General features: G+C 30.8%; 16 protein-coding genes across 18 annotated transcripts; 1 reads left to right on the forward strand and 15 right to left on the reverse strand.

The window, feature by feature from the left end:
• The first annotated feature begins 1,245 nt into the window (after nucleotides 1–1,245).
• LOC138944925 (1-phosphatidylinositol 4,5-bisphosphate phosphodiesterase) lies at nucleotides 1,246–21,743 on the forward strand. 2 transcript variants are annotated; one of them, XM_070315997.1, is made up of 20 exons: nucleotides 1,246–1,507; nucleotides 9,033–9,087; nucleotides 11,140–11,368; nucleotides 11,497–11,556; nucleotides 12,061–12,198; nucleotides 12,872–12,951; nucleotides 13,378–13,513; nucleotides 13,598–13,698; nucleotides 14,143–14,309; nucleotides 14,605–14,815; nucleotides 15,305–15,563; nucleotides 15,817–16,017; nucleotides 16,136–16,334; nucleotides 16,735–16,892; nucleotides 16,984–17,190; nucleotides 17,492–17,864; nucleotides 18,041–18,202; nucleotides 18,269–18,446; nucleotides 18,788–19,238; nucleotides 20,358–21,743. In XM_070315997.1, exons 3-20 carry the CDS (start codon nucleotides 11,198–11,200, stop codon nucleotides 20,427–20,429), a joined length of 3,324 nt encoding a protein of 1,107 aa, XP_070172098.1. In that variant the 5' UTR covers nucleotides 1,246–1,507; nucleotides 9,033–9,087; nucleotides 11,140–11,197; the 3' UTR covers nucleotides 20,430–21,743. The 2 variants fall into 2 exon arrangements, with proteins under 2 accessions (XP_070172098.1, XP_070172099.1); XM_070315998.1 differs by having other exon boundaries at nucleotides 15,817–16,011.
• Nucleotides 21,563–22,547, reverse strand: LOC138944878 (uncharacterized). The gene is made up of 3 exons (XM_070315943.1): nucleotides 22,515–22,547; nucleotides 21,981–22,248; nucleotides 21,563–21,675 (listed from the first exon to the last, which is right to left on the reverse strand). Exons 1-3 carry the CDS (start codon nucleotides 22,545–22,547, stop codon nucleotides 21,563–21,565), a joined length of 414 nt encoding a protein of 137 aa, XP_070172044.1.
• A 1,261-nt stretch (nucleotides 22,548–23,808) lies between these two features.
• LOC138932098 (uncharacterized) lies at nucleotides 23,809–25,209 on the reverse strand. The gene is made up of 2 exons (XM_070293668.1): nucleotides 25,195–25,209; nucleotides 23,809–24,507 (listed from the first exon to the last, which is right to left on the reverse strand). The coding sequence occupies exons 1-2, from the start codon at nucleotides 25,207–25,209 to the stop codon at nucleotides 23,809–23,811; spliced, it is 714 nt and encodes a 237-aa protein (XP_070149769.1).
• Nucleotides 25,210–26,259: 1,050 nt separating this feature from the next.
• LOC138945228 (mantle protein-like) lies at nucleotides 26,260–28,214 on the reverse strand. Its single transcript, XM_070316598.1, has 3 exons — nucleotides 27,811–28,214; nucleotides 26,823–27,104; nucleotides 26,260–26,481 (listed from the first exon to the last, which is right to left on the reverse strand). Exons 1-3 carry the CDS (start codon nucleotides 27,820–27,822, stop codon nucleotides 26,338–26,340), a joined length of 438 nt encoding a protein of 145 aa, XP_070172699.1. The 5' UTR covers nucleotides 27,823–28,214; the 3' UTR covers nucleotides 26,260–26,337.
• Nucleotides 28,215–30,373: 2,159 nt separating this feature from the next.
• Nucleotides 30,374–31,803, reverse strand: LOC138932099 (mantle protein-like). Its single transcript, XM_070293669.1, has 4 exons — nucleotides 31,775–31,803; nucleotides 31,331–31,479; nucleotides 30,974–31,143; nucleotides 30,374–30,514 (listed from the first exon to the last, which is right to left on the reverse strand). Exons 1-4 carry the CDS (start codon nucleotides 31,801–31,803, stop codon nucleotides 30,374–30,376), a joined length of 489 nt encoding a protein of 162 aa, XP_070149770.1.
• Nucleotides 31,804–36,250: 4,447 nt separating this feature from the next.
• Nucleotides 36,251–41,299, reverse strand: LOC138944879 (uncharacterized). Its single transcript, XM_070315944.1, has 9 exons — nucleotides 41,243–41,299; nucleotides 40,471–40,918; nucleotides 39,797–40,088; nucleotides 38,519–38,559; nucleotides 37,669–37,682; nucleotides 37,315–37,450; nucleotides 36,998–37,117; nucleotides 36,531–36,640; nucleotides 36,251–36,433 (listed from the first exon to the last, which is right to left on the reverse strand). The coding sequence occupies exons 1-9, from the start codon at nucleotides 41,252–41,254 to the stop codon at nucleotides 36,251–36,253; spliced, it is 1,356 nt and encodes a 451-aa protein (XP_070172045.1). The 5' UTR covers nucleotides 41,255–41,299.
• Nucleotides 41,300–43,915: 2,616 nt separating this feature from the next.
• Nucleotides 43,916–46,518, reverse strand: LOC138944880 (zinc finger protein 512B). Its single transcript, XM_070315945.1, has 4 exons — nucleotides 46,501–46,518; nucleotides 45,643–45,713; nucleotides 45,304–45,536; nucleotides 43,916–44,247 (listed from the first exon to the last, which is right to left on the reverse strand). Exons 1-4 carry the CDS (start codon nucleotides 46,516–46,518, stop codon nucleotides 43,916–43,918), a joined length of 654 nt encoding a protein of 217 aa, XP_070172046.1.
• A 3,485-nt stretch (nucleotides 46,519–50,003) lies between these two features.
• On the reverse strand, nucleotides 50,004–51,566 carry LOC138932100 (tol-Pal system protein TolA). The gene is made up of 5 exons (XM_070293670.1): nucleotides 51,549–51,566; nucleotides 51,017–51,253; nucleotides 50,683–50,879; nucleotides 50,309–50,546; nucleotides 50,004–50,096 (listed from the first exon to the last, which is right to left on the reverse strand). The coding sequence occupies exons 1-5, from the start codon at nucleotides 51,564–51,566 to the stop codon at nucleotides 50,004–50,006; spliced, it is 783 nt and encodes a 260-aa protein (XP_070149771.1).
• A 1,979-nt stretch (nucleotides 51,567–53,545) lies between these two features.
• Nucleotides 53,546–54,912, reverse strand: LOC138944881 (tol-Pal system protein TolA-like). Its single transcript, XM_070315947.1, has 5 exons — nucleotides 54,895–54,912; nucleotides 54,402–54,638; nucleotides 54,101–54,297; nucleotides 53,773–54,010; nucleotides 53,546–53,638 (listed from the first exon to the last, which is right to left on the reverse strand). Exons 1-5 carry the CDS (start codon nucleotides 54,910–54,912, stop codon nucleotides 53,546–53,548), a joined length of 783 nt encoding a protein of 260 aa, XP_070172048.1.
• Nucleotides 54,913–55,806: 894 nt separating this feature from the next.
• On the reverse strand, nucleotides 55,807–59,207 carry LOC138944882 (uncharacterized). Its single transcript, XM_070315948.1, is given in 5 exon segments — nucleotides 55,807–55,878; nucleotides 55,881–56,410; nucleotides 56,738–57,199; nucleotides 57,400–58,693; nucleotides 59,184–59,207. Coding segments are annotated over 5 exon segments (2,382 nt in total).
• Nucleotides 59,208–61,292: 2,085 nt separating this feature from the next.
• LOC138944883 (uncharacterized) lies at nucleotides 61,293–75,892 on the reverse strand. Its single transcript, XM_070315949.1, has 6 exons — nucleotides 75,752–75,892; nucleotides 71,794–73,435; nucleotides 71,664–71,674; nucleotides 63,413–65,381; nucleotides 62,970–63,361; nucleotides 61,293–62,888 (listed from the first exon to the last, which is right to left on the reverse strand). Exons 1-6 carry the CDS (start codon nucleotides 75,890–75,892, stop codon nucleotides 61,293–61,295), a joined length of 5,751 nt encoding a protein of 1,916 aa, XP_070172050.1.
• Nucleotides 75,893–77,618: 1,726 nt separating this feature from the next.
• On the reverse strand, nucleotides 77,619–82,371 carry LOC138931738 (uncharacterized). Of its 2 annotated transcripts, none has more exons than XM_070292797.1 (7): nucleotides 82,330–82,371; nucleotides 80,759–81,010; nucleotides 80,171–80,444; nucleotides 79,591–79,829; nucleotides 78,954–79,349; nucleotides 78,135–78,358; nucleotides 77,619–78,054 (listed from the first exon to the last, which is right to left on the reverse strand). In XM_070292797.1, exons 1-7 carry the CDS (start codon nucleotides 82,330–82,332, stop codon nucleotides 77,970–77,972), a joined length of 1,473 nt encoding a protein of 490 aa, XP_070148898.1. In that variant the 5' UTR covers nucleotides 82,333–82,371; the 3' UTR covers nucleotides 77,619–77,969. The 2 variants fall into 2 exon arrangements, with proteins under 2 accessions (XP_070148898.1, XP_070148899.1); XM_070292798.1 differs by lacking the exon at nucleotides 82,330–82,371 and adding an exon at nucleotides 81,537–81,707.
• Nucleotides 82,372–88,848: 6,477 nt separating this feature from the next.
• On the reverse strand, nucleotides 88,849–91,593 carry LOC138944884 (probable serine/threonine-protein kinase cdc7). Its single transcript, XM_070315950.1, is given in 3 exon segments — nucleotides 88,849–88,998; nucleotides 89,000–90,316; nucleotides 91,381–91,593. Coding segments are annotated over 3 exon segments (1,680 nt in total).
• Nucleotides 91,594–94,731: 3,138 nt separating this feature from the next.
• LOC138944885 (uncharacterized protein DDB_G0271670) lies at nucleotides 94,732–97,086 on the reverse strand. Its single transcript, XM_070315951.1, is given in 3 exon segments — nucleotides 94,732–96,114; nucleotides 96,956–97,024; nucleotides 97,027–97,086. Coding segments are annotated over 3 exon segments (1,512 nt in total).
• A 5,560-nt stretch (nucleotides 97,087–102,646) lies between these two features.
• On the reverse strand, nucleotides 102,647–104,972 carry LOC138944862 (uncharacterized). Its single transcript, XM_070315925.1, has 2 exons — nucleotides 104,958–104,972; nucleotides 102,647–104,548 (listed from the first exon to the last, which is right to left on the reverse strand). The coding sequence occupies exons 1-2, from the start codon at nucleotides 104,970–104,972 to the stop codon at nucleotides 102,647–102,649; spliced, it is 1,917 nt and encodes a 638-aa protein (XP_070172026.1).
• A 2,932-nt stretch (nucleotides 104,973–107,904) lies between these two features.
• LOC138932056 (uncharacterized) lies at nucleotides 107,905–109,367 on the reverse strand. The gene is made up of 2 exons (XM_070293538.1): nucleotides 109,313–109,367; nucleotides 107,905–108,342 (listed from the first exon to the last, which is right to left on the reverse strand). The coding sequence occupies exons 1-2, from the start codon at nucleotides 109,325–109,327 to the stop codon at nucleotides 108,085–108,087; spliced, it is 273 nt and encodes a 90-aa protein (XP_070149639.1). The 5' UTR covers nucleotides 109,328–109,367; the 3' UTR covers nucleotides 107,905–108,084.
• Between the last annotated feature and the right edge of the window lie 5,203 nt (nucleotides 109,368–114,570).

A 114,570-nucleotide genomic window follows, 5' to 3' on the forward strand; every position in this document is an offset into this window, starting at 1 on the left:
TTTATTTATTAATGTATGATATTGATGCACGAGATATTAATTATTACAAAATATATTTTTATTGTGACGAATTAATGTTACGTAATTAAAATAAAAATAATAAATTATAGAATAAAAGAAAAAGTTTTATATTTTTTTAAATATAACAAGCAACAATAATTTCTTTTTATATGATAAATCTATATACACGTCCACACACATATACAACATATATATATATATATATATATATATATATATATAATATTAATGTGTATGTGTGTGTATGTATATATTCATATTCACGTTTAATTTAAATACAATTTCAAAAAATTTAAAGATTTTAAAATTTAAACCAAAAGTTCAAGTTGTTTGAATTGTTCGATTGCCGGAATATTTCGAGAACTATTTATGACGGTACACTCGACGTCAATAATGCCTTCTCGCCTGTAGATGGTCTCTTTCGGATCGAATAATAGCTAGACACATCGCGCCTAATTATTTGTGCAATATGACTATTGGTTCAAAAAGGAACCGGCAACGTTCTTTCGGAGTTGTGGGTGTCGATCAGTTTGACAGCTCTAGTATTAGCGGGAGGGAAGTGACGCCTGGAAATATAAGAAAAAAAATGAAATACATAGTAATTATATGGTATAGTAAATAATTATTATGAGGTAAACCATCAGACAAACGTCACTTTGTGCCTTAGAAGAATTTTCCAAGCTCTGGAAACGTATCATTTCACCTACTGTCTGAGTTTTGACCCCGTTTGATCTCGTGTGATACCAAACAGTTGGATTATGTCGGAGTAGCCGTGATTAGAGAGAAAAGTATTAACGGAGGGAAGGAGGGAGAGAACAGAGAGATGATCCTTTCTCTATTAGATTTTATCTATTGGTTAATTTAATGATGAATAATCTTCTGTATTGGCTTTAATGTTTGGAATGTTGTTTAGGTCGACGCTACACAATACAAGATCTATTAAAAAATCATCCTAAAGCTTTTCAGAGGATTTTTCTTAAACTAACAGTCAGAATACATTATACTAAGAAATAACTAAACGCGATGTGTCTAGCTATTATTGGATCGGAAAAAAAATTCTTCAAACGAGAAAGCATTATTGATGCAGAGTGTACGATACATTCCACGCTCGTGATGCAATGGCTTTAGCAGATCTCGTTCTTGCCGATGAGAAGCAGTGGAAACTGAATGACGGTCACAGACGGCACATGCGCGTAAGGGAAAGAGACGGTATCGAGCCAGGCGGCTGGTGAGCCCGTCAACAGAGACGGCAACGTCAGTTTCTTCCGTTGCTCCTGGAAGACGTCCGACACCGGACCGTGACATTACGCGCATAGACGTCCGTGTCCGGGTGTTGTTTGCGTTGTCTCGCGTAATGTTCGACGAGTGTGTGCCCGTTTAATGTATACGCGAAGCTTCGCCGGAGGATGAAATCGTTGATCGAGGAGTCGCTGCGATTTTCATCATACGACGGATAATTACGCAAAGGCAGGGAACCGCTTGAACGGTAAGGCCAATTCCGTGTTATAAGAATTCAGACAAGGCAAGGTGCACTTGATTGTGCACGCGCGCGAGAGCGTGCTCGCGGATGTGCGCGCGTGCACAATCAACGTCACCGATGTCCGCTCCTGAGCACCGTCACGAGACGTGTCACGCGTACCGTGTTCGGCGCACGCACTGCACCGATTAGTCTTCATCTCGAATTTGTACGATTTTTGCAAGTGACATTCGTATTTTGTTATTATCATTTATATATATTTGTTTATTCTTTTATGCGCATTTATTTTCGTAAAGTCTATCCATAATTGCTGTTACTTAAATTCGAAAATTTCATTTAACAGTTACAATACAAGATACATATTTAGATTTTTTTTCGATCTCTTCAGGGACTCTTTTTGAAATTGTATTTAATACTAAACACGCGCGATTGTTTCTTTCTTTTTTAAATTTTTGTTGTTTAATACCATAAAGCAATATAAAACATTGATTTTCGGCGTTATATGCTCATTGAAAGGAACCAATATTTTTATCTATCAAGATAATGAATTAAATGGTGTCTCGTTTTAATGCTCTGTGTTTAACTAATTTGTTACATATAGGACATACTAGAATAATGAGCTGCGGTGCCATGTACCAAATGTGTTATCGTTTCCTATTTAATTAGTATTAACCACGCGCGCTAATTACTTAGACTATTACGAAGATCGATGGAAGATGACCACTCTTGTAATTCACTTTCTCAAAATAGATTAAAGCGTTCCGCTGTGTAATCTATGATATCAGCAATTATTAAAGCGATACCCACGAGGAATAGGAAAACATTGTATGAAGAGAAGCATGCTCCAATCGTTTAGCGACCATATACCAAACGCACTATACACGCACATACTCGCAAGGTACGCACAGTATCACGCGGTTCTCGTCCGCTCGATCTCTTTCTCTCTCTCTCTCTCTCTCTCTCTCTCTCTCTCTCTCTCTCTCTCTCTCTCTCTCTCTCTCTCTTCCCTTCTCTTTATCTCTTTCTCTTTCCCGCTCTATATTTTTTCACCTTCTCTCACTTCTCTGACGGTCACCGCTCGCATGTATGTGTGTCGTTCACGTATGCTTTGCGCTAGGTGCGACGTACACACAATATGCGCCATCCAACTACGCATACATATTCGCGACAGAGCAAGTAGAGCTACAGGCAACGACGATGACTTGCTAATTAGCAGCGTTATGCTATCGCTACAAGAGATAAGCCGCAAATAAGGCGTAAGATCGGTGCGAGGTGATGGTAATGGAACAACGAGACACGATCCTGACTGCAAGACTTCCCGAGGGATTTTCGAGGTCAAGGGAAACCGAAGGCGCCTCTTGCGGTGATGAGATATGGAGAGAGAAAGAGAGAGAGAGAGAGGGGGAGAGCGGGAGAAAAGGTGTCGCTTATATACGACACTTGCTCGTACGGTCAGGTCAAACCTCGATCATCAAGCTGACACTTGGTCTCACCTGACTTCTCAAACTTAAGCGGAGAACACACACTTTTGCATAAACGGATAATTATAAGTATAAGGAAATTGATTAGTCCATTTCCTTATGCATAAGGAAATTGATCAATCAAATTCCTTATGCTTATGATTATGCGCTTATGCAAAAGCGTGTGCTCCCCGCTTTATCATCGTTTCTCGACGCAGTCGTCGAGAAGAAACAGTCGCAAATATCTCTCATATTCTTCTTGTAATACAGCGTTCCTCATAAAGTTAAAGTCCAATAGTTCGAGAATTATTGTAATATATAATAGACATAATAACAGGTGCGTTTTTTTTTGTAAGCAAAAACGAGCAATAGTTTCAATAAAACGTTGTAATAAAACGTTGAATTACTCAATGATGAAAACATCTCTATTTTTATTAATAATTCGCAGTATACCATAAGCGTTGATTAGTTAATCTTTATGTATATATACATGCAAATTGCGTTGTGAAAATGCAATACATGAAGAGTCAGCGTTTCCCTGTCGAGTTTAATGATTGAATTATAAATCAGAAATATCTTTTTATTATCATCACTTTCGAAAATTATCCTTCTTTTCTAATGTTCATATGATATAATAAAAACACGAAGGATTTTTCATAATTATTATGTCATAAACATAATAATAGCTTGAAGGAAATTTTAGCGCAATTATTCAATTAAACAATAAACTTGCGAAATGTTACATCGCGAAACAAGTTTTATTCTTGTCAGATAAAATGCGAAGTTATATTAGTTTATATAATGGCGCAAGATACTCGCACTGTCTTTGCAAAATACATATTTATTGATATATGAATCTGTGTTTTTAAATATTTGTATTAGTATTTTAACGAACTGCATCCAAATGCACGCGTACATAAATTTCGACGATAATGTAAATTGCGCGAATCATCAGTTTTCTCTTGCCACGTGGAATGCAATATGATGCGAGCGTATCGTTAGGTGCATTAAGATCGTAAACACATTGCATAATGCATTTTTTATCAGAGGATATCTGTTGTATATTCGAAACCGATATCAATGAAAGACGTAACAATTTTCAGCTAACAATAACAAAGCCATGTGGTATTGTTCGTTTGAAAAGCAAATTAACAAATTGACTAGAATATCTTAATTTATTTCGTCAAGTATTTTGATACTATTAAAATAAAAGAGAGAATGAGATTGTCTTCCAATGTAAAAATAAATACTTTTCAGAAAAAAGTAATATAACTTGTGAAAAATGTATAATAAAACATTTGAGATATATATAATTGCGAAGAGAATATTATAGATAACATTATTTAATTTTTTTATTACCCTATTATTATATATATATTTTTTTAAATTTCAGTTAAAACTAAAAAAATTTAAATATTCTCAAAATTTTAAATATAATATAAATATAAATCAGAAATATAATATAAATATAATATATATAAAGATAATATAAATATGCCTATTAAAAGCAAACATTGTCAGATCATAAGCATCATTTGCTTTCATTCTGCCTAAAGTGGCCATTAAATGTATTGAGTGATTGAGCGGTCAATGTCATGACAATGTAATTCAACCTCCAAAGTTCCGAAATTATTTATAAATTATATAATTATTGATCTGCGCTAGGTAATTTGATCATGGCTGCTTAGTAGCTAATATTCTATAATTGATGTATTGTAGTTTAATATTCTTAAGTTTTTTTGCTGATTATGCAAGTCTTGACTAGGACAGATCTCAATATCACATCGATGCTTTTATTTTACGCTTCATTAATAAGTTCGAGCAGATGCATCTGGTTATTAATAAAGTATTTTTCAAACTCTTTGAATTATTATTAAAATTGAATTTTATCATTATCTTAATTGAGGATACAAAATTATCATTACAAAATAATTTTTGTCAATAGTGGAGAGAAATATAAACTGCGTAAATACTATTTCACTATAAAGAATAAATAAATTAGAGATAAGAAATAATTATCGCAATACATGATGAATAATATGATTATATTATATATTATACGCGTAAAAAATAAAAAAAATTAAAATGTAATAATAATTTTAGTAATATTTTATTTGCTAGACCGATTAAAATTTTTACAGATTTGCAATCATAAATGCATTCCTGACAGTCAGATCTTTCATGTTAATATCAGATAATTATATATAATGATGCATTACGTTTTAAGGAAAATTTCCAGGAGCTACGGGTATAAAGTTCACAAACATACGCAGGATATACAAAGTCAGGTAATATATAATAAAATGCTCACGATATTATATTTAACACGAAAGAGAATAGTTATGATATAAATTAAATTTGCACGAAAAATTAAGTATAAAGATAGAAAAGAAAATTAAATATAAAAAATAAAGTACTTTTATTTTGACATAAATTAATATCGTGTTGATAAATCATTTTCTTGTTTAAAAATTAAAAAATCATGCTTTTAAACATCCAATATATATCTGGAAATAGTATACAGAATTGGCAATAAGTAAAAATTTATAACTTAAACAAAAATAATATTCTATTATAAAACTTTCTAAATCTCTCTCTCTTTCTCTCTCTCTCTCTCTCTCTTTCTCTCAAATATTATTTTTTTGATATTACTTTCTCAAATTAGAAGTATTATTTTAAATAGTCATATTATATTAAAGTATTATATTAAATAATAATTTATCATTATTCAAAAATAATTAATATTATCGATCAGCATCTATCTCGGACAACTAATAATATGGACAATAAAGAACTGATTCTTTATCTTCACTTTTACTGTGTTACCCGTTATCTTAATGCTATCAATACTGCGTTTAATAAGTCGTAGTATGATACGATAAGGCTTGTGGTAGTCGTAAGTTACACACATATCGTGTTAATGCGGTCGGTTCGTGAGAATACACGAATTATTAAATATCAGGAATGTTGTCATTATAACGAAGAGAAGATATTTATAAAGCTAGCTTTACATTTATAAAATATGAAAAAAATTATTAAAATTTTGAAATGTATTTTCGTCGATTGTTTGCTCTCGAAAAGTTCTACAGTTCTCAATTTTTGGAAGAGCTCTCATTCAAAGCAACGAAAACATAATTTAGAAATCTGACTATGAAAAGGCTAATTTTGCGCGATGCCTTATATAGAATTTTAACTTTTTAAAGAGTTCTAATGAAATTTTATATAGTTTTATAACCCCTAATAGATTTTTACACACACAGAAAAAATTGCAATTTTTAAACTTCAAATACAAACGCGAAGTTAACCCCCGTTTTTTAAAATCATTTCTTTATTGATGTAAATAATGGAACTTTTTCTAAAAAATCGATTTACAATTTTAAAACTCTTTGAGGAATATTTGAAACTCTAATTTATTTTATATCTTAAAAATATAGATCTAACTTTATAGGTGTGAAAAGAAGCGGCACATCAATAAGAAAATCGCATATATTTTCGTAACGTTCGTCTGTTTATGTTTATACGACCTGTATACATACGGCATTTATATAGGCATGTGCTGTATGCCCACGCATATCTGTGAGGTACATGTCGATTATGTGCATTTTACAAACGCCTACATTAAGGATTGGTATTCGTTTGCACTCGAGCATCGAGTATCGCTATCGATATTTTTCGGTCAATATCAATGTACTATCACCATTACTAGTACATCTGTTTATATATTTTACATTTTGCGAAACTTATTATTATAAAATTTGTTCGCGGTTGTCACATTGCACGTGGATAGTAACGGCAAAAATGTAACTAATCGCTTGCCAACTCTTTGACAGCAATTGAATTGTTCCTCTGTAGAAGCGCGATGGCAATAAATATATCGCCACAAGCAAAAAAACATTCGGGAAGATGTGGTTAATTCTCGGAAGTTGCGGTTAATATCGCAATTGGTGATTTGGCAAGATTATGCATTTACTTTTAAAATCTCTGTGTGTTTACTCTTTCTAATATAAATTGTTTTAATTATATGTGAAATTTTGGCATTAATCGAATACTTTGATAACATGGTAACATATATAGCAAGCTTGTCTATTAATATATAAATCATTTCGTAACGTAATGTTTATTTGCTTTTATGATTTTATGATTTACTGTCATATCTCGGATGCAAAAATTGTCAGAAATAATTTTATAATTGAATTATCTTTAGACTTACAAAAATCATATATATCGATATCTATTAATAATTCAAAAATCGAGCATATTATATTTTTAGATTCCAGAAATATAATGAAATTTTATTACAATAAAAATATATGTGTGTAATTGCCAAATTTTTTAAAACAGATATATTTTTATTTTGTATGTGTATGTATAATGTGATCTGAAATACATTGTTTGATTTAGACTGAAAACCAATAATAATTATAGCCGCTACTTTATTTGTTAATAACTAATAATTAGTAACAACAAATAATTATTGCAAAATCTACGAACTTATATATATAATGCTGTGAAATCTAAATATATATATTGAATTGAACGGAAAGTTTGTGTCGTTTTTTCGGTCTTCATCTGTTAGCAAAAAACGACACGAATTTTCCGTTTAATTCAACATCAAAGAATGAATAGTTATATAATAAAATTTTTTTAAACAATTATTTATTTTCTACATGTACAGATGCAAATTATTAGTCGCAAATATTTTTATCTCCGTGATAAAAAATGTATATTTAATCGTGAATGTCTTCCGTGCGGCACACAATATGTAGGTGTGTATCCGGCAGCTTTCATTTCCTAATGTACCAATTAAGATAAGTTTTGATAAAGTTTAGGATATCCGTATGACGATATACATATCAATACTAACAGCGTATATAATAAAAATTTCAAAATTAAATAGCGTTATATTATCGCATTAAATATTAAATTACAACAGAATAAAATATGAAAAATATTAAATTAAATATCAATAGAGAGTTTATCTCTCTTAAGTCTATATTTATAATTATCATGTATTAATAATTATTATGTATTAATAATTTTAAATAAATCTTGTAAATAATCATTTTAATCAATTTAGTAGTGTTTAATATAAATTGTTTAAAAAATTATTGTGATCGCATCAGATATTAATGAAAACAATAAAAAATTGTTAAGTATTTAAAAAAATAAATAATATTTTTTATATATTAGTAAATATTTTAATATTTTAAAAAATTTTTTTACAATTTATTGATTTACTTTTAATATATTTAAAAGTATAACATACTGTGCATATCTTTCGTAGATGAGATTGAAGCTATTAAAAGGTATATTAAAATGGTCTTTATATACATATAATGTTAACGCCATATCATCTATTAATAAAAATCTTAGAAGCAATACGTCACCCGTTGTTTTTTACCCTTCGCAATAACTTTAATGTATTTTTAATCTAGATAATGGAAAAACAGTTTAATATTGTCGAAATAATCTTATCAATTAATCTTATCAATTAATCTATATATTTTTGTATTTATTAAATATTTATTTTTTATTATAAGCAAGAAAAAATTAAACACAGAAAAAAGTGCAAATAATTTACAATAAAATGCTATTGTTACAATATTTTTTATTAATGTCATTGATGTTATCTTTCATTAAATTATAGCGATAACAAAAGTGTTTCATGATTTTAAAATCAAGATACATCATTGAGTGAATAGATTTAATTACAACGTGATTATTATCTAGATTTTTCATTTCACTAAAATGTTACCTAAGCTGTTACGTAAATCTATCTAATTATATAAAGATATCGATTAGGTCATTTAATCGAAGAATGAAATTTATTTCAGAAAAACTTGTATCTGCCCTTAGATATAATTAACATATTGTTTGATGGAATAGAATGGCGTAAGAGAAATAATTATGCGGAAAATGAGTGTCATTTGATATATTAAATTCAAAACAATTGAATATCTTTTTAACTCTGGCATTTTTCTCAGAGAAACGTAAATATGAAATAGATAAATACAAAGAGTAACTTGTGATTATTAAGAATAGCATTTAAGTTATAAATTTTTTTTTTGTTGCAGGTGCACCCACTAGTTAAAATGAGCAGGTCAACTCGGAAGAGACGCTCTTAACATTGTAAGTTTTTTTACGGTCATACTATTATTGTTAATAAATATTTCTAATTGTTGCGTGATATGATACTATGATGCAGATATTTAACAAAATTTTCTTATATATAACTATTTTTCCTTGACAACATTCATATGTATCTCATCCCACGTAATGCAAGTTTGTTGTAAAGGTTAATCGGTGCAACGACGCTAGAACGCTCTCTGTACCGTGATGAACTATTGATTATTCAAAATCCAAAAGCCGATGATTCAAGGAAAAGATAAACTGTATCGCGAATACTACACTTTTAAATAAATACTGCAAATAATACATGCATCCAATAAAAATAAGTTTTATTATATTGTTATAATATTCATGTGAAATATCATTCTTTCTTATATATTTTTTTTGTAACTATAATTGTGAACGCAATATATAAAAAAATATACAAAAGATATTTATTTATATCATCAAAAAGCGTTTTACAATGCTACGTTGTATGTAAAAAGACATAACTATTTTAGTCAGACTATATTTTCAGTCCACAAAGTGTGCAATGACGTTTTTCTTTCTCTATACTAACTTTTTTTCAGTTTTCTATGCCAGTGCTAAAGTTATTCACATTGTAGATTCTATTTTTTCAGCTTCCATAGACATAATTAGCTCATAAGGATTAAAAATAATTATAATAGATATCTCTGAAAGAAGAAAAAAAAGTGCAAAAAATGCCATTTTTAAATTTTTTATGTAAAATAGAAAAAAAACATATAAAGTAAAAATAATTGTGTAAAAATTTCTCTCTCTCATATATGATCAGAGAAAAAGATAATAAAAAATGTATGAACGAGACCTCCGGTGGTTATATGTAGTAGTGGTTTCATAATTGAATGATGGAATAATTTTAAATAATTATGCAACGCCCCGTTATATAAACGTATAAGTGCACGTTTATTTTTATTTTCCAAGAAAGGAAAAAGAGAGATGTCGGCAAAATGCATTGTATGTGTGCTCAGTTTTAAATATTAAAATATCTTTTGTAAAGATACGTTTGCATTTTTTTATTCTTAAAAGAATATGAAATGATTTAAAAAATAACATGAATTGCATTAATGGTAATAAGTATATAATTGAGAACTAGAAATAACTGAATACCGTGCATTTCTTGCGTTTGAATAACAAAATGCGCATGCGAATTTTTAAATCCTAATTGAAGTTTGTAGAAAAGCAAACACAGGAATTAAAATAATTTTAGAAATTTTTATTGCAACAGGATTTAAATATTAAATATGTTAAACAAATAAATATTAGAATTTTGATAATTTTCCATATAATTTTTTTATTTTTCTTTATTGTTTCTAATTTTTAAAATTGAAGTTAAATTGCACGCGTCACAGATTAATAGATTAAAGGTCATAGAAAGTTAGCAATTCATTTTCCAGAGGGGTTAACGCCCGATTAAGGTTTAGATTACTCTATTGAAGTATTACGTATATGTGTTACTTATCGGGGCCACAGGTCGGCTAATAACTATCTAACTAAATACGGTCAAACGAGTTCTAAATAAGAGAGAATTACGTGTCAGTGCGAAGATTGTCTGATTATGAGAAAAACAAAATGTTACTTATTTGCAATCAGATATTTTTCTACAACTAATAATAATTTCTTGACTCTTAATTATGTATACATCCGGCGTTATGTATGCCTTTATTCCGAGCAATTATATTTAGAAAAATTTGTCTGGTATGTTTACAGTAAAACAATGCAAATTGTGCACTGAATAAACATCGATGCTTAACTTTAGAAATTTATAACACTGTGTAATACAAACGCATAGTATCTCGCTCAAATACAATCGAGTTAAAATATTCATCAGCAAACAATTTACGCGCCAGGAATACTAGGGATATATACATATGTAAAGTGTAAATGTCTATCTTCAAAACCTTGACATAAAACAGAAACTATGCCTGCGATTTATGCCGAAAGGAAAGAAACATTTGAGCGAACAATATAGGAAAGATAGATCCGATGAGAAACTCTGATGCTTTTAATGGCGACATTGATCCTTGTTGACAGAACCGGAAAACGTCGTATCTAGGCTGACTTTGCCGGAAATCGGTGGAACGCCGCAGAGATGACGAAGAAGTTCGAGTTCAACTGGCAGATCGATGTACCGGAAGCACTCCGTATCGGCTGTGTCTTCGATCGTTGGACGGAAGAGAAAGATAACACTGAAATCGAGCTGAATTGCATGTTCAAGGTCGACGAATATGGTTTCTTTATTTATTGGCAGAGCGAGGGAAAGGTGAGCTTTTCTCTCGTCATTTATTTTGGATAAAGAAGAACAAAGTGTTTCTGAGATCTTTGGCAACCTACTATATATATTCCTGAATAGACACTTTCATTCTTATCTTATCTCTCTCCCCTCCGCAGGACGGTGATGTTATAGAGTTGTGTCAAGTGAGCGACACTAGAGCCGGAGGTGTTCCAAAGGTATAAGAATTGTTTCAAAATAATAGTAGGGTTTAATCTATTTAAATACATTGTGACCATTTATTCAAAAACTAATATAATATTTTATATATTATTAAGTTTTGTATACCTAATTGTATAAAAATACGAACTTCGTGTATATGTGTAACTTTTGATGTTCTTTACGAATAGTATTTCTTTCAAAACTATGTTAAAATAATGTTCTATGAGAGAAAATATTTGTATTATATTATATCAATGTTTTTATTACTATTTTTTAAATTACATTGTCAAATTATTTCGTACATCTTGATTTCTCGTAATAATATAAATTTAAAAAACGCATCCTATATACTTCCCTTAATTAACTAAGACTGACATAACTTTTTATCCTACTATTAAAAGAAAGATTAATTATACAAGCGATATGAAATTTGCCGAATAAATCAATAAAGAAGTAAAGAGAGAAGAAGAGAAAGAAAAGACATGTTAATAAACTCTAATAAACTCATGCGTTTCAAATAGGACCCAAAGCTATATGACAAGTTATTCAGCAAGCATGGTGAACAGTTGGACGAAAAAAGCTTAACCATATGTTCTGGCGCCGATTACACCAATATCAATTACCAACACGTTGTATGTCCGGATCTTGCCACAGCCAAGGTAAATGCCGCACACTAATCATGATAACAAGAGAAACAGGGCATCCACATTAAGCTTGTCAGTGAAATAAATTATTATTGACTGGCTGATACGATACTGAGATGTAATATTTATGATTAATACTATCTTTAATAAAACTACAATTTTTTGATAGTAATATTTATCAAGTAATAATAAATAACATAATTAGATTAGTTTAATGATTGTAATTGCAACACATAACTTTTATTGTTCATGATAGTTTTTGCAATAGATGAAATGGTATAATATTATATAATATATAATAATTGTAAATGTAACGTAAACGTATAAACGCGATCACAATTTGCTAAAAATTATTAATATATTGCTCGCTTATTTTGTTATGTGCTTATATTTCATTTTCAAGAATACAGCAAAAGATTTTGCTGTATTAAATAATAATTTATCACGACAAAGAGAGCGAGAGCAGAATTTGTGATGTTTTTGCGACAGCAGGATTTTATTTTTATAAATAGTATTTATATGTATTTATTTGCGACATATAACATGTTGACGATCCAATGACTAATAGGCTTCATGACTTGCGTGACTTAAATTAATAGTTCGTATCAATCTATTAGATTTAGTGCATATTTTTTCGTTTCATAAAAAGAACAAATCTATATTCTGTCATTTATATATGTCGTCACAGGTATGGTTGGAAGGCGTTCGATCGATTACGCACAACGTCAAAGCGAATAACGTTTGTCCGCTTACTTGTTTGAAGAAACAGTGAGTTTGCCAATGCATTTATATACGTTTGCACTAACATCCGTAAACAATAGTGCTGTTTATCTTTATGAAATAATTAGCCGTAAATTTTACGACACATATAACGTAACTTTGCATTTCTCTATTTTATTTCTGACGTAAAAGAATATATGACTTACAATAGATTATTGAACAAATTCGATTTAATTTTCAATATTATTGATCTTTTTGGATTTCCTTTCTAAGTTTCATTGAATCTTCTCTTAATGGTATTATGTAAATTTTGTGATATCAGAAACTTAAATAAAGTACATACTGGAAATTAAAGTTGACAGAAATCTATGCTTTAATAAGATTTTACTGTTTGCATGATTTTTTTTTTTTTTTTTTTTTTTAATATAGAATAGAGTAAGGATGGATAAGACAATGATCTTTACGTTATTTTAGTTGGATGCGATTGAGAATGTTGGTGGATCCTAATGGAAAAGTTCCAGTAAAGGTGGTCGCGAGAACTTTCGCGTCTGGCAAGACAGAAAAACTCGTTTATCAGTGTCTTTCTGAATTAGGCCTACCCAGTGGAAAAGTATCTTGATAATTATTAAGATAAATTATTAATATTATTTCTATCTCTCGCAAAAATATTCTAAAAACTCTCTTTTATCCTTAGAATGACGTAATAGAACCTAATGACTTCACCTTCGACGCATTTTATGCACTTTATCACAAAATATGTCCGAGAAACGACATAGAAGAATTATTTCAATCAATGTGAGTATTCATTTTGGAGAAATATAAAATATTTAAAACATTTTATAAATCTGAACACACACACACATATATTTTTCCGCATATAAAGAATATTACTTTTCATAACAAGGATTGCTATTGTAAATTTGAATGATCTCAATATCGGATATACAAGACAGTAAGATTTTAATAAAATTTAATATGAAACAAGTTTTACTAAGTTTATAAGATTAAGAAATTTACAAATGTGAAACGTATTAAAAAGCGCTTTTACTAAATAAATATATATAGAAAAGATTCTTATATATATTCATGTATACTTATTTTTAATATTTTGTAAATATTTTATTCTTTATAGTGTAATACGTACCTTATAGCTTATATCTATTTTAAGATAAGGCAGGCATACACATAGAAAGAATGTTTTATGCGAATTAATGCGATTATTTATTCTAAAAATTCCAGAACACAGGGTAAGGCTGATACGATTAATCTGGAGCAACTGATTATCTTTCTCAACGAAAAGCAAAGAGATCCGACCCTGAACGAAATTCTCTATCCACTTTATGACGAGAAACGGGCACTGGAAATCATCAATGATTACGAACAGAACGAAGTTGTTCGCAATGAAAGTAAGAACTTGATAAATAAATCATATAGCTTTGGCAAAATGTTTCTCTCGACTTTTTTACGACCAACCAAGCCTAATCGGTTTCCTTGTAAGAAATATTGATTTTTTTCATAGATATTTAATTTGCCTTTATACATATCAAATATATTAAGTTATTGTGACATTATAATGATATCAAAAAGTAAATAAGAAAAAATTTAACATGGTCATATCTCAGCTATGACTGAAAAATTGAAGGTATCGATCTATGTATTTTACAAAACGACTTACTTTGAAAAATAACTGCGTACTTTCAGAAACGATGACGAAGGACGGCTTCATAAGGTACCTGATATCCGACGAAAACGCGCCGGTTTTCCTCGATAGACTTGACGTTTATATGGATATGGATCAGCCCTTGGCGCATTATTATATCAATTCGAGTCACAATACATATTTAAGCGGACGACAATTTGGCGGAAAGAGCAGTGTCGAAATGTATAGACAAGTTTTACTTGCCGGATGCAGGTAAAGTCTACTATTGTGCGAAATATAGAAACGATGATTATATCTGATTTACAACGTATACATATATTCTGGCAATTCTCAATAACTAGTATATATTTATAGCTGCATCGATTGCGCTTGCGTTTATTTAAATATGCGATATGATATCTTGACATAAAATCGATATCCTTGACGTTAAACTAACAAATATTGATCCACTTTTATTTCATAATAATAACATATAGATAAAAACATTTATTTATTTTAATCTTATAATAGATTATAGTAGATTATATGTATAGCTTCAAAAAAATAGTAATAAATAGTTATAAATATAAATATACAATTAATTTTTGTTGACATTTAGATTAATTTTAATTCACTAATTTGTGAATTAATATCGTTATTATGCTCATAGATAAATGGACAATTATTTTGTCATATATAAGAAATAATTGAGAATTATAAAGATTGTGGGAGTTCTAGCTTTTTTTTATTTCGAATTTAAAGATGCGTCGAATTGGATTGTTGGGACGGCAAAGGGGAAGACGAAGAGCCAATAATCACCCACGGTAAAGCCATGTGCACCGACATTCTATTCAAGGACGTTATATACGCGGTCAGAGATACGGCCTTCGTTACATCCGACTATCCAGTGATTCTCAGTTTTGAAAATCATTGTAGCAAGAAGCAGCAATACAAGTTGGCCAAGTATTGCGATGAAATTCTGGGTGATTTATTATTAAAAGAACCGTTAAAAGAATATCCTGTAAGTTGATTAATATCGGAAATATATTATAAAATATCTTATATAATTAGTTAGTAAAAAAAAAAAAAAAATTTCTTACATTTACTTCAAATTAATTATTAGAGTACAAAATATTACGATGAATTATAATATAAGCATATAAGAGATTTTTAGAAAGAATTTTTTGTATTGACTTGCATTTACAATAAGTCGATCGTGTAAAATCTTGTGGCTCTTTCGAACATATCTACTATTTTAAATGTACTAAAAACAGCTTGAGCCAGGAGTACCGCTGCCGCCGCCCAGTATGCTGAAACGTAAGATTCTCATTAAGAACAAGCGCTTAAAGCTCGAGGTTGAAAAGCAGGAATTGGAGCTCTTCAAGCAAGGCCAATTTGTGATCGAGGACGAGGTCAAGGAAGACGCCAGTGCGCCGCCGACTGTCGCCGCCGTCGTGGAACAGCAACCGGTAAAGGTAACCTTCATTATAATCCTTAGGTTGAAGAGATATAGCGCCCCTTCACTTTAATCGAATTAAGACCCGTGGCCACGGATTCCTATGATAAAACGGTATTATATCTTTTTGTTCTTAGGAGGAAATTCCTGAAGCTGTAACATCGCCGAGCATTCAACAGCAGCAATCTGGCAGCGGTCCAACCGGTCTGGGCGATAGTATAGAGCTAGTGGCGGCTCAACCTTACACCGGAAGTACTACCAATGTACATCCGTGGCTATCCTCCATGGTTAACTATGCACAACCCATAAAGTTCCCTGGCTTCGATATTGCCGAACGTAAGCAAAATATTTTTGCATGATTGAAAAATTAATTATATGTATCTGTTCGAATTTTTTACGATTTTTTTTTTGTAAACATTATTTTGTACAAATATTAATAAAGGAAATATGTAACAATATATCGAATTATTATCTTAACTATAATAATACATTAATATCGATTTTACACACATTACACATTGCATTAATAGATCTATCTTTCTATCATCATATCTTTCAATATTTTAATATGTGATTACAGTGCTTTCTATGCAAGATATAAGATAAAGTTTGAATATAATTTTTGTTTAATGTTATACATATAAATATACTTTACACTCTTTTTAAGTGTGATCAAATTTGCAATTGATAATGTTAATTGATTGAAATTATGATTAAAAGTGAATTATTATTTTAGAAAAAAATATTCATCACAATATGTCTTCCTTTGCGGAAACTGCTGGTTTGAATTATTTGAAAACATCAGCTATTGAGTTCGTAAATTATAACAAACGGCAGATGAGTCGAATTTATCCGAAAGGCACACGAGCCGACTCTTCCAATTATATGCCACAGGTAAATACGTTCGTAATATGTTCGTAGAGTGCAATTTGCGCTACAAAGAACACGAAGGAAAGTCTCTCAATGATCGATCGTTGCGAAACAGGTCTTCTGGAACGCTGGCTGTCAAATGGTGTCGCTGAACTTTCAAACCGCGGATCTGCCCATGCAATTGAACCAAGGCAAGTTCGAGTACAACGGTTCTTCGGGCTATTTATTGAAGCCGGATTTCATGAGACGGGCCGATAGAAGTTTTGATCCTTTTGCTGAGAGTCCAGTGGATGGAGTGATCGCCACACAGTGTAGTGTTCAAGTATGTTTTTTTTTTTTTTTTTTTTTTTTTAATGACATCTTATTCGATTTCTAGTATTCTAAAATTCTTCTTTTCCCTATATTCGAGATAACTCGCAAGACGATTAATACGATTATGTAATACAAATGCAATTATTAATAATTTGCTATGTATGTCAAAATACTGATAATTGAAAAATAAGATATATTTAAAAAAAAGATACATATATATATATATATATATATATATATATGTATATAAAGAAAAAATATTGTCCTCGAGTTTAAAATAATGCCTATTTACTATTTTAATATTGTAACAGGTAATAGCGGGCCAATTCTTATCCGACAAAAAAGTCGGAACGTACGTGGAGGTCGAAATGTACGGCCTACCAACCGACACGATACGTAAGGAATTTCGTACCAGAGTGGTACCCGCTAATGGTCTGAACCCCGTTTATAATGAAGAGCCCTTCCTCTTCAGAAAAGTTGTCCTACCAGATTTGGCTGCTTTGAGATTCGCGGTATACGATGAATCGAACAACAAGCTGTTAGGGCAAAGAATCGTTCCTTTAGACGGTTTACAAGCCGGTTATCGGCACATTGCATTGCGAACCGAAGCCAATTTTCCTATGTCTTTGCCTATGCTGTTTTGTAATATTGACATTAAAATCTATGTGCCAGATGGTTTTGAAGGTACGATCAATATCACATTGGCTATGTTTCAATTACATGATTATGTAAATAAATGTTTTATATTATTTATTATATATATATATTTTTTTTTTTTAATTGTATAATTTTAATCAGAAATACAATATATATTAATTTTATAATTTGATTGTTTCAATATTGTTTATAATTCTTTTTAGAATTTATGGACGCCTTAACGGCGCCACGAGCATTTAGAAAGACGGAAAGTATGTCGCAAAATAAAATACGAGGCTTGGGAATTGAAGAGAGTGATAGCAAAAACAATGTGGACGGCAAAAACAACGTGTCATCTCACCATTTCGAAGCCGCTAAACCAAGAGGTAAATCATAAGATGCAAGAATTGTGTTAGTTGAATACTTATATCCATTCCATTTTGTTTTTACAGAGGAAATGAAGTTTGATCCAATTACTCTGGAGATTTTAAGACAAGAAAAGGGTTATCAGAAAGTATTAAGGAAACAGCAAAAAGAATTAGAGTCTTTGAAAAAGAGGCATCACAAGGAGAAGTTGACTGTTCAGAAGCAACATTGCGTTGCTATAGAGAAGATTTTTAAAGGAAAAAAGTTAGTCATTTTTGCGCAATTTCAATCCAATTCTGACAAAAATATTTGTCTAATTAATCAATTATATATAAATAACACTTATTTTTAATTAAAACAATAATTTGATGACAATAACACGAGTTTGAAATAAACGACGAAATAAAAACATTTTTTCTTTTTTGTAAAACAGTGAAAATTCTTGAGAAAGTACGTAAAATAAATAATCTACCCATGCAGGATTAAAGATTAATAGAATTTAGAATTAAATTGATCAATTGACGAAACACTTGATAATTAATGATTAAAATAAGAGATAACAGTAAAATAATATGTTGAAATTTAAAAAAATCTGTGTGTTATAGCAAAGCGGAGCTTTCAAGAGATCCTACAGTTCGTCGCGCTGTTTCCGAACAGACGGCCCAATGGTCACGTCTCGCTGACAGGCAGCGCCGAGAGGAACGTGACCTGGTCCGTGGACATTTGGAGGAGCGACGAGCCCAACTATGCAAATTGTGCGTAGCCGCACAGTTGACGCAGCAGAAACAGCTAACTGCACGGCATGATCGCGAGATGAAAGATATGACCGCGCGACAAGCGAGACATTCGGTGGAAAACGCAAGGGAGGTGATGAATGACAAGACTTTGAAAACGCGAGGGATCAAGGAGGGCAGACTCAGGGAGATGCAGCAGAACAACACGAAAAAATTTATGGAGGAACGAAGGGTCGCGCAGATGATACAAAACAGGGAGAAGGAGAAACTCAAAGTGATCCACGAGAAACAACTGGAGGAATTGCAAAAGGATATGAACGCGGTAAGGCAACAAACTCTTGTTAGACTAGGGATTTTTCCAATAGTATAGTTTATTGTATTTATACATAGAAATAGTATATTTAATGTAATTTATATAATTATAAGCAACTTGCATATTTTGACATCATATTTAATATTTATTTTGACACTCTAATTAATTATGTGCTAAAAAATTGTGGAAAATCTAAATATTTTATTTAGATTTATCTATTTTAGTTACGATTATTGATGCTTTTCGGATACTCTCCCCGAATCTATATATTAATTAGCAAATTTGTGATAAAAGATTTTACTTGTTGTTAAAAAGTTGAATCTAATTTATTGTATATTTTTGTTTTATAATTAAGTTTAATTTTATTTACATATATCAGATATATATTAATTTTATTAATTTCTTTCTCTATTACCTATGTTTCTCTTATTTTGTTATATCAGTTTGTTTATGCCTTACTTAATATTATATTAATAAATCACATTGTTTCTTAAAAAATATTTTATATTTTATTTTTCCTTTGATATTTTTTTCATTGTGTTGTATTTCAAAGTAAATTACGAATTATAAGTATACAGTTATATTAATTTGAAGACACGGTATTATAACAAGTTAATTGTCAAAAATTATAAATATTTACAATTGAATATCTGGAATAATAAAAACGAAAGATTTCTTGCTGAAGTTTTGATTAATGTTTCGTTACCTAAGCAGTATATATAAATCGTGACATTGCTTTATCAGATATATAAAAAAGTATTATATAAAGAAAATACTAATATTCCTTTAGTAAGTAAACAATTTTTCTGAGGGATTATTTGTTAATACAAATATATTATATATAGAATTATCTATTAAAACTGAACTATTCGTCATATCAATATATATCATGTATGCATTGTAAGTAGCAAAAAAATCATTGGAAATTGAATTAAACAAATCCTGCACAGAAATAAATAAATTATTTCCTTACTAACAATAAAAACTAAAATTTAGAACAAGGAGTTATAGTGATTCACTAAAAAATTTGAATATAAAAAAATTATTTTGTAACATAATTTTATAATTGATAAATAAATAACAAACTCATATTTCAATTTCATTGTCTTAGTTATACGATTTTTTCAGATCATGGATATGTACAAGAACGAGGACATGGACTACGAGCTAGCTAAGATGTTGGCTGAATTCTACGTGTGATGAGCGCCGGTCGAGTTTCTACACAATTTACCTCTATAACGATGATGCGCTATGAACGAGGACTGTTTTCAAACAATTTACTATTATCGTTAATTATACTTGAAATTGGGATCAAACTTTGTTAGCTATCATTCTCATATTTGCCGACAAATGTCGCGTATTGTGAGAAATCAGATGTAAACGAGTAACTACAGTAACGTTTCTAATTCATTCAACCAAGTATTTTTTTACAAACAAACATCTCGTATCTCCATAGTCTCTGAGTACCTATAGACTAATGAGGGAGTCAATAAAACTAAAGTGATCTAGTCAAGTATTAGGTATATAAAAGAAGTATATCACATAATCAGAATTGATCAAACGGTGTGATCTACCGCGCGATTAGTCGAAGTGAATATTTTTTGATTGTTAACACTATTATCGAAGTCTATCGAAATGGAAAACATGTGTGCGTATATGCGTGAGTGAAATTGTTGTCTGTATTCATGAATCGATGCCTAATGCCGAGAAGGACTCTTGCTGTTACCGTAACGATTTTTAAACCATACATACCTTGAGTTGAGAGACGCTTTCACGGATCTTAGCCGATAGTTCTCGTGACTGCTGATAATGATTAGAGACTAGAGTATTAATACATTAGAATCTCGAGAGATCGTGTAATTTTCAGCGGATGCTCTTATACGAATAGTCACACAGGTTTGTAAATAAATTTCAAATAGGAGCCTAGTATAATTATTATCACACATTGTTGTTTTCATTACATAATATAATGTTATTTACATAAATTATTATATCATTCTACATATATATCTATATATTAGATATAAAGGACAAAATAAAAAAGATATTACAAATTACGTTCGCGATTATTTCTTCTTGGTAGATTATGGGCGATTATTTTCGCAAAAGCATGTGCCTGTATGTCAATAAAAATTACGATACAGCAAAAACTATATCACAAATTTTGTTTTACACAAAATTGTTTTACGCATAATTTATTTTATTTCACTATTATTATATAAGCAATAGAATGAACCAATTATCATACCTGATAGATATTGTTTAAAATTAATTCTAATCAAAATTACTTCGAAAAAATAGTATTTTAATATATTCTTTAAACACATATTTTCTTAATTATTTTCGTAGATAGGCAGATCATAATCATGTTTCTCGTCATCGTGATTAAAATAATGTTCAAATACATCTGACTTGATATCAGCGATAATAAATTCTTCGTATGGAGCTGAAACAAATAATGTAATGAATTCTTTATATTCGCCAACACACACAAAGAGCTATAATATATGTCATCGATTTAAAAAAATAATATTTCTTTAAGCTTATACTATTTTTAAGCTGCATCGAATAATATTAGTTTCTATTTCAAATCGTTAACGTTGTATCTTCTTTTTCTAAATCATTTTTAATACATTATTAATATACTATAATAATTTATATGTATTACATTGACATTTTAATTAATATATAATTTTATAAGCAAGAATCAGACACCATTTATTATAAATTTACATTTTAATTTACCTGTGCGTGAATGGGATATATCGTGGATGTCATCTATGTCGTTCTGAGATTCCACGATTTGAATAATTGGTTGATAATATGCATGATGCTCCAAATCCACAATCTCCGCTTGGTCTCTGTAGTTTGCGGGTACTAGTATATCATCATGATTATCAATCTGTACATTTTGATAACTGGTAGCACCATGGCCGTGATAAACTGCGTGAAGATTCGTGTAATCCACATCTCTCGTTATTATGCTCGCCTCGCAAATAGTGACTATCAATAGAAACAACTAAAACACAATAAATATATGCTTCTTTAAATATTGCGAAGAACCATTTTGTAAGTTGCTTAACTTTTTTTATGTTAATTTTTTAAATGTATATTAATGATAAATGGATATTATGATAATTTTTTATCCATACGACTGTTTTTGGCAAATAAATTGAACTGTAAATGAAGATATTGTATGTAATTGCATTTTTTTTTCACTTTATTTTTTATACTGTTTTTAAATTTTCAAACATTCACTCACATAGTATCTCATAATGAATTTACTTCAGATGCTTCGTTCGTTTGTACTAAAGGCATCTTCCCATGGAAGCCTATTTTATACAACGATCGCCGCGCATTGTTACGTAAATACATGCGAATATTATGCGCTAAGAGCGGATGTTTACAATTCGTGCTTCATGGTGTAGATTCGCGTGGACGCGATATGGCGGGCTTATATACGTATGGGAAAATCGGCTGGTTACGCCCGTAAGCATGCACGTGTATGTGATTGCAAAACCGCGAGATCGTTTCATTGCCGAGTTACGCAAGTTGAATGGTGTTGCGCGTATGTGACGAAACTGTATGTGAGTCTTCAAAATCCTTGGGAATAGGTGGAAAACTCATCGACGAATTATCATTAATTCATCCAGTTTTAGTAGATATCGGTAATCAATTTGCTTTTGGTGCGACAAAAGGAAAAGGAATTCTTATGTCAATTTGCAACAAGAACATAAAATTGTACAACTATTTTATTGTTTGAAAATTTTTATATTAATATCTAAAATATTTATAATCTCGCACAAGTATTCTATTTATAATCGAAACTAGAATTATGTGTAATTATATATTTTTATTTTTATTTTTTTTTTGGAATAATAATATAAATTTTGTAATATTTGATATTTTGTACATGTAATGTTTAATGATGCGATTTTCTGAGAACAATCGGAGAAATTTCATAGTAGTGAGATTTCATGGTTCGAAGAATTGACATCTCAGGAGATGTAATCTAGATAAGCGGAAAATGTCTGCAACTCCGTAACATAATTGTACGCTATACCTATACTTAGAAAATTCATATTCATGTAATTCTCTGGATGAAAATTCGAACAAGTAGCGAAAATTTATGGTTAGCAGCAAACTCCGACGCTAATTTTTAAGTCATATAATTTTTCTATTTGTAATACTATTACGTGATTCCTTTATTTTATGATATGTCATACATCTGCATTTATATCTGATATTTCATATTTTTTGCATTCTGCACTCTAATAAAAAATTAACACTCTGATTGGAAAAGGATAATAATTTTATTATACATTTCAGATTAAATCGTTTTTGACAATCTGCTTTTTTGTAACTCGATAAATTCTGACATTCGACAACAGATGAATATGCGCTGTGTATACAAACGCATTATGTTATTGAGCTAAAACTTTACACATTTTTATTTATTGCAATCTATCGGCGTTACTTTTTATTTAAATGTCAATCGATGAAAGAACTGCTCGCTGAATATTTAAGAGTTTTCACATTCTGTAAAGCTCTACATCTACGTTGCGCGCAATCGAGTCATCTATACACAATGCGGCTTAACTATGACAGAATTATGAACGGGTTGCGGGGCATATAAGGGTGATGGAACATGAACAATGGGTTTTGCGTAGGATAACTGCGGTGCTTGTATCTGCACCACCTTCGGCATCGCGTACTGAACGGGAGTGTGGACCAATGGTTTTCGGTAAGCGATTTGAGCGACAGGCGTTTCATACTTCTTGAGGAAGACTTTCGGCATCACGTCATGATACATAAGTTGCTGATACATAGGTGCGTAAGAGTACAATGGTTTTTGATAGATCGGCGCGTATGACAACGAAGGCTTCTGATAGACGGGCATCGCGGGCTTGATGTATGGCAGGGGTTGATGCACGGGGTGATAATTTATCGCAGGTGTTACCGGCTTTACATATGTGAAGGCTGGTTTCGGTACTACGGCAGCGGGCGGTTGTTGAATATACTGCAAATGAGCTAAGGGTTGTGCAATCCCCAGCTCCTTTTTCAGATAAGCCTGCTGAACCAAGGGCTTAACGTAAACGGGTGCCGGTGAATAAGCGGGAACATGCGAGTATATTGGTCCGCAAGGCTGATGAATGGATTCTCTCTTTGCCTTTAATAATGAAGTATCCAATGCTTTGTCCATCAACGGCTCATCCGGCATGTTTATCTGCATCCCAGCCTCTGAGCGCACCGTTGACAACCATATTAGGCATGGTATCTAGAAATTAGATTAGGTTGACAATTAACCGCCAGATTAACATAAATGATGTAAAGAAACTCTCTAAAAGATAGATTATATAAAATTAAATTTATTTAAATTGTATTTAATGCATCTAAGATTAAAAATGTAAGTATTTAGAGAAATATATTTAGTGTGCTTAAATTATTTAAATGCGTTTAATATATTTAAAAAATGTATATAAAATATCATTATTTTTTAATCATGTAAAATATATAAATCGTATAGAATGTTATCTGAAATATCCATTTATGATTTTTACGAAAGACACAATAAAAAAGTTTCAAGAAATAGTATTAGAGTCAAGAAAGAAAATTACAAAAATTCCGGTGCCACATTTTTTAAGAATAAATGGGTTAAAGTCGATCTAAGATGTTATTCTTTATTATACGTTATTCTATAAGATGATAATGTCAGTAACAAAAGATGGATACGTATGAAAGATTCTAAAATATTTCATCAACAACTATTTCTAACAAACAACAAAAGATATATTTGTCTATAAATATGGCATATGTATATATATATATATAAAATAAATTAATACAACTTTGATAGTTTTTGGTCAAAATATGTTACAATAATAATTTTTGATAAAATCTAAAATAAACGTATCTTTAGCAATCTCAAACTTACTATGAAACAACATTATGTCGGTATACTTACCAATAGTTTGAACATGATTTTCTTTCCGTCGAATTGTGCGAGGATCAATAGATGAGAAAGTTCTGGACCAAACTAGAGGCGCGTCGCTTACAATCCTCGGTTTTATAAACTTTTGCTCCACTTATAGAGAGGGTAAATTTCTTGCCGAGCCCAAGTCGAATGTGATTCCCTTAAGCGGCATAAAAAGCGGTCACCAGGTTTACATGATGCAATTGCACGTACCTCGGTATTTCCTGAATAAATTCTGCGACGGCGTAAGAGAATGCCCCCCTCGGGCACAGCGACACATTGCATCGTTGACATTATTCGTTGTCGTTTACCGCACTACAGACATGTTAGTTTGCTACGATAAACCTGGACTTTATATCGCGACATACAGCCCGAGGTATCGCCTATGGGAGAGAGACATATATAATTTATAATAATTGTGTGAATGCATTCTCTCTCTCGATTTTGACAAAAAACCAAATACGCCTAAAGTTATTTATCGCATGCAAGCCTATGCATAACAGCTAGGGGCGATACAAGCATTAAACGAGCAGAGTATAAATTATTAAGAAAATATTAAAAAAATATTTTTTTATAAATTATATGTATGTATTTATTATCCGTCGCATATATATACACTTAATCACAAAAATAATTTTAATTTTCTTGATATCTTTAATTTTATTATCTATGCATAGTATCCTAATTACCTATGATATTACTATTAGTATTTCTTTTTATTTATTAGAAAATTGTTTAATAAAAGTTTTCTTTAATATAATTTAATTATTTTTATCATAGAATCTTTATAATTAAAAATTGATAATTAAGTAAGTTAAATATTTTTGAAATTAATTTTCCACGATCTATCATTTAAGAATCTTAAATTTTAATTATTCGTAACATGCTGTTAACCTGAATTACTCTGCTTAAAGAATAATAACTATTAGTGATTTTTATATATAATAGAAAAGAATTTATTTAAACAAATATTACATAACAACAATCTATATATAATATTATATATATAACAACAAACTATATACAACATCACAACATCATAATGCTTACGATCTATTGTTGCATATATAACGCTTTTGTCATTAATTTAAATATAATGATATAATATTACAGAGAATCGTCCGGATTCGTGAATTAATGCTTCCAACCATGTCCCGAGCTCTTATGATGGAAAACATGCTTGTACACCGGCACATGAACTGGATATGGCTTAGGTACTGGCACTGGGAAATGCTTTTCTACGGTCACTGGATATGGTTTTTCGACAACGTATGGTACCTGTAACATAATAAATTTGCTAATACTTAAAACATTAACGAGTAAAAGAATGTGTGACAAACGGATTAATATTATAAATATAATGTATCTATATGTATTTATCAATGTATTTTAATATTTCTATATACTATAGCGATATTCTTAACACTTCAAAAATTCAAAAGATATAATTTAAATTTAAGTACTTGATATTTCCATATGGCTCCTATTTATGTTACTTTTATGTTAAAAGATAATATTCTATAATATAATGATAATAAAAATTTGCTAAAAATTCGACAAATTTTTTGCAAATTCTTAATATTACACAATGTATCCAAAAATTGTCACAATAAAATAACCTTTTTCTCCACGACATAAGGCTCTGGCTTTTCAATCGGTATTTCGACGTGTTTGATAACTTCTACAGGAACCGGATGTGGTATTGGAACTTGAATTTGATAGGGTTGAGGTATTGGAACCTTAATTTGTTGAGGTACCGGGACGGGGACTGGATGAGGAATTGGTATTGCGTATTTCTTGTAGATTGGTATTTCCACTGGTTTAGATGTTTCGTGATAAGTTGTATCGCCGTGTTCCTCCTCATAAGAGGCCCATACAGTGATCACCATAGTGATTAACACCTATAAATGAATTATTAAAATTATTGTTTCGAATGTCGCCAAGATGGCTAATCTTAAGCGCTTTCTAAACACGAGTCTAAGTTTTTCTTTTGACGGTAATTTCACGAGAAAACTCGATTGAACATTTCGCGCAGATCACTCGCTCTTTCCAATCGTTTGAACAAGCCATATTCGGAATGGTGTCACGTAAAGCGCAACAATTTCGTAATAAATAACTAATTGCAGCCCTGTTTCGTTTGCAGATTTAATTGCTTTTCGTGAGAAAAATAAGATCTGTTTTCAATTTTTTTTTTTTTTTTTTTTTTTTTTTTTGACACAAAAAATTAATGCTCAACGTACATATAGATTCAACATAGATTTTAATAGAAAAACTAATGCACATATTAAATTTAAACAAATAACTATTTTCACAGTTTGAAAAAAAATAATTGTATTTTATATTTGTGAGATTAAAGTAGCAATAGCACAGAGTTGATAGATTTCAAAGTGTATTTGTTCAAAATACAACACCAATAAATTAATATAAAAAAATTATATGGTTTTATATTGTTAAAACTAGTGCTCTAATGAAACTAAATAATTTAATTTTATATATAATATATATGATTGTTTCGATAAAAATCTAATTTATGCAACAATTATCAAACGCATATTGTCCGGATAATTCAATATACAATATATATCAAATTTTTTTAGAAATACTCACGAATAGTCTCATGATCTGCAAACTTGCGCGACGAAAACACTGTCGTGACAATATCTGTTCTGCAATATCTGTTCGTGGAACGTACAACAGATTCTATGATGCTTTCAAAGTCACGGCCAACTCTTTATATACTGACACTACTTTCTCCCTTCTCCTCATTACAGTAACTCTAGTTGTTCGCTATGTCAGGTGCACGCTTGCACGTTATAAATGCCGTCTGTCTGCACGATAGAGCCGAGAGTGATGCGATTACCTCGATCTCTTTCTAACATTCGCTAACTTTGAAATGCGTGAAGTAAATTATCAAAACTCTTTATTAGATAGATAAATTATGTTATACTGATTCTGGGATACCGGAAGTGAATAACAATCTGTTTGTCCGCGTATTAATTATTCTCGTCATACTCGTGGCAATCATACACAGACGAATCTGTTATATTATTAATGGCACACATCGCAGATACAAGATTATAGTAAAATAAACATAAAAGCAAAAATAAATAATTAATATAAAAATAATTTTTTTTTTGTATTTTATTATGTAAAATTACTAAACAAAATAAAAAAATTAGCAATTTAATAATTTTAATTATTATCAAAATTTTTTTATACAACGAGATATAAAAATATTAAACTGTATGATAAAATATAATGTCTTGGTAGTAACCAATGTTAAAATTGATAAAAAAATACTATTATTTTCTACAAATTTTTCTATCTACTTCATGACTATTATAACTTTTTTATAAGTCGAAAATGATCATGAACTGAACAGAGTTAATGACCTTAACATTCAAGATGTAGCAGTAATCGTTGTTGCAGATTTCAACAAGTACTAACTGAGAAGATAATATAAAGGCAAAAAGAAAACGCACAGTGCAATAACAATCTGTCATGCTTTGTCACTTTCATTCTCATTTATACAACTTTCAGCAGGATACTTTTCTTATCAGTCATGATGATAAAATCATTCTAGATATGAAAAGGAACAAAGAAATAGAGTCTTTCTCTAATGTATTAAGGTATACAATCATTTCTCAGATATGTCATTTTTTTCATCAGCATAGATACGTTGCATGTATATTGGCGAATGTATAAAGACAAAGATATGTGATCACATAGCGTAAATGTGATATCGTCCTGGCTTGGTTTATTTGTTCAACAATCTGTGAATAAATGTGCAGTTTGCTGAAACATCAATGTTTATGCAATTGATAAAATGTTACATAAATATATATTTTATCTCCAATAAATACCCTATTTCTTTCCGATATGCATTCTACAAAAACTTGTATCATAAATAAGATAATAAAATAAATTTAATAAATTATTAATTATTAGCAATGCAAAATTATTCTTGTGCATTTTATTTGATAAAAAAATGTTAATATTTATTATAGTGTAATTGTTGGATACATTAGCAATACAAACTATTGTCACCAGCATCGTACAAAAAGTATGTCATAAACGTTTGCAATTTGCGGATAGGCAAGATATTTTAACGTGGCTGCATTTAGATTGGCATCTTCGATGGATTTATGAAAGGCAATCGCATCTCTCTAATGGGTGCGGTCGAGCGACAGCAAGAGCGGAATCAATGAGAAGATTTGAATCGTGTGCGATGGTATCGTGCCGAGTAGAACAGTGAAAGTACATCCCAAGAGTAAAAGTGGTTTCACACGTCGTTGTAAGAACGGGCGCCCACCACACGCTTCTCATTATATGGCGAATCGAGACTGCGCACGATCTCCTTCCCCTTAGGGCTGCAGCCAGAATCTTTCTAGTCAATCATATTTAAGTTGTCGACAAGGAAATAAAAGACTAGATTGCATACCTTTCGTACGGTCTTTTATAGAAATAATTTATTCTAAACTGGACAAGAGAACAGATATTATCATCATTCGCAAACACACATACACGACGAGAACAATTGCTCTATATCAGTTGGATTTCTGAAACTTTTACATAGCTAATTAGATAGGAAGAATAATTTGTCTCATATCTGGCGGCTCACTCTTTTGATAATATAATAATGTTTAATACTTTAATTTATTATAATTATTAATATTCTTGTTCTCAGCAATAGATTTTCTATCTTTTTATTATGTACCAAATAATGAGAAGTTTGAGTAGTGTGTAATATGGTCTATACATGGAGAGCTATAGAAGTAATTTATTCATTATTTAGTTTATATTTAGATTAACAAATTACACAACATTTATAATTAAAATTGTTTATTAATAATTACTCAGAAACAAATATGTATTTTACACATCAATAAAAACATAACAATATAAAAACATGTAACAAAACTATCTATTGTATACAGTGACTTGCCAGAGTCAATACAAAATTTGATAAATTATCTAATACATATACATAACATTTTATTCCCATATTTCCAATCAGCAATAAATCTTAAAAAAAGATTTATAATTACTGAATGTAATACGATAAAAAAATTTTTTAATAAGTGATCGCCCCTGCTGAAATTAAGAAGCATTCGTGCTCCACAATGGGACAGAAAGGCGATTTAAAGTTCATATTTAATATTCATAAAATCTAATGCCATCCTTTACCCTTGGATGTATAATGGAACACGTGTTTGTAGATCGGAACATGTACGGGATATGGCTTCGCCACTGGCACAGGAAATTTTTTCTCCACATAAACAGGATATGGTTTCTCCACAACATAAGGAACCTATAAAATATAAACATATATATAGATATATACTTTATGATATTAAGCAAACTAATAATTTTACAAAAATTATAAAAAATATAAAATGTAAAATATTATAGCAGGAGAATCATTAATAACATTTTAATAACGATAGGCAATTAAGTAAACTTTTATATGCATACATATCATATGCATGCACAAAGATCGAGAAGCGTATTAAATTATATTTTGCAATAATAAACAAATTGGTTTAAGAATCTGTTGCATATCTCTAATTTATAATTAAAAATATTTTTTTATTAGAGCGCTACAATTTCGCGAAATAATTTTGATCATCTACTTGTTTACAATTACATATTGGGAAGATTTTAGAATATTTCTTTTGTGAAATAATTATATTTATTAATTTTATAGAAAAAACTCTATATTTATATGTGTATATTTGTTTTTGATATTAAAAATCGATATTATACTTACATGCTTTTCAATAACCACAGGTTCGGGCTTTTCGATGGGTATTTCAACATGCTTGACTACTTCGACTGGATAAGGATGTGGGATTTCGATTGGTACTTTATAAGGCTGAGGAATTGGTATTTTAATTTCTTTTGGCACTTCGACAGGTATTGGATGTGGAATAGGTATGGCTGAAACAAAACGGATAAATTTTTTGAACGATGACAATATTTACCGTAATATATAAGTAAAGAATATAGAATTATATATATTTTTTTTCTATTATAAGAATTATGTAAAAGACAATATTAAAAGTACAGTCTAACAAGCTTAATATATATCCATTTTAAATAATATTTCTACAAAAAATTAGCTTACCATATTTCTTAATAATTGGTATTTCCACATGTTTTGTTTTTTCTTCATACGATGAACTACCTTGGTCCTCGTCAAAATGGCCAGCCAATACCAAGCTGCCAAATGAGGCCAGACTTAACAATAGAATCTGCAATTTAAAATTACTTAGTGTTCTGCTACATTAATATTTTTAGATTTCCAATATGTGTTAACAGAATAAAAAGTTATTGTCGTTTAACAAATTTCAATAAAAATTTTAGAAAAATATTGCGAATTATTTTTTATCATGTATGTAATAGATATTTAATCTCTAAATCTAATTTTTTACATCTTATATATTTACATTAAACATATTGCACTATATGTAAATAAATATAGTTCCCTATGTTTATTTCAATCATCACTTTGTTAATTATATTAGTTAACACTATTTAACACAGAAAACACATATTTATCACGTATCATGAAGGCCTGAACCTTACAGTTTTATTCATATTGCTGCTCTTGTGAGGTTAAATGGTAATGCAAGTACGAGGAATCAAGCTTAAGTGACTATGTACGTCAAAGATCGACCTTATATACTGACGTCGATTCCACCACCTTTCACTAAAATCCTGCTATAGAGTTTCAATTCTTTCCAGGATACATCACGTTGCATTTTGTATCGCGCAACAATATTCGTCATTTTGGAAAGGATTAATACTCTGCCGGCACGACAAATATGAAAGGATTATCATACTTACATGTAATACTACCTTCTTTCTTAGGAACGGTTCATTACACTTTGAAGTTTTTTACGGAAATCTCGGTGATTATGTATATCACATATAAAACGCTCAGAGAAAATGTAAATGATAGCAATTCATGGCTTATTGTTAGTTATGCTATTTTACAAAGAGCTATCTTTTTTCTGAAATAAAAGTCACATACGTAACCAATGTCCACAATTATCCTCATTTGACGTTTTTTATAATACAAGTAAAATTTTATTTCGAAAATGCGATATTAAGATTCAAATTAAATTAGATTATATACTAACATAAAATTTAGTTCTTAAAACAATTGTAATCTATTTTTCTCTTTTCGTGCTTTTCTTGTACTTAAAAATATATTTTTTGCAATAAGATTTATAATTTGTGTAAATATTTTACTATGGAAACATTTTAAATGCTTTATTTAAAATTTCTCATAAAAAAATTTAAAAAGTTCATCAATAAGATTGCGTGTGACTTAAATTGTAAAATTTGCCATCACTTTATCAAATTGTTTTATAAACACACATGATTCGTTATGTATGTATATATATATATATATTACTAGTATACGTGATATTTTAATTTCTTTATCCTATATTATAATTATAAGATTATTATCTTAATTGCAATTATTAGTATATCTAAATGCATATTTCCCGATGTTAAAACAGATTTGATTTTGTCGTGTAAGAATATCATGTATATGGCGATGACTATGCAAATATTAGAATTCTTTGTGTGTGAATGAAAATTACGAATTTACTTTCGAGCAAACGTATAACTATTCCATTTACCGGAAGTGAAGTTCCGTCATATGTATAAGAAATTTATGACTTTCACATATAATCTCTGTGAAATGTTTATATAAATTAAATGATATTTATGTTATAAAATTGAAAGTGAATTACTTAAGTCTTCTTATGTAATTATTAATTTTGTTTTAAGAAAATTTCTACTATAACTCGATAGAAAATTTTGTTGTTGCGTTGATCGGCTTGATGAACACAAGAAAGGAACACCCACCGGATATATAAGAATTTGATTTCCATTTACTTACATAAATTCAAAGCATTCGATATAGTCATGCAGCAAGATAGTTCCCTCTGTATTCAGCTTTTAGATTTAATAGGAAGTGAACGCCAAGTAGACTTTTCCTCGGAGAGAGAAATGTTAAGACACGATACATTTTTCGATATGTTAGAATGAAAGTACGAAATACAACTCCCCGTGAAAAGGTTCCGGCCGGAACTTAATCGAAAGATATTCCTCTGTGAAAGGCAACGTAAAATTATCTCAAAAATAAATTTTTTATACTTGACGATATTTAATAATAAACAAAATAATTAATATTTATAATATTGTAAACCGAGCTACATGCATCGTTTTTCAAATTTTCCGTTTTTCAACTTCTCTCTTTAAGTAATTATTAACACGGATCGTCCACAGAATAAAACGTATGCATTCCTATTGCATGGAGAAATTCCGAAGCGATTCTAAAAACAATTCAGATTGCGATGTCGTTAATTTGCTCTCGTAGAAAATTGGACAATCCTAAGATCGTTATCGTTGCTGAGACTCACGATCTATCGCTCACAAGAGTTTACATCCGTGTTTCAATGCAATCTGAATTGTTTTATATGCTGTTAATTGGTATATGCTAACAGCGTAAACAAGCTTTGACCTGCAACCTCGGCATTGGAGAAAGTATGAATAAAAAAAATAGAATCGTGTTCCTGACATTGACAGAAATTAAACAGAATTGATTTGTCTTCTAAGTTGACGTAGTAATTTTATGTAGTAATTATAAAATATGTGCTTGAGTTTTTAAAAAATCTAATTTATATTATTATATTATATTAGTTATAAAATTTGCTGAGAAAATAGGATCAAATATAATAAAATTATATAAATAATATATATGTAATTTAATATTTTACAAAGTGTTTTAGAGCTATTTCGAGTTTTCTTTAAGTCTGTAAGTATTGCTTTAAAGATATAAATATATTATATATGTATTTAAATAATTTATTTATTTATAAGCATAAAAGTTATAAAAAAAGTGTTACTTATTAAAAAAAAAATTAATATTATAAAATTAATATTGTAAATATAATAAATTGTGAAAAAGAGAAAATTTTGTCCTGTGCGAATATTTTAATAGAGAAAATTGGAATATGATGTATTCAAAAATGTAAACTTGTTTCGAACAGAATAAAGATACTTCCGAATGCTGAAGAAGTAATGCGCCAGAAAATTTCTTATAATAATTGCTTATAATACCGCTACCGAGTTCACAATTCTTTCCCGGGGCGCCGAAATAACAACGAATTTACCGATAATATGGAAAAAGGAAGCCAAAGAAAGAAGTCTGCGCCAAAAAAAAAGCTCGCGGCGAAAGTAAAATTTAAAGTCGTTTTACTCTCGACAATCACCGCGATCATGGCGGTAGTGATTGTGTATTAAACATTAAAAAGAGAGCCTTTCTATGATTCTCAAATCACTTCAGATTATTTACTTTTACATATTATTCATAGACAAATTTACCCAATCAATCGTCTTTCTTATGATTGAGAATCGATTTTCTTCTTTGCGCTAGCAAGCATACAATTATAATATTATAGTGTGTTTATAATGTTAAAATAATGCATGTCACGGACAAAACAATCATAGAAATTAAAACGAAACGAAATGAACTAAAATCATCGTTGTTTATATATTCCGTTTCGGTGTTTGATATTTTACATGTCATCAAATCATGAAGATTATGACAGTTTAAAAGGTGATATTGTGGTCTAATTTGAAATGCGAAAATACGCGGAAATGAAAGATTAATTGTAAGATATATGCGCGACCGCTATCATTTCGAGTGCACGTACACCCATTTCCGGTCGCAATATAATGTTTTTTTTTTTATGTGCGATTGTTGCGTCAAGAAAAAGAGAGGGATCATTCTCTTCCTCCTTTTACGACGGTCAAAACTACTACGACCGGAGAAACAGCAGCAGTCTATTTTCGATTTCTCTTTCGCTGCCATTTTTTTGCCGTTGCCGTGTATTTATGCTCTCTCTCTCTGTCGTCATTTTATGCTCTTTAAACAGAACAGGAAGACATTGTTATTGCATAATTTTTTTTTCATATTGAAAGTCCTTATTTATTCTGTTTTCACGCTCACTGGCTGTTTTGGCTTTATGTCGGAATGTCATAATTAGAATGTATTCTTCACTAGCTTAAGAACTCTTTTTCTCTTTTTTAGCAATGTCAAGGCAAAAGAGAATAGAATTCGCTCTTTACTTTTGCCATATTCATCTATTTTATGCGAAGTCCTCTGTTAACTTTACCTCGCTTTTGCGATAAAACATATTGTTATATGATATATATTATCTATTGTATAGGTATAAATAAATTTATAAGAATAGACAAAGAAAAAGACGTTCTTTCTCAATAATTTTATTTATATTAATAAGGTAAAATGCGGAATAAGATATATTTTCTAATAATTTTATTAAGCACTTGAACACGGCAAACATTTTACTAAGCGCAAAAAAGCATTTGATATGTTAAAATCGATACTATTATACTGTAAGCAAATTACATATAATCACAACACAACGTTTAATAGCAAGCAGTAAATCATTAAAAAAATTAATGACTTTTATAAAATATGGTATTTTTTAAAATCGTATTTGAAAAATTCATGACTTTTCAAGTTATGAATTTTTTTCACTTATCGATTTCGCTTCTTACAAAAAACTAAGAAATGCAAATAGTAGTTTATAACAGTTATTTATTATACAAAAAAATATTGATTTATTGTTAGACAAGCTATAATCTGCTGAACATTTAACTAAATACTTATATACAAATGTTTCCATATTGATTAATAATTATCTAATTTAAATTTGTAAAAACAAATATTTATAATAGAATTAGACATTTTTTATGTAAGAGAAATTGAACTTGGATATAAAAATATTGTATAAGAATTAAATAAAATTTAATAGCCATTTCTTAAATAAAACATAAAGAACGTTTTATTTTGTTAAAACATTTCAATATATATAATTTATTGTTGTAATAAAAGAGAATATTTTCTTCTTATATTGTGTATTTAAATGTGTTTTTGAATAAACTGAATATAAAAACAATAACAACAACAAACAGTCGTGCTTCTGTAAACACAAAGAAATCAATGACTTTTGTGTACAACGGTCTTGTAGATCGGAATCTTGATCGGAATTGGCTTTTCGACCAGTACGGGCATATGTTTCACCACATGAAACGGCACCGGTTTCTCGATCTTAACCGGAATTATTTTCTCGACGGGCGTTGGTACTTTTTTCTCGACTGTCTTAATTATTTGCTTCTCTACCTAGAAAAACAGAATAATTTCAGCGAAAAAAAGATAATAACAAATGATTTTACTCTGTCAGATAAAAGTTAATTATCGTGCCACAGCGTGCAATCACCTCATATGGTACGGGCTTTGGAATCACTACGGTAACAGGATAAGGTTGTGGAACTGTCTGCACCACTGGATGCGGGATACTAATCGGGACCTTTTTGATCGTCGGTATCCCTATGCAAAAAACACAAATAATATTCCAAATATAACGTTTAATAATTAGTTAATAAAATAGCAATAAAATAAAGCAATAAACAATTCAAATATATATGTATATGTTCTACATATTAGTTTTATTGTCTTCTAATCTTTATTATTTTTTAATGTTAATATAATTATTGATTTTTTATTGATATTACATCCTTATAAAAAAATTTTTTTGAGACTTCTAAATTTTTAAATTTTTTCTATTTTTATAAATCAATGAATTTCTAATATTTTTTTATTAAGATGCAAATTTTTTTCAATATAATGTTAATAATATGCAAATGTAGTAGAATATGATAATGGAATTAACGCAATTTATATTACCAATGTGTTTAACAACAGGAATTACTTTAGCTCCATGAAAACTGCTAGTGTCCGAATGCCAGTCATTAATTTTATTTAAAAGGAGCGAATGATCTCCCAAAAAATTTAAGGAATGGCTTCCTAAAAAAATTTAGAATTATGTTTTAGCATTTATAACTAGATATTTAAGCAATCAACAAATTGTTGTCATATACTATAATTACTGAAAATTTGATATCTAGCTATACTATTATCAATTTTACTTAACTTAAACACAAAAAATGCATTTTAAAGATAAATTGTGCAATTAATAAGTAACCAAATATAAATGTTCAAACCTGTTCCTCCCAGATTAAAAGTTCCCATATCATGATGGTCCATAGAGATTTCTCCCAGTGTAAGCTCACCTCCGCCATAATTTCCAAAGCCCCAGTTGGAACTATAGGAACAAGCGACAATTCCCAACAGCACAATCTTAAACATAATAAACGTCACCAATACCGTAAAAAATATAAAGCATCTCTACTATTACCGATATCTCGGAAGGAATCAATTGTTGTAGAGATCGCACAGAAAACGCGTTTTTTATCAATTCACTTAAAATCCTAAATAGTTTTAAAGATATTAATTGTTAAATTCACGAGCTTGTGCAAATCTTATTACTTAATCGAGAGAGACGAGCGTTTACGTACAATTTTTTTCATTGCTTAGCTAAGATATTTATATCTCTATTGTCCACATCAATAAGTAAACCTACTCGGAAGAGATTCATTTCGTCACCTTATATACCGCTTGAGCAGAGAAACCCCACTATTCTTTGATCTCCCATACCTTTACAAAATGCAATGGATAGCTCAATTATGGAACCAATTGGTTGCAGTGATAAGTGCGAATGTTACGTAATGTTTAATATATAATTGCTGAGAAAGAATAGACTTTACGTAATTATACATATATAAGATCATATGAAATAACATATGATAACTTATGTAATTTTTTATGATCATATATAATAATAATATCCAAAATTTGGCGCAATATGATCTCATCCAATTCATATATCGTGCCAAATTTCAGATTTAATGTCTATCTTTTCTCGGATTGTTAATAATTAATTGTTGATATATATTTTTAATTGTTATTATATAATCATTTAATTACTTTATTTTTTTATTAAATTTCTATATTGGATTTTTCCTTATATGATTGTTAATTATAGATATGTAATTTTCTAATAACTGAAATGTTAAAAACCGTAGCATTCAATTTATATTTATTCAAGCAAACTTTTTGATTTTTTTAAATGTATATAAATATTGCATAAATTATTTCTTATTTTTATTGGCATCTAATTATATTATAGTAGTGCAAGAATCATTAGTCATTAGACTTATCCTGTTAAATACAATCACAACATTGTCAATGTTGTTAATGATTTATTATATGCAATTATAAGGATTTCGCAAATGAATTGCAAGCAATTTAATCTATCTAATGACTACTTTCCATAAGGGAATTTCTAGTGCTTTTATTTAAAATTACAGTGAAAGCCTATTACAAGTGCCTCTCGCTTTTTGACGCGCCTGTGACATGCGAATTATATGTGTGTATTGTATTATATATAATATATATTGTAATAACATGCACCCCTAACACTAATATTTTTGTTTGAATTTTATTACTTCTACCAACATATATGTATATAGTGTTTACCCTTTTATTAAAATACTAAAAATAATCACATATGATAATAATCAATGAGTTGACAAAAGATAATCCTACACATGTTTAGTTTTCTAAATATAATTTTAAAAATAAATAAGTTAAGAAATTAAATATTTTAAAAACGAAAAGAAAGATAATATACAATAAAATATAATTTTTACACATCCCAAAAATAATAATTAAATTAAACAGATAATAAATAAAATTAATTAATAAATTTAACAAATTTGATTAAAATTAATTAATTATTGATTAATTCAAATAAATATTTGTCTGCGTTATTATATATAAGTTATAGCTGGCTTTCTAATTTAAAGCTCACATTCGTTGCTCATTATTATTGAAAATACTGAGGAAAGTAGTTTTTAATTGCATTAAAAGATCCTTAACTTAATTTATTATATTACTCTAGCATTTTCTGAAATACGTACAAAGCTAGCAAAGAGCATATTGACAAAAGATGTTTATTAAATAAGAACAACAAAAAGTTATTTTTATAAGCCTTTTATTGAAAAACAACAAAACAATAACTTTTAAAAACACTAGTTTAACAATACGCCAGTTACGCCGATGCTCATACAATACTCGCTTAAACATATATACAAGAAATAAATCGTAGTCGATAAGCATTCGACCAGTGAAACAAAACATGAATTGTTTTTCGTAAGTTTTCTCCTATTGACAACGAGATAATTTTATAGGAGTTAAAAATATGAATACAGGTATCAATATATTACTTCGTTTCGGTCCAATTCAATTGGTTTTTAAGCAACGATTTTCTCATCACAAGAAAATAACATTCTATCACGTAAGATTTAGATGAATAGTTTGTAATTGTCTGAGTAGATTAATCCTAAGAAATTCTTTAAAATATTTAAATATTCTTAATTATTTATCAAAGATCCCTATTTGTGTAAAGATTGACCACTTTCTCGTCCCTTCTATCACAAATCACAATTTTAAGATAAATGTTTTAACACATCTAGAGTTTAATGTATACAAAATCCGTTATTTGAAAGACACGCATTGCTAAGGATTAACTCTGACTCGTGTGATAATATATCGTGCTTCTTTTTTTTAGACATACATTAATGCTTTTTCGCGTGATGATAAATGGTCTTATAAATGGGAATTTTGATAGGATACGGCTTCACGACTGGAACAGGAATATGTTTCTCGATTGTGATGGGAACTGGTTTCTCGACAGGTACCGGTATGTGCTTTTCTACAGGATAAGGAACCTTTTTTTCTACCGGAACTGCCACCGTCTTCACTACCTGTATAGGGATATGCTTTGGTACAGGAACATGGACGGGATAAGGTTGCGGAACTCCAATCGCTACCGGATGCGGCACGGCTATCGGCACTGATTTTGGAACTGGTACACCTGAAAGAAAATTATTCGACGCTATTAAAAGATATTTTTTTTTTTAATATAAATGATAAAGCAAGCAAAAGAATATTTGAACCTTCTCGATCTGTTGAAATTTATAGAGAAAAAAGAAAAGCTCAATCTATATATTGGAGCTTTTTATATAATATTAAAAACAATTGTACTTTTTTACAATGCCACTTACTAGCAATATTAAAAATTATAATAATAATTTAATTATAGACTCAAAACCTTTTTTTTATTATTACATAATTAATTACGTAATTAATAAATAGACACAATAGATTTTTTTTAGTATCATAGTATCTGCTTTTATGTAAATTTTAAATATTGTTTGCAAAGTGTCTAGGAAAAAACGAGAGCAAGAGTACTTTACCGATGTGTTTATAAACCGGTACAGCTATAGGCTTTGTCACTTCGATATGTTCGGAAACGGGAACACTGTGAACGTAATTATGCCCGCTGTCCAGCGAGATTCCATGGCTGCCTTCATCGCTGCCAGCGTCGTATCCACCACCGGAAGAAAATTCTTGATGACTACTGTCAAGACCGCTAGACGACTCTAAATGCCCGCTGGAACCACCACTAAAACCACCACCTCCTTGACCGCCTCCATAATCACTGCCCCCATAGCTACTTCCGTAGCTACCCCCGTAACTTCCTCCGTAACCACCATCATAACCGCTGCCGGAAGTACCAGAAATCGCTTGATCGGATCGATCGATTGTGTCCTGGATTTTGAATATTTGCATCATATAGTGTCTACCATCTTGGTCTACGATCACTGGCGTGGCCGTAACTAAAGACACCAGAGAAAGAAGCACCTGCGTTCCGTACAAAATGTGTGATTATCGAAGATAAGAAGTGCGTAGTAATTTATGAGAAATATGATAATAACTTGCACGAAAAGTTCGTCATCACATATAGCATATAAATCTAAAGAAATATTAATATAAATATTAAAGGTATTATTTTTTTGTTACAAAAAATTAGGAATTAATAAAATTAAAAAAGTAAGAATTAATAAAATTAAATCGATGCAAACCAGATATCGACAAAAAATTTCTACGTAATTTTACGATCCAATTTTAATTCGACATAAGTCTTATCATATTTTTAATTATCACCACAATTGATGCCATACTTACGATTCTTTTCATGTTCGAACACGTATATTTCGACCACTACTGGTAGTGCAGTCTCTTGTGCGACTGATACATGTTCGGCTATTTCCCGTCTTAATATACCGTAGGGCCTTTCACTGTGAGTTTGTTTCACTTCGTACACTGTAGCAAATCACACCCATCAGATGCAATTGTCTACTCCATGCGCGCATGGAAATAATTGACCATGTCCTTGTGGCCTTCGCATTGACAATGAATTTGTCATTTTCTATTCCGTCACGCAGCGAGTGTCAGCGTGAATTTTCATGTTTGCTACTTTTATTACCTATTCGAAATTTATACCACTACATTGATATATTTCATAAAGAAATTGTTAAATTTTGCATGTTGTTTGTCGCAAAATTTTTACGGTCTATTCAATTATTTTAAATTGTTCGTTTTTATTATATAATCTTTCTTACAGCATTATTAATGTCTTCAAAAGAATAAATCTTTTGTAATTGCCAAAAGCGTTATTTATAATGTTTATTTACGAGAGATAGAGAAAGAAAGGAAGAGAGAGAAAAAATTATAGTAATATTTTTATACAAGTATGGAACTTACCATTTGAAAAATAATATTTAATTCATTAAAATATTGAATGTTATAGTAGTATGGTATGCGTTAAAATATTTAATAAAATTTTAATGTTTTTACAAAATAGAACAATTCTTCATGCGTGTACAATTTAAACTAATCTATTAAAAAATAGAAAATATTTATACTCAATATAATACATTTTTTTTATATTGTATTTTGCTATTAACTAATTTGTGTTCTGCTATTTGTCACATTTTGGTTATTATTTTTACTAAAGGCAATAAAATTTATAAAATTGATAATCGTATGTGACACACACACACAAATAGCAATTTAGTCGCAAAACACGATAGATCAATTTTAGCGTACGCAGGCGCGCTAATTTTTAACCAGCATGGGAAGAGAGCATAACGAATGTGGACGATGCATCCAGATGCACATAGTACACTAATTTTTTATTATTATGGTAATTACCAAGATAAGATAGCTTAAGTGTACTGATGATCTAATGCACGCGATTTTCCCTGAAACTTCCAAGAAATTCCATTATTTAATTTCTTTAAAATAAAAATTAAAATATATATAATAAAAATTAGTTTTATATTTTTAAATTTAATATAATTGTATTCGTGTAACATTTTTTTATATCGAATACCGATTAAATTGCAGGATTATGAGCTTTAAAGGCATATGATTGAGATATAATTTATACTTTGATAGAGATATTTTAATATAACTATCCCCCAAACATAAATGTTTGATGTTTTCAAATATATAATAAAAACTATATGATAAAACAATATAAAAATATAAAATAAATGCTTTCACACATTTAATTTAATCGAACTCGGAAGAGAAATGAAATTGCTTTATTAAGCTGTGACCACTTTCAAAGAATCAAAGTTAAATTGCAACTCATATAATAATTAATCACATACGAATTATTTAAAGACATAATTGTAAAACATATTAAAAACATATTATAAAACATTTCTAGAAATCTTTGACCAATCTGACACGTCAGTTAATCGTTAATTTAAATCATCTTTATTACAATCTCATATGATAACACGTTCGCGGAAATTACGCGGAAATGAAAGGAAGTGAACGTCCACATAATGCGCGTAAGATACATTATACATCATAAAATGTAGCTATATACAAATCTATTATATACAGACTCTCAATAACTTTCTACAATATATAGCCTTTCAAATTAAATATGACAACAAAAAATTGGCACATTATTCAAACATTTTGCATATTATTTATACGTTAAAAAACATAGTACAATCGAAAATAGAAGATGATTCCTCGTGTAAAAATAAATAAAAAATTAAGAAAACAATTTTTTTCTACAAAAATTTTGTTTCGACAAAAATTATCTTTTCGATTTTTACGAATAATGCTTTTGTTTGATTTTTAGAGAATTAATATGTGCATCAAAGTTAATGCAAGATAAGAATTAAAAACAAAAAACATTAATTTAGCGTCAATCCATTTACATTTATAAAACGTTACATTAATTTTCAAGATATGGCATTTTTTTAAAGATAAATAAGATCTTATTAAGAAGATTAATAGAATATATGCATTCTGAGAGAGAAAAAAACACATAAATGCTATTTTATACATACTTTTATATAGTAATAATCGACTTTTTTATCGTAAAGAATGCAATAGTTTTATGGAAAAAAAACGCGCGTAAAACAAAAAGGAGGAAAATATAAAGTTTAAAGTTACTATGAAACTGTTTTTACATTTTTTATTTGTTTCTATTATTAATTAACTTTATTATTACATAATACACATCTCTAATTTAACAAATGTATAATAATATATAAATAATATATTACATGTAATACAAACAATTTTCTTTATTAAATAAGATTATTATTTGGCAACAAATAAACAACGCATATATACATATACATCTCTCATCAACTATAACAAAATCGGCGCTATAGGAAAACGCGTACAAAAAAATAAACATCGGTCTGTCGTATTATCAACAACGACGAATCTCTTGTTTGTCGGCATCTATAACTCCGTCTAGCTTCACAAATATGCTTCCCGAAACGAAAATTATTCGTGTCTCTCTGAAGTCTCATTTAATTATTATAGCACTTTCCTTAATACTCGACGACGACGATGTTTCCTCGTCCTCCGGTGGAAAATATGTTTGTAGACTGGTATATGAATCGGATATGGCTCCTCTATTGGAACAGGCACATGTTTCTCTATAGTTATTGGTATCAGCTTTTCCACGGGTACTGGTACGATTTTCTCTATCGGATACGGCACCTTCTTCTCGACCGGAATCGCGATGGTTTTCACGACCGGTACAGGGATAGGCTGGGCAACTGGAACTTGAACAGGATAGGGTTGAGCAACAGTTACTGCTACAGGATGAGGCACGGGAATTGGCATAGGCTGCGCCACTGGAACTCCTATATTTTCAAGACAAATAATGATTTACTACATTTATCATACAAAGAAGATAAAAGGCAATCAAGAGCCAGCGCGCTAATTTGTGCGCATATGTTTTATTATAATTAAATTACATTGATATTTTGACTACGTGATAGAAAAGAACGACTTCTTTTTATACTTGTAATAAGGTAATATTTATGATTTAATATTATCTAATATGCTTTCTTTTCTTATCCATCTCTTTCTTTCTCTAACCATATATACAATATATGTATATATATGTAGATATGTATATATGCATATATTTTAATGATAAATATATGAATATATGTATATATTTTAATGATAAATAACAATTTAAAATTAAATTTTCAAAAATTGAACATTAAATAAGATTTTTGAAGAAATCTGTATTGCATGCACTTATAATTGAAAAAATGCACTGAGGAAGTACACTGTAAAATATAAAACTATTGTAGTTACATAGCAAACTTTCGTAATATATATGTATATTTTAGGATTCAAACGGAACTTCTTTTTTGCGTGTCGACTAAATAAATAAAAATTTTCTCGTAGATACTACTCTTTCTCTCTCTCTCTCTCTCTCTCTCTCTCTCTCTCTCTGTCTCTTTCACAGATGATTTAAAATGCAGGATTAAGTATCCGATATGATGCATTTCCTTGTTCCGTTTTTTAATGAGAATTATTCATTATATAAATTGCCACTCATTAATTATAAATACTGATTTTAACAATTTATCATCTGTAATAAAATTACACTATTTGCAATTTTCAATTGTTTATATAAAATTAAGAAACTTTTTTATATGGATTCTATGCTGTTGATTATGTATTAAATGGCATTATTAATGATAGAAAAATTCCTTGCTTGTCTTATGTCATTATAATATTAAACAATTATTACTTTAATTATTAATTATATGTATGTGTTTGTGCTATTATTAGAAAACAAGATTTTAATCGTCACACATTTCCAAGTATTTTAAATAATTTATTATTTGTTTAAAATATTTCGTTATTCAATCCATTTTACACTATAGTTTAAATCTTACCAATGTTTTTTACGATTGGCACTATCATCGGCTTCGTAACTTCTACGTGTTCGCTAACCGATATAGGTTGAGAGAATGTATGAACGTTTTGCATATTTAATTTTTGATCTAATCCTATGTGAAGACCGCCGTTATTTCCATAAGAGGAAAACGATCCAAAAGATGAGAGATCTTGACGAATCTGTGCGTTATTGGCGCTGGAGCCATAATTCGTAGCTCCATAATTAGACACTCTACGAATAATAATAATTATAATAATTAGTAACAACATAATGAAACGTGCAATTTTAGAAAATAATAATTGCGAATATCAAGTTTTCTTATTACGTCCTTACTTACCCATGCCATCCAGAATCACTGCCTGTAAAAGTAGCAACCGTTGTTTTTGTTAATAAACATATAACGAGTACCTGAATGGAGAGAGAATAATTGAATTAATATCTTTTAACTTTAATCAATTTCTATTTTTAATATAATATCAATTTTCTGAAAATTAGTAAAATAAAACATCATAAAAAATAATAAATTTTTATTTATTAATACAAAGGTTTTAATTGTAAAAAAATTTAACATATCGATCACATTATCTGTATTTTCATTAAAAAACAGTAATACATAAATACATAAATGGAGATTACAAAAACAGATTCTAAGCATGTAAGATTTTTTTTCCAACAATTCTTCATCAATATTATTTCTTATTTTAAAGAATACCATCTTTATATATATATATATGTTTTTAATATAATATTTTATTATATATTAAAAATTTATAAAATAAATTTCGAGATACAAATTTAAGTATATCACTTGTTTTTTTACAGTTACGTCAAGTTTCTGAATAACTTAGTTCTATAACAAATGTGCGAGCAAAGTAAAAAAACGTGACAAATACATCTTCATTCGCCAAAAAAAATTTAGATAGAAACGTCCGTCAAGGTATTCTTTCCTTGTTTTCGGCAACACGTCAAACTTGAATGATCACTTGCCGCATCGAGATATCCGATATCTACAAAGCGCTACCGTTGTATAAGACGAAAGTATGGAAATATCGACAATCACTTTCGCCTATTGTTCGCCGTAAAGCCGGAACTCGCGCGCGAACCGGGCGGACGCGCCATGAATCTCCGCTTCCGCGATTCCCACGCGTACCCCGTTCCGGACGCGGGCTGACCCTATTCGTCCTTTTCTACTTACTGAGGACAGACGGTGCATTTTTTCAGAACACGTCGCGATGAGATACGAGCGTGAACGGGACAACGAATAGAATACTGCGGATTGATTCCGATGGACCATCCGTTTCTATATATAACACACTTTCTCCCTCTCCCCTACTCATCCGGAGAGACGAATCCATGAGAGATGTCTCACGTGGAAACTAGACTCGTATGCCTATATACGATTAGCAAATCAGAAACTCTGTTGAGTTTACTAGATCGAAACTTGATGTTAAATCCAGTCAACCGAAGCAAGAACATGTTTTTCTGATCCGATCGCGAGCTACATCGCAATGGATGCTGCGAGATATTGTACCAGTGATCCTCAATCGGACTGCTAGAAAATTATGTAACATCATAACTAAAAAAATTGACTAATAAATATTATTATAATTAGAATAAATATCATTATAATCATCTATTTTTATTATATTATAATACAATAATTAAAAAGTAAATACATATATATGATATCTAATTTAAAATATTGTTAATATAAAGAGGTACAATAAATATTAGATTGGGTAATATTATATCATTTATTAAAAAATAATATTTAAATAAACCATGCGTAATAAAATAAAAATTATACGTGCACTGACTTTCTGCAATGAAGTGCATCTCATTGTACAAGCGCTGATACGCTAATAATTCTTGTACGAGCGAAAGAGAAACTAATATTCCTCTATTCAATTAGAAGTAAATTATATTTCTTTAATTATAAAGATAAAATATCAATAGCTTTATTATATAAATTTCAAGAATTATATACGCAAACAGAATTATATACAGGGTGTTTCTTAATAAGTGAAAAGAATTGCAGCGATGGATTCAGGATACAAAAATAAGAAAAGAAGTTCATATAAACATGTATCCGATACGACTTTGTTTCCAAGTTACAGCCTGTTTTATTTTTCAATATTTCCAACTTTTCCGTATACAAAAGTCTAATTCTGATTACATTACCATCGGAAAATCTATGCAGAAAACATGCATGAGATGCATGTTTGAAATTTCATTGTTTGATAAAGCTATAATTTTTACTTTAAACGTAAACTATTGCGTTAATAGCGCTAATACGAATACTTTACTTTCACTGAGTACAAGATACGAACTGTACCTTTTACAATACAAATAACACGTTTATGCTTAACATAATATGTAATTATGTTTATGTTTATAGATTAGCAAATCTCAAATTTTTCAAATCTTACAGATAAACTGCAAACCGATAATAATAAAAAAAAAAAACAGGTTGTAACTCGGAAACAAGGTCATATCAGACATATGTTCATATAAACTTTTTTTTTTATTTTTGTATCTTGAATCTATCTCTGCAGTACTTCCCATTTATTAGAAAACACCCTGTATATTAGATATGCAGCATATAACGGTGGCGTCTTATCATTTGCTAAGAGATATTAATAACCGTAATTGCCTTACTTTTACGTTAATATATGCTATTAAAAAATCAGGTTATAGGTAAATTCCAGTGAGAGTAGCTCGCACACGCAATAATGAAGGAAAGTAAATAAAACTGGGTGAAGGAGAAGCTAACAAAAAGACCGCGGAAAAGCGAAAAAAAGTACAACCGATGAAAGTATTATCCGGTTCGATGTGAAAGGTGTAGAGCTCGATCATTATAACGGCAGCGTCTTCTCTATTTGCCGCAATAGTAAGGATCCAGAAAGGATAATTGATTTCGTTTAACAATAATCACGATCTCTATGCCCATTGAGCAATGTCTAAAGATCGTGTGGTCATCCAAACATTTTCTTCGAATTTAATGGTTTAAATACTTTTCCGAAATATGCAAGCAACTCTCTTTTTCATCATTTAATCTACCATGCAATTTTAAAAATAATTATATATCATTCAAGACAATCGTATACCCATTTATATCAGTTGTACAGTTTATGTTAAAAAATAAAAAATAAAAAAGATTCATACATTTCTCTGAAGCAAATATCGTCTTTTGCGCTTATAATTTATGCTGCATCTTTATATCGGCTAGATATATTCATACACAGTACGAACATATCTAGAAAGTTCTTGTTATATAGATATTATATACATATTACATATATAATATTGCCTATATATTATTATCAATTATAATAAATTAATTGATAATATTAATTTGCTATCAATCATAATATTAATTTCATATTGTGTGTATACGTGAATAATTCGTTTTTAAATTTTTTAAAAACTAGTTTTGAAAGCTATTTTTAATAATTTTATTTGAGTAATGTTTATGTTCGATATTTGATGATAAAAGCGACACGTCCAAGCGGATTTGGCTGTCACACTTGACATTAAAAAAAGCTATAAAAATACTTAATCTCTGCGATTAGTAGCCTTTTAAAATATTGAATTATTGTTGCAATCTCGAGAGAAATATATTACAATTTTTTTTGTTTTTTAAAATCAATAAATATATTTTACTGCAAGCAAGTAGAAGGCTGATTAAAATCTGAATCCTGACATGATATCATTTAACTTATGTTGGACTTATTTTTATTTGCGTGTTTTTCTCTGCTTTGTGGAATCGTCATTGATATTATGAGAACGTAATTGTCATTTAATTTTTCAGTGCCAAAAATTCGAGAAATAGCAGTTTAATATTCTTGCGAATAAACGAAGAAGGAACGAGTAGAAGAGCACAGCAGCCCGAAGGACACGGAAAGAGTGTGACTTTGATTGAACAACTTTCTTTCGCCGTAATTGCATGTGGTTCATAAAACTATGGCAGCATCATAAGGACAGCCAATAGGTGAGAGAGAGAGAGAGAGAGAGAGAGAGAAAACTATGAATAAATAAGAAAGGAAGAGACGAGTGAAAGGATCTAGATATGTTCTCCGGATGTGTGCACTCGTAGATTTGGCGATGAGGAGTACGCCCAGAGATACCTAAGATGTGACAGGATGCAATATATAGGTACTTGATTTCAACGTCACGTTCTACATAACCGAACACTCAGACTTTACTTCCATTGTCCAGGCAATTCTTTCGGAAATGATACTAGAACTTTCACTATCTGTTTCCTATATACAGAGGAGACATATTCTTAGTGATGGAATAGATTAGAAATTTGAAAAGCAAATCTGAGCGAATCTTTTTGTGCAACACTTGAGATATTTAAAGTAGAAATAATTTAAAGATTAAAAAGTAAAATAATTACAGTAAATTATGCAAATTAATAAGCATTTATTTATTGACGATTTTATTGCTGAATGCTGATAAAAATATAAATAATTTAAAAAATTAAGTAAATTAATTGATTACAAACTCAAAAAATAAATCGTGTAAATAATTTTTATTGATGAAGAATCTTTTCTGCATAATATTCTTACAAGAAAGAGAGAGAGAGAATATATTTATAAAACTAATATAAATGCTTTATTATGTATACCACCACCATAAATGTATAATATATATGCTTGTTTTAATATATGCAAAATGTAACATTATAAAATAATTTCAACCCCAGGGATGATGAACTGGTTTTTGTAAACTTGCTTGCTGAACCGCAGCTGCTATTGCATTTTCTTTCGCAGCTAATATATTCTTTTCCTGTTCAAATAATAATGAAATATGATAATATTAAGAATAAATATTAAGTTTATAACAAATAATATAATTATGTAAAATTATTAAATTTAATTTGATATTTTAATTTAATTCCATACGTAATATATATATATATAAATATATATATTTTAATATTTTAAAAAATTATTATATTATTAAAAAATTTAATGAAAAAACTCATTTTATGATAGTACCTTAGCTTCCTGTTCGCTCTGGCTAATTTGTTTATCAACCTCTTGTTTTTGTAATTCCGCGGCTGTTTCAGCTGCGTTTCTTTGGATCGCCGCAGCTGCGGCGGCTTCTCTAGCTGCCGCTACTCTTTGCGCGGCTGCTACAGCTCCTTTTAGAGTAGCTAATCTCTGTTGAAGCGCCACAAGTTGTCGAGCGCTGGCTTTAGCATCGGCCTCGGCGTGTTGTGATATTTTTTGCGATCTATATAAAAAAATATGAAATCATAGTATAAGAGAAACGCAGTCGAGATAATTTTATCATCTATGAGAATATGTCGGACATAACGAAGAGAACGAATAATCGAGTAAATTAATTATACATTTATACAATTATATACCTGGCAGCAGCTTCTCTTGCTGCTATCTCCTTTGATAAAGCAACTTTCTGCTGAAACAGTGTGGCCTGCTTCGCTTCCGCAACTTTATGTTGGGCCAGGACAACATTGTTATTCGCTTCTTTTGCTTGCTGAATCGCTTTCAAAACTTCAGAAGGGTATGCGATGCTAGGCGTGCCAGGTGCCGGATCCTTTAATGCCTGTTATGTAAATTAATAAAAAATGCGTATTTTAAATCTTGTATGTGTATACTAAATAATTATATAATAACATACAAATATGATATTATATTATATTATATATTGTTACACAACAAATAATAAATAAATATATATACCTGAAGTGCTACATTGTGTCCGGCTTGAACTTGAATTTGCGCGAGCGCAATATCTGGAGTACTCAAGCCTGGATTCCAGACTGAAGACGCAAAATTTGTGGGAGCCCATGATGCAGAACTGAATGCTGGCATAGTCCCAAATAAATCAGGCGATCCAAAAAATGCCACTCCGCGTTTTTGCTTTTTCAAATTCGATTTTAGCTCCACCACAGATGCAACGGCAGATAGAAGTACGATCTACAAATAAAAACTTGATTACTCTTTATTTTTATTTTTTTAATTATGAATTAACTTTGCGAGAAAGATTAATAGCTATATAAACTCTAAAATCTTATATATTTTTCTTCCTCTCTCTTTCTTTTTTCCAAAACTTGGATTATATAACAACAGTTTTAAAAATATAAAACTTTCTTCAATTATTACAATACATACATATATATATATATATATATATATATATATATATATTGCAAAATGGGAACGGTAAGAATTTGTAGTTGACAAAGCAAAAAATTTTGAACCGTTTGATTACCGTTACTAGAGTCTTCATCTTGCACGGAATACTGTTGATGATACTGAATCTTCCACAGTAGGCTCCTGATATATATACAACCTGTGATACGAGAGAGAATGCTACAGCGTCTCCGAGATTCACAGAATTAATTAAAATTATGAAAGGTGTAGGTTAAAATTTCATGTAATCGAAGACAGAATTATTATAGGTTCTCATTATCTAATGATAATTTTTTGAAAGATGTATACTATACATTCACTAAATCACTTATGGCCTGGAAATTGATAGACAAAGATCATATCTTGTCCTCGATATCAGGAAGTAGTTATCCAATAGTGAGTATGTAGCAAGCACTTCCGCTATCTTGAACATAGATGTTAGATAAATTTAGTTAATATATATCGAGAGGACTTTCAATCTTCTTGATAAGTATTGTCTGCATTTGTTGTTCGATGAAAGTGAAACTAGAATATGAGTAATGATAAGTAATTATAAAATATTTTTATTTTTATTTTATATATGACAAATAAAATTTAAACCATTTCTCTTTTTATAAAAAGAAAAATATTATATTATAAAAATGAAAAATGTACATTGATAAACATATTAAAATATTATAGTATTTTAATTGCAAAATGTATTAAAATAAGATTATAAAATATGTTTAAACAAAGAAAAAGAGAAAAGAGAGAAGAAGAGAAAGAAAGAATTATATCATAATTATAATATAAATGATAAAATAAAAAAAAAGATAATGCTAATTTTAAATGATTAATAAATATAATAGTAATACGCTAAAATAATAAAAACAAAATTTATATTTAAATTTATTTTTATTTTAGACATTTATAATAATTTTAATGTAAATTGTGTGTATCTAGTTTTCGTACTCTTTTGGATTTAACACGCATTTGCTTTAAAAACTGTTTCTTTAAATAAATTTTACATATATTTTTGATTATGTTTATACAAAGATATATAAAAATATAAACAGTACTAAGTTTTAAACTTTTTATTTCCGAGATTAAAAAAAATTTATGTAATTGACTTATGTAATTGAGCGAAAATATCTGAAGTATAAGTGGTGCTATCTTGATTCTTGCTTCTTAATTATCTCTATCTTGATATTCTATTTCTTGATGTTGCTTTTTAATTGTGTCTACCTCGATATTCTGTGATCTTTTTATGAGGAAAAATGAAGAAAAGAAATACAGAGTACAGAGCAATTTATCAGTTACACATCCAGAGTAAATAACACACTTTTTTTTTATTTCAGAAGATTGTGTTGTATTTTTATGATGCTATAGAGCTAATCTTTAAATTAATACAAAAATCGCGTATCTCTTTAGAAGAAAAGAAAGAAAGAGATAAATAAAAGATTTTGAATAACAGTTTTCTTCAAGTTACATCTCTCGTTTTGAGATCTTTAAAAAAAAAATTGTGATATAAATTTGTGAAATTGACAGATAATTACACATGACGTATTAGGATTTTCGTTGCATCGCTATTAAGAATTAATTCTATGATCATAATCCATCGTTTATGTTGTACTCGGATCAAGATAAGATACTATGATTTAATTCAATTATATATACCGTATCATATAATCGTATATATACTGTTTTTAATAAAAAAATTATATATATATAAGCAATAAACTACAAACGAGAATTTTATATGCATGTTTACTAAACGGCATCTTTATTTGTGTATGCAAGCTTTCAGTTACAAGAATATATAAGTTTATTGTAATTTCAAATATATATACAAATTAAAAACACATATTAATATATTGCTATATTAAAAGAGAATAAATAATTTAAGAAATGAGTATGGTTATTGATTAAAATCCATAAAATAAACTGTATATTAACTTTTATTGGTAAAACAATTTTTATGCGTAATAATTACAAAATATTCATATGACTATCTAGATGTCTCTTAAAGTACCGCCACCATAAATGTATTCTTTTATTTTGATATGCGCAAAATACACGTGTAACATAAAATAACTTTCAATCCCAAGGATAATGCTGCTGCTTTTGTAAGTTCACTTGATGAACCGCAGCTGCTATTGCATTTTCTTTCGCAGCTAATATATCCCTTTCCTGTGATTAAACATGATTATATTAAGAGTGTGTTGAATTTATATTCATAAAATAAGAAACAATATATTAATACTTTTATAAAACAAGATACATAGAAAAATAATGTATTTTGAAATTTGTATGTACGTTACTACCTTAGCTTCCTGTTCGCTCTGGTTAATTTGTTTATCGACATCCTGCTTTTGTAGTTCCGCAGCAGTTGCTGCTGCGTTTCTTTGAATCGCCACAGCTGCAGCGGTTTCTCTCGCTGCCGCTACCCTCTGAGCAGCTGCTGCAGCCCCTTTCAGGGTTGCTAATCTCTGTTGCAGCGCTACAAGTTGCCGAGCGCTGGCTTTAGCTTCGGCTTCGACGCGTTGAAAAATTTCTTGCGACCTGCGTAAAATATAATAATGTAAGATACAATGTCACGGTTTGTGGTAATATTGTGCCAAACGAAAAACAAAGTAAAATAATTATTCGTACCTTGCGGCAGCTTCCCTTGCTGCCGCCTCCTTTGCTAATGCAATTTTCTGCTGAATCACCGCGGTTTGCTTCGCTTCCGCCACTTTGTGCTGGGCCATAGCAACATTATTATTCGCGTCTTTTGCCTGTTGAATCGCTCTTAGAATTTCCGGCGGATATGCGATACTGGATGTACCAGGCGCCGGATCCTTCAAAGCCTGTCAAGCAAATTAATAGCTAATATATTTTTCAAGATTTGAACACGATTGTATGTCTTGTATTATTGTGCAACGACATGCAAATACATGATAAAAGCTCATACCTGAAGTGCCACATTATGCGTGGCTTGAGTTTGAACTTGAGCGAGCGCTATATCTGGATTGCTTGATGGATTCCAGGCTGAAGCCGCAAAATTCGAGGGAGTCCACGACGCAGGACCGAATGCTGGCACGCTCCCAAAGAAATCAGGCGATCCAATAAATACCACTCCGCGCTTTTGCTTTTTAGAATCTGATTTTAACTCTACCACAGATGCAATGGCAAATAGAAGCACGATGATCTATAAATAAATATTTATTTAATTTTTATTTTACTCATTAAAAAAACATACAATTATTTTTATAAAACATACAATTATTATTCAGAATAATTTGTTTTAAAATGTGTCTTGAAAATTTTTCCACAGCTTGCGTTATAAGTACAAATTAGCTATAAGAATATATATATATTTTTTATTTGTTATAATACATGAGATTTAAAATGTTTTGTAATACTATTTATTTAGACGTAGCAGAATCGAGAATGAATAAAGTTACCTTTACCAAAGTCTTCATCTTGCAAGGAATATTGTTGATGATACTGAACCTTATATGATCGATCTCCAGTATATATACAACTTATGATACACGAGAGAATGCTTTTGCGTCTCCGGAATAAACGCGGAATCAATTAAGATTATTATAGGTGCACGTAAAAGAAAGATGTCTAATAATGATTTTTTTGGGAAATACATATATGCTATACAATCATTGCACATGAGAGAGAGGGACTACTTACGATCTGGAAGTCGATGGACAAAGATCATATCTCGTTTTTGAATTCAGGAAGTAATTATCTATTGATGAGTATACAACAAATACTTCCGTATTATCTTCATAGATGTTAGATAAATCTATTGTATTTAACTGATATTGTGTGAAAGGATTTTCTAGTTTCTTAATAAATATTGTGTGTGTTTATATGTATACATAGATTGTTATATGCTTACATGTTCTTATAAGATTAATACTAGAAATAGATAAACAATGTATTTATTTTTAATATTTTAATATATAAACATAAATAATAGAGATTTTAATTAATTTTATAATACTAATTATATAATTTTAATTAATTTATAATAACCATTTCTTTATGAAGAAATAAATTATAACAGTAGGTATATACGTAGATTAATTGTTAAAAAATATTGTAATTAGAGAAGATAAAATTTATATAAAATAAAATTACAATACATTTTAAAAACAAAATATAATATAATTACTGTATAAAACAATTAAATAAAAGTAGTAGTAATTATCCATTAATAAATGTTTGATGTATAAAATATTTGATCTTCTCTAACAAAGTCATACAAAAATCAAAATTTTCACATTCCATGTATGTATCTCAGTTATCTCAGCTTATTTCTCAACTTAATATTTAGTTACATTTAATTACATTATCGCTTAGATTCCTGTTAGATCTAGAATTCCTGCGTTTGTGAGAGAATGTACTCATTCGCTCATTACATTTGACTTCTATAAAAAGAAGCTGCATCGCCAGGATTTGACAATTGTTTCACATTCGATCTAACCATTTCCTCGGGCAAATATTTAACTAATTTCCGAACATTTATAAAAGAATCTTTATTTTCGAGGGCAAGTTTGCTGCGAATTTTAGGATTTTTAAATTTGTAATACTTATTGTTAGCAGCGCGAATATAGCTGTCTTCTTTTTTAGTAGGAGAATACGTTTCGATCGCATCACCTTTAGTTTTTGACTGTTTAGAATACTTTCCGATCTCGGGATTCTTATATCCAATAGTAAACAACTCCTCATGAATCACTTTCGGCGCTTTATTAGCAAAAATATCTGAACTATAAGCTGAGCTGTCTTTATAATCTGCCTTTGGTATTTTGCGATTCTTACGAGACAGCCGGGGTGCTTGACTTGTCGATTCTTCAAATTGCTCGTCATTTATATGAAACCGATTATTTTGTTGTTGTTGTTTAGAAGATATTGGATTATTATAGCTATCTATTTCTGGCACTTCTTTCACATGCACATATTCTGTAAATAGAAACATTAATTCAATATAATTATTTTTGATAGGAATTAAGTGTATTGATTTATTAATCACACAAATTAAAGAATATAAATTTATATATAATTCTCTTTCTTTTAAGATTAATGAATTTATATCTGTATAGTTTTTCATTAATAGATAACATTGTATTATTTCAAAATTGTACATAGTTTTCAGGAGTAAAGCCATATTTGAGCAAAACAAAATTTGATAGAATAGGTAATATTTGGTTAAATAATTTTAAATTAAAAAATTGTAAATAATTCTAGATTAATTCATTTTAGACTATACTACTTGTAAATTCTACGTACTGTGTTTTGGTAGCTCTTCCCGATAAGAATCTTCAAATTCTTGCTCGAAATCTTTTCCGTAATATTTTTTGGATTTCATTTCGTCAGAATTTGCATCGACTTCTTCGCGTCGTTTGTGTTTAATGCTTTCTTCTTTTTCTTCATCCTCTTCTTCATATGATTCATGCGATGATTTTGGGGAGTCAGTGTATTCAGCATGATATTCTAATGATGGGTCTTCTTTCTCTTCATCATCGTCCACTGAATCATCCTTATAGCTGGAATGTGGTTTATTCTCAAAGTCGTCTTCGTCCATTTGCTCTTTATACTTCCCAAACCTCTCGTCGTACTCTTTGAAGGGATAAGATGTCGAAGGTTTAAAATCGCTTTCTGTCGGTGGCTCTTTGAAATACTTTCTTGATTGACGCTCAGCATTATCATTTTCAGAATTGTGTTCATCTTCCTTATCCGGATTTTTATATTCTGTGGAAAATTTTTCTAATAAATATTCATTCTTAATCTACTTTATTTTATATTACGTTTCAGTCTAAAATTATTAAAATATTTCTATATCTTATTTTAAATCTTAGCTTAATAAAAATTTTATTATTATAAGTCAATATATGTCACTTGACTAAAAATTTTCTTTTAATCGATAACGTGATTTATAAAACAATACAAACTTTCATCCTCCCTATCATCATCCCTGTCATCATCAGATTGGGGTGTATGCGGCTCAGGATTTTTCTTATTGATAATCTCTGCATCGTTTAAAATACTCTCCGTTGACACGGAAGGATGGACAATGTTTTGCTGCACGTTAATAGGCTGCGCATTACTAGTATATTCCTGGCCAAAGTGCAATTGTGGTTGACTATAAAGGGACTCGTAACTGTCTTGCACTTTAGGAACATTATTTGGAACTGGGTAAACTTCTACGCTGGCGCCTTTATACTGCGGAAATTGCGGACTACTGTTAGCCGTCTGAATTGGCACAATTTGACCTTGAAAGCTCGACAGAGGTGACAAAAATGGCGAAAAGTTTCTCGATTGAAGAGCCATGTTGAGCTTTGGCCTAGTTCCAAAGTTAAATGCCAAATTCGATTCGGTCGGATAGTTTGCACTTAGAAAGAACGGCTGACTCTCGGAGACGGGCAAAACTTCAGAGAAGTCCGCATTACTCTGAAATTGAATGATCGGGATTGAAATTTTCTTACCATTCACATCTACAGTAGCTTCATCTTTCTGCTTAGAGCTCTGTGTCATTTTATCCGACGACGGAGAGATACTTGTCGTTGGAAAGCTCAATGTATATCCGTGTGCGTCTTTTGACAGAGGATAATTCGTTTTGTACACTGGCACTTGTACGATGGGAGACGAAGCACCGTTCTGCACGTCCTGGGAGATAAGCTTACTGATACTGGCATATGAAGGATATTCGAAGTCGGAAAAGCCCGAGAGTTCAATAGATTTATCTTGATGGAACGCATTGGGCGAGTAAATGCCTTGCAGTTTCTGGACTGACTGCGATACAGTCGGTTTGGATGCATCTAACGGTTTCTCGGTGCTCAATGCAGTCTTATACAAATTGGAATTATTCAATATATTTAAATACGGAACAGGCGGACTATTCCGATAAGATTTAGTTTGATGAATAGGCAAGGGAACGTAAGAAGAAAGCGGCTGCTTTGGTACACTGCCGTATGGGTGAGAAGATTCTTGATTCGAATTGATGTAAGAAATCCTCTGTGGTTCCGATGCCTTGGCCCTTCTATAATTAGATAATGATCTTGTGGTAATATCCTGAGGCAACGAGATTTTCGATGTAATTTCTCTTAATCGTTCCTGATTATTTCGAACATCAGGGCCGAAATTTGCGCGTTTTGATCTGATGGATGTTATTGATACAAAAGTGCCAGCTGAGGTTGCAATGTTTAAGGCGCCACATATCGCAGGTATATAGAAAATATTTATAATCTGGAATATATATTTAATGCATGAATTTTAAAGATTATACATATTATGCATTCAATATGTAAATTTTCTTATCACAAAAATACAAAAATATACATAACAATTTATTTAATTAATCTAGATATATCTCATAAACAATGAGGTGTAAAATAATGTACATAAATTATGCAACGCAGAATAATAAATAATATAGAAAATATGGAACATTAGAATATTTTTCAACAATTTTGATTTAATCATGAATCGAAAATAATCGATAATAATTATTCATAAATGTACGATAAATATCAATATTGTCACATAATTCAACGTAACAAAAATTTAAAATTTGACACAAGTCATATTTATAAATAAGTGGCTATTATATTGTAATAATATCGCATTTTGATGCACATAAACATTCATTCTTTTTAAGTTATTAAGAAAATGGAGAAACGTACCATCATAATATTCGTGTAGTAAGTACAAGCAGATACCAAAGTTTGTTACTAACTGGCTCCGACCAACAATCTCTCATCTTTTATATTCGACGTTTACTGATGCGAAACAACAGAATAGAACTTTTCTAAACCTAATAAAAAGCGTATCAAGAAAAACCGAGTCAAATCACCGCTTCTCCCTGATCAGTGAAACCATAATCATAATCATAAGCATGCCATTGATCTACCTTTTTATTATTAACTCATATTTTTCTCTTTGTAATTTAATTGTTATCAAAAAATGTAATGCAACTTATATTATAAAAATTGTAATTTAATGTAAATATATAATAAATAATTTTCTTTATTGTAAGTCTGAAATTTGTACAAATATAATTTTATATATATTACATTAACCAATAAAAATAAAATTAATTGACATATGTTAAAAAATATTTACAATTCAAAATATCTATTGTATAAATTTAAAGAAAAATTTAGAATATTATTTCTACAATAAAAATTACTATATAATTATATAAATATATATATAGATATATCTTTTAAAATATATTAAAAAATTTTTTAGAGATAATATTAGTCGCATTATTTACAAAAAAAAAGTAAGTAAAAGAGAGATTATTTCCTTGATTGTATTATAATTATACTGCATTATTTTGAAGAAACTTACGCGAGTGTATCATAATAATAGCATGAATTAGCAGAAATTCTTTCGAAAAAAATTTGAGTATTTTCCGAGAAAGTGACAGTTGCATAATAAAAATGCTTTAATGTGTATATATAAGCTCTATTGAGTAAATTTATAAACTAATGACTGTTACATATCACGAGGTGAACGCCTTATCTTTTTGTAGATTACGGTTGAATTATTATTCCAATCAAATGGAAAGAATGTAATTGTGTTTTTACATACATTATGTTATTAATTTTTTTGTAAACATTATATATATAGAGAGTTTTGACATATTAATATATAATTTAATTTTTTTCTTATTTAATAATATTTTTTAAACAGTATTCTCACACTTAAACATGTATTTTATAATTAAAATAAAATAAATAATAAAATTATAAAATTAGAGATTATAATTACAAAGTTTTTTCAATTTTGATAAAAAATATTTTCTCTCTGAGATAGTATGTTAAATGTTTTTATTAGCCTAGTTTTATAACAAGATTCACTCATTTCAATCTGATTTTTTCATAGAAAAATTGGAAAAAATTGCTACGGATGTTAATGTATGAAAACGTCTCGTCTTGAAATTGTTAGTGCAAAAACTTGATACTCATTTAGTTAGTAGAAAGATTAAGTGTGGAATTTTTGAAACAATAATGTTAAAAGTATAAAAAATTTATTAGATTTTTTTTATATGATATGATTTAAAGAAAGCATTTTTCTATTTAAAAATATAAGTATACATATGCCATAATTATATTGCTCTGACATTAAATAAAAAATATTTAAAAAAAATATTTAATATACCATATATAAATATAAATTTTTATACAGTTATATTTAACATATACATAATAAAAATGAAATTTTACTATTACTTACTTCTCTTTTGCAAAATTTTCTGCATTTTTCTTCAATATGGAAAAAAAATTACCTGGTTTTCAATTCTATTTTAATATACGTTTTTAGAAACAGATACGTGAAAAATGTATCGATGAAAAGATAAAATTGGTAATACATAAGCGCGATAAACGCCGTACAAATTACAAGATGTGTATATATATATATATATATATATATATTTCTTTTTTAAATTAATATGTACATATAATATTCTCTAGAGCATCTTACACACATGAGCGATGCATTTCTTTTCCCCTCGACCCGAATGTTCCATTCTAATACATTCGATACTAACGATTAATTTTTCAACTTTTGTATAAAATGTTATTTATTCTACTATACATATAATTGAATCTTCATAGCGCGATAAATGCTGACACCATATGGTTTTTATCGATGCAAATAAAAAAAAAAATTGGTCAGTTTTTCTTTTTTTATCAAACAAGATAAACTTATTTATAAACAAGATAAACATACTTATTACATAATTCTAGTCGTTTCGCGAGCGGATCTACGAATCACGTGCAGATACATTAAACGCATTTCGTGATCAAACATCTCGCTTGTACTTTTGATTACGGATTTACGCGGTACCGTTCCCCGAATAGACTTTCTTATTGATAACCGAATCCGATTGCAACGCAATGTCGGACCTGTTCATGTAATCTCTTAGGATGTTGTTATAAAACTGCTGCTCCAGCCGATGCTTGTCGCTCTCGAAATATTCCTTCACCTGATCTTTATTGTTAAAATAGTTCTGTGTGTTTCTGGTCGGTAATTGTTTATTCTTCATTAACAAACCGAGAAGATTATGCATTCTGGGATGATTAATGTCATAGTTATTGTTATTCGATTTCATCTCTCTCAAAATTTTACCAATATTTGGTTTTGCCGTGGTGAATGCTGAATATCTATCAAAAGACGGCTGATGCCTAGAATCATAGTTAAAGTTATCCGGATCCATATATAAATGTATATCACTAGAGGACGTTTCTAGTCTGCCGGATTTAAGCGGCAAATTGCTCGGTCTTGCCGGTTTTCTCGAATTATTTTTGAATCTCAAGGATCCTGGTCGTTTCTTCGGCTTGTTTTCAAAAGGATTTTTCGAGTGCAAAGGTTTCGACTTTGGTGGTGTGAGAAATTCTCTTACATGGCTACCATCTTTGAACTCATCATAATTGAAGTTCGAATCTTCCGGTTTACGTTTGTGATCTGGTTTAACAAGGCCATGATAAATATGTATCGGCCCACGGGATCGAGTTTTCAGCAAATGTTCCAAGGTTGCTAGCAGCGGATCCGGTTTCTTTTTACCGTTTGGAGATTGTGGCGCATCAGTCGTGTGCATGTTTTGCATACTCTGATGCGCCTCGAGAATGTCTTTATTGGACTCCGTCAAAGAAGCTCTCAGTTTCTGCATTTCGAGTCTTAGCTTTGCCAAATCGCTCGCTTCGAGATCATTCTGACCGTTCTCCTGGGGCTTTCTGTCATTATTCCATTTCTGTGAGTTGTACATTGTCTTCAGAGATTCTTTAAACATCTCCTCGGCGTAATTCTGCAAATCTGAAGCCAGCTTTGGTTTTACAACCAATTCGCTTTGCGCCGCGTATGACGGTTTGAAGAAATTTCCCCCAGGCATGACAGGTACCAAGTTCAAACCTTGTTGAATAGGTTCGTGGACCGGCAACTTATTGTTGAGAGCATTTTGATCTTTAATGATGTCGATATTCGGAACAAAATTGATGGGATTGAACATCGGTTGTTCCTGATTCTGAAAGGTTTCCACCGTGCCCAGTTGCTTAGCTTTATTTCCGTTCTCTGTCAAAGAACTTATGTAATTCTGAACATCAACAGTCTGCGGATTAACTGGGGCAATCGTACTGAAAATTGGAATAGGCGTCGTCAGAACAGTAGCCGGATAGTGCATCGCTTGATATGTCGTATCGATTGGACTTGGTTTAATATTGGGATTCACGATTTCCACGTTTTTAGTGCCCACGTTCGGAAGATGCGCATTCCCTGACGATGCCTCGAGCGCGTTCACAACGTTGTTTGAATGACTAGCTACGCTGTCGGCAGTCTGCAACATGATACCGCCTAATCTATGATTTTTTATCAACTGTTTATTCAGTTGCAACTGCTGCATAGCATCCGCACCATTATTTTGTAGCTTGACATACTGCTGCGTCTGATCGCGCGGATGTTGCATAATCAGATTTCCATTTTGCAAATTTTGTTGAGGGATTAGATGCTGAGTATTCACAGTTATACCGTTTAAAGTCGTACTGGGTTGCAGTATAGTCGGCATTATTTCTTGAGGTTTTATCTGCTGTGTATTATAATTCTGCAAGTAGTATGAATTGACGTTAGTCGGCTGCTTCTGTTCATTCTGGCCAACGGCTAAACTTGCAGAGGCCAAGAAGTTTGTACCGGAAGATGAGTACATGTTCTTTTTATTCTGCGACTCCATGTTGATTCTGTTTTCCGGCATTGTCTGACCAGGACCAGACAGTAGCGTAGGTGTCGTCGGCAAACTTTGTATCTGTAAATTACCATGATGTATCAAATTTTGACCCTGCGTTCCATGAGAATTTATCTGAGTAGCCTGAAGCGGCGTTTGCATAAAACTCGGAAATGTTTGAAGGGTCGGTTGCGGTACTATCAGTTGTTGTATACCGGAGTGGATTTGATTTATCGGTATCTCATGAACGACAGTGGATGCCGTTCGCGGCGTTACATTATTACTCTGTACATTTTGAACTCTGATATTTTGCAATGCTGGGCTCAAACTGGACGTTAAGGCAAATACTGGTGTCACAGTACTTGGCAAATAAGTCTTCAGAGTATCCTTTTGTCCGTTTGAATGAGAAAGCAGTACCGTGTGTACGGGATTTTGATAAGTGTTCTGACCGACGATAATGTCAGGCAGCGGCGTAGAGACCGCCAGATTCTGCAAGTTTACCAAGTTCTTCGATAATTGAGCCAAATTCTGAGCGAGGTCAGGATGAGGAGTGCTCAAGAGAGGAGCAGTCGTGCCAAACGCTCCAATTGGAGCGATGGTGGCAACGTTTTGTAGAACTGCGTTAGACATGTCAAAACCTTGGCTGCTGCCTAATGCGGTCGCGTGGTCAAAGTTTGCAACGGGTACGAGATTAACCAAGAACTTTGGCTTCTCCATTTGATCCAGTTCAACTCTGTTAGACTGAGAGACTTCAAAATTTGGAGAGATCTGATTCCATGAATTGATAATTTTTTGTCTGGATCCGTTGTGTACCTTGGAGCCTTTTGTTTCTGTATTACCGCCTTTGAAACCATATCTATCGTCCTCGACACTCTCGTCATTATGATTTGTACTAGGATCGTTGAGCCATGGATTCGTCTTCACCTTGTACCGCTGTGATCTTACTTTCGAAGAGCTGTATTTATGGTTATCTTCTTCTGTACTGTCGTTTACCGTATTGCGATGTTCTTTCGAAAGTTTTCTAGAAGAATCAGGATACGACGGACGTCTTCGAGTCTTTTGCATCCTTACTCTCGGTTGCTCGATGTATTCGGAATCTGTACTTTCGTCCGAAAGATTCTTGGAATCCTCCGTGCGATGATAACTGCGCTGCCTGTTATTGTCGTTATAAACTTGATAGTGACTTAACGTTCTCGAGTTGGAAGATTTCAAATTCCTCAAGGCTGTGTCCGAGCCGCTGTTCATGTCCGTCTTATAATTGCTCGACTCAGCGACCACGACCGGCTTGAATCGATAGTGTGTTCTCGACGATTCCGCTACATTGTCGTAATTACCGCTATGAGTAAATTCATTGACCTGATAATTCATCCTTGATGAGGACGGGACCGTCGCTGCATTCTGTCCGTGACTGTCGTAGTTCGCGGTATTCTGCTGACGATAATTATCAGTAACTTTCTCCTGTTCATAAGTAATTTTCTTCATATCTTGTGCGCCGTTGTATGAGTATTGCGCGTAGGGATTTTCGTCATTAGCTTGCTGCGACTGCTGACCGTAATTGTGGGCATAGTTCACGATTTTTTTTCCTCTTCCTTCATTTGGATGCTCCGAAGAAGACGTGTCAGATTCGCTGTCAGTCTCGGTATTCACCGTGCTGTGTACGTTCTTGTAAAATTCCTGGTAATTAGCTACCGCGGGAGTATCGTTGTTGACCTTCAGCAACTCGAATTCATTCGACCGCCCTTCCTGGAAATCGAAAGACCTACGATTTGTCAACGATCCAGGATAATTTAAGAAGATCCTCGCTTCCGAGGAATACGCTAAATCTTCCTCGAATTTTTTCGCCCTCACGTCCGAATTGTCTTGAGCACTTACAGCATTCCTGGTATCTCCGCTCTCTTCAGACTGATTCTCCTGCTGCTCCGAATCATTGATCTCTAACGATGAATCGTACGACGAATCAGGATCGTTGTACGACGGAGAAACAGACGATACCATAGGCACAAAACCATTGGAATTTTCATAGTGTATCGTTGCGCTTTCTGATGATATGCGCGAGATTTGCTCTTGAGGGTTTTTCGAATCCGCGCTTGAATGTTTTGCAGCCTCTACTATATTCTCCGACGCAGTTGCGAGTTGATCGAAAATCTCCTCATTTTTCAAGTTGACGCTTTCTGTGCATCTTATTTGCGGCCAGCTGAGAACCATCAATATGACCTACGAAAGATGAAATATGTTATTAAATTTCAATTAAAATTTGAAACAAATAAACTATCAATAATTAGAAATAAATTTACTCAAATAAAGATATCATAAATATTACACACATGACATATAAAAGCAAATATAACGTAAAATAATACAAAATAAAAATTAATTAAAAACATAATATGCAACGTGACACAAAATACTCATGTAGAATATATCTTCAACAACATGTTTAACTAAAAATGAAAATTTAATTATAAGAAATGCATTTATGCAATATACAATTAATATTATAATATAATTGACATTAAGTTGGCCATAGAGAAGAACAATTACTGTAAAAATATGAGACTTTTAGAAATATAGCTCGAATATCGCACGTCTTTTAAAAAGAAAGTAGCATATGCAGTGCAAAGTTTGGATAACTGCTCTATGATAGTAAGCAACGTTAATTGCTATTTCGTCAAGGAGATGACCTAGAAAAGAAAAGCAGACTAGAAAAGTAAAAATGCCAGAGCGTGTACGATAAAAATAAGGACTGAATGTGCACGGAAGCAAATCTTCAGAGACTTTCTCACCGATTCATGAGCATTTGAGTCCATTTGACACTAATACGTCCCCCATACGAGATATATATGATTGCTAAGTTAATAATTTTAAATAGCACAAAGATCAAAAAATTATCAAAGCTCGAAGTGTGTGTACAATAATATGATAAATAACTTTTCCTTTATAAAATGCAGAAACACGAACAACTAACAGATAGCTCGACCGTTTAGAGAGTGCCGGTGAAAAGTAATTGTGGAGAAAACATAGCCAATTTAAACTATGTAATTCTTCATATCTATCATTAAACAAGTCGGTCGAAGTTGTCGATGGAAATAAACGTTGTTAATATACATGTCTTTATCTAGTTGGAAACAATTTTGTCCATCAAATTTTTCTTTCTCGGAAGCGTTTAACATTACTAATATATGCACTTGATAATTTGTTCATAATTGTAAATATAATTGGTGTGCATAGAGTTTATCCTGTTCATTTATAATTAAATTTAATTATCTAAATAAAAGGCTGGGTATTAATGCGTATAAGAAATTTTTTGTACTAAAATATATTTATCACAAAAGTGTTAAGTACTAGACCAACTTAAATTATTTTTAAAACTTAAAGTATATGTTTTAAATTAATTAATTTAATTAATTTGATTTGACATAATAATGCAACAGTTTTACAAAATTATAGCTAATTTGTAATTTATCTTTATCAATATTTGCAGTATTTAGCAATAGACATTTATTTAATTTTACAATTAAACTATTGCAATTAAATCAATTAAGTAAACTTACAAACATGAAGATTATTGTTTATTAAATATATATTTTATTTATTATAATTTAATTATAAAAATTTATAAATTTTAACTAGCTATAATGAAAGTATTTACTAATTATATTGTAATCGGTAGACCATAATACTACATAAGATAATTAAGTAAAAACACACAAATAATGAAAAGAGTTTTTCATGCACATATCATTATTTTTAATTTAATATAAATTCTAAGCACAACATCTTTTTACAATAAATAATTTACATTTATTATAAACAAAATAGACCTGTGATGCAAATAGAGAAAAAGAGAGAAAGAGAGAAAGAGAAAAAAAAAGAATATATAAATCACATAATGATGAAACCAAGTTTTTACAACAAAATAATGAATTATTACTCTAGCGATATAAGATAAAAGTATATATATGAGAAATGAGTGGGACCAAACTTTAAGAGCATTCTATTCACCGTGGGGAGACAAAGAAGTCATATGTGTGTGTGTGTGTGTGTGTGTGTGTGAGAGAGAGAGAGAGCAAGTGAGTTCTATAGTAATTTGTATATGTGGATTTATTTTGGAAAATTTTTATAATGATAACAATTCTATATGTGTATGCGTGTGTGTATGTGTATGTTTTGCTAATTGTAAGATAAGAAATAAATGAAAAATTTATAAATAAAGTTAGAAAAAAGAAAGCCATTTAAAAATAAATGTTTAAATTATTTCTATTAAGAATAAAGAAAATGCGCGCGCAAATATACTTTTTTTTTCCTCTATGTATGTGATAAATTATGTAAAATATATTTTATAAATTAATTATATATATATATATATATATATATATGCATATTCTGCAAAAATCTGTATTATATTTATATCGAATTTTTATATATATATGATGTTCCTTACTATTTATCTGCACAGAAATTAAACAACCGATTTTGTCACTACACAATCAATTTCACATTTTCACAAAGTACTTTAATCCAAGTACTTACATAATATAGAATCATTTTCGTCAAACGTGCTGACTCTTTGAGGACCCTCGAAAAATCAAACACGATCAAAAAGATCCCTGTCTTACACTATACTCCGCGTACACATTGATTGCAACCATTCGTTCTCGTATCCTCGCCTTGTAATTCCAAGGACCTTGCGTGGCGAGCTTCCACGCAAGAACTGAGCCACATAGTAGATACGCGATTTTCTTTATACAGTTTGATGGCCAAGTGAAAAATATCGTTCTAAATATTATCCTGTAGACCAGACGACTGCGGAGAGTACTTTCATTCGCAACACGCGACCGAGCCGGGAGAAATGTTGTCCAGTATATCGCAAAATGTGATGCGACTTTTTATTATCATGGAACTCGAGCAGCGGAATCACTATGTACGGAAATGGAGATATGAGTAACGAAATAATATACAGAATAGAGCAGTATCACTTTCCACCGCAATGCACATTCTATAAAAAAGTCTGACTTTTTAATAAAAATCATCATATTTTAAGTTTTACGCACAAGGGATGCTGTTGAAGAACATCATAAATCAGTGGAAAGTGGCAATCGCTGCGATTTTTAAACATATGTACATGGCGGGACACAAGAAAAGCATCCAAGGAACTTGCATTGCAATTGCATCGACAGTGAAATCTATCAATACTTCCGGTGCTTTGCAGCCTTCTAATTCTCGTTGTTTTCGACCAAACGAGACTTGTCAGAATTTTTTCCGCCGTAGTTTTATGCGCTCTAGAACACACGCATTATGCCTGGTACGGCTACTCCTCCCAATACGGTCCGTAAACATAGATGAACGCCTGTGTGTAACACGGGCTGATCTTTTCCCCGCGAGTATGTGTTTCGTGCTCGAGACTCGAGCGTTCAGTTTAATGCCTTGCGTTTAATTGCCGTAGATGCAACACAGATATCATCGCAGCTTCTCGTTGTGAAAACGTAGAATTAACGACTACTGTGCAGAGCATGGGTTGAACGCCTTTCTTAAACTCCTGTCAGATAATTAACGTTAATTGCCCGGTTCAACGACACCGGTCACATCGATACACATATCTTCGGACACGCACATCCATATATGCGCCGTTATCTGGTAGTGTATTTTTATTTTAATTCGAAATATTATTATACACACTAACACGTACATACGCAAAAGAATGCTTACGCATTGATCCATAAATAAATGCATAATTGCGCTCAATGATCGCTGATGTGCGGCACGTGGATCGAAACAGTTCTTCCCGTAAGGGCGGAGACTTTTACTTTATACACATATATACCGACTTTTACTTATATACATATATGATCATTAAGAAAAGTTGATGACTGTGCTTCAATCTAAAGTACATCATTTTTTTTCCAATAAATAATCAGATAATACATACCTACGTTGCTCGCGCGAACACTATATCATACAAAATATCCCTTTAATCATATAGGAACTGCTTTTTAATCGATTTCTATATCAATTCAAAAATAACTTCTTTTAGCAAAAATATGGAAGAAAATCATTATTAATTATACATTTCTATCATCTTTTTACCTTTTTAATTTTATTTATTTTTATAAATTTTAAATTAAAATTCTAATAAAAAAAAGTTTATTTAGGATTAAATTTGTGTCACTTATTTCCTCTATATTAAATTTTGTTATCTTAGTTTCAGTAATTAATTATAGATAATTGAAGAGAGATTGATTTCATGTCTGACAAAAAAATATTAATAAAAAAGATGTTAAGTAATTCTTTTTTAGACACGATTCATATTTTTTAGATTTTGTAAGATACTTCAAATCTTTATATAATAGTATAATATATTCTAACTGTTTTTTAGAAAACCCTGTTCTAGAAATAAAATTTTTAATACGTTAATTAGATCAAATTATATTATATATGAGAACAGAAATAAGAATAAAAGCAGAAAACCATATCTTAGCAATCATATAGAGATTCTAATTTAATCATAATTTATTCATCATTTTCTATCTGCGCATATATAGAATTATTATTACACTATTATCTGTTTTTAATTAATCTTTATACGTGCAACTATCTTTATTTAATAAAATATATCACCATACACACATTTAAAAGAAAGAAACTTATTACTAAAATATAATATAAAATTTTTCAAACTGAAAGATTATAGAACCTACAATATTTCCACAATATGTAAAATAAGCACCATCCGCGACAGAGTTTAAGTCTTAATTAATAAAAAGTTATACGAACGTAAAATAAAAAGATTAGTCCTTTTTTTAGAAAAACAATTAATTTATATAAAAGATTGAGATACAAATATTGTAATAGCGACAAAATTTATATAAAAAGTTGTTTCTTATTTGCTTACTTTATTAGTTTATAACAATCTAGTATACAAATTAGGATTATCTTAAATTATGTATGAGAACTTAAACACTACGATTTAAAAGGTACCTTTCTGAAGTATACAAATTTGGTTAATTTTTCGTAGGTACATTTGCAAAGCCACAAATGTGCTTCGATTACTACTGCTTTCCCGGAACAACAAGAGGTATTAACATCATCAGATTCCGATTCTCAGCAAATCAGTAGCACAGGTACATATTGTAGACATTATAATACATTGCACAATCCCACATTAAATACTATCGCTAATGCCCGATATATTGTCAATTATTTTACCATTTTCTTAAATTGTTTCATGGCACAAAACGTTTTAATTGCGAGACCAACATGATAAAATATGCCAAATAATGTACATTACAATCATTTAATATTTAAAAATAAAAAATTGTAAAAAATATTTTTTTATATGGAAAATTTTGGATTTGATATTATTGGCAACTAATGTGATATTACTGGCAACTATCGTCATAATGATCAGTCATTTTGACTTAACTTTCGCGTTCTATCGTAATTATAAAAGAATATAATGTACATAATTATTATAATATATAATTATTACTTTTTTAAAATTGCAACTCTTTTTAAAGTATAACTCAACTAGCGGAAAGATCGAATTGAACGATAAAGCACGAAAGTCAAGAACTATTTCTCTTCGCAGTTTTTCTGCTCTTTATCATATATGCACAATTCAGTTCTTAATTCTATGATTTTTTAATCTCGGATCCTCTACGATCGTAACGCTCTTTACTTTTGGCCGAATTGCTGTGCGTTCGCCGTATTTCACGCTCGAGAGACTTTTCTCGACATCCAAATTGCTTGCTTCGTAACTTGAACTGCCGATGTAAGATTCCGTAGGATTGCCGACCAGATCTTGAGCATTATTATTTTGTATCAATTGTGCCAGTTGTCGCAACGGGCTCGTGAAGAATGGAGGTTGTTCCTTTGGGAGTTGATTGCTGCCAAAATCAAAATTGGTCGGTTGCGCCAATTCTTCGATACTTCTGGCATATTGAAGAAGATACTGTTGCAGAAGGGCCTTCAGGTTGACGTTTGGCGTGGCATTGGGTTGAATAGGTGATACGCCGTCTACTCTTAGAATAATTACGGGTATGAGAGAATTTCCGGCTTGCACAAAAGTCGGCCGCACGTTGAGAATGGACGCGGGATTCTTGATATACTGCGAAATCGACGGATTGTAATTCAATAGATCTCCGTACTGCAGATTGGAATAATTATCCAAATTCTTGCCGCTCTCGTTAGTTTTCTTGGCTGAATCTTTGCGAGCTGGAAACATACAATATTAAATCAATAAAAAAATTTTGAAAAAAAAGAATAATCATTCTTTTTTTTTTACATTTAATACTTATACGCTCGTTAATTTTAATATCAGATCGAGTATATAATTCGTAATGATAAAAAAGCTTTTACAAAAATTATTACACAAATTTTATTATTTGTTATACTAAAATTTAAGTTTTTATTATTTTACTTTTTTATATTAAATTCACATTTAATGATCTGAGAAATCTTTAAAAGGCCACAACCGTATACTGTAGTCGAATATAAAACATAATAAAAAATAATTATTTTTTATTCTGAGGTTATTTATTTTATCAAATATATAATTATTATTGAGCAATTTCTCACGAAATATATTGCAATAAAATATATAAAAACATATCATAAAATATTAACTCACTCGATGATATAAAACCTTTCCGGGGCGTCGTACTCCTCGGAGCGCTCTCCGTGGTATAAGAATCGATATACTCCGGATTCGGGCTATTCACCATGTATTTCGGGATTGGTCGCCTCGACGTCTCGTACTGATTCTTCCCATTTGACTTGACGGAACTTCTCAAAGGCGAAGAGGTTGTCGAATACGTGGAGGAGACTCCGTTGCCGGCTCTCGCCTGCTGCGAAACGATCTGCTTCTGACCCACGAGATTCTGATAGCCCAAGCGATACGCCTGCTGCTGCGACAGTCTAGACAGGGTCTCGGCCGATATGAACGGGGTCGGAGGACCGCTGGGTTTTGGTGACATCGGAAATTGCATTGGGCCTTGCGACAATACGCCGTTCTTCGCGGAAACGGACTCGTCGATCTGCGACGTGTCCTGAGACCTGGCAGCCTGTAACATCTCCAGCGACGGGTAATCAGAGTAAGTTTCATACGTCATAGGCGGCGTATCGGATACTCGGCCGTCCGGATACTTCCAGAATATTTTATTCTCATATCTGACGCCGTTCTCCACTGTGTATCTGGGCATATTGGCGAACAATCCGGCGTTCTCCGCGTAGCTGGATGCATCGCCGGGTGAGGAGGTCGAAGATTCCACCGTGTTCAAAGTAGGTCGAATGTAATCGCGAGAATTCACCTTCGATTGAACGCCGATGTTTTCTAGGAAAGCAGCGGTGTCGATGGGATTAACTGTCGAGGATTCCACCGAGCTTTGCGCCGGCGTGTAACTTTGCACGTTTATCGCATGTTGTCCCAAGTATCTCTGAGAATTCACTTCGGCATACGACGGCGGACTTGGTGTGACGTAAAGATATCGATTTGAACTGAAGGTGGTGTAACTTTGCGGGCTCGGACTGATGTAACCCGCCTCCGTTTCCGCGGAATTCGGCATCAAAGACTGCGGTGTGGTGGGCGCATACGCGCCGCCTCGATAATCCACGTTCGAGTACGTCTCGACGGGAGGTCTCGTGGTTGAAGAGAAGCTCGGATATCGCTCGGGATCGGAGGTCCTCATCAATTTCGTTCGCAGCCCGAATACGGGCTGGGATATCGCCGCAGGATTATAATACTGATAGCTCGTTGGACTCTGAAAGTTCGATCTGCTCGAGTCGCGGATTTCGTACGACCCGGGCTGGGATCTTAGATCCGTGTAAGAATCAGGAACCGGCTTCCGATTGCTCGACGATGGTATTTTTTCGATTATAGTCCTCGGCAGGAACGGACTGATGGATTCCTCTATGGACACGGAGGTTCCGGTTTTCCCAGCGGGAAAATAATAATTGTACTTCCGCGAGGCGTGCAGGACGTTCCGGTCGAAGCCGTAACCGAGGTGGTTATTGACGGTGCGCTTCGACTTCTCGTCGGCGGTCGCGTTATCGCCTGATGTCGCGCTGTTATCGAAATCTAAAAGTATTATCGGCGGTAAAATTGGCATGATCTTTTCGGCGACGTCTTGTTCTTGCTCCGCGCTCTCGGTATCATTCGAAACATCGTCGGAAACGGAACGCTCGATGCTGTCCGAGTCATTCACCTTGATCTTTTTGCTTCCGGCAGTTTCTGTGTTGCAGAACGTTCCGAAGATCAATAGGAATGCGGTGATCTGAAAGTCAGGGGCATACGTATGTAAGAAATCGCAGCGAAACCATGTAACAATGTGTTGGTCATCGATCTCGATACTACGGCAATCTCACTTTCACTTCTCTTCCCTGTTTGTCGAGTAAATATGATTGCTTCGAGAAAATTCCGGTTACATTTTTTTAACCATAATAAAATATATCTTAAAATAGCGCTCGTATTATTTATCGATATCTCTCAAGAAACTATATTGTAATTGCAAAGATAAGTGTATAATTACAACCTTGAAAGGCAGCAGATGGAGGAGGAAATATGGAAAGATATTTCTATAGAGTCAGAGTCAAGTGTATCGGTCAACATCGTTAAAACAGGTTTCATTCGCCGCGCACTTGCAATTTTCACCGCTTTCTTTAAACATCCACACAATATAATAGTGGTTGAAAGCGCTTTTCATTCGACTAGTAAAATAATTGTACAAATAGTTGTATAAAGAGGATCAGAATGAATCTAATAATCTTAAAACGTGATTATATATTATAATAAAGAAAAACATTAATCAGTATCAGCTAAAAAAAAATTAGATAAAGAAAAAAGATAATAAATACATATTTATATAAATACAACGGAATGCTCGAAACGTGAGAATTGGCGTAAAAAAATATATGTAACATTTGTAAGGAATTTATTTTTTATTAATTTATTTATACTTTAATTTAATTATATTTTCGCGTGTATATTTTCGATTTACTTTAATATGTACAAATTACTTAAATAAATAAAAAGGAAAGGAAAACTCTCTTTCTTTTCTCTCTAAAGAAAAAAAAAAAAAAAACTAAGAAAGCTAAACGAAGCTAAAAACAAACTAAACATAAAATTCATATATTGCAAATAAAACTTGAATAATATCTAACTTTTTTCATAATTATAAATCATATCTATTTTTCGACATCGAAAACGAAGTATTATGTTTTCAAACAAATCGTATCAATCTAATCCTTTCCCATTTTCCAAATGTAAACATGCCGGCTGCTTCCAGCGCTGCAATTCCGGCGTTAATGATCCAATAAATATTCAGGATGAGACATGAATGAAGAAGGATCGCGTGCGCGACCCGTCAAAAGCAGCCGTTCATCAACGCGTCGATCGAATTGACGACGGTTGAAATGTAAAAAACACGATCAATCGCCTTGCAATCAAAGAGATGGCAGATCTCATGCCGATCTCGCGACGTCTCGTTACGTCGATACGAAACCGCATGTTACCTAATGCCGAAAAGACCGCGATCGGATCGTCCTCGCGATGAATAATCGAGAAAAAGAGAAAGAGAGAGAGAAAGAGATGATGCATCCTCGATGACTTTCACTGACTTATTCAAGAGCACATCTGCCGTGGCTACTTTATCGTCGCCTCCTCGTATCGCGACTGTAGACAAAAAAAAAAAAAAGATCCGAGGTACTTTCACCGCAATTATGTCCGATCGGATCCAGGAAACGTTTGCGTGCGATCGAGAAAAAAAATTTTTTCCAAGCTATTATACATTGACAGCGTATGTCGGTCGCCGAATTTCTGTTAAAATATTTTTCACAGATCTTCAATATTAAAGCTTCAATCGAAGAGATCAATAAATTCGTATAGAACAGTTGCAACAAAGATTTTGCGCGATTAATCCTGCCAATAACGTATTATTCACGCGCAACCGTCAGTTTTTCGATTACATACAATATAACAGCGTCGGTGAGGTTTATCATGAAAAAAGCAATTCCGTTATTATAATTATAAAACATTTTATTATTAGGGATTATTAATAAAAAGTGTTCGTATTAAATTGCATAAAATTTAAATTATATTTGCTTTTTTTATTTTTTATTTTTTTTATATAAATCATTACAATATACTATACAATACAATATACAATAAATCAATACAATATACAAAGTTATGGTGTATTTTTAGAAGAAACTTTTAATATTAAATTGAAATAGCTAATGCGCGCGGAAAGATGATAATAAATTTTAATTTTATTAATAAAAAATTACATATTTGACAGAGAGAGAGAGAGAGAGAGAGAGAGAGAGAGAGAGAGAAACAGCTTTTAATTATTGAAAAGTGTAGAGAGATTATAAACGTAAAAAGAACCATATTTCTATTAAACGTAATTTTTAATAGATCGTGACACACACATGTAATACGTAATTAATTTATAATTTATATCACGATAACAAACACGCTAGATATTAATCAGCGCTAGGATTACTTAATAAGATGCGAAACAAGGATTTGAACGAAGAGAAGTTTCTGCACGGCACTAAATATTGGAGGTAAGTTTGATTCAAGTACTTACGTATACTCTAGCAAGACTCATGACGGCCGACCTTAAACCTGCTGGCTTGGCAAACTTGTCGTGTATGTTTGGTACTGATGAAGCTGTGGCCAGAACATCCCACCTTATATGCCCTCGCTTCTTGTATGAGAGAGATACCATCATTATAGTTTCACCACAGCGGAACGAACGCTATTCGCGTTCGATACGGGAAGACACCTGCCAGTAGCGTAGTGATTTCTGACAGACCGTATTGACCATTCTGACAGAACATATTGATCACGCAAGCCTTTTTCTATTACGCAAACTAACCAGACGTAAATTCTTTATATTCTAATTCAGATGAAGAAAGTTAGTCTCGGATCTATGGTAACAACAAGAAAAAAGGAGATGCCATAGAACTCCATAGATCATTCGTTAACCAAGTATCAATCTATTATAGAATACATCTTTATAAAAAATAGAACTCAGCCATCTTCAAAAAATTACGTTATTCATAACGAATATAGCCCATGAGAATATATTGTCATATATTTAAAAGTATAATGTGTACGAAATGCAGCGCACATTTAATTCCATTTTAGCTTGGACATATCGCGGAATGTATCTGCAGAAAAGTCCAGTAAATTATGCATTTATGAAAAAGAAAGCATCTCCCGTGTGCATAATGCGGAATTAATGACAAAGTGACAATCAGAATTTCAAGTGGTTAATTTCGATGCGCCTACACCGTTGGACTTGTCTCCGTGACATCAGCTTTCTCGTATAAAGGATTCTCTGCCGATATACACGCAAAAATACTTACATGCGTTCTCTCCTTGACATTAGATACTCCTCCCATAATACATAGCTGTCAACATAGATCGCAAAATTGTCATAAACCGTCATGAACTGTCAACACTAATCGATAATTTTGTACACTCTTAGACATATTAATCACCGATAAAGTTACAGCAAACTCTTTATACACAAACATATATATTATACCTTTTTTTTTGTCATAAAATAAACTTGTGTAAAAATAAAAATAATAAAACTTTAAATCTAAAAAAGTTACACTATGAAAAGTGATTTATAAAGTTGCTGATAATTTTCATAATATTAAGAAAATTAATTAATCTGATATTTTTGAGCAATTTGTTTGATGAATCAGACATTGAATAAAGATCAAATAATATTTTGACTAATATTATGTACAATCTTATTTAAAATTTTTAGTTAAAAACAATATTATTTATAAATAAAAATAAATATTTTTTTAAAATAAAAATAATAATGTTGTTATTATTTATATGTGCTAATTGTTAGATATTATGTTTGTTGTTAGAATTATTTTTGTATAATATACAAAACTGAAGAATATATCGTAATGACATAAAATAATAAAATTTAATTAAAAATGTATAATTCAAATAGAAATAAAAGAAAAATGTAAAAGAAGAAACTCATTATTGCTTAAAAATAAAATTACTTGCGTATGTAAGAAAGTAAATTTAAATAATTTGTATAGTTATGATGGTTATAGTGATGATGGAACTTAATTATCAATTTATATAAAAATTATTTTAGATTTGATTATATATAAAAATTATTTATAAAAATGTTATTAAAATGTATATTAAAGAGAAAGAAATAATAAAATGCAAATAATAATAAACAAAAAATGTCAGAGAGTATAAAAACAAAATTTAATTTCTCATTACTTAATTATAATTATAATATACATGTTATTTTATTATATTAGAAAACATACAAAATATGTCTGTATCTTATCAAATTAAAAGACATAGTAATATATATATATATAAAAAGAAATAAAGGCGTCCAATTAATTACGTTATATTAATTTATATAATTATACAAAATATAATTATTTGTATCATTACACTAACATTCTCATATGTCTCTGCAAATCTACGCTCTGAAGAAAAGATTTCATCAATTTATTTTTTGTCGTTTTAAATTTTATTGAAAAATCTTAAACACAAGATACGCCGTTTACACAGATACTGAGCGCGTCTCTACAAACGTTAAAAGAAAACAGTATAAAAAGTTGCAAAATCTTCAATGAAAGACTAGATGCGATGATGCCGCTGATCTCTATTTTCAGTCAGCATATTTTCGATGTCGTCCACAAATATGCCTCAGTCGTCATAATTACTAATAATCATGTTTTTATGCTTTACTGACCCTTGTGTGTGACATTCGTCAATCGTCATATCGCTCATAGCGATCCTCGTCATTCGGATTTACGCTTCTTAAGCGCAAAATTTACTTTTGATGGAAGAAAACCCCCTTCCAGTTTTATTGGTCTTTCTCTGTACCTAGAATGGCAATTGTGGCAAATAATTATGTAGTAATATTTTTATAGACTCATTTTAGTACGTCTAATTTATTCTTATACCTGGCGGTATCTTGCGCAGCGATGACTTTACTCGGAATATACGTGTCAAGTAGTGACCTTGGCTCTGTGGACGAAGAATGCTCTTGCACTGACAAAAACTGATCTTGCACCGGCAAAGATTGTTCGTCTTCGATAGAAACAGGTTTCAATTGCGTAATGCCGGATTTGAAATCCTGTGGAGGCAATTGCGGTGGCACGAAGTGAGCTTTGGGTTCTTCAGGCACCTATCCTCAGAACACATTTAAATAAAATTAGAACTTTTATATCGTCGAATAAGCTATTTAAAAAAGAACTCCAGAGAAAAGACCTGGAGAAAAGTACCTTAACTTGTATAAGATATTTTATATTTTAAAAAGCTATAAATGCTTCAGTGAAAAACGAAAAAAAGAATTATTAAAATAGCAAAGTATATATGATAAATTTGTTATTACTTTTATAAAAGAGATACTAAAGTGTTTCATAAAAAATAGTATACACGCGTTTTTTATCCATTAAAATGCAAAAATATTAAGGTAAAAAGCATGTACAATATAATAGCATGTAAGTAGTATCGCACAACAAAAAAGGTAATTAAATTATGCTAATTGAGTTAACAAATTACCCCATTAATAATGTTGCTCACGTAATTTGAATCTTTAATTATATAACCCCTCTTCGAAGTTCAAAAAAAATTAAAGTGTTATTTTTATGAAAAACTATCAATTTCATTATAAAATTTGATATTTGATCAATATAACATAATCACACAAGTTATAATATTTATTCTGTTCGAATAAAACGGTTGTTTCGTGATAAATTTATTTCAATCGTCTGTCATACCTTAACGTAATTTTGTGGAAGATCTTGGCTGATTTGTTCTTGCAAGACTTTATCCGGCGCTTCGGTGACAATCGTCGGTCTAACGTACAATTCTTGTTGGGTTTGATATTGATTCACTTGCCCAGGGAGAGAATTGTCTTGAATGTATGCTGGTAAACGAGCGTAAATATCGCTGTAAGCGGTAGTAGGATCGGTGTAAACTATGCCAGGCTGCATGTAAACTAACTGTTGCACATAATGTGGTTGCGACGGCGTGATGTAAGCTTGCGTGTGCAACAACGCCTTTTCTTTAACAGGCAACTGTTGGGGTTGCATGTACACGGGTGTCGTCAGTAGTGTGGATAAATTAATCTTTTTTGACGTAATTGGAAGAGTATAAGCTGATCCTTTTGATGCCTGAAACATTTATGATTATATAATAAATTTATTAATTAACAAACAATTACTAACAATTTTAAATTGATACACAAATACTTACAAATTTATTTATTTTTAATGCAGAAAAAAAGTTTCACCTTTTTTTTATCTTGTTAAAATTATGATATTGCAATACTGTGATTACATAATTATTTGCATAAAAATATAATATAGTTATAGAAGCATGCGCGTTGCGTTCGAAGATGCAATTTAAACTTACTTTGATCCTAAATGTTGTTGGCACAACTGTAGAATAAGATGTTTTTGCAGAAGAGACTAATTGTTTTTGATTATATACGGGAGCGTATACGGGTATGGAAATTTGTTGAGCCGCGTTGTTGACTAACTGATGTAACGGAGGTTGCAATCCGGCACTTTTTTCACTCTCCGGAGAATTAATATTCAATTGAGGATAATAAGAAAGCAGCTGAGTCACCGGAACATCGAAATAAACAGGTTCTGCAAATAAGAAAGCGCATTTAAATATCATATATGCTCATTTGTTTTATATATATATATATATATATATATACACAATATTAATATAACTACACACGCACAATTTTATGCTCAATTCATAAAATATTTTACTTTTCTTAACTATTAAACAATCGATTTTTTTTTATTTAAATATATTGTATTTATTCTGTAATAAACTTATTAATAGTACATAATTTATTTCATATAATTGGCTTAATCAGAATACTTTTTTATATTATTATTTGAAATATTGCGCGCTACATATACAATAAAATAAAAATAATAACTATATTAGAAAATATTATATATTTAATTTTTACCTTTATTGACGGCTTTTGTATACTTTTCTGTGATTGCTTTCTGTTGAATACTTTGAATATGATTGCCTACTGTTATTTCTGGTTGGTAACTAAATTTTTGAGATTCGTAGGCGATGGAAGAAACGCCTTTTGCCGGTATTTCCGCTTGTTGTTGATATCCTCTGTAATATTGTATTGGCAGAATATTTTGCTGTGGCAAAATTTGGCTTGGCTGCTTATATTGTACTTCTTGTACAGCGTATTGATTGGGTTGAACGTATGCTTCAGGTGGTAACTATAAAATCGATAATAATGATAAAAGCAATAATTAAATAAGGAAAATAAAAAGAAACGGAAAGCAATATTATTTTATAATATGTGATACATCGTTAAAATAGTAAATATGTATTATCTGATATTTATATTAATTTTTGAATATTGTATAGGAAATATTTCTTTTATATATATTTTTTTTTTCGATAACTATGTATGTGATATTATAAAATCAAATTATTATAATTTTTATTTTCATAAAAATTTTTTAAGAAGAGAATTTTCTATTGTAAAAAAATATAAATAAATAAAAATTTATATATGCTTCAATATTACGTTATATTTTACATCTTGAAAGCCCTGAGGATGGATATACGATTCGGAATTACTATCCAAAGTACTATATTGGTTCGGTATTTGATACTGCTGCTGATTGGGTTGTACGGCGTATTTCGTTTCATCGGTCTGGATATTCTCGTTCTTGACTTTATTCTCAGCCCTCAGATTATCCCTTTCTATATCTTCTAGATTAATTTTCTCCGCGGTACATGTAATCGTTACCAGCAGACCCAAAATTAAATAGACTTTCTGCAATCAAAAGAGAAAGTTAAAATCGCTATCGATTATCAATACATTCTTTTTTTTACCTTCTTTTTTTAATTCCACATCTAATTATGCATAAACTTGCAATAACATATAGATTATTAAGTATAAGATTACATAATACGATGATTAGCTTGTTTCAAATATTTGAAAAATTAATAATTTTTTTGGGGACGTAAGTAAATAAAATTATGCTGTATTTAAAAATATTTTTGAAGAATATTGATAATATTTATATTATTTTATTAAAAGATAAACTTAATTAATTTCAATATAATTTGCTGTCGAAAAAGTGAGAATATTAATTCATTAAAAAAAATGTTTGTCTTACATTTAGAATAAAGTTTATAAAAGTTTAACAAAGTTGCTTTGCAAAAACATGTTATATAGCACAATATAAAATTAAGTATCATAAACAATGTTTCAATAATGATAACCGATTTATTGATATACGTGAAACAATTATTCCTTATTGGCTATTTACATTTGTTTGAATTCTTTTTACATTTACCATCATCGTTTCCGGCAAAAACATATTTGCACCGGGCACACTTTCACTGCACGCGAAGTTCTGGGTCAAACATCCGGTATGGACCACTCTTATATAGATTGTACTGCCCCGCCTCTCGGACAAGACAGACCACACTCCCCCGACAAGTATATCATACTCACACAGGTATACACATCTTTCTCTTTTTTTATTCTCCATAATTGAATTTTCACACATTCTTACAGTGTGCCATGTATCAAAAAGAAGCTATATATAATAGCCATTTTGGCGATACACTTAATGATACCGCTTGGGAAAAATGATTACTTTATTGTGTGATAGCAATAAACGTCGCAATAAAAATCGCAGGATTCATTATTTATAACTTATAACAGAATCGCTCGATTATACTTGTAGTTATATTTTATATAATATATAATTTTAATTTCAAATTATTATTTTTTTTTTTTTTAAGAAAAAGATAATTTAAAAATATCAAATTTAGTTAGAAATACAAAATATTTTACTTAATAAAATGCATCACCGACTATATAAAAATAAATATGTTATTTTTATTTTATTATACAAAAAATTTTACTTTATAAATATGGATTTCCTTAAAAGAAAGTTTATCGTATGAATACGTTTTTATCAATATAATTCTATTACAGAACTAATAAATAATTCTGTTTTAGAATTTTGGTCTTTTTTCTCAGCGACATTATGCACTTTTTTCAACAAAAAAATATATAATGTATAACATATTGTTTCACTGAATTATATAAGTAGAAACATTTAAAAAACATATACTTACCATGTTGCAAATATACCAAAAAAATACAAACACGACACAAGAACCTAGCTCTACTCTATAAAACCAAAGCTGATATGTGTTCTCTTATATAGCTTTTACCCCTACCCGCTGCATCCCCTGTTGAGCAACACTTCACTTCTTGATCAAAGCGTGTGTGATAATCCGTGTCGACTGTGGATCACATAGAAGAATATCGTCGCGATTCTCTCGAGTAAAAGTGAGGATATTTAACAAATTGCTTCTTCCTGTTTCAGAACATGTAACTGAATCTCACTTCAGAAAGAAACTGACATCTCAAAAATATCTAAAAAGCAAAAAAGAAAATCTAAAAATATCTAAAAATCATAGCATAACAATGTTAGAAATTAAATTTAATATTTTTTTAATTATTTTAAAACATGAGACAATTAAAAACATTTATTACTTTTTAGTAAGATGTTATGTGATTATAAAAGGTAACAGTTTAGAAGAAATATATTTAGCGTTTAGCTTATATTAATATTTATATCATTAAATTTATTTAAATGTATGAATATTTATGGAACATTCTCATGCAGTAAAAAAATTTATAAAATAAAAATTATAATTAAGCGATCGATAAATAAGGAAATGTTATTTTACTTGAAACGTTTTATTTTGCAGGAAAACTAATTTTTCTATAAAAAGAGAGACAGACACGGCGAAATTAACAGGAAGAAAAAAATCGGTTATTAAATCGCAATCTTCTGAGAACGTGATATATCGTCGAAGAAATCAAGCTTAGAAACGAGCTTCACGTATTTAATGATTATCGTCTTTCTACACACATATTCGCGCAATCGTAGCATGCGGTAATTCTTCAGATTGCACTAAAGTGCGTTAATAAATCGACGATAGAAGTAAAATTATCGGCATTTGTAATCTCCGCGTAAATCACTTCTAGTTTTTTCATCATCATTAAACCGTGATAATTATCACACTCGCTTATTCAGTGCATAAAATTGCTAATTGATCAAATCTTAGTATGTTTTAATCTCTATATTAAATAAATAAAACATACAATGGAATATGATGTACTAAGCGAAAAAAAAACTTGCCGTACCTAATTTCAGTAATTTTAAGAGAAAGTGCAAAACTTTCGAGATTGACACCTTTCTTTAATATTTCTTTTAATTTTAATAATTTTCTTGTTTAATAAAATTATTCAAATTTTTTTTATATAAAAAAAAATTCAATAGACTTAATATAATATTTATTAAAAATTAATACTTTCCCAATTTAACTTCAGTGAATGTAAAGGACATCATGTGTATATGAATAAATAATGAAACATGATTTTTAAAACAGTTTGAATTTTAATGATTAATAGAATTCTAATTTGTATTTCATCATTATCAAGATATTTGCATACATTCATCAAAAATTTTTGATAGAATCTATCGTTTATTAATTCAGATTCCTCTACGCTCTATGTAATGAGAAACAAACGCTAACGTCAGTGTCGAACAATGGAGAGAATGATCGATGTGGTCTCGCAGGAAGCGACGGTTTCCGATTATTGAACGATATAATAGCGTACGCACTTGTGGAAAAGCGAATTATTCTCACCACTGCGTGCCTAATAATCGCATGCGAGATTGAGCTGTGAGATCTGGACACGCGATCTCGTTATCCAATTCAAAGACGATGATATCTCTTCGGTATTCATGTAAAACAGACAAATCTCCTATATAAATAATTCGCCAAAAATTAATATTGATAATAAATCAATATATATAAGTGTACTTTTAATAAATAGTGTATTTTTAAATGTACCTTTAATAAATATTTTTATATAATCATTTTCTTAAATTTTTTATATATAATTGTAATCAACTTGCAAAATTTATACTTAAAATTAAAAAAAATATATATATATACGTATATGTATATATTTAAAATATATTATATAAAATATAATTAACAAAAATAGACTCAAATATATAAATTATTAAATTATTATCAAAATAAATTATTAACTATGGTGATCTCTTACATTTAAAATTTGCTGCCTAGAATGATATTCTATTTTAAAAGACCAATGATTGTCTGAGCTTATTTGTCTCGCAATTACCAAGATTGTCTAACAATGAATCATTTTTGCTTTAAACGATGTAATTAGTAATCATGACAACAATACGTGGGATTATATTACAAAAGAGTGCAAAAGATTGCATTGTATATTCGAGCGATTTTTCATTCGTGCTGTTTATTCGATTGAAATCAAGTGATGGCGGTTAACCGACAAGTCATCCAGGCGGACTATCGCTTATCACGACAATCGCGTGGTAAAATGTTCCTGAAAATTCATAAACGGAAATTGCTCTCTCAATTCTTTCCCTTTCTCTCGTACTCTATTCTATTATAGACAATGGAGAATAGTACCAGAAGGAATGAGAAGAAAGAGAGAAGAAAACCGATTTTCTTGCACAAGTTTCTGGCAAAAATGGTTGATCGATGTAGTCGAGAGGCACGGAAGGGAAAGGATAGCGAAGATGGAAAGGAGATTTCATAATGACTTGCAATCTCTCTCTCTCTCTCTCTTTCTCTCTTTGTACAAAAGTTGAGACAGTCATCCGGAATCGCATAAAGGTGAACCCTTTTCTCGGATATTCTGAAATATATTCCACTTGCCAAAACAGAAGAAAAAATGAGAAAAACCAGGACTTTCTACCTTGATTCATAAGTATAAATGGAATTATGTTGCATGCTGCTCCAACAAACGATCGTCGATGTTGCTGCGCTTAGGATAAAAATTAACTGCAATTAAAACGGAAAACTTTCTCGACCGTCGCCGTTATACCGCTTCGATGAAACTCGCACAGAAAGAAAGGACGAAAGAAACGTACAAAAAACGAGGAAGTAAATCGACGTGATAACTAAGAGAACGCAGTTTGACTTTTGAGAAGCGACAAATAAAATGCAAATATTTGACCTTTCGGGCTGATCGCTTTCTCGAGTTCAATCGCTGGGTTTGCCTACGATCACCTGTCCATCGAGTGATCTGTTAAATTTTTTTATGCTCGTCCAAGTTGACCACACTGCTAGTCGCTTTCGAAATTCACTCGATTGATTATACGAACGTAATGTGCAAATAAAGATGGTACTTTGCATATTTCTCTCATAAAATGCCACTGGAAAATCGATGGATAGCTTAGATACCAGAAAACATTCGTTCGCAAATTGCAATTAACAAAGTATGCTTTCCTTCATATACTTTTTCTTATAGTACCTTGAAGTCACTGCATTTAATTAATTTAATTAAATTATTTTTTTATATTATTATTTACATTTTTTTTTAGAATGTAAAAGTTTAAAACTTTCTATAGATACAGAAAATGTAAATAATATATTTATTTAATTAATTTTTTTATTTTTATAATCTAGGATGTCTATAGCTTCAAATTGTGTTATACCAGAATCCTAATAAATATTATACGCAAAATATGTGCAAAACTTTATTTAATATTAAAAAAATAATGTACATATATATATATATAAATATATATAAGTTTATCAATTTAATAAAGAAAAAATGTAATAAAAAATAAAACAAAACATTTTTGAAATGTGGTAAAGATAAATATTGCACTTTGTATGTAGCCTTTCGTCAGATTCAAAGGAATAGAGCGAGCGGCAAGAAGCGGTAGAAAAATATCAAATAGTTCTCTCATGCATTTTTTACATAAATTAATATGAGTATTGTGACTTTTTTTCGATATAATGTATTTCCTGGCGTTGGAATGCAGATAATGCTTGCCGAAACGCGTGATGGCTCGTAAACATAAAGAGAAAATAATGCTTCAGTTACAATAATGAATGTTCGCGTACACATCTGTACACATGGGACTTTCTACCATACATCGCCAAAAGTTGCAGCCTCATTTTCCAGAATTTACATCGGCGTACTCTCAGCGTCGAGTCAACCGCGCCTCTCTCGAGCTTCCGGGTCACCGTGTTTGTTACCGATCGATATCAAGTCGCTGCGAGAAAGTAACGGGCTTGGTCCATCCGATTTTATTTTAAACCATCGGCATACTTGAGCGTGCACGAGAATGCACAAAATAAAATAAAACGGTGCGAAGCTCTCACTCACCTGCCGCGATGTACCTTCACGCCAGGATTGGCAATAAAATATATTGCACCCCGTATAAACTATACGCAATTTTGTTAAACATGTCGATTCTGTTCAGATAATTGGAAATTATGAGAGACGAAAAGAAACTCGACGAAAAGAATTTCGTGATTTCTAGATCATAACAAAAAAAATGTCCAAAAATTTTACAGAAAGATACATTATATGATTTTTGTTAAACATTTTCTTTTTTCTGTAATAATAAAAAAGTAAAAAAGTAAATGTAAAAGAGAATCTCGCGTTTTTCTGTGACTTTAAATTTATAATCACAAAAATTTCAAAAATTATATAGAAAGATATACTGATGGTATATAATTTTTGTTAGACATGTTATAATTTGATTACATTATGTAAAAAAAATATTATATATAATCTTTTATTAGCCCCCCAATTCTTTAAGGTAAAAAAAAGGTTTCTAAAAAATCTAGAGCATATCCGCAAAAGAAATGTGGATAAATGAACAAATAATTATAAATAGCAATAATTGTTCTACGAAAGTCGGGAAATTAGCAACAATTTATAAATAATTAATCAACAAGATTTTTTTATCTCACTAACGGCTTTTTGTTATGCCGTACCTGATTCGAATGGACTGACTGATCTCGCAGCTTCACTTCTCCTTTCCTTTTGCGACCGGCACGCATCGCAGTCGGACGATCAACCATACATTGCCATAATCCGGATCTCTTCCGCCCTCAGATGCCATGACCATGACTCATATAATTCGCGTTAAGACGAGAAACGACCAAAATTTCAAACGATCAATTAGCCTCGCGCTAAGAAGATTCACCGTACGATGCAACGGTTATAACAGAATATAATTAGCAAGATTAATTAGTATGACGGCTAGCTAATCTAGTAGAACTTCGAAATAAAATCGTGGCGTTATACATTATCGTGATCTGTCTATAATCACGTTTCTTTTAATTTTCAACTTTTCACGAATATATCCATTCTTTGCATAATAAAAATACTATATTTTTTATAGTTTTAAATGTATATCATTTTATAATTCAATAATAATTACATGAACATAAATATAAACATTTTATAACCTAAATCCGTCATTTGTTAGAAAGTCTGTGTACTTTTCATAAAATTTATCAATATCTGCAATATTGAAGACATAAAATAGAGAATATTCGTTATCGTATATACATTAATTATCAAGCGCGTAAAGTGTATTAATGATATGGATTATTCTTGAAGCCGCCACGTTCGTATAAATTTTCGTATCTTAATCCGCTAAATTTTCATGCACATCGCAAGAGTTTATAATGACGTGCGTGTATAATTACATCGAAAAGAATATGGCAGGAAAAAAGTCAAGAACCCGTCGCTCATCAAACGAAAGTAAAATACGAAGATAAAGGCAAAAAGAAAACACTGGTTCGTTGTACAACGGAGAGAAAGTAGTACAAACGTTAAAGAATCGTTTATTATATCAGAATGATTGCAAAAGGAGTATTAAAAATTTCTAGGTATACATATGTAGGTCATAAGCTTCACAAATAGATTCGTCAAGTCACATCGGGTCAGACTCGATGCACCATCGCAATTTTCTGAGTTCGAAAATAAATTTATCATGGATTCTAAAATACTAATATCCTTTTTCTAAACAGAAAATAAGTTTTCTTCGCATTTTTTTCTCTTGCGTTTCATCAATTTTAATATTAATATTATATACATATTACGTTGGCATTTTCGTCGGTAACAAAATAGTGACATTTTCTGCAGAAGAAAGTATCAAACAGGATCGAGAGAGGTGATATAAGTATAATCGGATCAACTGGCAATCTATACATCTGCGGGCAAGCCTTTCATTTAGTGGCTAATGCGAAAGTAAATCATATGGAACGTCGGTATCTATTAAGTTCTCGATTCGTAGCTATTAATAATGTTAGACATTTTTAGTTTAAGCATAGATTTGATTAGATTTAGCAAATCAATAAAAAGAATGTACGAAATACAATATAAAATGCGTATATTATATATTACAAAATTAATATTTATTACAAAAAAATATATTTAAAAAATTGCGACAAAAATGACAATTATCAAATTTTAACTATATATATATATATATATATATATATATATATATATATATATATATATATATAGAGAGAGAGAGAGAGAGAGAGAGAGAGAGAGAAAGAGTAAATAGTTTAAATATAAATATAAAAAATACTTGTGTGTGTGTTTAAATATTAGAGATAATTTTTATAGTTACGTGTATGTTTCCTAAAAGTAAAAATAAATTCGCGTCAATTCAACAATTCTATAACAACAAATAATTATAACAATCTTATATATAATAGCACCATTTTTTAAATCAGTCTATCGCATTTGTAGATCATAGGATATCATTCTTTATTATATTGTTTATTTCCAAAGTTACCGTCATTCAGATTGATCTTATCTTGTTGCGTTTGCTGTGCCTGATCTGATTCATAAGACGAGTACTTATAATTGTAAGATCGGGGCGTCTGAGATGCGACAGTGAAATCTTTTTTTTTGATAAAAGCCCGATTGATTTTGATAGCTTCTGTAATTCTGTTCCTCTTTGTTGGACTAATCATAGGCATCACCGTAATTATTGTTGTTATCTCTTTGATTTGTTGGTCGACAATGGATCACACGATCACGATGCTTGATGCGGTTATCAGACGATGCGTACGTCATTTGCGGCACCGGTTTTTGAACATAATGGACGCTCAAATATCTTGTATCCTTATTTGAAGTTTTCTGAGACGGAACTTCTCGTAAATTCATTCGTTCTCTGTTGACTTTAGCGGTATCATCGACATTTGTCACGTAAGTTACACCAGTTTTAGTTCTCGCGCCTGAAAGAGTCACGTATGATGGCATATTTGGAGTATAAGCATCCTGGTTCGTGTACAATTCATTCTTGACACTGCTTAATACGTCTTTATCGTTCTCGTAAGACTGACCAACTTGTTTCTGCACTAATATTAAATTTCCCAACGTCTGAGTCATCAGTTCCATTTGCTGATCTTTGATGTATGGCGCGAGTGGGTAATCCCGACCGACCGGCTGTTCCGCCACGCTGATTATTCTGTACGTCATCTTCGGCAGGAAAATCGGCAGGCCCTTCGCTTGAACATTGAGTCGATTGTACGGACTGGCTATCTTGTACGTACTAGATTGCCCGTCGAGATCCTTCAAGTTGCCGGATATGTAGTTTCCGTCGTCTACGAATTGGCTCGCCGACGTGTCCTGATTCGTCTCATTCTCCTTCGGTTGTGTACTCTGCTTGGCCTTGTTCAACTTGTCGTTCTCCGACGTCTCGGTGGAGTCTTGCGATGTTTCCTGATGGTCGATGCCTAACGACGGCGTTGGCAACGGCGAAAAGGAAGCGTGATTGAAGTAATGAGGATAATAATAGGGTGGCTGGTAATAATAATTCGGATAAGATGGGGATGGATACAACGCAGGATTCACCGCGTACTGTGTAGAATACGGATTATAGACGACGTATGGTAAATTGGCGTAAGGGTACGCGTCGTTGTTGTAATGCGAGGAGTGAGCGGATGAGGGGGAGTTGTTTTTGGAATACGGATCGTAATTGGGATAATAGGAATTTTTTTGATGATTGTTGTTGTAACTAGAACTGTAAGAATCCTTGGCGTCGATTTTCGGCGCGTACAACTCCGACGTTAATTGCGATATTGACTCTGTCTCGGTACCTCGTTTTATTAACTTAGGGCTGTAAGGGTAGACGGGATGTATCGGTAAAAAAGGCTCGTTGTTAGGATCCTTAGTTTTACGTGGTTGGGCAAAAATTGCCGGCAACAGCAAGCAAAGCAAAACCTGTAATTAAATTTATTTATTTATAAAATGTAATTGATTAAAAGAAATTTTATATTATTGTACTGTATTAATTAGAGATAAATACTATATAAACAGAATACATATATATATATATAGTAAGATATATAGTTATTTTAATTTTTTTTTTATAATAACCGATAGAATATTGTATAATTATATAAAAATAGAAATTACACAGTAATGTCATAATATAATCAGTATAAAAGATTATTTAAATTAATAATGTATTTATAAGCTGTATTTATAAGCTATACTTTAAAAAAAAATTCATTAAATATTTCCCAATTTTTAATAAATAATTTTAAATACTTTTGTAACATACTAATTTATGCGTGTGTTTACCACGCATTCGTATTTCATATCCATATTCGTAATTTATGTTTTGTATCAAAATATATTTACACATATATACGTTCAAATAAAATAAAAGTTTTTACGATACAAAAATAAAAATTTATATTTTATAAATTCCAAATAAAAATTTATGAAATATTTAAACTGTTGAAACTGTACTGGAACAAAATTTCTTAAAAAATAACTGTTTATAATTAGACCGTATAAAAGAATTAGACATCAAGTTTAATTGGCACTACTATTAACAACGTTGGAGATTAGTAGTATTAAAAAAATGAATTATTTTCCATTAATTAATGAATTTATTAATTTATACTAACCATCCCCGTCATAATTCGCTTATCGCCGTCGGATGATTACAAAAACTATGCTTTCTTCCACAATTTAATCGCTATTTCATCCGGCACCTCGGCTGCCAACAATTTCACAGATCAGATCGCCGCGACGGTTCCACCTTTAATGATGGATCTGCCGACATTGAATTTCTCCTTTATACTTAGTCATCGGAAAAATCGCGGAAACTAGTTTAACATTTCTCTGCTCTTATATGTGTATAAGTACAAAAGTGATAGTGCACGATCCGGTGGCGCAGTAAAAATGTATAGAATGTCGTTCTATCGTCAAATGGCGATCACTCGATAGTGACAGACATGAGATTGTCACGTATATGTCAAACATTACAAAGAAACGGACGAGATACCGCCCTTCGCTCGATCCCAACGATCATTAAGCAGACCGTGATTGCCAGTCGGTTGCGTCGAAGAAGTCTGTGAAGAACTTATTTGGCGACGCGTGATCTTCGCGAAAGTCCGGATCGGTACTCTAAAGATAACTGACCGGAAGACAAAAGGTAATGGTCGTAAAGGATCAAACGGCCTAGGAAATGGAGCACCCTCCGGCATCCTCAAAGGATCTTTTTATTTTCGCTCGAACAATGCCTTTCTCGGTGACGTTCTCGTATCTTTGAAAACGTCAAGACTTGTTTTACTTTCACCTGTGCGTCTGTCTCCCCTACCGACAAATCCTTACTGCTCCGACCACACCTGTGATAATGACGTGATTGATAGGATTCAGGAAGATTGCGTCGCAGAAATATCCGGAAAAAAATTTATCTTTAAATTATTATAGAATCATCGGTCCCTTTTTCATTAAAATAAATAAAAAAGTGTAATAAAAAAGCAAAAATTTTGCATTTATTGTTAACGCTTTCAGTTGCGATGACCAAAATAAATAAATAAATAAATAAAAATATATATATATTTTTTTTTCTTTTTAAGTGAAAACGCTATTTAATATTTATTAAATAATACGATTTTAATAAAAATATTTTGTAGAATATGTACATATGTGTTTTCTTATTAAATAAATATAATCATATTAATATATATAAAGCTATATATAAAATTATATATATTATATTTATATTTATATATATATAAAATATATCTTTATTATAAAGAAAAAAATGTGTTTATAATTTTTTTTTATAAAAAGTTTATTTCTCAAAAATATAATATTAAAAAATTATAAATATTTTTTTATAATACAATATCTTCATAATATTCTTTCTCATATTATTAAAAATATTTTAATAATATTTGATACAAATATTCTCTACTTTTAACACTAAAATTCTATTAAAATCTTCTATAAGCTCATATATTAAGAGCTCATATTGTGTTCAAAAAATTATTCTTACATATATTTTCATACATCTTCGTACTTTAATGCCGTTGTCTTCCGCAAAGTCTTCAATTACTATACTCAAGAAAAAGACTCACGTTACGGATCGATACATCACGAAAGTGAATCTGCGTCAGGCAAGAGAGGCATTTGCAATCCACGATCAAGGTAAAAGTGCATGACGGGGTCCACCCGGGGAACGCCTTCACGAAGAGTAAAAGAGTACTTTTTCCGCTCTCGCGGAATATGCTGCTCGCAAAACCAGTCGGGAAATAGTGAAACGTGCATTTTCTATATATTTGCGAGATATGTACGGTCGTATGTCGGGCGATATCGATGCGTTCGTGTTCAGGATCTACGCACGAACCTGACGCAGAAACTAGGTCAGGTGCACACGAAGAAGTAACGCACGATCGGGGTCTTATTAAAATCGCTTTCTTGCGTGGGCGTCTGCTATCTCAATAACCGTATAATCAAAAATTCGATTAATGAAAGCAGCCAATCGCTTTGTCGTACGAATTATTGATCTCGTTAACCTGGTATTTCAATAGTCGATATCGCTTTCTCAATGTAATATTTAAATTAATACAAATAATATAATAAATACATTGCTGTCCATTACAAATCAAGAATAATTTTATACATTTAAATTTTTTTTCATGTAAGCATAATTTATATGAGTCATTTCTTAAAAGTACATACATAAGTTAATGCATTATATGTAGAAAAATGTCATCTAGTTATATTATTTTATATTAAATAATATGTTTCAACACACACACAAACTAATATTTAATAAAAAATATACTTTTACTAAATATATATGATTGCTATTACGCTAGTTATATTATTTTATATTAAGTAATATATTTTAACACACACATAAACTAATATTTAGCAAAAAATATACTTTTATTAAAAATATATGATTGCTATAACGCGTATCATATTATTATACTGCATAGTATTTTGCTCTTATAGGTAATATAATTATTTATACCGTTAATAGCATTCAAATAAAAAGGGATGCGGGTCTGAAGATTTTCTACATTAATCATGTTAAACCTGTTTGATAAGTGTTCGGACAGTCAACGTTCTTGCTGGTCGGCAACCACTTTCTCAAACAAAATAAAGGTTTAGAAAGGTATCTCTACTCATCTCGATCTGTCCCGGCCTTGGAGTAAAAGTGATCCCGTTCTTACTCGGGCGAATTTCTTTCATTACTATATCTCTCACAATCTCGTCGTTCGTGCGGCGAATGAACTTTCATGGTAGTAAAAGCGAAAGAAGTAGCACTATCGGGTCACGTGCGTTGCTAGATACATCAATTATCTTGACAAGGTAACAATACCCGAACCCATTCGAACGTCTAAACTGTTCATATGTCTTTCAATACGCATTATCTTACCTTAGTTCCGAATCAATTACTCATAGATAAATCGCAAACATAATAATAAATTCGATGCACTGTACATATGTATATCTAATTTTAATTGCAACAATTAAAATACTTATATTATAAAAATCATATTGTTTATCAATATCACGATAAATTTTTTAATTTCTTTGACCACAATGGTCAATGTGCGTATTAGTCTTTATTAAAAAGAAGAAAATTGGAGCAGAACGTCTTACGCGCGTAATCTGCAAAATGCGAGCGCAAATTAATGATGATACTTTTGCATTTCAAAAAATTCGGATTATAAATATCAGATCAGCTTCTTGAGATCTTAACGATTGTTCTCTAAATTAATTGTTAATTGTTAATCATCGATCCAGTCGCAACGATCATGCTGCTGTCACAAATTGAAGATTAAAATGGGAGTTTTCTAGTGTATTAGAATTAACTTTTTTTATTACAAAAAAGATATAAAACTAGACAACAAACATCACAATTATCATTGATACAAGAGACACGAACAGAAAGAACTATAATATTTACTAGTGTTATAAATATATAACAATTTGTATTAAATACAATTACGGAATAAATTTGTCTATAGATGTGCTGATAAAAGATTTAAATTATATCCAAGCAATTCTTTAGAGAGCCTGGGCTACTATTACTCTCATTATACCTGTATACATGGTCTTTCTATTTTGAATAGCAATAGAAAATATTAACTGCTATTTTTCATGGCAAGATCTAGTCAGCATAAAATTAAAGCCAGTTGACAATTTTAAATTGCGATCATCTCTTTGATGCTTAACTTATTTGTCGAAAGCCATAAACACGTATAATATATATGTCATAATTATAAGTCTAAGTTGTTATCAAAACGAACTCAATAGCATTAACATATGCGTGAGATGTGCAGAAAGCCCTACAAAATATAAATAAAACAACTTATTTTATTTTATTTTCCATTAGGAATCGAGTATGAGATCGTGTCGTATTTTTCGCTTTCCAATTGCGCGTTGTCATACGACTTTATTGCGGCGAGTCTTGAATATCTCGGACTCTGAACACTGGAATAAGCTCCGTGAGATCCCGTGGATGTTCCGTACGAACCGGAAGGACTTAGATACGTGGGCGTATAACTGGAGGCTTTAGCATGAGTCACAACGGGGTTGGAGTAACTGTGACTAGGACTCGCGTAGCTCGAGCTATGGACAGCATAACTGGAACCAGAATCAGAATAACCGGAACTGGAGGAACTCGGGGATCCATAAATGACGCTAGGGCTGGAATAGCTAGAACTGCTACCAGATGAATGGGACGGCAGATAATTCACGTACGAGGAACTGGACGATCCGGAGTTTGAGTAAGATCCTGAAGAAATTGGCTCGTAATTAGAACTATCCGACGCCGAAGTTGAAAATCCGGCGTGAGAGTTCGAAGAGCTATAAGATCCTGAAGAAACCGGCGCGGAATAACTGGGTGATGAAGAGCTTGAAGATAATGCGGAAATTTCGTGAGGTCCAGAGGTTATCGGAAGAGAATACGTAGGGGATGCTCCGTGGGAGCCGGAAGAACTACTGAGAGCAGAGATGCTGTAAGAGGGTTTAGATACTGGGAGGCTGTAACTGGAGGAACCATCGTGCGAGCCGCTGGCGATAATTAAGCCGCCAGTTACGGAGTGTAAAGAATTCGAGGAAATAGATTGAGTAGGAAGACTGTAGCTTGATGAGGAGCCATGCGATGATCCCAGTACAACGGGAACGGTAGATCCCCCGTTGTTGTAAGCCGAGAGCCCTTGAGCTGCGGTAGCGTAAACTGGCGCAGAGGAATACGAACCGGAACCGGAACCGGAATAGGAACTGCTCGCGGCGTCACTGCCGCTCTGGGATCCAAAGGTGACGGGGCCAGTTTTCGACGAGATGAGATTGCTTCCTCCACCACTTCCTAAACCGATGCTGGTTATGCTGGGCACGGAGTACGTGCTCTGAGCTGAGTGTCCGTTCAGGGAGGCACCCTGAAGATTCAACGAGTTATGGTCTGGTCCAGAAGAAACATATCCAGATCCGAGGCCGCCGGTTGAAGGTTGAGAATATGCGATTCTATGACCGATGGAACCACCTAAACTCAATCCAGCATGTCCAAGGGAGAAACCACCGGATGATCCTCCTAGACTATAACCGGAACTCACACTCGAGGGAATGCCAAGGTGGGGTGTCGAGTAGGAAGAAGATCCATGCGATGGAAAAGTCAGTGAAAGGCCGCGTTTATTTGGCGGCACTCGAAACTGATACCGCGAATTTTCACTGCCACAGACAAGAACCGCCAGCCCCAGAAACACCTACGCAAATAAAATTAATATTATCGTTACTTCTTCACTTTCTAGGGATGGCCCACTTTCGTCGGCTTAATCGGTTTATGTGAAAGTGGAATACAATATTATTAGTCAGTAACCTGATTTATAATTAGATTGCTTAAGCTATGAGCGATTATATTAATTAAGCAAGAGATACATGCATAATTCTACCAGCCAAATATATAAAAATATTAATTGATTAATATTTATTAATCTCAACTTTTAGTATATCATTTTAACTGCATATTTAATTGTACATTAACATTTAGTATATTATTTTAATTGCACTATATAATACTTGATTTTGATTTAAATTGCAGCTGTTCTGCTCTATAAAATAGAAATTTAAATGTATTAAATTAACATAATTATTACTTTGCTAATATTTATAATATTTGATAATAATAAAATAATATATAAATAATAATCATGATTATATTGTATGATTTATATTGTAAAATGGAGAATTATATCTTAAAACAGATTTTTCTTTAATAGAAATTTAATACAGAGATTATTGTTACATATATTATATATTAATTATAATATTGCATATAAATATTATTAAATTAATTAATATTAATCTTTCAAAAATTTTGTAGCTGTTATATTTGAAATAATTTCGTGATTTAACAACGATCTAAATTTCTGCAAAAAAAAAGAGGAATTGCAACAATCTCGATCATTATCGAACTATCTTTAACACATCTTGTATAAGAATATTTGCATACGTAATATGCACAAGACACATAAAGGCACATATAATCGATATAGATATAATTAAAAATTAAAAGAATTAAGAAGAAAAATTTTTTGTAACACTTACAATTGACCGCATACTTGCCGGAATAGGATTACTCTCGTTAGTATTTCTCGCAATCGGATGACAGTCGAGTGGTTGAGTGTGATATCGCGGTTTCTGATGCCATTGCTACCAAGAAGAAAGCCTTTATACATGAATCCCCTCTCACACGGTGAAAGAAAGGTCTAGGTGAAGGTAAGTCTCCCGCGCTAATATACTGGGTGCAGCGTCGCGTCGCGACGCATCGTCGGGACACTGATAGCGGTCAACTGGTATAACGAGTGTTTTACAAATCGAATTCTATTTGCGATAATAGCGGACCGATACATTGATTTCTATCGCTGTTTTTTCTCTCGTTAAACATAAGAAACAACAACATCCTCTCGAGGAAGTCAACAAACTCTCGTTTAAAAAAGGAAAAAAAGACATACAATGCCAGTCGCGCAAACATAAAGTCAATCGGAAAAAGATTTATCGCTTCCTTCTCGTAATAGAGCGAAATTTTGTCCTCGCCTTATTGCCTTTGTTGCGCAAAGCGTTTCGAGAAAGTGTGTAAGGAAGGTCAATTACCTTCCGCACATGTTCAGGATATTCTCAATTAAGGTTTCTTTGCTTCTTCGCACATCCGGAAAGATATCCTCCTAGTGATCATATTGAGCGATATCGTGAAATATTCAAAAATCAAGAAAATTTCAGTAGATTAACTTGTAATATGATATATTAAGTATTTTTTAATTACTACATTCTCGCAGAAGCAATAATTTAATTTCAATGCGATGATGGTTATCATGTCGGTATGCCATATCAAACCACATTATTTTATTTTATTGCTCAGTGTAATTAATCACTTATACAAAGAAACATTAGCTCATCACGCATTAGGAAAAAACGTAATTATATTTTCCACTCGCGACAAAATTCTTCATCCATTTCATATTTTTCATTCTTGATTTAAAAGCATCAAGCTCTAACGAAAAAAATCTTGTACATCAGATGTCACGAATTAGATCGCAATTCCAATTTAAACATCACCGAGACGCATGACTGCATACAGAAACTATCTTGCTACCAATTATACATGCGAAAAGAAAGTAAAATGAATTTACTTATATAATCATAACTTTTCAAAAATTTATTATTTCAGTACACCGAAAGAGTATGTCCGGATATACTTCTGAATTATTCACTGTGTCGTAAAAAACGCTTTCCATACATATATTGAAATTTGTGTGATATTTTGCACTCACAGTTCATCTTAACACTGATAAAAAGAATTGTTAACCAAATATTCGTCGCGTGAAAAGAACAGCTACACCTATTCTATAACAAACGTCTTTTTGTTAAACCTCAATTTTAAGAGACTAGTTCACACTTGCATGTTTTCCTATTGCACATACAAAAATCAGATTAAACCAGATGGTTTCATTCTTAAGCGCAAAAATTAATCGAGTTTCAAGCATGCCTTTTCAAGTGAAACAAAGTAAAACATTTCATAAAACTTCAATGTCCTACATTGTTTTGTAAAAAAATATTTAAGGAAATTACACTTATACATATATCCTACATCTAAAAATACTATTTTCAGTTTCAGCTAATTTAGAATTTCTATTTTTAATATAAAATGTAGAAGTATAGACTATATAAATATTGTAACATTAAATATGTATTATGCTTATGTGTTTATCCGTCTTTTACATAAATTGTAGTCTCTCGATCTCATCTGAGTTAAGATCAGATATGTAAGAAAAGAATACTTGATACAAATGTTCTCAGAACGTAAATAAAAAAAAATATCGCCACTTGTTGAAAGCCGATGAACATTAAAAAGTGAAATGTGCTTAGAAATAAACGAAAAATCTGCTACATAGTGTTTCTCGTTTTGATCTCTTTACATAATAAACATATCTCGTAGAAATAAAGCCGTAGGAAAGTAATTGTTCTTCGAGAATAAATGTAACCATAGGAATAGAATGTAGCCATAAAAAGATGATCGCGTTCTCCGAGAATTTATAGCGCCTATTTGTCTCCTCCCAACATATCAAACTGTAGTAATTGAAAACGTTTGATTGACATCATTTCACTTTCACTCGTGAGATAAAGAAAGAGCATGTTGTTCAATTTAAAAGGCGACGAATTAGTCTTAAGAAAGATGACAGTCGCGATTTATATCCAAGACAGAGAAATAGAAGTGAAAGAAAAATAAAAGATAAAAAATAATAGATAAAAAATTTTATTTTATAATTACCAATTTTTGATAAAATATTTAAAATTTATACAATTTTTATTTTTATGACACTTTTTACATAATTTTTATATAAATAAATAAGTAATATATATATATATATATATATATATATATATATATATATATATATATATATATATAGCAACTTATTGTATTTGCAACTAACTAAATGATATCAAAAACTTAATAATATTTGTAAAGTGTTACAGTATAACAAATAATATTCTACAAATAATACTTACTTATGTAAACTTATTAACATATACATTTGCAAATACGCTATCAATATTAATTATATAACCATCGCTGATAAATCTTATCGATGTAGATAGCTTTATTAGTTATATTGTTTAAAAATGTATGCAGTGCATAACGCAGGATATCTTTAAATGTAAGATGTTATCACAGTTTTTATGTAGCGAATTAATGTATCTATCACTTTGATAATATCTTGATCAAAGCTAAGAGAATTATTGAGCAAAACACGCATTGAAATGAAACCTACTAATAAATCCTCAGATATCATTCTTCGCATCTTGGCGCTAAGAAGGAAATGTTCAAACATATCATGTTAATCTATTATTAAAGAAGATAAACGTGTCAGTAAGAACTGATTCTGTCATTCATCAAGAGAACCTAGTTAGAATCGCAACACCACTTGGAATTATGCCAATGTCGACAATTGATTACCGTGCTTCACGCACATGGTTTTGAATAAAGCATATTGAGTTAAAATCACTCTTTCTTTCTCATTTGATTACTATTATATAACTTGCAACATCTTTGGCTTTTGTTTTCCAGTTCTTTTTCAAATTTGTTAATTCTCTCGCTTTTTCGATCTTTAACTTTCTACGTATATATGCAGTTTCCTCTTTTCTGTACATATATAAATCTTCTCATTACATCTCATTTTTTTATCTCTCGACCTATTTTAAACGATAACTAAGATTTAACTATTTATATTATTCAAAAATACTTATAATAACGAAAAGAGCGTTAGATTTACAAATGAGAGCAATTTATTCGGTGAGAGGTAGGATATAGGATTTCTTAGATAAGATTCAGAGAGCACATTTGAGAAATTCTGACCGAACGAGTTTGGAGTAAAACGATAAAAGTGCACCAGTAGAATGAAACGAAAACCGGACAGTAAAATATGGGTCACTTGCGGAAAGTGAGTTGATGACAGGCTTGAGAAGCAATTGCGACAAGGCAGCTCGACAGGGTCACACAAATTGTGCTTTTAAGACCCTTGAATTACTTTGTGGAGGCTTTGTATAAGTCTTTCTATCAGAATCGAAACGATTTCATCATCTTTCTTGGAAGATCTTGCTTTCTACAGAACAAACAGTAACACAATTTAAAAAAATGCAACATACATACTCTACAAATAAAAGCAATCGATAAAAGGAAACATATCATTTTAGATTTTACGTTTTTGGTTGCCGTTGCAGTTTAATAATGAATATATTAATGCGTTTCTGTCATTAAAGCGAAAATAAATAAACACTATCACTTGTATTGAGATATTTTATAAATCTTGATTCGCAAATCCTTCTTGAAACCTATAAATTTTATTACTTGTTTCTGATAAAAATATTCAACTCATCGTAAATAAATTAATAATGGAAAGTAACATGTACACTTATCTTATTACTTCGATTTTAAAAATCTTAGCGATCGAAAGCAATTTAATTATTGAATTTAACAAGGAAAAGAAACAATCTATGCTTGCAAGAAGTGAGTAATATTAAAAGTTTTTAAATAAATTTTGTTCATTTATGGATCTCGCTTAGATCTCTGATTTCCATTTATAAATCGGGTCATTTTTCATGTATCTTCTCTTTCTTGTCAAGTAAGAATGAGCCAAATGATTACGAAATCATGTGGAAGAATTGTACACTTGTAAACACCGATATATTATGCATGATAAGATTGCTCAGATAATCCGGCTACGTTAATCGTGGCTAGAATTATCGAACGGCTTTTGAGGTCAGAATCGAGTAACGTGGCGATGATCCGTGCGCGACCACGAACGATGGTCACGACTACGAGTGAGAGTCTCTTTGTATAGATCAGTGTTCTGGGCCGGAAGTGGCGGTAATCCATTTTCTCAACTTTCCATTCCATCACGACTATATAGAATAAACATCGCGGTTGCGTGCGGTTAACGTTATTCATGTATTATAAAAACGTTTGAATCTAAAGCTTACCTGGCTCTACGCAATTTCTTAATATATGCGTCATATATGGAGAAAAAATATTGTATATTTAAAATAGGAACTGGAAATATTTATATATTAGTCGTTATTTCTATTAAGTATAAAAAATTAATGTAGAATAATTAATATGTTCAGAGAACGTTGGAAAAGCATTGCCTCTCTTTTTTTCCAAAGTAAAAAAATATTTATTTAACGAAATAAATAAAACATATATATTTACATATGTTTGGTAAATCTATTTTAGAGACAGAAAAAGTATATAAAATTTCACACTCATCATACATATGATATTCACAGATGATCTACTATCTCTTATTAAGTATAACATATATATATTAATTTATATATAAGTATAAAAATAAAAAAATAGGAAAAATACTTTGCCTAGGAAATCATCAAAAATCTTTTTCTATATAAATAATATTCTCAAACACATTTGTATGGCAAATGACGAAATTTCTTTCATGCGTGATCGATAATTGAAAAACTACTTGCTCGTTATTTTTGCAACAAAATTTCAATATTAATGAAACAATTACATCCATCATTACGCTCGTTTTCTTCAAAACGTTTTGAAGTACGCATATATGCGCAATAATAGAAGGATACTTGGCATGAGTTATATTGAACAATCATCACACATGGTAACTCTTCAATAACAAAACGTACATACTAATTGTAAGCTGCTGAATACAAAATTTCAAATAAAGTTTTTAGACTTAATTCTCTGAGATAAATATAAACTTATTAGTTTAAAACATTGTAATTATAAAAATTTTATTTAAATAAATTAACCGCGTAATAAAAATAATTAGAGATTAAAATATTTTTATCAACAAAAAAAATTTATTTTATATTATTTTCATTTACCTTACCGTTCATATATGTTAAGAAACATTTTTGTAATAAAAATAAGAAAACTATTCTCTCTATCATAAAAATAAATAAAATTTCTTACTAAAATAATTAATTTGCAGAACGCACAATTTTTTTAGTTAACTTGAAATACTAAAAAAATAAATAATAAAATTATTTATACCAAAAAAAAAAAAAAGAAAATTAGGAATAGGATATAGCGTTATTGGCATGTCAGAATCACGCGACTACGATATAATAATCCTCCTTACAGTACTTTCTTCTTTTTAATCTCTCCTTCTCTCTTTTCCGCGCGGGTAAACAGTCAGTCTCGATATTATAGAACGATTTACGATTCAGTTCGTAAAGAATAAGAGCGTCTCATTTTCATATTTATGTTGGTTTCGTTTGTGTGAACGAAGGTGCATAATTCCATGGATAATTCGGCAAGGCAGGCTTCTGCAGTTGATACGCGACATTGGGATAATAATATACCGGGTAGACTGCTTTGACTGGTTTATAAAGAACTGGGTTGATTAATGCGTTTTGTATGCCGTATGTATGCTGTACACTAGACGTTATAGCGGGGGTGACTTGTGCCGGGTATACTTGAGGATTTACAGGCAACACGGAAGTGACCGGATGTACCGGCGTCACGAGAGAATGTAACGGAGGTGCAACAGGTCGTATTGGTTGAACTGGCAAAGTTACCGGCGTAATTACCGGTGTAAAAACAGGTCCTGGTTGATTAGCAGAAGAAGTGGATGAAGGTATCGTCGTTGACGGGATTGATGGCGCCAATCCTGCCGGTTCCGTAGGAATCGGTATTCCAAAGTGAGTTGGCGATGTTTCGGAGGATTGCACAGGTTTGACAGGTTTAGATGTAAAAATACCGGTACTGTAATTAGGAACTAAGTTGGTTCCCGTGATGAAAGTTGGTACGAATCCACCGTAAACTGGGATTCCTACGGGAGATCCAGCCGTGGCTGATCCAGGAACAGGTTGCGATGATGCTATTTGAGTAGTACCGTCGATTTTGGATGCTTGCGGAGGTCTCGTGATCGAAATTCCAGTTACCGTTGTCGTGGGAGTAATCGGCGTGGTAGTCGAGACACCGTAGTTAAAAGAAAATCCTTTTAAAGGATTAACTGTAGTTCCTGGTAGAAAAGGCGACTGACTAAAGGCGGTATTTTCGGAGCCAAAAGTTGCAGTTTGCGGCGTCGAAATCTGTGACTTTATTTGTTGACTTATAGATTCTAAAAGCTCCTGATTCTGAATAAAACTCGCTTGATTCTGAGCGTATCTTCCCGCCGTTTCCGCTCTTGGAGTAGTATGGGCATGAGCGAGAGCTTGTTGCAGCTGCACGATTAACCGATCCTTCTCCAAAGACTGAATCTGCTCCAGTGTCTCTTGAGAATTAAGCGTTCCCGATGCATACGATGGCAATACACCCCGAAATTCCTGGGAGTTCTGCGAGGTACTCTCAAAGTTTCTAAATTGATTGTTCAGATTCTGGATCTGATTACCGATATCTTGAAATTGGTCATTGTTAGGCGCAAAATTCTGATCGTTTGCTGGTGCGCCATAAAGTTGTTGAATCGCGTGCGCATTCTCAGACAGGAAGAGTGCAGCGTCGGAGATCTGATGATTCTGAGTCTGCACCAAGTTCTGATTCTGTAAATTTATGCCGTGAGCCTGTCCATGATCTAAAGAACTCTGTGATGACTGCGGGACAAAATTATCCGTTGAGGAATAAGCCGGAAGTTTTTGATTTTGCGGTGGTAAATAATTGGCAGTGTGCATGCCGAACGGTTCGTTATTTTGACTGGCGATCGGATTCACTTCCGTGAAATCGACGTTTCTGATCGGACTCGGTATTTTCTGTTCCACTAATCCATCATGGAAACTGATCGATTGTTGTTGATTGACGTGATGCTGTAATTTGTTTCGATGCTGTTGAGTACGATATCTTTGTATGATTGGACCGGAAGTTGAATGATTCGGTAATCCATATTTCGTAAACGGTCTGTTTAATTGACCGGGAAATTTGGATACGATTTGATCTTTAGACTGATGCCCTTGAAAACGCAACCGAGCGCTCGAAGAAACATGATTCGGTTTACTATATATGTATCCAGAATTTCTTTTCCGTTGAATGTCGGATTGCTTGGAATTAGGCGTAGCTTCGATCTCGTCAAGGTTCACCACTTCCAGTTTCGTAACTTCTGGCTTTTGCACTTTATCTTCTTGCTCGGCTTGAGTCAGCGAAAGCACCAGGACAAGAATATAAATGACCTAAAAATTATATTTTTTTATAAAATAAAAATAGTTAAACGTCATGGAACATGTAAATAAAAATATAAAAATAGAAATATAAAAATAAGAATATAAATATGTAAAATAGAATAAAAATACTTTAATTAAATCATAAAATAGAGATAAGTTCATTAATTTATTATGTAAAAACATTGCATGTTCTTATTTCAAATATAAAATTTTTTATTTTAATAAATTTAACTCACAAAAATTTATAAAAAGTTCATACATATAATTATAAATGTAATAAAAAATTTTACGTATAAATGTCAAAAATCTCTAAGTTTTAATGTATAATATAATTTCGTGTAATAGTGCGGATAAATCTGCGGATGGACATAATATTCTGATTTGATGAATAAGCTTTGATGTTAGCATGCATACTTACCAGAAAGTGTCGCATTTTTAAATAATTCTTATCGCACATAACACTGCACTCCAACTATCTTTTTGAAGACTGCGTTACTTTGCATGGGATCTTGACATTGAATTAGACAGCACGAAACTAATTTGTTCGAGGATGAGCAGGTCCGTACTGACTAAGACTACGGCCATACCTGCACATGTATAAATACAATCGGGTCGCGACCATTCACGAATTACAATAAACTTTCTTACTGGCTTTCATCGACCGAACTTAAGCAATACTGTTACGAATTTGTGATGTTATACATATCGATACAAAGTACATCGTATAATCGGAGCGATCCCATAATTGAAATTTTGCGGCCGCTTACCAAAATCCGTTATTCTTAATAGCATGTGTCGAGTAACAGCCACAAAATGCGAATAAAATCGCGAAGCAGCATCCGTTTTGTATATTATTAATTTTAAGTAATAAAATGTTATATAATATTAAAATTATATTTTAATAACTGAAAAGATTCAAATATTGTATTACAGAATTCTAGATTTATAGATTTATAAAATTATAGAATTATAAAATTATAAAATTATAAAATTTTATAGAATTATAGAATTATAGAATTACTTAATTATTCAAATTGTAATATTTTCTTTTAATAAATGCTACAAATGCAACTTTGCGCTGGAAGGGTTGCGTTTTGTCATAAGATGAAGAGACGTTTGCAAAATTTTTTCTTCGCTGCTGCAGTAAAGTATAATACATATAAGAATGGATAAAAAAGTTGAAACTTGCATTAATAATTCCTCTATCTTCTAATTGTGTCTAAACATTAATTATGCCATTAATAGAGAAATGTGAGGCGATAAAGGAAACGAGTGTCATCGTGAATTTTCGACGAGGTCGTGATAAGTGCCGCATTATCGCTGTAAAAACACAGCGGACTCGTCTATACGAAATTCTCGTCACGCTTGTCCGGCTCCTCTCCGAGTCTCCCAGTGAAAGTCACAAAGGTGAGCGTCTCCGGTCTCGTAGAATACGGAATAAGCGTTCATTTATAGGGATATATTCCTATTGTGTAATGTGCGATTACGCGTAAATCAGAATTCGCATACGAACATCCGAATGCTCGAAACGTCGACCGCTTTTTAACATATGCAATGTTATGCGAATTGTGGTATAATGGCGTAAAACTCGAAATCAAAAATTGGATAATGTCGGGCGTGTCATTCACTCATCGCTCACGTGTCCTTCTTCGATGGCGGAATTCGTAAATAGACACATGTGGAGGTGAGAGCGTGACTTAATCATACATCAAAACGACTAAATACATGAGATAATGTGGTAATAGCGCTATAAAAGATTAATATTTTACACGTTTTGGACGGCTTTTCAACATTGATCAAAACTTTGTATAAAACAGACAAAGATGGACATATTTTGCAAATTATTAAAAAAATAAGTTATTACTATTTTTACTATAATTTTTATTATAATTTTAAATATAATTAACACTATATATTTAAATATATAGTATTTTATTTAAATAAAACGTTATTTTTAAAGATAATTATAATTTATTTATTTAACGCTAATTTAAAAAAGCCATCAACATAATTTAACAAGACTAAAAAATTTCATCACGTTTTGCTTTGAGATTTATATTTAAATTTATAATCCTTTTCATGTAATCGTATCAGTTCTTCTAAGAATGTAATACAAAATTTGTATTTTATATTTTACGACTTATTCTCTCTGTAAAATTAAAACAATAATAATTCTTGTTATTATAATTAATATCTATTAAAAGAAACTGCTTCGTTTTTTATATATTACACAGATTTACGCTCAAAGAGACTGCATTACTTGCATTTGTGATTTCCTACTACCTTTGTGCCAGACACTCTAATGGAATTCATAGGTATGTCGCATTAGTGAACCTAATGTCAATGTCCGCGGCTGATGGTGAAGCACGACGACACTAATGCAACCCCATTTACGTGCACACGCGTTTACGAGCGTCAACTCATTTTGTCGCAAGTAGCAACTTAATAATGTCAATCTTTTTCGCTCAATGTCTTCCTGCATGAATATCTGAAAATCCGCACTGGAATCCGAGATAATACATTATGCATCCATATTAAACATGAAAGAGCAAATGTATGCGCGATGAACTCGCTGATTCTGACTGTGAAAATGATATTTGTACGCCGGATATATGCGCGATCTGCGGTTACATAAATTCCAATCAAATTAATGCGCTTTTATAGTTATTAAAATTTTTAATGCTTTCCTGTCAATTATTCAGCGCATTTACATTAAAGACTGTTTATGTAATGTATCTTATGCATGTAAAATAAGCAAATTATGCTTTAAACTCTTTTGATAGTTTAAGGGCAGTATATTTTAAATAAACTGCGTAATATTTTGCTAACATCAACATTATAATAAATTGTCATAAATTATCATTTTACTTTTATAAGTTATAATAATTTGCAATTTTATAGCTAATGATTATTAATTATCATGTTGAAAATATCATTTTAAAAGTCAAAATTTAGAAAATTACTATGTTTTAAAGAACTAATACATTATAAATTTGTATTCATTTAATAATATAAATATATAAAAATTATAAATTATTACATTTTCTTATAAATTGTAAAAAAAATATAGTCTATCATTTATCATTTTTATAATTTTATTAAAATAAAATAAATGCTATTGTGGTAATCGATAATTATTATTTGAGAAACAATAATATTATATTAAAAATTATTTCATTAGTATTCCGTTAGAAGCAATTTGATAATGCTTTTAGTATAATTGCCCAAGTATATAATTTCGCGCTTTTAAAGTTTGCAGAAAGCAAACTTGCACAGAAGGGGAAAAAAGGAAAATTGCACAGGAGGAACAGAATTCGTACAGATCGCGAGAGAAGAATCACTTTTTTTACGTACTTAGCGTTATTTTATTATTACAATGAATACAATGATTAAAATTATCGGTAGTCAAAGAATTCAACCTCGCACTCTCACGTTCATGATTACCAAGAATTTTACGGACGATTAGAGATTGAGCGAATTTATACACAGTTTGAGCAAAATTTTCCATGATCCATCCTGTGTATTGATCGCGTGTCACCGAAATCTTAAACTACGTAATAGGGAGCATTGTAGTAAGGGTAACGGTAATAAGGATAGGTGTATGCGGAGTACGCGTACGGCAAGTTGTAACTGCTGTATGCATATTGTGCTGCATATGAGACTGGTGCGTAGGTGCCTACCACGAAGCCTCTCTTGTCTCTAATGACATTGGCCTGCGTCTCTTTCTCAACGGCGATCTTTGTGAGTTCGGGCGTCTGTTCCACCGCCATGACGATGGCAAACAGAGCCAAAAGAAGAACACCCTGAAAAGTAAATTTTAATCAATCCACAACTGGTATTTTTATTGAATTCGTGTGATATAAAGTGTGACATATAAAAACAAATGTTACTAATTTTCTATATATCCTTGTATATCTATACATATTCTTATAAATCCTAAAATAATGAATATTTTTAAATTGAATTCATTTATTATAATATATGTGTGTTTAAAAAAAAAAATATATATATATATATACATATAACATTTTATATAAATGTATGCTCCTCAAGGGATTTAAAGCTATTTTGCAATTAATATAATATGACATAAAAACGTCGTATAATGTTGTAGGATGCATGAAACAGGGATAGGATTTTATGGTTAACTGACATTCGCTATAAATGCTTTCATGAATAAAGTAAATGTGTAAATATATTTAAATAATATGTAAATATATATATATATATATATATATATATATATTTATGCTAAATAAGTTAAAACGTAAAATTAAGAGGAAATACAATTCGCAATCATAAAAATCTGAAAATATTTTAAAAGACTTTAAATATGAACAATTTATACACATTACATATAAACATTTATATAAGCTGCAAATATCAAAATAAATATTACAGAGACCTTTTTTGAGTCGCAAAATTGTAAAAAAAATAAAACAATGATAAATAATTATTGTTAATAATGTGGGAATATACAATATCATATAAACATAAATACCATAATTTGATCTAAAATTGGAATGTATATCAAATCGATTTATAGATAATCGCGGTAATGTGGTGATCAGGCTGAAGGCAATCAGTTGGTGAATTATCAGTGAAAATCTATCAGAATATTTCATATAACGCATAAGTGCACAGACTCGATAAATCACGCACACATGTACGAGACGATAAATTCGCAAAAATTTTATCAACATCTTAACATTTGCTTTATTCAATAGCAATATCAGCAAATGCATAAATACCAGAGATCTATCGAATACTTACAACAAAGCACTTCATAGTTGATTGGATTCCTTTGAATCGTAGGAAAGATCAGCTGCTGATGAGCAGTAACTGAATGATGCCTCTGCTTTTCGGCGGATTGCTTATATACCCGACGATTCATATGCGTTCTATCTATACGCGTCACTAGCCCGATTGATCAATGCACGAGGACATATGCAGTTGCGTGTGTGCGTGTTGCATATTGCGTGTACCTGCGAGCCGTTGTATGGGGGTTGTTATACGGCGCATATCGTACACGCCTTTTTTTCTCATAAATAATCTGTGGGTGTGTGTTGCTGTTGTCGTCGTCGTATAGACATCGTAGAGATTCGCCAAGACATCCCGTATTCCGCGATGTATTCGTGCAACTTCGATGGATGGAACTTGGGTGAGGCAACGGACCTTGGCAATCTGCCAAACACGGAGGAAAGTGTTTTATAACGCTAGCATAATTATTACTGCACGCATTACGTACTTGTCTCTAAAATACGAACTCGCTTAACTTCGACGCGGAGATTAATTGCTATCTAACGTGCAGTCAAGGTGCAAAATAAAGAAAAAGTAATGCAAAGTCTTAGACTTGATCTCTTATTTAGAAAATCGCCTAATAAAATTAATAAATATTAAAAATATCTTTAAACATATATTTACAATTATCATATTTACAGTTATATCAACAATTGATTCAAAAATTAAATTGAACTGCAATAAAACTTCTCTAAATAAATTATTATCAAGAATGTATTGCAACTGATAAAATATCAAAAATCATGTATTTAAAATATTAAACGGTTATTAGAGATCTCTATGCATATATCTCTAAATATACAAAAATTAAAATTATTGACTTGTACCTATTATTTACTTTTATTAATGACAACATCAATATAATATAATTATATATAATTATAATAATTACTGTATGTAATTATACCATTTTGTTATATTACTATATCAAGACGAAAAACCAAAAGTAAAATTACCATACACATAAATAAATATCCAACAGAAAAAAATCTAATTAGTGTATTACAAATATAATTCTGTTATTATACCAGTTCTGTGACTAACTCATTCGGATTATAGCGGCATAAAAACATATGATTGGCAGAAGTAGTTAAAATAGAATATATAACTAATCTCGATCAAATAAAATTAATTTATGATGTCTGGTGACTACTTCACTTTGGATTATTCAGTCGTCTTTCCAGTAACGAATAAATATTTGTGGAATGCTATTACAGACTGTTTTCTAATTATCGTGGTTTCTTAATTATCTTTGGCAAAATAAAACTTCGGAATTTTATTAAAATGTTTTTCGTTTTATAGCCATTTCAGAAATAATTTATAGAACTTCTTTATTGTTACTAAAGAATGCAATTTTATCGGACGCGACGAATTATTAACTCCTGAATTCCCAACGTAGTTGTCTGTGTTGCATTGTCTATTTTGCTACATTTATTACGGAATTACTAATTGCGAATTTTGTTATATCGTTATTCGAATTTGCACTTACATAAAAGCTAATTAAATATTCAGTTCACATCGACAAATTTAATTAATCATAACGTATGAATTTGTCTCACTAGGAAACCTATCCAAGTATTACACTTCGATTTTTTTCAAATTTGGCACAAATGTAGAACTACCAAAAATATCTCATCCGTATTTTTTCATTTGTATTCATAAGCGGTTTTACGGGTAGTTAATACCCCTTTAATATTTAATCCTTTACCATTATAAGTACAATAAAAATACATAAGAAACAAAATTTAATGCAAGATGTAAAAGTTTTTTGGATCGCTAATTATGAATGTAAAGTAAGATTTGCAAAATTATTTGTTTAAATAATAAAATGTTGAAACAAATCAGCAAAAAAGTTGAAAAAATACAGTGTAGTGACCATATATTATAAGAGTTATTCGGATAAGTGGTTCTAAATATGGCATTAAATTTGTAAAGTGCATTGTTTTAAATTATTCAAACAATAAACAGTTTAAACAAATCAGCAACAAGATTGAAAAAAAATTGAAGCGCTTTATTTAATTGTCGCTTAAGATATTAAGGGTCGCTTAAAGGTAATTTCCTTGTCAATTTGAAACCGGCATTACCAAACGTATCCGTTTTGCTTTGACTTCCGTTTACAAACATTTATGCTTACAAATTAGTAACCCAAAACATAAACTCTATAATAAAATAATTTTGAAAGAAATTGCAATGTTAAAAAATACATTATCTTATACTTTACATTTAAAAATTTAGATTTTATATAAATTTATTTATATTAAGGAAAAATATAAGCATTAAGCTTATCACAAAATAAACTTCACAAAGCGGCGTATATATGTATATATAATATCATAACTAATTCTGGATTTTCCTCAACCTAGGATGTATTAAATATTTTTATCTGACAGAAAGATCAAGGATATTTGTCGGCCCACATATTAAAAAAAAAATACTATTTTCAATATTTTTTAAATCCAGACTCGTGATGATGCCACAAAATTGCGTTTGTAAATTAGAGTGGCCAGTCTCATGACTCCAATATTTTAAAACCAAAGTATCTTTTTTTTACGACGTCGATTGCACTAAATTTTATTAAAATTGTAATTTATACGCTAGCAAGACGACATGTTTGCATAAAATAGCGATTAATACTAGACGCTTATCACCTTCGCCGCTACGCGTTTTACATTCCTATAAACAGGAAAAAGATAAATTTGTTAACAGTTTAGATCGTAAAAGATTCATGTATTTCTCTCTAAATTTTTGTCAATACACTTTTATTTTCAGATTTTTGCATAGTTCTCTCTCTCTACGCGTATTATTGTCGCTGATTTACAAAACAAAATATTTACATGATGCAAAAGAATAAGTATGATGCAATTACATATAATTTGTAAAATTTATATTATTATTTTGTAAGATAGAGGATACATAATTAGCTTTTAATATTTTTTAAGTTATAATTTATGTATATTTTTATTTAAAAAATTTTATGAATACACAATTCTATAAAAAATTAAAAATATAATAAAACTAGTAAAAAAATTTTTCTATTTTTTAATTAATAAAATAAAGTGAACTAAAGAGCCATACACCGGATCTCTGTGCTAATATGATAAATTATAATATAACAAACGTTTCAATATATTGGCCATCTTCAGTGTTACACTCCAAAAACGCACGCAATTATTTACATTACAGATTTGCAGTTTATAAATAGTTTTTTACCCTCCAAAAACGTAAGCAACAGTTTCCATTAGTTTTTTTAATTTTGCAGAAATATGACATATAACTTATTACAAATATTTTCTAACGGTCACGATCACGATCCTTAAAATGTGTAACATTATTTTATAAAAAATAATGTAATATAATCCTCTTGCTAAGATAGGAGGAAAATAAAAAATGCTAATACTTCTCATGTAAAAATCTGTTAAAACAAATTTTTTTATATCATATTCGACTATAATTAATTGCATGGAAGAATTAGAAAGATCGAATCCTTTATGTGAATTACAAATCGCTGTTTATATGCTGAAAATAGAAAGGCATGGAAAGGAAGTCGGAAGTGTTACAGCCATTCCCCGATTTCAAAGATTAGGAATTCAGTTTCACAAAGTATTAGATCCCTTTTACCTCGACAGTTCTTGCACATCAAAATATTTCTTATGTTTATTAAATACTATTTGTATTCTAAAAATAGTGCATAATTATATCAGCAAAAATTAGATACGAAAAAAATGCGATACAATACGTCAGGCCACTATGCTACACGAAAATGTTAATATCTACGCACTTCATCGAGTGTGTATAAAAAATTATTGTTACTATTTCGATTTGGATTATTGTTGCCCGTATCTCCAATTCAAACGCTAGTAGATTACGATATAATTTAATACTTCAACACACTTTTTGAATCAATTTTATTAACGGATTATTAATAATGTCATGGTATTTATATATAAGTAAACGTAGTATAATATGCTATGGTAATTAATTTATGTGTCAGATACAATTAATTGCATTTAACAAGTTACATATATTGTCGATAGAGAACCAAAGTTAAACAAGATTAAACGAGAGAGTCAAATGTATGTATGAATATAAATATAAAATAAAATTACATTAATTTAATGTGTTATTAAACATGTGAATTTTACTGTATTTTCTTAACAGATTAATCGATACATTTCTGCAACATACACATCCATACATGCACATGTGCGCATTCCCTTTTGATATTTAATTATATTATATTTAATTATATTTTATAAAAATAAATTTAAAAATATAACTTATATGCAAATTTAGCATGCTGTTAGTTATTTTACTTCTAAGTAAGAAACAAGATCCAATATGTTATTTAAATTATTTTAATGACTTGTAATCTTTCTAAAAATAATCATTATTAATTTTAAGACTAGTTTCACAAATATAGTGAATTCACAAGACTTTCATAGTTTTGATATATTTTCAAAGAATAATTTAATATATTAATGTATATATGTATAATATATATTTTACACAAACTTCTTATCTAAGAATTATAAAAATAACATTTTATTATATTTGACAATGCTAAATTTAAATCTAGTTAATAATATTTATTTAAATTTATGTATGTGTGTATGACAAAACAATATAAAATTTTCTGCACGATATCACATCTCAATTTATACAGTAAAAGTTAATGTAACTGATGTTAATAATCAGTTTTTTATTGCCTGTTGGCTAAGGTATTATTTATTAATTAATATCAGCTTTTATGAAAATTTTATAATTATATTTAGTTGATTTACCCACACCCATAAAAAATAAAATTTAAATTTATTTATTAATTACTGTCAGAATTAATTAAATTGAATATATACCGTTAAAGAGCACACATATGTGTGCTTCATTATAATATATTTCTAGAAAAGGCTACTGCAAATTAAATGCACAATTTTTTTAGTGATAATTTAAAAACCAATAATAAATATGCGGTTTTGATGTATTACTAAAAAAATATTAAATATCGTATATGAAACGATTTATCGATTTTATCATAACTATCGTGACTGAAAAATAAATGTTCTGTATATTTTTTGAATGCCATTCATACACAAATAACTTTAAAAAATACATACAATGGCACGTAATTCACAAGAGTTGAAAAATTTTAGTTTGGTAATCAAGATTTTAATAAACTTTTTATAGACTTATTTATAGAGAATGTTGAAAATTTTTAAACACAATTAAATAATCTT

Source organism: Polyergus mexicanus, unplaced genomic scaffold (assembly GCF_030449975.1).
Source record: "Polyergus mexicanus isolate NDT 795.1 unplaced genomic scaffold, iyPolMexi1.0 SCAF_3, whole genome shotgun sequence".
NCBI classification, from domain to species: domain Eukaryota; kingdom Metazoa; phylum Arthropoda; class Insecta; order Hymenoptera; family Formicidae; genus Polyergus; species Polyergus mexicanus.

Excerpts from the sequence above, each read along its gene's own strand:
- LOC138944925 (XM_070315997.1), top strand. The coding sequence starts at position 11,198 with ATGACGAAGAAGTTCGAGTTCAACTGGCAGATCGATGTACCGGAAGCA. Across the intron at positions 14,310-14,604 it reads CGAAGTTGTTCGCAATGAAA|AAACGATGACGAAGGACGGC; the intron begins GTAAGAACTTGA and ends GCGTACTTTCAG. Across the intron at positions 18,203-18,268 it reads CGAAGCCGCTAAACCAAGAG|AGGAAATGAAGTTTGATCCA; the intron begins GTAAATCATAAG and ends TTGTTTTTACAG.
- LOC138944878 (XM_070315943.1), bottom strand. The coding sequence starts at position 22,547 with ATGCCTTTAGTACAAACGAACGAAGCATCTGAA. Across the intron at positions 22,249-22,514 it reads AAACGAACGAAGCATCTGAA|TTGTTTCTATTGATAGTCAC; the intron begins GTAAATTCATTA and ends ATTGTGTTTTAG. Across the intron at positions 21,676-21,980 it reads CCACGATATATCCCATTCAC|CTCCATACGAAGAATTTATT; the intron begins GCACAGGTAAAT and ends TATTTGTTTCAG.
- LOC138945228 (XM_070316598.1), bottom strand. Across the intron at positions 26,482-26,822 it reads CTTATGTCGTGGAGAAAAAG|GTACCATACGTTGTCGAAAA; the intron begins GTTATTTTATTG and ends ATTATGTTACAG.
- LOC138932099 (XM_070293669.1), bottom strand. The coding sequence starts at position 31,803 with ATGAATAAAACTGTAAGGTTCAGGCCTTC. Across the intron at positions 31,480-31,774 it reads ACTGTAAGGTTCAGGCCTTC|ACTAAGTAATTTTAAATTGC; the intron begins ATGATACGTGAT and ends ATGTAGCAGAAC. Across the intron at positions 30,515-30,973 it reads CTGTGGTTATTGAAAAGCAT|GTTCCTTATGTTGTGGAGAA; the intron begins GTAAGTATAATA and ends TATATTTTATAG.
- LOC138944879 (XM_070315944.1), bottom strand. Across the intron at positions 37,118-37,314 it reads TTTTAATCTGGGAGGAACAG|GAAGCCATTCCTTAAATTTT; the intron begins GTTTGAACATTT and ends AAATTTTTTTAG. Across the intron at positions 36,641-36,997 it reads TCCTGTTGTTAAACACATTG|GGATACCGACGATCAAAAAG; the intron begins GTAATATAAATT and ends TTTTTTGCATAG.
- LOC138944880 (XM_070315945.1), bottom strand. Across the intron at positions 45,537-45,642 it reads AGTGATTCTGGATGGCATGG|AGTGTCTAATTATGGAGCTA; the intron begins GTAAGTAAGGAC and ends TATTATTCGTAG. Across the intron at positions 44,248-45,303 it reads GCCAATCGTAAAAAACATTG|GAGTTCCAGTGGCGCAGCCT; the intron begins GTAAGATTTAAA and ends TTGAAAATATAG.
- LOC138932100 (XM_070293670.1), bottom strand. Across the intron at positions 50,880-51,016 it reads GACACAATGTAGCACTTCAG|GCATTAAAGGATCCGGCACC; the intron begins GTATATATATTT and ends TTTACATAACAG. Across the intron at positions 50,097-50,308 it reads AGAGCGAACAGGAAGCTAAG|GAAAAGAATATATTAGCTGC; the intron begins GTACTATCATAA and ends TTATTTGAACAG.
- LOC138944881 (XM_070315947.1), bottom strand. Across the intron at positions 54,298-54,401 it reads CGCATAATGTGGCACTTCAG|GCTTTGAAGGATCCGGCGCC; the intron begins GTATGAGCTTTT and ends TTTGCTTGACAG. Across the intron at positions 53,639-53,772 it reads AGAGCGAACAGGAAGCTAAG|GAAAGGGATATATTAGCTGC; the intron begins GTAGTAACGTAC and ends GTTTAATCACAG.
- LOC138944883 (XM_070315949.1), bottom strand. The coding sequence starts at position 75,892 with ATGGTATCTCTCTCATACAAGAAGCGAGGGCATATAAGGTGGGATGTT. Across the intron at positions 63,362-63,412 it reads AACGGCATCCACTGTCGTTC|CGCAACCGACCCTTCAAACA; the intron begins ATGAGATACCGA and ends AACTGATAGTAC. Across the intron at positions 62,889-62,969 it reads CGACTTTAAACGGTATAACT|CAGTATGTCAAGCTACAAAA; the intron begins GTGAATACTCAG and ends GATCAGACGCAG.
- LOC138931738 (XM_070292798.1), bottom strand. The coding sequence starts at position 81,560 with ATGTTTTTGCCGGAAACGATGATG. Across the intron at positions 80,445-80,758 it reads TTCAAGATGTAAAATATAAC|TTACCACCTGAAGCATACGT; the intron begins GTAATATTGAAG and ends TCGATTTTATAG. Across the intron at positions 79,350-79,590 it reads CAACAACATTTAGGATCAAA|GCATCAAAAGGATCAGCTTA; the intron begins GTAAGTTTAAAT and ends TAAATGTTTCAG.